The 115,047-nt window shown below is 37.1% G+C and overlaps 5 protein-coding genes across 11 annotated transcripts; 2 read left to right on the top strand and 3 right to left on the bottom strand.

Moving 5' to 3' along the window:
- The first annotated feature begins 21,148 nt into the window (after positions 1-21,148).
- On the top strand, positions 21,149-27,140 carry LOC105048058 (transcription factor MYBS3). The gene is made up of 3 exons (XM_010927246.4): positions 21,149-21,584; positions 26,107-26,315; positions 26,420-27,140. The coding sequence occupies exons 1-3, from the start codon at positions 21,272-21,274 to the stop codon at positions 26,945-26,947; spliced, it is 1,050 nt and encodes a 349-aa protein (XP_010925548.1). The 5' UTR covers positions 21,149-21,271; the 3' UTR covers positions 26,948-27,140.
- Positions 27,141-46,841: 19,701 nt separating this feature from the next.
- Positions 46,842-50,047, top strand: LOC105048059 (pseudo histidine-containing phosphotransfer protein 2). The gene is made up of 6 exons (XM_010927247.3): positions 46,842-46,987; positions 48,204-48,334; positions 48,423-48,491; positions 49,470-49,541; positions 49,628-49,700; positions 49,847-50,047. Exons 1-6 carry the CDS (start codon positions 46,928-46,930, stop codon positions 49,895-49,897), a joined length of 456 nt encoding a protein of 151 aa, XP_010925549.1. The 5' UTR covers positions 46,842-46,927; the 3' UTR covers positions 49,898-50,047.
- Positions 50,048-63,490: 13,443 nt separating this feature from the next.
- LOC105048061 (kinesin-like protein KIN-14M) lies at positions 63,491-78,334 on the bottom strand. 7 transcript variants are annotated; one of them, XM_073260477.1, is made up of 20 exons: positions 77,988-78,062; positions 77,692-77,870; positions 74,142-74,269; positions 73,958-74,041; positions 73,652-73,729; positions 73,492-73,584; positions 73,347-73,400; positions 70,524-70,865; positions 70,197-70,278; positions 70,010-70,105; positions 69,730-69,909; positions 69,435-69,541; positions 69,087-69,262; positions 68,263-68,427; positions 67,924-68,177; positions 67,654-67,817; positions 66,540-66,894; positions 66,359-66,440; positions 65,191-65,300; positions 64,378-64,660 (listed from the first exon to the last, which is right to left on the bottom strand). In XM_073260477.1, the coding sequence occupies exons 1-20, from the start codon at positions 78,059-78,061 to the stop codon at positions 64,593-64,595; spliced, it is 2,871 nt and encodes a 956-aa protein (XP_073116578.1). In that variant the 5' UTR covers position 78,062; the 3' UTR covers positions 64,378-64,592. The 7 variants fall into 7 exon arrangements, with proteins under 7 accessions (XP_073116576.1, XP_073116578.1, XP_073116579.1 ...); XM_073260475.1 differs by lacking the exon at positions 64,378-64,660 and adding an exon at positions 63,491-63,755 and having other exon boundaries at positions 66,359-66,894; XM_073260478.1 differs by lacking the exon at positions 77,988-78,062 and adding an exon at positions 78,200-78,334 and having other exon boundaries at positions 66,359-66,894; positions 77,692-77,920.
- Positions 78,335-81,371: 3,037 nt separating this feature from the next.
- On the bottom strand, positions 81,372-91,442 carry LOC105048062 (casein kinase 1-like protein HD16). Its single transcript, XM_010927249.3, has 16 exons — positions 90,872-91,442; positions 84,793-84,927; positions 84,642-84,715; positions 84,463-84,532; positions 84,293-84,348; positions 84,128-84,199; positions 83,904-83,998; positions 83,718-83,784; positions 83,448-83,577; positions 83,145-83,363; positions 82,902-83,044; positions 82,649-82,823; positions 82,399-82,489; positions 82,152-82,309; positions 81,860-82,048; positions 81,372-81,776 (listed from the first exon to the last, which is right to left on the bottom strand). Exons 1-16 carry the CDS (start codon positions 91,166-91,168, stop codon positions 81,717-81,719), a joined length of 2,031 nt encoding a protein of 676 aa, XP_010925551.1. The 5' UTR covers positions 91,169-91,442; the 3' UTR covers positions 81,372-81,716.
- A 9,980-nt stretch (positions 91,443-101,422) lies between these two features.
- LOC105048063 (uncharacterized) lies at positions 101,423-102,483 on the bottom strand. The gene has a single exon (XM_010927250.4). The coding sequence runs from the start codon at positions 102,330-102,332 to the stop codon at positions 101,682-101,684; it is 651 nt and encodes a 216-aa protein (XP_010925552.2). The 5' UTR covers positions 102,333-102,483; the 3' UTR covers positions 101,423-101,681.
- Between the last annotated feature and the right edge of the window lie 12,564 nt (positions 102,484-115,047).

Below are 115,047 nucleotides of genomic sequence, written 5' to 3'. Positions count from 1 at the left end.
TTCGATTTGATGGGGTTCTCGCTGGCTATTTGTAGTTTGATTTAATCTTTGATTGTTGTAATTGATAGACTGTGCTCTGTCATCATCTAATATACGTGGCCCAGACATCAATCAGCACAATCTTGATTCATCAAAGTGATGTTTCTCTTGGACCAATGTATGGCGAGCTAATCAAATTGAAATTACGTTACTTCCACTCTTGGTTCTTTCATATGAAAGTTCCCATTTCAATCACTGTGAAGTTCCAGACTTGACAGTATTTGTGCCTACCTCTCCACACTTCATGGTGAAGCTTCGGAAGAACTAGATGGCCATAGTGCCTTGCCTGTAGTTTTCTGAAATCTGATTGGAAAAATGCTTTGGATTAGAGAAATGTTACAGTGTGACAAGGCAGAACGTCAAATATGTTGTGTTTTGTAGACTTTTGTACTCTAACCAGTCCGCTTGATTTTGAGCAAGCTAATTTCCTGGCCATTGGCATCTTACCTTGGAGACTGGCTCCCCAGCTGCTCATGCTTGCATCTGTGGGTAAGTGATGGATCCATCAGTGGAGAAACTAATATTTTGAGACTACCTATTATTATCTAAACGCAGGTTATATTTCCTTATATAATGGCTTTATTAGTGGAACAGCTGTTGGAAGGAAGGGCGCGTTGGTCCGGTTGCAGATTATGTCCTGTGTTTCTGGAGGTTCTCTTCTTCATGATAACTGTCTTACATAGGTCTGCAAGGCTCTGCAAGTGGTTCATATGGATGACTTAAAATTTATATACATGTAACGTTACTGAGTGTTTCGAAAGAATTTAGCAACCAAGTTTTCTCCAAAATTTATCTGGTGTCTTTTTCTGCAAAGATGCAATCCCTTTATGAAACATGTGCTTGTTTGTCCAATGTAAAGGCCCTATCCATCACTTCCTGAAGGTCCAGGTCCAGCAGCTTGTATGGGCGAGTTATATATGTAACACCCCGGCCCAAAAAGCCCAAAGCCTTAAAAAAAAAAAAAAAAAAAAAAAAAAAAAAAAAAAAAAAAAAAAAAGAATGAAGAAGACTCCCGCTGGGAGTCTTCTTCCACCCAAATCATCGGTGGAGAGGTTGAATCCGAGGTGGATTCGACCTCCCCTACATCCTATAAAACCCCCTCTCCTTCCCTCTAAGGTTGGTCACGACGAGCACCGGATTTTTCTTTTATTTTTCTCAAATTTTTCCGTTGAAGCCGCGGATGTCATCATCGTGTTCATCTCAAATACTCGCCGGAGACCTCACCGGAGTCGGAGGTAAGCCCTTCTCCTCTTTTCTCTCTTCCTTCCCATCCTTTCCATGGCTTCGTGCACTCCCGCCGGCCTTCGGGATCACCGAAAAATTCATGAATAAAATGACCCCTATTTTTGCTCTGTTTCGGCCGAACTCTTCCCTCTCTTTTCCGGCCACCGGCGCCGCCGGTTGCGGCATCCCATTCCCGAGACCGAACCCCCATCTCCCTCTCTTCCTTTCTTGAAAATCTTGACTGCCGGCGATCGGCCAATGACCGGAAATCATGAAGAAAGGGGACGGATCCTCTGTTTTTCGAAAAAAAAAAAAAAAAAAAGGAGAAAGCTCGCCGGCCAAACCTAGTCGCCGGCCAGCTTGCATGGTCGGCCGCCATTGTCGGATCTCCGGCCAAGCCGCCGGAGCCCGAGCCACCGGGGGGGGACCTCACGGTCCTCCCCTGTTTCAGCCAAGGGAGGCCGCGGGAAGAAAAGAAGAAGGAAGAAAGAAGAAGAAGAAGAAAAGAAAAGAAAAAGGAAAAAGAAAAAGGAAAAAGAAAAAGAAAAAGGAAAAAAAAAAGAAAAAAAAAGAAAAAAGAGAAAAATAAAAATAAAAATAAAATAAAATAAAATAAAAAGAAGAAGAAGGAGAGAATTTTTCCATGGCTTCGTGCACTCCCGCCGGCCTTCGGGATCACCGAAAAATTCATGAATAAAATGACCCCTATTTTTGCTCTGTTTCGGCCGAACTCTTTCCTCTTTTTTCCGGCCACCGGCGCCGCCGGTTGCGGCATTCCATTCCCGAGACCGAACCTCCATCTCCCTCTCTTCCTTCTCTGAAAATCTTGACCGCCGGCGATCAGCCAATGGCCGGAAATCATGAAGAAAGGGGACGGATCTCCTGTTTTTCGAAAAAAAAAAAAAAAGGGAGAAAGCTCGCCGGCCAGCTTGCATGGTCGGTCGCCATTGTCGGATCTCCGGCCAAGCCGTCGGAGCCCGAGCCACCGGGGGGGGACCTCACAGTCCTCCCCTGTTTCAGCCAAGGGAGGCCGCGGGAAGAAAAGAAGAAGGAAGAAAGAAGAAGAAGAAGAAAAGAAAAGAAAAAGGAAAAAGAAAAAGGAAAAAGAAAAAGAAAAAGAAAAAGAAAAAAGAAAAGAAAAAAAAAGGAAAAAGAGAAAGAGAAAAATAAAAATAAAAATAAAATAAAATAAAATAAGAAGAAGAAGAATGAGAGAATTTTTCTCTCTCTCCTTTTTCTCTTCTTTCTCTCTCTTTTCTCTCTCTACCTTCTCTCTCCAATTTCTCTCTCTAGATTCTCTCTCTATTTTCTCTCTCTAGATCTTTCTCTCTTTTTGTGAATTTTATCTCTCTAGAATCTTTCTATTCTCTCTCTGATTACATCACAAATCCTAGGATAAATTTGAAATAAAAATAAGATGATCTGAGGTTGCTCCGAAATTTGTACAGTAGTCTGATCCCAGTCCGATTCTATTCGAAATTTGTAACACTTGATTCATATTGAGTTACCCTGATAGGACCTCTGATGATCGCGATCATGAGTGCCTCATCGAAAGGATACGAAGATTTCTCTCTCCACTTTCTCTCTCTACTTTCTCTCTCTAGAATTTTCTCTCTCTTCAAGAATTTTCTCTCTCTAGAAGTCTTATGGATCAATGGAGGATCCTGATACATAGACAAGTCCTAATTTTTATTAATCCTAAGAGAGATCCTCGATCTGTATTATTAGGATCGATTATCGGTAATTTTCTCCATATATGATTTTTATATTGATCAGGATTACGAAAAGATGATCATCTGCAAATGATATCGAGTGGAATATTTTATTAAAGAAATTCATAAATCAAAGAAGAACATCGATTTCTGTGTTTGGATCAGTCACCGATAAAGGTAAGAATCCCTGTACATGATCACTATTATATATATGCTATTTTACTGTTGGTCTTGCATCGTTGGTTTTGTATCATCAGATTGGAGATCGATGAATTTATTATACCTGAGATACTGTTATTTGATTTTGAGCATGAGTATGTTATGTCAATATATATGTATCAGAGATTGATGGCATGATTATATGGATATGACATATCTGAATTGATCATAATGCAAGACAGAATTGATTTGATGAAATCAACACATAATGATTATGAAAAGAAAGAGATATATGGTATGGACTAGCCTTGTCATGTGGAACAGCCCGCCAGGAGCTTATGCCTGGGACAGCCCGCCAGGAGCTTATGCCTGGGACAGCCCCCACTGGCTTACAGGTGGATCAGCCGGCCAGGAGCTCATACCTGGGACAGCCCACCAGGAGCTTATGCCTGGGACAGCCTCTCACGGGCTTTGGTACGTGGGACAGCCGGCCAGGAGCTCATCCTGGGATAGTCTTGAAAGACTTTTTAAAGTGGATTCGATCCGGATGATAACTGAGGTATAGACTTGGATAGTCCAGAGCCAGAAAGAAAATGTTAAAAATCATGTGATTATGAAAAGAGAAATGAAAGATAAGGCATGAAACAATTGTTGAACAAAAGTGTTTCACCTGTTAACATATGATGATGCATCTATTTTGACAAGACAGCAAATTTATGAATGTTTGCATTATTCTGGACATTGAACATGAGATTTTATATTTTATTACTATTCTTTATTTTCAGACTATATTACTATATCAGTGTGATATGGAAATTCTTACTGGGCTGTAAAGCTCACACCCCTTCATCTTTCTTTTCTTTTCAGAGATACAGGATGTTCATGATTGGCTATGGCTTAGATTTATGGGTGAGCAGATGGATAGATAGAGTGTTATAGTACCTGATCAGAGAATTATAGAAATTTAAATTGTAATTATGCAAGATTTTATGAATTATATTTGAAATTAATTATTATAGATGTTAATATTGTAATATTTATTTTGGCCTTGCATATTCTTTAGGGCTTGCTCTAAGGAGTGTGCGGCCATCACGTATCCGACCCGGGTGTTGGGTTCGGGGCGTGACAGAATGGTATCAGAGCATAGGTTATGATCATTAGGGATTATGATATAAGTGATTAGAATATTATAGAGTGATATTAGAGCTTAGGTTATGATCATTGGAGATTACGATATAAATGATTAGGATGAGATAGAATAATATCAGAGCTTAGGTTTAAGATCACTAGAGATTATGAAGAGATATTAAAACTTTATGTAAGATCAGTAAGATGTGACAGAGTGGCATTTGAGCTTAGAGCTTAGGTTACGTTTATTCGGAGACAATGATACAAGTGATTAGGATATGACAGAACAGTACTAAAACCCAAGTTTAAGGTCACTAGGGATTGTCATATAAGTGATATCAAACTTTGGGATTATAATCACTAGAGTATGATTGATAATATCAGAGTTTGAGATTTTGATCATTAAAGGTATGATAGAATGATATTAGAGTTTAGGTTATGATCACTAGAAAATATGATTTAAGTGGTATTTGAGTTTAAAGTTATAATTATTCAGAATTATAATTTTAGTAATATCTGAACTTAGGTTATGATCATGAGGAACATGATAGATATAAAAGAGAAGATTCAATATTTAGAATTCAAATCAATAGATATTAAGATGAAATTTATGCATAAGTGGCATATGATATTTATAATAGAATTGACGAGTTATATCTTAGATTTCAATTAGTAAGGTTGACCTAAGTATGAAAAGAGTTGACTTTGGAATGAAGTGGGAGGTATTGATAAGTTATGTTGAGTATACTAGATAATTTTATGATTGAAGATCATGATACTTTTCTAATTTCGATGATAATTGTCTGATGCATTATGAATTTTGGATTTATCAAAAGAAAGTTAATTAGGGTATGGTCTAAGAAGAAATTTCATCATATGAGAGAGAAATATTTTTGAACATTGAATCTATAAGAGGTCATATATGAAACTCAATTTTAAATGAAAAATATACTTGAATTTTATTATGAGAATATGAGATATACATCTTGGTGAAATCTTTGGTTACTCAAAATATCATATTCTGAATATGATTCTTTGATCTTTCAAGTTGCATTGAATTTCAAGTCAAAAGCTTACCTTTCTAAGTGGTTCACAAGTATTTTGATATTATTGTTAAATTAAAGAAGAAAAAAAAATTATTTTATCAGAGAATGATATACAGGTTATGATAAAATTTATGCAATAATTTCAGACATAGAAAGTGGATCAAGATTTAATTTTTATATGCTATACCCGAAGGTAGTAAAGATAAAGAAACTTAAAATTTTGCCGTAAGTTTTATATGAAATTTGAAGGTTGGATCTATCCTGGATTGATCTAACATATAAGAATATTTTTATCTTTGATATAATTATATAATTTGATAAATTAAGATCAGAGTGCGTAGCAAAAGCATGGTGGGTTAAATTGATTAGAAATATTAATTCTTTGATTCTGAAGATATTATGGAATACATTAGTTGTAAATAAAGAATGATTTTTAATCTGATCATAGTCGGATAATTTTTGTTAGTAGGTTGCTTCATTATAGATAATGCCAAGAAATTCTAGATATCTCAAGTTTATTAACAGCTTGATAGTTCTGATATTAGCTCAAACTTAGAATGTCCTGACATAGATCTCATATTTTTTTTTTAAAATTTAATATTGTTACTCGAACTGATATAGAAGATTGAGATTTTTTTTAAGATGGGAGTCTACATATAAAATTTATTGGAAGGTCAAGAGAAGAAAGAAATCGATGATTGTGAAGAGCGCCCGATGTTTGACCTTTATTTATTTTTCTATCAAGGGTAGTCTGAGATAATTATGAATTTCGAGTGAAATGTATTAGACAAATAACGGTGGTATATTAATACAAGTCCAAAATATTACAGTTCTTCAAAAAGTTGAGAAATCAATAAGAAGGGATGAGTTTGAAATTTCAAATAATTTTTGTTATAACAAGATCATGAGAAATAAATAATATATAAGATATTATTGTAAACTTGAGAATGACATGAAGAATGTATACTTTGGAATATATCTCAAATAACATAACTTAATTTCGAGGACGAAATTATTTGAAGGGGGGAGAATGTAACACCCCAGCCCAAAAAGCCCAAAGCCTTAAAAAAAAAAAAAAAAAAAAAAAGAATGAAGAAGACTCCCGCTGGGAGTCTTCTTCCACCCAAATCATCGGTGGAGAGGTTGAATCCGAGGTGGATTCGACCTCCCCTACATCCTATAAAACCCCCTCTCCTTCCCTCTAAGGTTGGTCACGACGAGCACCGGATTTTTCTTTTATTTTTCTCGAATTTTTTCGTTGAAGCCGCGAATGTCATCATCGTGTTCATCTCAAATACTCGTCGGAGACCTCATCGGAGTCGGAGGTAAGCCCTTCTCCTCTTTTCTCTCTTCCTTCCCATCCTTTCCATGGCTTCGTGCACTCCCGCCGGCCTTCGGGATCACCGAAAAATTCATGAATAAAATGACCCCTATTTTTGCTCTGTTTCGGCCGAACTCTTCCCTCTCTTTTCCGGCCACCGGCGCCGCCGGTTGCGGCATCCCATTCCCGAGACCGAACCCCCATCTCCCTCTCTTCCTTCCCTGAAAATCTTGACCGCCGGCGATCGGCCAATGGCCGAAAATCATGAAGAAAGGGGACGGATCCCCTGTTTTTCGAAAAAAAAAAAAGGGAGAAAGCTCGCCGGCCAAACCTAGTCGCCGGCCAGCTTGCATGGTCGGCCGCCGTTGTCGGATCTCCGGCCAAGCCGTCGGAGCCCGAGCCACCGGGGGGGGACCTCACGGTCCTCCCCTGTTTCAGCTAAGGGAGGCCGCGGGAAGAAAAGAAGAAGGAAGAAAGAAGAAGAAGAAGAAAAGAAAAAGGAAAAAGAAAAGGGAAAAAGAAAAAGAAAAAGAAAAAAGAAAAAGAAAAGAAAAAAAAAGGAAAAAGAGAAAGAGAAAAATAAAAATAAAAATAAAATAAAATAAAATAAAAAGAAGAAGAAGGAGAGAATTTTTCTCTCTCTCCTTTCTCTCTTCTTTCTCTCTCTTTTCTCTCTCTCTACCTTCTCTCTCCAGTTTCTCTCTAGATTCTCTCTCTATTTTCTCTCTCTAGATCTTTCTCTCTTTTTGTGAATTTTATCTCTCTAGAATCTTTCTACTCTCTCTCTGATTACATCACAAACCCTAGGATAAATTTGAAATAAAAATAAGATGATCTGAGGTTGCTCCGAAATTCGTGCAGTAGTCTGATCCCAGTCCGATTCTATTCGAAATTTGTAACACTTGATTCATATTGAGTTACCCTGATAGGACCTCTGATGATCTCGATCATGAGTGCCTCATCGGAAGGATACGAAGATTTCTCTCTCCACTTTCTCTCTCTACTTTCTCTCTCTAGAATTTTCTCTCTCTTCAAGAATTTTCTCTCTCTAGAAGTCTTATGGATCAATGGAGGATCCTGATACATAGACAAGTCCTAATTTTGATTAATCCTAAGAGAGATCCTCGATCTGTATTATTAGGATCGATTATCGGTAATTTTTTCCATATATGATTTTTATATTGATCAGGATTACGAAAAGATGATCATCTGCAAATGATATCGAGTGGAATATTTTGTTAAAGAAATTCATAAATCAAAGAAGAACATCGATTTCTGTGTTTGGATCAGTCACCGGTAAAGGTAAGAATCCCTGTACATGATCACTATTATATATATGCTATTTTACTGTTGGTCTTGCATCGTTGGTTTTGTATCGTCAGATTGGAGATCGATGAATTTATTATACCTGAGATACTGTTATTTGATTTTGAGCATGAGTATGTTATGTCAATATATATGTATCAGAGATTGATGGCATGATTATATGGATATGACATATCTGAATTGATCATAATGCAAGACAGAATTGATTTGATGAAATCAACACATAATGATTAAATGAAAAGAAAAAGATATATGGTATGGACTAGCCTTGTCATGTGGAACAGCCCGCCAGGAGCTTATGCCTGGGACAGCCCCCACTGGCTTACAGGTGGATCAGCCGGCCAGGAGCTCATGCCTGGGACAGCCCGCCAGGAGCTTATGCTTGGGACAGCCTCTCACGGGCTTTGGTACGTGGGACAGCCGGTCAGGAGCTCATCCTGGGACAGTCTTGAAAGACTTTTTAAAGTGGATTCGATCCGGATGATAACTGAGGTATAGACTTGGATAGTCCAGAGCCAGAAAGAAAATGTTAAAAATCATGTGATTATGAAAAGAGAAATGAAAGATAAGGCATGAAACAATTGTTGAACAAAAGTGTTTCACTTGTTAACATATGATGATGCATCTATTTTGACAAGACAGCAAATTTATGAATGTTTGCATTATTCTGGACATTGAACATGAGATTTTATATTTTATTGCTATTCTTTATTTTCAGACTATATTACTATATCAGTGTGATATGGGAATTTTTACTGGGCTGTAAAGCTCACACCCCTTCATCTTTCTTTTCTTTTCAGAGATACAGGATGTTCATGATTGGCTATGGCTTAGATTTATGGGTGAGCAGATGGATAGATAGAGTGTTATAGTACCTGATCAGAGAATTGTAGAAATTTAAATTGTAATTATGCAAGATTTTATGAATTATATTTGAAATTAATTGTTATAGATGTTAATATTGTAATATTTATTTTGGCCTTGCATATTCTTTAGGGCTTGCTCTAAGGAGTGTGCGGCCATCACGTATCCGACCCGAGTGTTGGGTTCGGGGCGTGACAATATATGTATATATATTCGTCCTACTACAAATTTAGACACGGGAGGACATTGGAGAATTGTGTCCTTAACATCCCTCTGATTCCTTCAAATTCTCATTTTATTTACGTATACTAGCTGCTCATGAACTTCCTTGTTTGTGGGAATAAATCCGCGAGTCCAAACAGGCGTAGCCTGATGGACCTGTGACGAATCTATTGGTCAAGTACATAGACATAAATAGATTTTATTGTCATCATAGCTCATATGCCTATACTTTTCATCGATACAAAATTAGCTACATCGCATAAAAATATTTAAAAGATATATCTTACGGTTATTTGATATTATATTAACAAAAAAGATATGGCATATCAACTATATTTTATGGGAGTTGGGATTCCTCGTGGTGCATATTTTACACTGTAAAGAGCCTTTTACAATGCAGAACCTGCATCACACAGCATCCGAACTTATAATTTGGTTCATTTTCATATGCCGAGGATTTAGCATTATTATCAATCGATAACTGACCTCATAAGCAAATAACGGGCGCATCATCTAAAAAATTTGCATCCTCTGGTGTTGAGATAGCTAGACTTACGTAGGCTGCCAAATACTTGGCGTCAAATGCCAACAGCAATTTAAAGGTAAAAAGTTAACAATCCCATGGTGCGAAACATCGAGGACGGCATAACTTGGTTATTATTATTCATTTGAGCCATTCGACTTTGATGGCAGGTAATGTCATCGGCCAGCATTGAGGTTCCACACCCTTTACACGCAAGTTGCAGGGAATTTTGTTCTTTATCCAGAAAATAGGCAGAAAACAAGTGGCGAAAATTGCAGTCCAAATCGTAGGGAGTTTGCTCATAATCTCGTTAACCATAATTTATCTCCTAACAAAAAGAATGGCCATCCCCCATCCGGAGAAGCCGAGAAGGCATGGAAGTTCTGATATGAGTATGATTTCTCCATAGATTCCGTTGGCCAGGATATGTCAGAGCCTTTGTAGAACAGAGACAAAGTACCCTGTTTACGGTGCAGATGATAGGGTAATTGAAGTAAAGAAAGCCAACCAAAGTGTAAACAATGTTATAAAATGGGCATTTTGAATGGACGGTGGAGGGGCGGCTTATAAAGGAGCTGCACTCATGTTGCCAGTACTGGATAAGATAATAAAGTGGTAAAAAAGGGAGATTCCCTTCATACTTCCACCGAAGATAAAAAGAGACGTCGACCTCAAGCGTGGATGACTGTCGCTTTCCATCGAAAACCTTAGCCTCTGTTACTTGGAAGCAACTCCCGATGGATGCTAGTCATCGTTTTTCAGAAAAGTATCTTAGCAATCGAATTAATACTGGTCTATTTCTAACCTTGTTTTCAAAATGTCAAGGCTTTCTCCTCTCTCAATTGAGTTTGGATTGATTTAGTATACCGAGGGGTAGGAGTGAACATGGTCCGATTTGGACTGATTTTATGTTCAAATCAAAGCCGAATCAATTCTAAATGGTTCGACATTTTCAAAAATTAAATCAGATCAATAGAAGATTGAAACCAAACCAAACCAACATGATTTAAACGATCTGATTTAATTTGATTTACTGATTTATATTATTATTATTATTATTATTTTGATTTATGAAGTCTCTTTTTTTTTCACATAAGAATACCATCAAAAGAATTTATCAAGTAAAATGATTTAAATTGACATAAGATATTATCACTTAACAAAAATAAAATTCTTAAATAAGCACCATCATTAAGGATTAAGGTAAAGATCTCTAACACATTACAAAAAAAAAATTCAGTAAGTAAGTCACTTAGGATTTAAGGCTAATCAATACAAAATCAAATTAATAAATAATACTATAAATTCAGAATTATTTTCTAATATATTAATACTCCAATAGAAACGGCATCCTAATCAAAATGATGTTTTATTAAAGTCGGTCCGGTTCGATTTGAGAAGTATTTTATTTACTGACAAATCTAAATCAATTCAAATCTATTTTTTATATATCAAAAAATCAATCAAATCAAATCAAATAAAATTTTAAATCAAACCAAATCTGCGGTTTAGTTCGATTTTATCGATTTGATTGGTCCATGTTTGATTTTTGCTCACCCCTACTGAGAGTTTAGAACGGTGCACTCAAATAGATCTAGGTGTGAATTAGGGTGGAGTCAAAGATGGAATAGTCCTCCGGAAGATTTTATACATATGTGCCAATGGAATACTCAGATTCTAAAATAATTGAACATAATCAAACCATATGGCTCTTTATAGCATCTTGTTTTGACCATTGGAGAAAAGATAGTCCATGGAACTTTTGTTTGCTTTTGAACTTTCTTTATGGTTTCTTAGGACCTAAGGATTACCACGGCATGCATTACACGGCTGTGCTCATAAACTATTTATTTAAAACTCACCTCACAATGAATATGATCACGCATAAAGCGATGAAGCTACATGATGGAACCACATGTACGGACTAACAGGGAAATAGTGGGCAAGAATGAAGATTGTAACTTTTAATAGATGGTGGGGACTTGAATAGCCGTAGAAGGGCTTGATAAAAATCCTTCGTGGCAGCATAAAAGATATTGGTTTGTGCCGCTTGAGACCATGAAGGATGTTGGGGCTGGGGGGTGGGTTTGGTTCTAATTCAACTTGTTAAGATCCTTCCTGCCCCAAATGTATCATCACATAGAGTTGGCTTGCAGTTCATGATTATTTAAAGTATAGAAGTGGAACCAATGAGGGAGATGGCTCTAGACTACATCACGAGTTAAATAAATTAACAGAAATATGGTTTAGAAAAAAATAACGGAAGCATGAATCCGGGCCTGCCGGGCATCCCTTTCATATTTTTAATTTTAAAAATAAAATTATAAAAAATAAGATAAAAATATGTCTGGTATTATCATAGAAGTTATTTTTATAATTCTTAAAAAATAAAAATAAAAAATTATTATTTCTATACTTTCAAAAGAAGAAAAATGTATCTTTAAGCATCATCTTACCACTATTTTTACTATGCTATTGTCTTGACCCTGTCATTGCTGCCTCACTATTATCATTGTTATCTCTATCATCACTAATATCATTACTATCATCACGATCACCACAATCATCGTTGTCATTATCCTAACAGCTCAGTTGTCATAGCCTTTGCCAAATCGTTACCATCACGAACACTACTATAATATCATCGATGCCCTCCATCATTATTTTTGCAACCGTCATTAATATTGTGGTTTCTATTGTGTTAGCCACCACTATTATCAGTTTATTTATCATTATTATATATATTTTAAAAAATAATAAACTATAGAGCATAACTCACAGGATGCATGAAGCGTGGTTTTTTTTATTTTTTTTAATTTTTATTTAAATATATGTTGGGTGTAGAAGGGTTGAGGGTGAGGTCTCCTCTTGTAAAATTTTCTTTTTCATAGTGAAGTTTGCATACCCCGTGGAGGCGAGCCCTTTTGTGGCTGATCCATATATTTTAATTATTTTTTTTTTATTTTGTTTCTTCTTTCTTCCTGCTGCATCGCGTGGTACTGAAAAGATCTTGGGAGGTGGTGTTCTGGTCAGATATCCACCCAATAAGTGGTATCAGAACAAGACGGTACAAGGACACAGATTGCAGCGGTGGTGAGCAAGACTGAAGATGGAGAAGACAGAAACAATCAAGATGGAGATCAACAAGTTCGATGGTAAGAGCAATTTCTCCTTGTGGCAGGCAAGGATGAAGGACGTGCTCATCCAACAGGGGTTGATCGATGCTCTCTTATGCGATGAGAAGCCGACCACCATGGAGGTGCGGGATTGAAAACGGCTACAGATGTAGGCGGTGAGTACCATCTGCATGTACCTGGTGGATGAGGTGGTGATCCATGTGCTGAGCGAAACTTCTCCGACAGTGCTGTGGTCGAAGCTCGAGGAGTTGTACATGGCGAAGTCTCTCATCAACACACTTTTTCTCTGGAGGCAGTTTTACCAACTGCGGATGACTGAGAGACAGAGCGTGCAGGAGCATCTGAGCCACTTTCAGAAAATCCTCACCGACCTTCTCAGCATTGGCGAGAATGTTGAGGAGAAGACCAGGGCGCTGGTTTTGCTGGCGTCGCTTCCTCCTTCGTACGAGTTCTTGGTGACTGCTCTTCTAGTGGGAAAGAGCACTATCAAGATGGACGAGGTCACCGCGGCGATACTTCAGAACGAGGTTCTCAGGAGGGAGAACCCAGCTTCGAGCTCAGGTGGCGGTAGCTCAGCTTTGGTGGCTTCTGGAAGAGCAAGAGACGGTAGACGGAGCGACAGGAGATCGCAACGAGGGCGGTCTAAGTCCTGGAGGGACTTGAGCAAAATCAGGTGTTACCAGTGTGAGGAATTGGGGCATCTAGCCAGAGATTGTCCTCAACTTAAAAATCGGACGGTGGCTGCTGTAGCGACGGCCGGCAGTGATTTAGATGGAGATGTCCTGGAGATATCTGACGAGGTATCTACTTCTTTCCAGCAGTGGATATTAGATTCTGCATGCCCCTATCATGTATGTTACAGAGAGGAGCAGTTTGACTCCCTGGAGAACAGTGAGGGCACTGTATATCTGCCGGATGGATCGAGCTGTGCGATCAGAGGCATTCGGATGGTCAGCTGGAGGACACATGACGGTGCAGTGAGGAGATTGGGGGAGATCCGATACATACCCGATTTCAGACAGAATCTTATCTCACTTAGCAGACTGAATTCGAGAGGCTACAGGACGGTAGCTGGTGGAGGAATCCTGAGGGTGTTACGCGGTGATAGGATTATGCTGAAGAAGAAGAAAGGGAGTAGAGGATATTATTATCTGGCAGGGAGCCCAGTGCGAGGTGGAGCTTCGAGAGCCAGGTGGAGCCCAGAGCGAGGTGGAGCTCCAGGAGGCGGATCGGGCACGAGACAGGAGACTCGGGAGGACGAGAGGCGACGTCGCAAGGTGAGATTCCTATTGCCGCAGGACGATGCCCCGAGCATGTCTCAGGTCAGGAGGAGCACAGCATACGATGGAGATGGGATCGAGCAGTCTGGCTCGACTCCCATGTTTGCCCATCCATGATCAGCAGGCGATTGCCCCAGGGCATGGGGGCGAGGAGATCCAGAAGCTCTCGGAGTTTGGAGGAGGCCGAATATCGAGTCGAGGTAGAGATTGTTAGGATTTGACACCTCGAGATTGAGCCCACAGCGAGGTTCGCGATGAAAAATGGAGTCCAACGAGATCAAGATCACCTAAAACGGAGCTCAGATGGAGGAGATACGAGCTTTTGAATTCGGCACGAGATTCGAGGCGGTGGAGGACCACCGGCAATGGGTGGCAGCGGCCGCAGGCGGCGGTGCGCGGGATGCACGACCCAGGCCCGCGCGGGATGCACGACCCACGCGGGCGCGCGGCCCAGCCGGACACGTGGCCCAGTCGGGCGCGCGGCCCAGTCGGGCGCGCGGCCCAGTCGGGCGCGCGGCCCAGTCGGGCGCGCAGCCCAGCCGGGCTCGCGGCCTAGCCGGGCGCACGGCCCAGCCAGGCACGCGGCCCAGGCGCACGCAGGCCCGCGCGCGGGAGCGGGCCGGCCCTGTTGGCCCTTTGCACCGGTCCACCGTGGACCGTGCGGTCCACGGCTGGGCCTGTGGACCGCATGGGCGTTTCCTACACATCCACGGTACTATTCCATGGACCGGAGCGTGATCTGAGAGCGTGGGTGGCTCCCGATCTTGATCCGACGGTTCAGGGATTATCTGACTTTGTTTAGGACTCCTAATCCTTCTCTAATCAAGTTTTTAACCCTTTAAAAGGGCCTGATCGGTAACAGAGAGAAGTGGTGGTTCGGATTTGCGCCGTACGAACCCGATTGAAGAGAGAGAGACGGAAGCGCTTAGAGAGAAGGAGCAGGAGGCTCCTGGACAGCAGTCGTCAGGCACTTCAAGGGTTCAGGGGGTCTTCCAAGAGAGAGAGAGCTTTTGTGAGGGGAACTTCTAGTGAGAGAGAATTGGGTGTACAAGGGTTGAGGGTGAGGTCTCCTCTTATAAAATTTTCTTTTTCATAGTGAAGTTTGCATGCCCCGTGGAGGCGAGCCCTTTTGTGGCTGATCCACGTATTTTGATTGTTTTTCTTTTATTTTATTTCTTCTTTCTTCCTTCTACATCGCGTGGTACTGAAAAGATCTTGGGAGGTGGTGTCATGACCAGACATCCATCCAATAATATAATATAGTAATAAATAAAAGATAACTCCTCAAATTTCAAGCCAATTAATTAGAATGACCTATAATTTTCTCACCACTGTAATTGAAATTCCACCAGACATGGCAACAAATTTTAACAATGATCGAGTAGAAGCTTCCATCACTGATACCAATGTCCATATGATGAATAGAAAATTTTGCATTGAATTTCTATTTTAGATATATATAATATAAACAATGCTAGATATATGTATGTTTTAAATTTAAAAATAAAATATATTAAATTCGATTTTTATTTTTAAAATAAAAAAATAAAATTGATGGCGCACAACATAGAAATTTATGTACTCTTAAAATTTTATCCAACTGATTATCAATCCACTTGGGATCACAATTGAGCTTTTTGCGCAAAATTAATGTCTTAATGGCTGATGGATGGATATTTAAATAAAAGTTTTTTCCTTCATCTGGGAGGATCACTAGATTTAGACAAAATGCTTGGAGCACCTTATCAATAATGTAACTAGTAATGAATTAGCACTTATTGTAGCCCAAGAAATGAGTTCCAAGCAAACAAAACACTGGAATTGTCCAACACAAAGCTCAAGCTTGTTCAATCTCTATTTAGTAGATGAATCATGAACAAAACTCAAGCTCGCCTCTACCTTTCTCTCTCTCATGGAACTCAAGCTAATTTTAAACTCAGCTCATAAGTGAGCCAAGGTCGAACATGGATTCTCAGACTCAACTTGACATTTGGTTTGCATGTCTACCTGGCGCTGATTTCATTCTAAACGAAAAGTCAAGCTCGAACTTTCCACACACTTAGGATTGAGCCAAATCTACACACCCTAAGCTTGACTTGACTCGGTATTTATGCATGTCCAAATTTTAAATTATTTATACATCTACTACCTTGCACGTCCCTTTCTCTTGGACCACATTCTATCGGACTATTTTTTCCCATGCAACGAACCAAACTAAGACCTTGCTGCAGTAAACGTGATTGCCACCCATCCGTGGCTACCAAAAAAAAAAAAAAAAGGTCCTTTTCAGCCACGGACCATTTCATCCATATATTCTTCATAGTTTCCGTCGTCGACTTGGATTCTGAGGTCCCAATGGCAGGTAATTAGCCAATATTGGTCCAAGTTCCAGAGAACCTGATCGCAACCGGAGCGGTCGGTTTCAGAACTAAGGACACCGTGCGCGTGATTAGCGGCAAAACTGTACGTTCCTTGGTTTCAGGAATAATGAGGTTGGCTTCCTCTATAGATCACGGAAGGATAAGATGTCCACATCGCTAAGAAACGCTCTCCTCCCCTCCAAAGACTTAGCTTTTGAAAGACCAGTACTCGATCAAACCCAAATGCCCATCCCTGCGAGGATAAAGTTCCATCATGTCTCCCACTCACAGATAATGTAATTTTCCCCCTCCACAAGAGTTTAATGGTGTCCCTTGAGGGGCCTGCATGAAAAGAAGAAAAAGAAAATAAGCCATAAGCTGATTAAAGTCTTTCTTTTTCTTTTTCTTTTTCTTTTCTTTTTTTAAAAATGAAAAGGGAGGTAAATTAATACCACCTGGTAAAGATTATTAAAGTCTTTAGACATTACCAACTTCTATCCACTACTTTTGTTAGATAAAATCGGCTTTTTGGACAATCTAACCAAGCGAAGGTGTGCGCATAGAAAAAGTGCCGATTGAATGCCTTACAATATTGAATTGCACATGCTCCGAGTATCCTAACAATGTGATCCAGCCCCATCATCAAAGCCGCTTTCGATAAAGTAAAGATAATATTTGATAAGAGCTGAGTGTTTTTTGTATCAATATATATCTTCTTTCTTCAAAGGATTCAACAAACAATTTAATATCAACCTACAATATGTTTTTTTACCTAAGCATGCTTGTTTAATAGTTATAATTGCTTTCGCAAGGAGAAATTACTAATTTCACATGATAACTCTTACAATTTTATTATTGCCATTGATTTCTAGTTCATGCCGCGAAAGGATTGTTATTTTATTTTTTCTTGCTTTCATACACTCACAAATGAGCAAAGTTTGGAAACCCATTTGTAGATTGTAAGGGAATCCAATCAAACTGTAATGCCGTATTGCAAAACATATCAATTTTACTAGTTATCACTCAAAAATGTATATCAAATTATTCTTAGACATGAAACTACAGTAGATGGATAAAGATTATTTATGATCTCATCCCGACAAGTTCTTTAGATGAGGTCATTTATTTTTTTCTCCAAGAAAAAATTTGAAAATGCACCATGTATTTTTTGGTTGCTGACCACTGATATTATTCTGCTGTATATCCGTGGGCATACACATGCAAATGATTTTTGTGGTAATGCTTTAAAAATATTCACCATTAAATCATGCAATCATATGAGAATTTATGATCCTATGCTTGTCCCCTATATGTCATTTACATTTTAGTATTGCCTAAGATAAATGTCCACAAACCAATAGCTTGTACATGCAACTACCACATAACCTATACGGTTATATGTTTTTTATCTTTTCATTTGCAAATAATTTTGATCTTAGAGTGCAAATCATTAATTGATGCAAGTTTGGATAGAAGCTCTCTTGTACATCTAATTTTTTCTGACTTGACTCAGTTTAAATTTTGGAGATACGAGAACAAGTCAATAGTAACATTCTTCTCCTTATTATAGGTTCAAATTGTATCTTCTATACAAAAGAATTATTGATGTTCTTTTACAACATCGACCATTGAATTACATGTTTTGCATGCATCCAAAAGCATCCTAATTTTTTTATCATTCACTTGCATTGGCTTTTGAAGTCATCATTATATGATTCAATGTAGATTCTCATGAAGAAAAGTGAACTCTTCTTTCAAGCGAAAAATACAACTCCTGCCCCCGAATATATCTCATCTTATCTTCCATTAGGGGGCATTTGGCGACCCAACTTAGATCATGACAGTAATCTAAGATCATTGATGATCCAAGATCATCGGTGATCCAAATCCTAGGATAATCTAATCTCTAATGACCTAAGATCACTATGTTTGTTTTGTCATAATGCAGTGATTAAAAATCTCTGGGTATGTACAAACAACTTATTTGGTATGCTACGAAAATTCATGATCATCGACTATATAATACCAAAAATATCTTTGATAATTTGTTTGGGAGTTTGGATTGAGGATTGAGGTTGAAAAAATTTTAGAACAAAATCAAATAGATTTTTTCTCTTTCTAATCTATACGACGAGAGAAAAAAGTCCTTCTCTTTCGTGAAGATGACGCCCCAAGTATCCGCAGATATTCCTTCTCTTCTGTGGAGAAGACGCCTCAATTACCCACCCCACACATGTAAAAAAAATATCATGATAAAAAATAAATAATTTTTTCTTTCCGAATGTCTCTCGATCGTCAGGATATTTTGATTAACATATAAAATATAAGATCACTGTGATGGAGTGATGTTGGATACCTATCCTCAAGAGCGGATTTTCAATCACCACGTTAGACGGTGATTTGAAGAGTGGAGATACTTTAAAATCACCGCTATATAGGATCATCATGGTGCAACCAAATACGGTGATCTCATCACTTTCACTCATATCATTCTTGATTCTAAGTGGATCACGCCATACCCAACGCCCTCTTAAGAAATAAAACCTTCCAATTAGGGCTAAAACCGATTCAGATACGGATCGAATACTAGCATATCCATATTTATATTTATTTTATCGAATATAAATACAAATATAGATATTATTCGGATGAAAAAATTCATATCCATATTTGTTTTAAACGGATAAAGATATAATTCGGATACTGAAAGTATGGATATAATTATGAATATAATTTAGATAATTAAATTTTATAACTATAAAATCAAATATATTACTAAATATATAATAAATTAAGTTAATAATATATTTATATATTGTATATTTTTTAAAAAAATTAATAAGTAATATATAAAATTATATAAGATTATGTGTAGATTCGGATATTCGAATATGGATCGGATAGTTATTTATCTATATTTATATTTATTTTTTAATAAATATAAATATAAATATTTATTAATTTAAATATTTATATTCAAATTGATTGGATATGAAAATAGATTCAGACACATAATATCTATATCATTTTCATCTTAATTCTTTATTATTCTTCGGGGCAGCAAGTGCACCGATCATCGAACTGCTTTTTCGTAATTCCTTGGCATTGGAGGGGTATTGTTCCCCACCCAGGTCGCCGTCGTTGTCAGGAGGCTAGAGACGTACACGAGGTTCCGCTTGACGCGTACCGCTTCGTTACCGCTCCAAACCAATCACGTGGTGGAAGCCTGCTCTTACACGTGTATTTTATGGGTGTTCGGGGGCAGCCCGCGGGGGTTGGGTGGCGGGGTGGGGGCGGTGGTGCGGGGAGTGGTGTGTGGGATTCATCATTTACTTGGGTTGTGAAGAACGTACATGAGCGACCCAACGGCTACAACTCGTGAACCTATCTCTTTACCAGCTGTCAAAACTCCAACCACCATAAAACAACCACCGTTACTCTTACTCGGCCCTGCGCGACTTCAACAGCCTTTAATAAAGAACACGCATGCTCCGGATATATATGAGATTAAACTAATTCCCACACTAATATCTCCGTAAATATGCAAATGGATCAATTTAAAATGATGACTTTATAATTACCATTAAAAAAAATGATGACTTTATAATAATCAGTGAGTAATACTTCATTAAGCGATATAGCTAATTTGCAATTATTTATTATCTATTTCAAAACTTAAAAAATGGAGAAAAGTGCTCAGCCTAGAGGCAATTTATCTAAATAATTGTATAAAATAAGAATAGTATTTAAATAATTATATTTTAGTTGAAGAGCTATACACGCGTAGGTTGCAAGATGAGTTTTTATGCGAATAGCAAATTAAAAGAATAAAATTCAGCTTCATCTCTATTGTATATGGTGGAAAAATCTTGAAGATTGCTTCTATATGGTCATCAAAATCTGAAGCTTTTCACAGCCCCAATGTTTCTTTCTTTTTATCAAAACATGTTTATGTATGCTGAATTTTAATTATTCACGTCATAAACAAAACTTGACACGCTTTAGCGGACACATGAGAAGTTCTCTAATGAGGATGTTCTGTTTATTTAGGATTATTTTCCAGCTAATTTGAAACTGGACAAGCAGCGGCGGGCGTTTTGACTTCAGCAACTCCCAGCTGCAATTCTAAATCTGTCGCATTTAAAGCACTCACGTCTTTCAACAGAGCGTGGCGGATAAAACAATAAATGCGGCCTTCCATTGCATGGAAAAATAAAAAGCATGTGGGGGTGCCTTTCCACGTGGACTACCTTCCTTCCGTGGACCCACCCCGTGCCTCACACGCCTCGTGGCATTGCAGTAATATTCTTGAGATCGAAGCCTCGATCCATTCTTTTCCATCCCAACTCAACCATACGTTTACACTCGGACACGAGAACGTAAGAAATTACCAGGCATGCCACCTATCTTATTTTAGCATCGTAGCAACTCCCGACAACCCAAGGGCATTATCGTAATCCAACCATCCCGTTCCTCTCTATTTCCGGTGTATGTGGGCAAGACATGATCATCGCCCCAGATTTGATCAGATCACGGAGCTAAAAAGAGCAAAAGCTATGGTCAGACCGTAAATAACTTGAAATTCAAACCCAGTTCGGGAGCGCGGGAGACGATTTGTTGATCGTGTTTGGACGGTGCTGATGCGTCTCAAAACCGACGGTCCTCCTTCGCTCTAGCGTCAGACGAGTAAGCAATCGGAATTTTTCTTTCCGCCCCACGCGGTTTTCTCGTGAATATTCTCAAAGGCATGCCCGTTTCCAAAACCGCTTCCTTCATAGGACTTCGAAAACCGCAATACACTTCCGTCCATCGCTAGCCTGGGTCTCTCTCTCTCTCTCTCTCTCTGTGGATTTGGGAGGGCGAGACGCACGTGAGGAGGGCGTGACTGGGATCGGGTGGTGGCCGCTGGGGAAGGGCGCTGGCGGCGGCGATGACGAGGCGGTGCTCGCACTGCAGCAACAACGGGCACAACTCGCGCACATGCCCGACGCGTGCGGGGGGAGTGAGGCTGTTCGGAGTGCGGCTCACCGAGGGGGCGGGGTCCATGAAGAAGAGCGCCAGCATGAGCAGCCTCTACTCCGCCAGCTCCTCCGCCACCGGCGGTGGAGCCGGTGGCGGAGGCTCCACCAACCCGGGATCTCCGTCCAGCGATCCGCTCCGCGATAACCCTGCCGCGGCCGGCTACGCCTCCGACAACGCCGCCCAGGCCTCCTGCTCCAATTGCCGCAACGAGCGCAAGAAAGGTGTCTCTTTTTTCCCCTGTTTCTTTTCTTTTTTCGCAGCTTTTCTTCCGCTGATTTTCTCGGAATCTTTCGATTTTTTTTTTTCCCTTACTCATGTGTTCTTGGTCTTCTTTGCATTTCCTCTGTTCCTGTTGCAGATCAACTATATTCAGATTTTCCTTCAAAGGCAGCGACTTTTTCTTTTCCCCTTTATTTGATCAAATTTTTGTGAATCCTTTTTTCCCTGAACCACATAAAAATCACATCTTTTATCATCGGCGCAGTAGTTTGGAGCGTCGTAATGTCGTCTTTGATAAAGCTGCCTTTTTTTTTAGGATAAGTTATAATTTTTAGAAGGTTATTGTTTCCTAATTTCGAATGATGTATATTATTCTTATTAATTTCCTTTTTTTTTTCTCTTTTTGTTTGCTTATTAAGTGCATGTTTTGATAAATTAGGACATGAGTCTTGAACGCATGTGCCGATTAATTTGTTGAATTCTGCATCTAGTCTCCGTGGTCCTCTTTGCCCTGTTTGTCTGGTTGGAGTTGAACCGTCCAATATGGCCGACACCTTCTTCAGGATGGCCCATATGATACTATCCACTGGGTTTACCACCAAATTTTTTCAAGCAACATTAGAAAGTGATGGCTGATGGTCCACACAATATAGTCGCATTGATTTGTTGATTGTGATCTTATTGGTTTTTGTTTATGGAATTTGGCCCATCTATTTGAGAATCTTAAATAATGGGCCAGCAGCCTTACATGTGATGGCATGGGTTAATTTTATATACCCATGGCTTGCTTTTTTAAATAAATTTGATTATGTTCTTTATGTCCGTCTTATTTTCCTGCATAGCTCGTTGTTTCACTTCACTTTCTTGTTTCGTGTTTATTATATCCTATTCCTTTTGTCTCATGGTTTTTCTCTGAAGAATTGTTACTTATTCTCATGCTGTCGTTTAATATCTTTTGCACTGTGCTCTTGAAATCTGCATGTGTGCTGCTTGTATCATATCTTCTTGTCGTGGCATGACAGAGGAGGAAAAATGGATGTTTTGTTGTAACATGCAGATTTCTTTAGTTTTCCACTTTGCTATAGTTCAAGTCCTATATAAATGTTTTTTGCTGGTCAAAAAGGTATATCTTCTGATTATTAAAAAAAAGAAAGAGAGAAGAATTCTCTGCTTTTGGAAAAGAAAAAAAAAACTTCAGTTTAGACTATGTTGAAGAAAAAAAATTCACTTTATTCGTCTAGCGAGCGCTTTATTGTTTTACAGATTAGTTTTAGAGTTCTACGTGTTTGTATCCAAAGTAAGTTAATTGACTGGCTCTCATGAATGCTTGTACTTTGTAAACGTATATTGCAGCCATTTACTTTCATAACGTCTCCATTACCTAACTGGATATGCTAGCTGTGTAATTGCTTCATTATCTCATTTAACAATTTCTTGCAGTGGTATTGAGACTCCATGTTCGGCCAATGAACACCGTAGATTGCATCTCATGAATTTCTACTTATTTAAAGCAAAGATTAATATTTTGAGAGTTCCAATGGAACTAGATCAATTGTGAATACATTCGAGTCAGGCGATTTGAGTTTTTAGATATTCTTGAATTCATCCGTGATTTAGCTAATTCCTCATCTAGCTTTGGGGCTTAAAGGAACAACTCTTACAAGATTTGGATGGTTTGCTTAAATGTTGCATCATTTTCATCCTCATGCCTGTAGTACATTTACTCGTTTTATTGTTATTGAGCCCCATGAAAGGTTTCACTACCTAGAATCTAGTTATTTTTTGTTAATTAGCTGGATTCATTCTTCCATGTCTGCATGTCAAATTGATATTAGATGGTGGAAAGTGCATGATTCGATTGTTGTATTTTATAAGAAATCTTATAACTTTGTCATTATTGAGAATTCAGAATCTTGCAAAAAGGTGAGCAGAAGATACCTGGAGGAATTATAGCATATGCCTTCATGTAACTTAATGATCTTGCATGTGTTTTAGGTCAGGGATGAAAACTTCTGTAGTTTTGTGGTATAGATGGTATTCTTCCTGTAATAATCAACCATTACAAAATTGGAAAGTCTTTCCAATTAGACTACTTTATTATCTTTCATTAAACAAAATGTGTTAAGATTGCCTTATTATGTCTTCCCTTGTTGACACTGTTTTTCTGTATACTTGCAGAAGATATGCCTTTTTGAATATTATATGTCCATTCAGGATATGATAAAAGTTTGAAGCAGAGTGATAAGGACAAATCACAACTTGAAAATTCTGAAGCTAGATTTTCCCCTATCCACATTAGGGATGGATGCCCCCATGCCTGTGTGGCAGCTCACCCATGCATAGAATTCTCTGAGTGAAGATTAGCAATGAGGAGTTTTCAAATTTCAAATTATGCACTGTTTTAGCCTTGTCTAAGTTAAAATATGAAGGTTTGTTCTTCTATTCTCCTTTTAAGCTTGCATAGATATTTCTTTGTGTTCTGGTGATCGGTAGATCACCAGTTTACTAAGAGATCGCTCGCCGTGCAGTTTTACTGCCACTTAAATTTCACTTACTGTCTTTGCAAAGAAAGCTTATGTCATATTCCCATATTCTTCTTGAATTTGACTTGTTCATTATGCTCTGTATGTTCTAAAGTGTAACTTGACTTATTATAATATAATTCTTGAGCTTCTTACATACTTTTACGTTTGTCCCTTAGATGTGACTACTTTTGCATTTGTCCCTTAGATGTGACCATAGTTGAAGACTGGGTATTAGTTGTATGCTGTTGATTGTCATTTTCATGGTTCAGAAAAGGGATAGGGGTGCCCATGACATTTTGTGCACTGCAGGCATCATGGTGCCTGATATTGAAGCAGTGGAATGGGGAATGGAGATAGAATTTGGAAGTATCTTATTGAGGTCAACCATTGTGTGCCAAGTGGGTGGGATAACTTGTGGCTTGAATTCTTTGACATGTTGGTTGTTGGCCCATGCTTTGGTAATTGCTTGTTATGTTGTTTATTTCTTCTTGTTTGTCATTTGGAGATCATTTCCCGTATGATCTGCAGAATTATTGCTTTTGTAATCAGCATCTTCAGTATGTTGTTCTTTTCTTTTTTCCATTTTTTAAAGTTTTTTTCTGTGCTTCTCTCAGATTTTAACTTTCTGCAGTACAAATTACCGATTAGAATAAGGAAGGCAGTATTGGTTCAGATTCAAGAGTTCAACCAAACTGTTTCAGCTAATTGTTCTATGAGGGCTTTGTCAGTTTATGTTTTTTATTACTTTCTGTAAATGGCTTTATTTAACTAAGGGTACAGGTTTTGGGTGTCAATTTATCTATCTCCTTTAAAAGAATCATTCTTTTTATATACAAACTAATGGTATAGAGTTGCAGAACACATTGCATACCCTTATATTGATTGTTTATATGAATGTCATCCCTGTCAAATATACATTCATAATCAATTGCAGTGGCAGAATATTTCCAATGAGCGTGCAGGATGCCTCTTTAAAATATAGTGAAGAAGAGTTCTTGCATGCATATCATGCATGGTATTTCGTTAATTATTGCACTGATAAGTGGTAAATCCTTTTCAGATTAATATAAACCTGGGTTTATCATGTTCTGGTAGGCTTCTGTAATTCCTGCTTTGTTAATGGATTTTAATATGTTTTAATTTGTAATTAAAATTATAATCCTGTAATAAGAGGAGAACCTTTTAGGTGTGTATGCTTGCAGGATTTCAAATGAACTTATATGGTGGTTGTATGTTGACAGATTTTGATTATGAATTGATGTCATGTTGATTTCATCTTTATTTACCCTTAGGTTCCTTATATTATTGTTATGCAAGTTATTGATTTGATCTATGTGTGTGTCTTTTGGATATATTATTCTATTTCTACATCATGTACAGGGATAGTTTTTGGAAATGTTAAATGCATTCTTTAGCTGTTCACCTATTAGTTTTGTTAGTTTAGTACTGCTATCGAGTGGATAAAAAGTACTGGGTCAAGCTCGGAAAGGCTGTTTAACTTCACGACATGGAAAACTTCTAGTGGTTGTTAGAGAACCTAGAGATTCTTATGATGGATGGATGTTATATTATAACTTTTACTTTCAGCATATAAATGTTGTTGTGATATGATCCAAACGGTACTAATCACTCTATTTCTTCTTAATAAATGTATAGTTTTCATTTCTATCTTTACATTTCTACACATTCTTTGCTAATATGAATGCATTCTTCAGCTGCTTAATGTATCATGTTACGTTACTTTGTCTCGCGGCTTTTTTATTAAGTTTTGCAATTATTGAACTAATGTGGTTTCTCATCCATTTAAATACTTAAAATAGAGGTACAATCTTCTGTGACAGAATTACTATAGGGAAGTCTTATTTTCCTTCATTCATTAGGAATATGGAGGCTGCATAAGTATGTCACAACAGCCTGTTACACTCTAATCTTTAAGTTGCATGATATCAAACTTGGTAGGCAGTTACTAGACATGTCTTCCTTTTTTACTGGATTTCAGGTGTCCCATGGACTGAAGAAGAGCATCGGATGTTCTTACTGGGTTTGCAGAAGCTGGGTAAAGGTGACTGGCGTGGAATAGCTCGAAATTTTGTTGTGTCTCGAACTCCAACACAGGTGGCCAGTCATGCCCAAAAATACTTCATACGTCAGACAAATGCATCTAGAAGGAAGAGACGCTCAAGCTTGTTTGACATGGTCCCTGATATGGTACATCTTCTCTCCATGACAGCCCGATTCAAATGGCCTTCCTTGGTTTCTATTTGTTAATTGTGTAATGATGGCTTTATTGCTCTTGTTTTCTGTCCTCGCAGCCAACAGACCAGATCCCAGTTCTCGAAGAACACTTAATGCACGGGTCTCCTCCTAATGAACCCGAGAATACAAACCAGCTGCCAGCTTTAAATCACGGTCCAGATCAAGGATCTGAGCTTGCTGAACCCTTACTAAACAACCCTCCTGAGGAGCTCAATGAAAGCATACCATACAACAATACACCAATGCCAGCGGTCCCAGCATTCTACCCGGCATTCATTCATCTTCCATATGCATTCTGGCCACCAAATCTGGCTGCGCCTGCAACAGAAGAAGAGATGGGTGAGACCCATGAGATCGTAAAGCCTAGGCCAGTCATTCCTAAGGAGCCGGTCAACATGGATGAGATCACTGGCATGTCAAAGCTCAGCATCGGCGAGCATGGTGCCGGCCGCATGGAACCATCTGCTCTCTCTCTCAAACTGCTAGAAGCCTCCACTTCAAGGCAGTCAGCCTTTCACCTGAATCCATCAAGCACTCGGCCTGATCTTAGCCAGGGTAGCAGCAATGCAATTCATGCGGTTTAGGAAGAATTTGATGAGGAATGGGATCTATTTGCGTTATATATATTCTTTCTCTTATGTTACTGTTAATTTAATCTTCTCATACATTCAGGATCATCTCATTCGTGTAACAAGCGTCAGTCATATCTGTACTCTTATGTTTTTGCTTATAGCTGGGTAGAAATTCGCATCAAATAAGTGACATCCTTTACTGTTATTAGCACGGCGCCAAATGTTGTGATGTAAATTGCCGTTCTTTTCGGGGTTTTTTTTCCATTATTTCATTTATTCGTACTGATCGAACCATTTGATGATCATTCTCTGCCTTGCTCTGGTCTCCAATGCAGCATCTAAAAGATCCCAGCGGCTAGCTGGCACTTCAGGCAAATGTGGGAGTGAATAGAATAAAAGAGTCGGGAGAAAGTTGATTGATTATATTTGATGCTACAGAAAGAAGAGAACATTGTTGATCATGCTACTTGCCTGAATAAACTCCTGTTCTCACGGGCCAAGTTCATCAATAATGTTCTGTAGATGTTTGGTGCAAGCCATATCGGTCATCTCAAAACCGAAGTTTGGATGATGTTTTGAACTTCCAATGGAGTTCCAAGTGAGGGGCGAGGAATGAGTTGCAGCAAAATCTGAATATGCTGAAATGGTTTGCACTGGTAATTGTTATCAAATATGTCAGCATCCAATGGCGTGAGTTCAACAAGTGTTGGTATCATCATAGGAACCAATATCATGTTTGCCAGACATTAAACTCACACTCACGACCTGAACAACTAATCAGTTGAAGTAAGGTCGACTGCCAAGTAGCTATCGCAAACTTCAAGATTCAAGCAACCAGAGAAGAGCACTTCCTCTAGTATATGGAAGAGTTAGTCCAGAGGCAAGTAGGTGGGGTTTCATCCGTAAAACCTGCTCATCTCCAAGGTACAAATTGAATTCAAGCCAAACAACAACACAATCTCCATGGCTAGAAGCATCCTTTTCATCATCATGCCCTTTTTCTTTGTTTGGGGAGATGAATCATGGTTTTTTTTTTTGATCGCCATCAGCATTATACAGTTCAAACATGATGTATTAAACTATGAGAATTTGGAATGATGTGACAATGTTGCATGAGGTGGATATATTCGTATATTCTTTTTTTTTTTTTTTTCCTTCAAAAATGCTACCAAATATGTGCCGCTTTCTTGGGCAGACTTCCCCAGGAGGATGTATGAGAGCTGTCACCAGATTCTGTTTCCAATAATGATCTAGAAATTACATGGCGACGAGCATAATCTATGTCCTGCATAGACTCCTTCAAAAGCAGTGAGATGGCAACCCTAAAGTTGACTTTTGGATGATCCCAATGTCTTTTGGTTTGCCATGTCATGAAGCAAGAATTATCATGAGGATGTCATGGGAAGTGATTGACTGATATATTGGGATGTTTGCAAACGCAACAGATTGAACATCACCAGATCCAGGACTTCAATCTTAGCATGTTACTAAAATGGGTCTAGAGATTGGACCTTGACCTGATCCAGAAGGTATAAATTTCGTTCCTGATAAGATACATCCTAGTCAGATCTATGTCTATATCATCCATTGGTCACCCATCTCAGCCTTGTATGTTCTATGTGAAGAATTTACTTGGTATGTTCTATTTAAGTCTTTTCTTTGAAAAAATGTAAATAAATAAGTACAGAAAATCAGAAATTAGTCCACAACAAAGAGGAACTATGTCCTTTCCATCTTTGGTCAACAATAAGCAATAAGGAGCAAAAATGAGAGAAGATTGAAGCAACCACAAAATTAATATATCGCTGTTATATCATACGCTCATGATTGTACTAACACAATGTAGCGGCCCAAGTTCTTGGGCCTGTAAACCCTTGATGGCCCAATGAGGAAAAAAAAAGAATAAAAAATTAACGAAAGGAGGAAGACTCATAATCGGAGTCTTCTTCCTCTCCGTTTCCGATAAAATCAGACTCGAAGAGTCCGACTAGGATAGAAGATCTTCTCTATAAAGACCCTCCTTTCCCTCCCTTAGGATCTTATAACAAAAATTTTGAAGAAATTAAAGGGATTTGAAGGATATTTTCAAAAGAGAGAGCCGTGAGCGATTGATCGGAAGAGAGGGGCCGCCGGAGCTATTTTTTTGGCTGTCGGAACAAGGTATGTCTCTTCTTCCTTCTTTTCGAATTGATCTTTCCGGCCATCGGCGTGCTTGAAAGCCGGCAAGATGCCGGTTCGGGCTCAAATAGGGCATCCTTGTTTGTGTTGTTTCTCTCCTTCCATCGTCGGCAGCCGGGATGGGTGGGGCTGCCACTGAGATGGTAGCCTCGCCGCCACCGGGGTTGCCGAGGAGGGTGGCTGGAGATGGCCTACCCTGGCCATGGAAAGGGGAGGCATTCGGGATGGGGGTCGGGTCCCCTACTTTGATCGTTGGGAAAAGGAGAAGAAATCTCTTCTCTCTTCTCAAAATAAAAAAAAAATGGGACACAGGTAAAGGTTCCGATAAACCTCAATATACGATTTTTTTTTAAATTAATTTGATTAAATTAATTTATTTGATAGGAGAACAGTCCAACGAACAGGAGGACAACGAATGAAATTTTGATATTCAGACTGTAAGGCTGTGAGTTTGATTTCTCATTGGTCAAGGTAAGAATCCTGTACATAATCATCACCATATATGTTATTTGTTTGTTAATTTTATAATGTTGATTTTGCATTACTGGAGTTATGATTGATGAGTTTTCTATGCTTGAGACACCGATATATGGCTTATATGATTCTTTTTAAACATGAGCATGTCATGAAAAGATTTCTATAATTGATGGTATGAGTCTTATGGATATGACTTATCAATTTGATCACCCTGTAATTCAAAATTAATTCGATAAAATTAATAATTAAATGAAAAAGATATGGTTTGGACTAGTCTTGATATATGGATCAACCGGTCAGGAGCTCATATCTGAGACAGCCCGCCAGGAGCTTATGTCTGGGACAGCCCCCACTGGCTTATAGGTGGATCAACCGGTCAGGAGCTCATGCCTGAGACAGTCCGTCAGGAGCTTATGCCTGGGACAGCCTCTCACGGACTTTCGTACATAGGACAGCTAGCCAAGAGCTCATCCTGGGACAGCCTTAAAAGACTTATATGAAAAGAAAGAAAAAATAAAAATTGAATTGGAAAGAGATTGAGGTATGGTCTGGGTTAATTCAAAGCCAAAAAGGGATAAAAGATTGTCAAACTGAAGATGTGAAAAGATGAAACATGTAACATGCAATTCAATAATGAATGAAGACTTCACTTGATGATATGTGATGATCCATATTTATTAAATACATATTTATATCAATATTCGAGTTATTATATACATATGAGTCTTCACAAAATTGTATTGGTTTTAAAAATATTAATTTTATCTATTGGCTTGATGTACATATGCAGTGATTCTTACTGAGCTAGAGAAGCTCATATTTCCTTCTTATGTTTTTTTTTCAGACTCACAGGATGCTTAGTTTGGATGATTTAGACGAGAGTAAATAAAAATTGAAACCTTTAGTAGTTTAGTTAGTTTAAATTCTCTGATACCAATGAATATTTGAATAATTGTATTGAATAAAGTTTACTTTTGATTTGAAGTTGTGACTCGGTTGATTTATTTGGTATTTACTTGGTTATTTAAAATTTTGAAGTATTAATTATTTAGGCCTTACATGATCCTTAGGGCTTTGCTCTAGGGTTTGTATGGCCGTGTCACGTGGCCAACTCAGGTGCTGGGTTCGAGATGTGACAGAATGGTATCAGAGCCTAGATTTAGGAATCTTAGGATTTATTTCAGAGAGAGAGTATATGGGTAGACCTTTAGATGGAAATTAACTAATATGAGATATTTTTTTAATTTTTTCTAACTAAAGTGAAACTGTGTAGGTTGACATGGCACGAGGGACTGAGCGTGGGCGTAATCGAAGACCTACTCGATTTGTGGATGGCTCTAATGCTTGAGAGCCAGCTATGCAACAAGAAAATGCTCCACCATCACCAGTTGATGATGCACCACAACAAGAATATCCTACTGAGCCTGCAGAGATCACTCCTGGAGAAGAAACTCTAGGAGAACCTGAAATTCAATCTGGGGAACAAGTTACTGCAGCTCAATTAATGCAAGTACTGGTTCAACAAAAAGTTGCTGTGAGGGAAGATATGAGGAGGATATTGGAGGTGCAGCAGGGACAACAACAGCAGATCATACAACAAATATTTCAAGAGCGACAGTCCCAGCAGCAACAAGGAGCTGAAAATCAGTATGAACATCAAATCAATTTATTAGATTTCAAAAAGTATGCACCATCGGCATTCTCAGGGACCTCAGATCCTATGGAAGCTGAAAGCTGGCTGAAAGCAATAGAGAAAGTTTTCCATGCTTTGAGATGTCCTACTGAGGATAAGGTCACTTTTGCCACTTTTATGTTATATGGTGAGGCAGCCGATTGGTGGGAGATGAAAATTAAAAAGATATGGCCAAATGATGTACCTTTTACATGGGAAGAATTTATAAAAGTCTTCTATGAGAAGTATTTTCTTCAGAGTGTCCAACTCCAGAAGTTTCGAGAGTTCGATCGACCGATACAGGGCCACATGATAATTGCTCAATATGTGGCTAAATTTGAAGAATTATCGAGATATGCCCCTGCATTGATAGCTAAGGAAAATATTCGAACCAAAAAATTTGAGAATAGACTAAGAGATAGAATCTAACAATTAGTGATTGTATTTGAGCTGCCCACTTATAAAGAAGTTGTTAACAAATGCTTAATAATAGAAAAAGGACTTAATGATGCTTAAGCAGCAAGAGAGAAAAGTATGAAGAAAAGGGGTCAAGCAATTGATTCTCAAGGTCAAAGTATCAGAGCCTTCAAATCAAAGACCCCAAAACTAAGTCAGACTGCCACTGAAAGTAAAGTATAACCTCAAGGGAGCATTATATGTTACAGATGTGGAGGATTCCATCTTAAACGAGATTGCACATGGCCTGGAGGATAATGTTACAAATGTGGATGAGATGGCCATAAAGCAATTGTATGCCGCAGTAGAGGAGAATCACAGAGACAGTAGATGCCTCAAAATTTTCAGAATACCCTCGCAAATCGAGCACCCCAAGATGTACAAAGACAAGATGGGGGACAACAAAATTCAAGGATCCAAGGATGAGTCTATGCACTTACACAACAGGATGCTAATGCTTCTAACTCAGTGGTGACAGGTACTGAATCGATCTCCTAAATTCTTTTATATATATGTTATGAAATATTATATGCTTAGATATATATGGACATATAGCCTTAGATGATAAATGAATATTATTTAAATATTTGACAGGTATGATTAAAATAGCATCCAACGATGTCTATGCTCTATTTGACCCTGGAGCTACCCACTCTTTTATAGCAACTAGTTTTATTAAGAGGACCAATAAGATGTCTCCTGCACCTTTAGAAAATGATCTTTGTGTCTGCACGCCAAGTGGAGAGATGATCTTGGTTAATTCAATTTGCAAAGATTGTATACTGAGTATTGAAGATAGGGAGATGAAAGCAGATTTATTAGTCATAGAGATCAAGGACTTTGATCCAATCCTGGGGATGGATTGGTTAGCAGCATATCATGCTACAGTTGATTGCTTCAAAAAGATAATAAGGTTTCAAATTTTGGATTAGTCAGAGTTTAGTTTTATGAGTAATAAATCCTTCTTTATCTCAGCTATTCGTGCTAAGAGGCTCCTTGTGAAAGGATGTGAAGGATTTCTTGCCACTATATTAGATACTCAGGATAAGAAACTCAAGTTAGAAGATATCTCTATTGTGAAAGAATTTTTTGATATTTTTTCAGATGACCTGCTTGGATTACCTCCTGATCGAGAGATTGAGTTTTTTATTGACTTGATCTCTGGTACGAGTCCAATTTCTAAAGCCCCTTATCGAATGGCTCCAGCAAAATTGAAGGAGTTACAAAAGCAATTACAAGAGTTGTTGGACAAAAGATTCATTAGACCTAGTGTATTACCTTGGAGAGCTCCAGTACTTTTTGTGAAGAAGAAAGATGGTAGCCTTCAGCTTTGCATAGACTATTGAGAATTAAATAAGATAACAGTGCGAAATAAATATTTTTTATCACGAATCAATGATTTGTTTGATCAGTGCAAGGGGCATAGATCTTCTCAAAAATTGATCTTCGTTCTGGCTACCATCAATTAAAGATACAGTCTGGAGATATATCAAAAATAACCTTTCGGACTAGATATGGGCATTATGAGTTTTTAGTCATGCCCTTTGGTTTGACCAATACACCAACAACCTTCATGGATCTTATGAATCGAGTGTTTGCATTATACTTAGATCGATTTGTAGTTATATTTATTGATGATATTTTGATTTACTCAAAAAGCTCACTCGAGCATGAAGAGCATCTGAGGATTGTATTATAAACTCTGAGGAGAAAGAAGCTGTATACAAAGCTACAAAAATATGAATTTTGGCTGAACAGTGTTACTTTCCTCGGGCATGTCATCTCCAAGGATGGTGTTTTAGTTGACCCAAAGAAAGTAGAGATAGTAGTCGACTGGAGCCGACCTACTAATGTATCGGAGGTGCGTAGCTTTTTGGGGTTGGCTGGCTACTATCAAAGGTTTGTGAAAGGTTTCTCTTGTATTGCCATGCCTCTATCTCATCTAACACAGAAATAAGTAAAGTTTGAATAGACAGATGAATGCGAGCAAAGCTTTCAAGAGTTAAAAAGATGATTAGTGATTGCTCCGATTTTAACTATTCCATCCGGAATAGAAGGTTTCACTATCTATAGTGATGCTTCTTATAAGGGTCTTGGTTGTATTCTGATGCAAAAGGAAAAGGTGATAGCTTATGTCTCTCGACAGTTGAAGTCATATAAGCAGAATTATCCTACTCATAACTTAAAATTAGCAGCTGTAGTTTTTGCTTTAAAAATATGGAGGCATTATTTATATGGAGAGCATTATAAGATTTTCACGGATCATAAAAGTTTAAAATACATCTTTACTCAGAAGGAGTTAAATTTGAGACAAAGAAGGTGGTTGGAGCTATTGAAGGACTATGACTTGATAATAAATTATCATCCTGGGAAAGCGAATGTTGTAGTCGATGCTCTAAGTAGAAAATCCTCTGGTGAATTGGCTGCTCTAATTACCTCACAAAAGCCTATATTGCTAGATTTGAAGAAATCAGGAATTGAAATACGACTACATGATCCTCAAGTTCAACTTGCAAATCTTGTACTACAGTCTACTTTGATTGAAAGGATTAAGGCAGTTCAAAAGGAGGATTCGAAGTTACAAAAGATCATAGAAGCAGTGAAATCTGGTATACAGACAGAATTTTGGACACATGAGAATGAGTCATTGAGGTTTGATAACAGACTATGTGTTCCCAAGATTCCAGAATTAAGGGATGAGATCCTGGAGGAGGCTTACTGTTCGGCTTACACCATGAATCCTGGAAGCACAAAAATGTATCAAGATTTGAAAAGAAACTTTTGGTGGTCTCGTATGAAAAGGAATATTGCACAATTTGTAGCCTAATATTTGGTATGTCAATAAGTAAAAGTCGAACATCAAAGACCAACAGGATCATTGCAGTCTCTTTTTATTTCTCAGTGGAAATGAGAGCATATTACTATAGATTTTGTGACTGGATTACCTAAAACACTTCGGAATAATAATGCTGTATGAGTAATTGTTGACCGATTGATGAAATCAACGCATTTCTTACTCTTTCGAATTGGTCTTCCTTAGAAAGATTGGCAAGCTTGTATATAGAGCAGATAGTACGACTGCATAGGGTATCAGTTACTATTGTGTCAGATCGAGATAGTAGATTTATTTTTCAATTTTGAAAGAGCCTTCATAAAGCCCTTGGTACCAAGTTAAATTTCAGTACAGCTTTTCATTCTCAAACTAGCGTACAATCAGAACGAACCATACATATCCTAAAGGATATGTTAAGGGCTTGTGTCATGGACTTGGACGGTGCATGGGATAATCACTTATCATTGGTTGAGTTCGCTTATAATAATAGTTACCAAGCAAGCATTCAGATGGCTTCTTTCGAGGCATTATATGGAAGGAAGTGTAGATCGTCCATTTGTTGGGATGAGGTGGGAGAAAGAAAACTGTTGGGACCAAAAATAGTACAACAGATGGTAAAAAAAGTACACATGATCCAGGAACGGCTTCGTACAGCTCAGAGCAGGCAAAAGAGTTATGCTGATAATAGAAGAAGGGAGCTGGAATGTCAAGTAGGCGATCATGTTTTTCTGAGAGTTTCTCCGACTAAAGGTATCATGAGATTTGGAGTTCGTGGTAAGTTGAGTCCAAAGTATATTGGCCCTTTTGAAATTTTAGACAGGATTGGAGAGATTGCATATCGGTTAGCGCTACCGCCGGCTTTATCTGGTGTACATAATGTGTTTCATGTATCAATGTTGAGAAAGTATATTCCAGATCTAAGTCATGTAGTGAGTTATGAACCTTTGCATCTTCAGAAGGATTTGACTTATGAAGAATATCCAGTACGGATTATTGACAAGAAGGATCAGGTGTTACGACATCGAAATATTCCTTATGTGAAGATCCAATGGAGTAATCATAGTGAGAGAGAGGCTACATGGAAACTCGAGACATAAATGAAGGTCAAGTATCCACAACTCTTCGAAAATTCAGGTATGCAAATTTTGAGAACGAAATTATTTTAAGAGGGAGAGATTGTAACGGCCCAGGTTCTTGGGCCTGTAAACCCTTGACGGCCCAATGAGAAAAAAAAAAGAATGAAAAATTAACAGAAGGAGGAAGACTCCTAATCGGAGTCTTCTTCCTCTCCATTTTCGATGAAATCAGACTCGAAGAGTCCGATTAGGGTAGAAGATCTTCCCTATAAAGACCCCCATTTCCCTCCCTTAGGACCTTACAACAAAAATTTCAAAGAAATTAAAGGGATTTGAGGGATATTTTCAAAAGAGAGAGCCGTGAGCGGTTGATTGGAAGAGAGGGACCGTCGGAGCTATTTTTTTGACCATCGGAACAAGGTATATTTCTTCTCCCTTCTTTTCGAATTGATCTTTTTGGCCATCAGCGTGCTTGAAAGCCGGTAAGATGCCAGTTCGGTCTCAAACAGGGCACCCTTGTTTGTGTTGTTTCTCTCCTTCCATCGTCGGTAGCAGGGACAGGTGGGGCTGCCACCGGGATGGTAGCCTCACCGCCGTCGGGGTTGCCGAGGAGGGTGGCCGGAGATGGCCTACCCTAGCTGTGGGAAGGGGAGGCATTCAGGATGGGGGTCGGGTCCCCTGCTTTGATTGTTGGAAAGAGGAGAAGAAATCTCTTCTCTCTTCTCAAAATTTTAAAAAAAAGTTGGGACACAGGTAAGGGTTCTGATAAACCTCAATATATAATTTTTTTTAAAAAAATTAATTTGGTTAAATTGATTTGTTTGATAGGAGAACAATCCAACGAATAGGAGGACAACGAATAAGGTTTTGATATTCAGACTGTAAGGCTGTGAGTTTGATTTCTCATTGATCGAGGTAAGAATCCTGTACATAATTATCACCATATATGTTATTTGTTCGTTAGTTTTATAATGTTGATTTTGCATTACTGAATTTATGATCAATGAGTTTTCTATGCTTGAGACACTGATATATGGTTTATATGATTCTTTTTAAACATGAGCATATTATGAAAAGATTTCTATGATTGATGATATGAGTCTTATGGATATGACTTATCAATTTGATCACCCTGTAATTCAAAATTAATTTGATGAAATTAATAATTAAATGAAAAGGATATGGTTTGGACTAGCCTCGATATATGGATCAGCCGGCCAGGAGCTCATGCCTGGGACAGTCCGTCAGGAGCGCATGTCTGGGACAGTCCGCTAGGAGCTTATGCCTGGGAAGCTCTCACTGGCTTATAGGTGGATCAGCCGGCCAGGAGCTCATGCCTAGGACAGCCCGTTAGGAGCTTATGTCTGGGACAGCCTCTTACGGACTTTTGTACGAGGGACAGCCGGTCAGGAGCTCATCCTGGGACAGCCTTAAAAGGCTTATATGAAAAGAAAGAAAAAAAATAAGATTGGAAAGAGATTGAGGTATGGTCTGGGTTAGCCCAAAGCCAAAAAGGGATAAAAGATTGTCAAACTAAAGATGTGAAAAGATGAAACATATAACATGTAATTCAACAATAAATGAAGACTTTACTTGATGATATGTGATGATCCATATTTATTAAATGCATGTTTATGTCACTATTCGAGTTATTATATACATATGAGTCTTTACAAAATTGTGTTGGTTTTAAAAATATTAATTTTATCTATTGGCTTGATATACATGTGCAGTGATTCTTACTGAGCTGGAGAAGCTCATATTTCCTTCTTATTTTTTTTTTTAGACTCACAGGATGCTTAGTTTGAATGGTTTGGATGAGAGCAAATAAGAACTGAAGCCTTTAGTAGTTCAGTTAGTTTAAATTCTCTGATACCAATAAATATTTGAATAATTGTATTGAACAAAGTTTACTTTTGATTTGAAATTGTGACTCGGTTGATTTATTTGGTATTTACTTGGTTATTTAAAATTTTGAAGTGTTAATTATTTAGGCCTTACATGATGCTTAGGGTGCTGCTCTAGGATTTGTGTGGCCATGTCATGTGGCCAACTCAGATGCTGGATTCAGGGCATGACACACAAAATTATATCATTTGTACTATATGGTAGTATGTCAAGCAGTTTGATATTCTAAACCTTGTTTAGTATATACTTGTGGGTCATTTATGTTAGAGCTTGTCAACCGTCGGTTTTGTGAGGATATTCCTAAAAGTCCAGATTAAATAGTTTGTGAAGCTCACATTAAGGTGTTTATTGTGTCTTAAGAAGCAAAAGTGACCCATAATATCTCCTAAGTTGGCCAGGCTCTTCCACCTATTTATTGATGTATGCAAAATTTAATGTTTAAAGTTAATGGTTTGATTCTAACTTTCACTTTCGAGGTCCTACATGTCGGTTTATTACATTTGGATCCTCTAGTTTCTGAATGATTACAAGTTTAGAACTTACTATCTTCCCTTTAGGTGGTCGACCAAATTAATTGTAGTATCTGTTACTGCTTAGTTGTTGTTCTCATGATCAATCATTCTCCAACAAATATATCCAAGCCGTGTTACGCCTTTTGCATTGATGAAATGATCTTGCCGAACATAATGAATTCAAAGTGAGTGCGTACCCTAACTTCTTGCAGAATCAACATGAAATTCTCATTAATGTCATGTGTCCTGACTCTGTTGGCTTTTCTTTTAATAGTTACACCGGAAAAACGAGCTTGGTGATATTGTATCAGTTAATTAAATAAAATAAAAAAAATCTACGCCTGGCTCCTGGATTCACTAGAACTGTACATTGTGCGCACCGGAGCTGCAATTTCCTAAACAGCATCATCTACCAGGGGAATGTATTCTTCCAACATATCACGTCCCGAACCCAACATCCGGATCGGATACGTGATGGCCGCACACTCCTTAGAGCAAGCCCTAAAGAATATGCAAGGCCAAATTAAATCATTACAACCTTATCATCCATAATAATTTATTTCAACAATAATTTATAAAATCTTGCATAATTACAAATTAAATTTCTTCAATTCTCTGATCAGATACTATGACACTCTATTTATCCATCTGTTCATCCGTAAATCCAAGCCATAGTCAATCATAAACATCCTGTATCTCTGAAAAGAAAAGAAAGATGAAGAGGTGTGAGCTTTACAGTCCAGTAAGAATTCCTATATCACACTGATATAGTAATATAGTCTGAAAATAAAGATAAGCAATAAAATATAAAATCTCATGTTCAATGTCCAGAATAATGCAAACATTCATAAATTTTCTGTCTTGTCAAAATAGATGCATCATCATATGTTAACAGGTGAACCACTTGTTCAACAATTGTTTCATGTCTTATCTTTCATTTCTCTTTTCATAATCACATGATTTTTAACATTTTCTTTCTGACTCTGGACTATCCAAATCTATACCTCAATCATCATCCGGATCGAATCCACTTAAAAAGTCTTTCAAGACTGTCCCAGGATGAGCTCCTGGCCGGCTGTCCCACGTACGAAAGCCCGTAAGAGGCTGTCCCAGGCATAAGCTCCTGGCGGACTGTCCCAGGCATGAGCTCCTGGCCGGCTGATTCACCTGTAAGCCAGTGGGGGCTGTCCCAGGCATAAGCTCCTGGCGTGCTGTTCTATATGACAAGGCTAGTCCATACCATATATCTCTTTCTTTTCATTTAATCATTATGTATTGATTTCATCAAATCAATTCTGTCTTGCATTATGATCAATTCAGATATGTCATATCCATATAATCATGCCATCAATCTCTGATACATATATATTGACATAACATACTAATGCTCAAAATCAAATAACAGTATCTCAGGTATAATAATTTCTTCGATCTCAAATCGGACGATGCAGAACCAACGATGCAAGACCAACAGTAAAATAGCATATATATAATAGTGATCATGTACAGGGATTCTTACCTTTATCGGTGACTAATCCAAGCACAGAAATTAATGTTCTTCTTTAATTTATGAATTTCTTTAACAAAATATTCCACTTGATATCATATGCAGACAATCATCTCTTCATAATCCTGATCAATATAAAAATCACATATAGAGAAATTACCGATAATTGATCCTAATACACAAATCGAGGATCTCTCTTAGCATTAATCAAAATTAAGATTTATCTAAGTATCTAGATCCTCCATTGATCCATAAGACTTCTAGAGAGAGAAAATTCATGGAGAGAGAGAAAATTCTAGAGAGAGAAAGTGGAGAGAGAATCTTCGTATCCTTCAGATGAGGCAACCATGGTCAAAATCATCAGAGGTCCTATCAGGGTGACTTAATATGAATCAAGTGTTACAATTTCGAATAGAATCAGACTGGGATCAGATCTACCGTATGAATTTCGGAGCAATCTCAAATCATCATATTTTATTTCAAATTTATCCTAGGGTCTGTGATGCAATCAGAGAGAGAGTAGAAAGATTCTAGAGAGATAAAATCCACAAAAAGAGAGAAAGATCTAGAGAGAGAATCTAGAGAGAGAAATTGGAGAGAGAAGGTAGAGAGAGGAGAGAGAGAGAGAAAAATTTTTTTTTCTTCTTCTTCTTTTTATTTTATTTTATTTTATTTCTATTTTATTTCTCTCTTTTTTTTTTCTTTTTCCTTTTTTTTTCTTTTTCTTTTTCCTTTTTCTTCTTCTTCTTCCTTCTTCTTTTCTTTTCTTCCCGCGGCCTCCCTTGGGCCGAAACGGGGGAAGACCGTGAGGTCCCCCTCGATGGCACGAGCTCCGATGAGGTGGGCGACATCCACTCGACGGCGACAGAGCAAGGTCGGCCGGCGGCGAGGTTCGGCCAGCGAGCTTTCTCCCTTCTTTTTTTTTTATTTTTCAAAAAACAGGGACCCGCCCCTTTCTTCATGATTTTTGGCTATTGGTCGGTCGCCGGCGGCCAAAGCTTACCGAGGACGACAGGTAGAGAGGTGAGGGTCCGGTCTCGGGGATGGGACGCCGCAACTGGTGGCGCCGGTGGCCGGAAAAGGGAGAAAAAGGTTCCGGCCGAACAGGGGTTTTCACGTTTCATGAAATTTTCGACGATCCTGACGGCCGGTGAGGAGTCTAAAATCATGGGAAGAAAGAGAAGAGGGAGAGGAAGAAAGATTGAACCCTTACCTGAACTCCGGTGGCCTCTTCGACCTTTGATTTCCGACGAACACAAGAAAAGACTGCCACGACTTCCATGGAGAAAAGGGGAAGAATCGGGCTTAACGGTCGTCGGTGGAGGCTCGTGAGGGAGAGGAGAGTCTTATTTATAGAGGATTCTAGAGTTTTAAGAGTCCTAGAACTCTTCTCCAATTGAGATTCATCGGAGAAGAAGACTCCCTTTGAGAGTCCTTTTTCCGTTCTATTTTTTTTTTTTTATATATATAGCTTTGGGCTTTTGGGCTTGATCCTGGGTTAAAAGTGGGCCGGGGCAGTACACAACATTCATAACATCAAGTCGAATTCACTTATTCTTGGAAATATCCCTTTTGATGTACTTGTGGAAGAAGAGTTACATTCATGTTTCACATCGTATGTAGTGATGTTTCGACCAATCTTTTTTTGTTATTCTTATCACTTAGCATTCTAATCAGTTTATATTTATTAGCGTTCTATGTCATATATACTCTGCGCATGTTAGGAATGTATTCCATGATAGCTGTTCTTGGTGGTAGGAGCAGGAGAATGTTTCAGAACCTATGCTTGCTGCTTATGTTGTCCGGTGAGGGAACCAATCTGGAAACTACTACCATGTAACAGGGGAATATTATGAGGTACCACCAATTTGGCAACTACCACCACGTACTTTACATCCAAAAAAGAAAAAGAAAAAAGAAAAGAAAAGAAAGAAGCTACTACCATGTACCACCAACCGAGTTGATCATGTGGTGGCAGTTAAGAATCCACCCTCACGGTCATGAATAACCAGTCTGAGAATTTAACCTTTTTCCATCATTTTCCAACTCAAGATATTTGGCATTCGGGTATATCATGCCGCAATTATCATGTAGGAAGGTGCTTGTCCTGCCACGTTGCACCGTGTTGATGGTGTGGTTGCAACTCAGAATCCACACTCGCTATCATGAAAGCCAACCCAAGAATTTCACTTTTTCCATCATTTTCCAACTCAAAAATTTTCCATTCGGGTTTATCATCCATGTCGAGATTCTCTTATCGACATCGGAGCAATGATGGACGATAACCAATTATGCATTGCATTCCACAGCTTTTGTCCCTTTCGACAAAGGAAGGGATGGGACCAAATGCTAGAAGGAAACCGAAACTGAAAACCATGGCCAAGAAAGCTCTAGAAATATTTCTCCATTCTCCTTGTATATGGACAGAGAATAAAGGGAGCATCTCCTATGTCTGTTCTTATTCTCCTTTTTTTTTAAAAAAAAATTTCCTTTATTGTGCTTCAGAGTTGATAGAAAGGCACGACAAGGGCCGGTTTTTGATTGCAGATATTTTTCTTTTTGCTGCATGTCTTCTATTGGCTTGGGGTTTTCTCATGATTCAGTGTGGCATTTATTCTGTCTCCAAGGTTGTGAAGCCAAGGATGGCCAATAGAATGCAGGTTATGTGCACGTGGAGAGAAGAAGCTTTCACTGGAAAATGTTAGTCGCTTTGCAAAATAATTAGCTTGACTTGGAGGTAAAATAAGAAGATTTACGTAAAGGATAGAAGGAAAGGAAAAGAAAGAGGATGGGAGGTGGAGGGAAGCTAACAACTGAAATAAAAGAGCAGTCAAATGTAGGAGGCTCCTGCCACTATTATAAGGTCTGGGAAGGATCAGATGTATGCAACTTTACACCTGCGTGTGGAAAGATTGTAATCCGTGACAATAGAGCAACCTTACTATTGTGCTAAGCCACACCCTCAAGACAAATGCTGAGATACAAGAAGAAAAACAAGCTTTCTTTGACCAAATCTCACCACTTTTTCTCATGGAATCTTCAGGCTAATGCTGATTGGGTGTTGGAATAATGTAGCAATTAAACCTGCCTTTAAACAAGATCAAAAGCTTTGAAACATTTAGAATGAGACTCAAACCTCTGAGAAGAAATAATGTGTTACAAAGCAGCGATCCATTGTCGTTTGCTGTTCCAGGAAGTATCCTTCTTTGACAAGACCATTTTGTAATGGACGCTTTATGGGGTATGAGGGTGGTTCTCAGCAGTCATTTCCTTAATGTCGCATGGTGTATATGTTTGCAAAGTATCTAAGATACTAAATGCATGGCTATTTATAAATTGGTCAGCCTTTTTGACTTATCTTTGTTATCAGAACATCCTATGGTATAACAAGGGCCGTAACTATGATATGGATGGTCCTTGCTATTATTTCCACTTTCTGTATCACCAAAGATTTAGAAGCATGGAATGATTGTGGATATGGATATGGGAATCGAGCCAAGGAATTAAAAAGGATTAGTCCTCTACCAATGTCTCCATCCGGACTTGGATTCATTTTATGTAATCTGATACTTTTTCTGTTCAACATTTATGCACCTGTCTCCCAATTGCTTGCTGGGAGGTGGTACAATAACTTGGCTTGAATAACGTGTGTCAATTGTAACACCCCGGCCCAAAATCAGCCACAGCTCAAATCAAAAAAAAAAAAAAACAGGGGAGAAGACTCCCTTCGGGAGTCTTCTTCCTCCGTTCACCGGCTCCCAATCGGAGTCGGAGACAAGCTCCCTCCGGCCCTATTTAAGGAGGAGATCTCTCCTCTCTCCTTTCCATCAAAAATCTCGGGGCAAAACGGCGGCAATCGTCGGAAATTTCTCACGGAGATCCATCACTGTGACGTCCAATTTCTCGTCGGAAAAACTTCGCCGGCGACGGAGGTAAGCCTCCTCCCCTTCCTTCCCGTGCCGATGTGCACGCTTGGCGGCGACCGAAGTCGCCGGATTTTATTGCAAAAAAAATCTTTATTTTTGCCGTTTTCCGTCGCCGGTGGTCACCGCCGACCACCGGTTTGGCCGCCTCTTGCCGCCGGATCATCTCTCCTTTGGCCGCCGACCATCCCCGCACCGACTGCGCCGTCGGCCGGCCAACCAAGGAGGGGATCAAAGATCTCCTGTTTCGGTCAAAAACAAGCCTGCGGGAAGAAAAGAAAAGAAGAAGGAAGAAGAAGAAGGAAAAGAAAAAAAAAAGAAAAAAAGGAAAAAATAAAAGAAAAGAAAAAGAAAAAAGAAAAAGAAAAAAAAAGAAGAAAAAGAGAAAGAAAAAAATAAAAATAAAATAAAATAAAAAGAAGAAGAAGAGAGAAAATTTTTTTCTCTCTCTTCTCTCTACTTTCTCTCTACATTTTCTCTCTCTATTTTCTCTCTCTAGATCTTTCTCTCTTTTTGTGGATTTTATCTCTCTAGAATCTTTCTTATCTCTCTCTGATTACATCACAGACCCTAGGATAAATTTGAAATAAAAATATGATGATTTGAGATTGCTCCGAAATTCGTGCGGTAGATCTGATCCCAGTCCGATTCTATTTGAAATTTGTAACACTTGATTCATATTGAGTCACCCTGATAGGACCTTTGATGATCTCGATCATGATTGCCTCATCGAAAGAATACGAAGATTCTCTCTCCACTTTCTCTCTCTACTTTCTCTCTCTAAAATTTTCTCTCTCTTCATGGATTTTCTCTCTCTAGAAGTCTTATGGATCAGTGGAGGATCTAGATACTTAGATAAATCCTAATTTTGATTAATCCTAAGAGAGGTCCTCGATCTGTGTTATTAGGATCGATTATCGGTAATTTTCTCTATATATGATTTTTATATTTGATCAAGGTCATGAAGAGATACGATTGTCTGCATAAAATATCGAGTGAAATATTTTGTTAAAGAAATTCATAAATCAAAGAAGAACATTGATTTCTGTGCTTGGATCTGTCACCGGTAAAGGTAAGAATCTCTGTACATGATCATCATTATATATGTTATTTTACCGTTGGTTTTATCTCCTTGATTTTGCATCGTTGGATTTGAGATCGATGAATTTGTTATATCTGAGACACTGTTATTTATTTTCAGCATGAGTATGTTATACCAATACATATGTATCAGTGATTGATGGCATGATTATATGGGTATGATATATTTATTACACTGCAAAATTTGAATTGATTAATGAAGTTAAATATCATAATTTCATGAAAATGAAAAGAAAGAGAATTATGGTTTGGACTGGTCTTGTCATGTGAAATAGCCTGCCAGGAGCTTATGCCTGGGACAGCCCCCACAGGCTTATGTGTGGAAGAATATGATCCAAGAAAGATCATGAAGAATCTGATCCGAGAAAGATCATGAATGATTTGATCCGAGAAAGATCATGGCCACTTTGATCCGAGAAAGATCATGAATATTTCGATCCGAGGAAGATCACAGAAATCGATCCGAATAAAAGATCGTCGCATGATCCTGGTAGTCCAAAGCCAAAGCTAAAGCTAAAGCCAAAAGGAAAGGATTAAAGATGATGTGATAATAGAAGAAAATAGAAAGATAAGACATGAAACAATCGTTGATTAAAATTGTTTCACTTATTTAACATATGATGATGCATCTCTTTTGATAAAACAGATAATCTATAAATATTTGCAGTATTCTGGACAGTGAACATCGACTTTTACGTGTTATTGTCTATCATTATTTTCAGATTATATTATTATATTGGTGTGATATGGGAATTCTTACTGGGCTGTAAAGCTCACACCCTTTCATTTTCTTTTTTTCTCAGAGTTACAAGATGTTCATGGTTGGCTATGGTATGGATTTGTGAGTGAGCAGATGCATAGATAGAGTACCGTTGATACCTGATCAGAGGATTGAAGGAATGTTATTGTAATTATGCAAGTTTTATGAATTATTGTTGAAATAAATTATTATGGTTGATAAGGTTGTAATGATTTAAGTTGGCCTTGCATATTATTTAGGGCTTGCTCTAAGGAGTGTGCGGCCATTACGTATCCGACCCGAGTGTTGGGTTTGGGGTGTGACATCAATAGATGGTCTACTCTTTTACCTGAAGCTGTTTTCTGGCTTTGCAGGAATATAGGTTTCCATTACCTTTTTATCCGGATGCTGAAAGAAATGGAAGGATGGGGTTTATTTCAAAAAGGTGGGATAGACATGAGAGAGAATTTCTGACCTGTGGATGGAGATATCAATATAAAGCAGGGTACATAGCCAAGATAATTTTGGGTATGTTAATTACTTATGGATTTATTTATGTTTTTTTTTTCTTGCAGAGTGTCATGTCATCGTTTCTTGGCTGGACGCAATTAATAAACTTTTATATATATCTAATAGATTTATTTGCCATCCTCTTCGAATAAATAAGTGAACGAATGAACAAACCTTATCCACCACCATAACACATTTAAAATGCTTATTAAAGAAGCCATAGATCTTCAGGTAATCTTTCTGTTGACATCAATATCATCCCAAGCATATTTGGTGCCGTGTGTCTATTGGCGTTTATATCTTGCATGAAATCATTTATTCGCGTAACTTGATGCCAAAGTTAATATAGTGTATTATCAAGCACAAAGGTGTCAAACTAGAATTTACTTTGTAGCTGATGAAGAATGTCAATGGTAGATGTCATGGGGATCGAAGAACCCTTACAAACTCCTAAACAAACATTTTGCTTGCGTGAGCATCATCAGCACTTACAAATCAACTTAATACTCTTATACCGCAAATTCTGAGTACGGAAAATGGTTGTTTGGCTAGATTTGTTTCTAATGCATATTTTGTACATTTCCTTATGTTCAACCTTTGAGTGGAACCTACTTTTGATGATGGTGTTCTCTCGAGTTGGATTGCAACTCTATCAAAAAGGCTCTCTTCCCCCCATTCTATGAATTGTGCACCGTCAATGAGGCCTGGATTGCTCCCAATGAGAAAGCACCTAGCCTCTTTTGTCATCAATAATTTACTAGAGAACAATAGTTGGCTTGAAGTCAGTGGCTGTGGACCCCTTATGGTTTTGGCTCTGAAATGGAACTGGATGTGCCAATACTGACACAGACAACTTGAAGGTGGCCCAATGATTGGTGAACCCCAAACCGGTTTGTCTTGGCTTTGGTTTTTTGTGTCCATGTTTGGACAGGAAGAAACCCATCCGGATGGGTGCTCAACCTGACCCACTTGCAGGATGTGCCCACAAATACCAGCTTCCTTGCAAGATTTCTTCAGTACTTCTCCTCCTCTATATAAGAACCTCATGGGCTCTCATAACTCATCAAACTCTCATTTTGTTGATAGTACTCAAGCCAAAGATGGAGTACTCTAGCTTGCAGCGCCAAGTTGCCTACATGAAGAAGGGCCTCTTTGATCAGGTTTGTGGTCTTCTCCTTCCTTCCAGCAATCGAGCATACCATGCTTAGAGTGGTTTCAACTGAGGAACCTATGATTTGTTTATTTGTTACGGTGCAGTTTATTAGAAAGTGGCTTTTCAAGAAAGGAGATGAGCGTTCCCATCTTTTTATGCTTGTTTTACACTAGTTTCTTTAAGAACCACCATGGTGGCCATTTATATTATTACCAATCTATATAGGCCATCTCATGAAGAACAGATGATTGGCAACTTAGAACTTAGAAAGCTGACTCATAGTTCTATTTAACAATTGTTAACAATTTTATTTTGGTTTGTCACCTAAAACAGGTTTTATCACAATATTTAGTTAATATAAAGCACTCTTTCAATTCTTGTCATATATTCAAGCCATTTCATTGTTGGTTAATGCTAACTGGACTTCAAGGTCTGTGACTCCAAATATCACTCTGTTTGGCTCTTGTCCATTTGAAGGGCTTGATAAGTGTAGCATGGTCAAGACTTGTAAAGTACTGAGCGACATACCGGCTGAGTTGCATTCGGAGTCATCATTTTTGGGGGGACCAGCAAGCGTATTCTTTCTTTTTCAGCAATCCTCTCAATTTTGATAACGATGGGTAAATACAAATTTGATCATTACGAGAAACACACAAGGATTTCCACTATATTTAGTGTTTGATTCTTTGTTTCTCTCTTATCATTATCACTATTACATTGTGGAAACAACTTTTGCATTCTCCACAAAGTACCTGATAAAATAACTCAAAAAATTCGGATATCAGAATGCATGCAGTTGTGCATTTAGAGATTGAATGCATGCAAGTTGTGTAAATATATTAATCCGTGAAAGTTCACATAATAAAATTAATATATATAGTGGCTGTATTCAAAGTAAATATAGTTTAGAAGTCAGAAGATTTTCCTTCTTGTTTTGGCTCTTTTTTAGTTTTTTCTTTCTACAGAAAGTGGAGGTGAGTAAACTAAAAATTGATACATAAGGTCAACGATTTAGAGTCATCATTGACATACAATATTGATCCAGCATAGCAACTCACAATTAACTTAGCATACTAAAATAATTTTTATCCACATCGGCATGCACCGAGCGACATGTAAGTGCATATATTTATATTCATGAGTATATGCATCTAGGTATACATGGAGGTATGTACATTAAATAAATGGTTGGATGGAAATATTGATTTGAGGGTGTGTTGCAGGGATACCTAGATGAACAATTTGATGAACTAGAAGAGCTGCAAGATGAAGCAAGCCCAAATTTCGTGGAAGAAGTTGTGACTTTGTTCTTTAGGGACTCCTCCAGATTGATGGCCAACATCGAGCAGGCTCTGTGGGTATTATTTTGTTTAAGACTATTAATTAAGAGCTCGCTATGAAAAATACTATGATGTGACATGTATTATATGGTCTCCATGCAGCGAGAGGTGCCCCCAAGATTTCCGCAGGCTGGATTCATACATGCACCAGTTAAAGGGCAGTACTTCCAGGTAGTAACTGATACAATAGTTGAAAACCACTATACACCTCCCGAGTGTTCCTTCAAAAAAAAAAAAAAAAAAGGGAATAAACCTTGTCAGTGAAAGTTTAAGGCCATATGGTTAGTCCCAAATAATTGAATCTAAGGAGGCCCAAGCTTAAGAAGACACCTAGCAGATATAAAAGGCTTCAATAATCAAGAGAACCGAAGAATATTGAAAGGAGATCAAAGGATATTGAAAGAACATCCAAGAGATATTAAAAAGAGAATCTACGCTAGGAACAAATTCTTTTAGTATTAGAAACTAGTCAAACTTTTAAAAAGAGAAAAAAAAAAATCTAAAAATGGGCCATTGCCCACGTAAGCTCGTTAGGCCTGTAAACATCGGTCTATTAGGAGGACGAAAATTTGAGGCAGTTTTTTAATTTCATGCCTCCTGTATTTGTCTAACAAGACCAAAGTTGAAATGGGCTCAGGTTTTTCTGGACCAGTGCAGTCCATAAATGCCCTCACCAAGTATCAGGGGAAAGAAAAATTCTTTGTGCACCATGTGGTGAAAGAAATCTGATGTCATTTGAAATTTTGAATGATGAAAATATTTTTTTTAAAAAAAATTATGACATCCTGTACTGATATTATAGCATCTTGCGTTGAAATTATAATTTTTTACGTAGAATGTCATAATTTTTTTTCAAAAAAAAAAAATTTTCGTCGTTCAAAATTTCAAATAAAAAAAATAAAATTGTGGATATTAAATGGATATTAAATATGTGTTAAAAAATGATGATCACGTAGTCCAATAGATCGAAGGGGTGCGGTGCATAAAAAATTTTGCTTAGAAGAAAAGCACGATAGGCCAACGTTTTATGTAGAGGAGTAGGTCTCCAACACTACGGCAGGCCAATTCGCCCAACCAGCTTAGCTGTAATTTATTTTGTTATACACTGCTTATTAGTGTTCATCAATATAATGGATGGATTTGGTGCAGCATTGGTGCCTTGCGGGTAAAGAACGAATGCACAAAATTCAGGGAATACTGTGATCAAGAACATCTTGACGGGTGCACAACCCTCCCTCTCTCTCTCTGCCCACATAGGTCTGAATCCACCAAGCTAATTGTGTGTTTATATTCCTATATGCTTTCAGATGCCAAAGATCATTCCAAAAGGTGAAGAGAGAGCATGCCGTACTAAAACAGAAGCTAGAGTCTTATTTCCAGGTACTCTCCTCCCTTAAGCCCAATCTTAACACTTTCAGTTACGTTTTACCCCTTTTTTTTGTCCCCCCGTCCGATCCTGCTCTCTTTTAGCTTTACAAAGCAGTGACATTTTCTCTTATTTGATGCATTCTTGATTGGTGTTTCAGTTGCTCAGGCAAATTGGCCCCACCGAACGAGCAACTCGCTCTGGCAGCTGAGATGACCGACCATGGTGACGTACGTGCGGCTGTTGTAGCTTTAATGAGGGTTGCGGGGGAAACAGAAGTCTAAAAAATCTATTAGAGAATAAGCCATGTGTTGTAAGATATGTTTAAAGTGGAATTTAAATGCTAAAACTGTTGACAGTACGTGGAATTGTTCCTCGTTGAGCTTTACTAGTGTTTCTTTTGCGTGACCTGAACAATACCATTTGAAGGTGTGGTAGGGTCTTAGTGAATTCTATGACTTCACCAAGAATCTTTAGTTGAGCACAAGAAATTTTGTTTGCGACTTGATGATTCCCCATCTCATTTTTCTGAGGTTTTTTAGCAGCTTCACCCGGTCAGTTTCCATCAGGTGAAGATACTTCATGAGCACCATAGCAACCCATGTAGCCTTCCAAAGCAGGGCAATTTTCCAACAGTACAGAATCTCCACGAGACAATGCATGCTTTGCTTATACTCCCATTCGATCTCGCAACTCACAAAGTGGATAAAAGAAGCATCATCTTCTAGCGTAATCTCTTGCTATAAAATGACTTGACACGAGGAAGTACAAGTACTCCCTGTTGCTCCTCTACCGTTGAGATTGGTCCAATGCAATGGCTTCAACCTAGCCGTCCCATTGACGGGACTTCTGATCCCTGCACCGTCGGATTTCCCTTGGCACCTGATGCACCAAATGATTTGAAATCAACATAAACAGCTTAGTCGGCTGGAAGAGGACTGTTTATTTGGGATTATGAGGAGAATTTGGTGCCGAGCGTGCATTTTCACTGACATTGAACAGATCTGATGATGCGGTGCTCGAATTTGACTTGGATTGACCGTTCGCTTCGGTGAGTTTGTTTTTATGCGGACATAGCACGCATGTGTAGGTGCGGGGGGAGCAGTAGGAGTCCTTTTCTTAATTAATATAAAAAAAATATTTATCTAAATAATTTAATTTTTAACTTATTTATCAGATTGATTTAAAATCGATAAAACGTCATTTTAAATGGTGTTTTATCATCGCCACATCACCCCCTATTTTCCACGTAGATCATGCCAAAAAATAAAAATAAAAATAAAAATAAAAATAAAAAATACTAAATAATATGACGTTTTTAAAAACATCATATTATTTGGTATTTTTTATTTTTTCTCCCAAAAAATAGAAAAAATGATAAAAAATAGAAAAAATAAAAAAATTAAATTTCTAAAAAAATAAAAATTTTAATTTTGATAAAAATAAAAATTATCATTTAAAATTAGTATCTCCATTTCAAATTATCTTTTTAAAAAATATCTAAAAAAATTGACGTAAAAAAAATTAAAAATACCATAAAAAAGAATTAAAAAGAAATAAAAATTATAATTTTAAAATTAATTTAAAATTAATTTAAAAAAAATCTCAAAAAAGATCTTAAAAAATATCATAAAATAAAAAATACCATAAAATTAATTTTTTAAAAAAATATCATAAAAGAAGAAAAAATTGAGAAAAAAATAAAAATTATAATTTTAAATAAATTTTAAAAAATAAAAATTCAAATTCAAATTCAAATAAAAAAGATAATTTTAAAATATTTTGTCCATTTAAAATTAATTGTTTTAAAAAAATATCTAAAAAAATCTTCAAAATTTTAAAAAATAAAGAATACCATAAAAAAATGAGAAAAAAATAAAAATTATAATTTTAAATTTTAAAAAATTAAAATTTTAATTTTAATTTAAATAAAAACTATCATTTCAAATTAGTTTCCCCATTTTAAATTAATTTTTTTAAAAAAAGATGTTCAAAAAAATAAAAAATTAAAAAAAAGTGTCATAAAAAAGTCAAAATTTTAAAAAAATAGAAAAAAAATAAAAATTATAATTTTAAATTTAAAAAAAATAAAATTTTTAATTTTAATTAAAATAAAAGACATCATTTCAAATTACTTTCCTCATTTCAAACTAATTTATTTAAAAAATATTTCAAATAAATAAAAAAATACCTCAAAAAAATTTCATAAAAATAGAAAAAATGGTAAAAATAAGAAAAAAATAAAAATTATAATTTTAAATTATAAAAAAAATTAAAATTTTAATTTGAATTCAAGAGAAATAAAAGAAAAAAAATGCCATAAGAAAAGTGAGAAAAATGTGAAAAAAATAAAAATTGTAAATTAAAATTTTTAAAAAAGTAAAAATTTTAACTTTAATGAAAATAAAAAATATCATTTCAAATTACTTTTTCCATTTCAAATTATTTTTTAAAAAATATTTGAAAAAAATTGGTATAAAAAAATAAAAAATATCATAAAAAAGAAAAAAGGAAAAAGAATTGAATTAAAAAAAATAAAAATTTTAATTCTAATTTAAAAATAAAAATTATAATTTTAAATTTAAAAAATTAAAAATTATAATTATAATTCAAATAAAGAATGGTAAAAAAAAATTGTAACTATTAATTTAAAAAAATTAACTTTAATTTAAATAAAAAATTATCATTTCAAATTACTATATCCATTTTAAATTAATTTTATTTATTAAAAAATCACATAAAAATAAGTAAAGAAAATTAAAAAAAATAAAAAACCATAAAAAATGGAAAAAAAGAAAAAAAATGAAGGAAAACACCAAAGGGAATGGCGTTTTTGAAAACGCCATTTCCTTTGGTGTTTTTGAAACTTAAAATCCAAAAAAAAAAACCTCCTCTCTCCCTCTTCTCCGGCATTTCTCCGGTGTTTTCTCCTCTCCGACGGCACGACGGCGAGCTCTCGACGGCGGTGAGCTCCCTCCTCTCTCTTTCCTCTTCCTCTCTCTCTCCCTCTTCTCTCCCTCTTCCTCTCTCTCTCTCCCTCTTTTTTCTTGGCCGCCGACGACAGAGGGCCGGCGGCGGCCCCCCGCGGTGGGCCCCGGCCTCTGTCGTCGGCGGCCCTTCCCTTGGCCGGCCCCCTCCTCTCCCTCTTCCTCTCTCTCTCTCCCTCTTTTTCCTTGGCCGCCGGCGACAGAGGGCCGACAGTGGGCCAACGCGCCCCGACGGCGGCCCCCCACGGTGGGCCCCGGCCCTCCCCTTCCCTTGGCCGGCCCCCTCCTCTCCCTCTTCCTCTTTCTCTCTTCCTCTTCCTCTCTCTCTCTCCCTCTTTTTCCTTGGCCACCGGCGACAGAGGGCCGGCAGCGGGCCAGCGCACCCCGATGGTGGCCCCCCGCGGCGGGCCCCAGCCCTCCCCTTCCCTTGGCCAGCCCCCTCCTCTCCCTCTTCCTCTCTCTCTCTCCCTTTTCCTCTCTCTCTCCCACTTTTTCCTTGGCTGCCGGCGATAGATGGCCGACGGCGGGCCCGCGCGCCCCGACGGTGGGCCCTGGCCCTCCCCTTCCCTTGGCCGGCCCCCTCTTCTCTCCCTCTTCCTCTCTCTCTCTCTCCCCCTCTTTTTCCTTGGCCGTCGATGACAGAGGGCCGGCGGCGGGCCCGCGCACCCCGACGGCCGCCCTGGCGGTGGCTCCCCACGGCGGGCCCAAGCGGCGGCCCCCCCAGCGACGGGCCGCGGCGGGCCCTGACGGCGGGCCGCGTTGGCGGGCCCCGATGGCGGGCCTTGTGCGGCCCTGCGGCACCCTTCTATTTCAGTCTTTTTAATTTTTATTTTTATCTCATTATTTTTTATTTTTTATTTTTATCTCATTAGATTCAGATTTATTTTAAAATTTGATTCAATCATAATTTAAAAATTTTAAAATATATTGCATTTCATGAAAATGTAGACCTGTTAGTTGACCAATGTAGGATATTCTACGATATCCATATAAAATATATATTTGATTATATATTTTTGTACGGATACCGTAAAATATATATATTGGTCAATTGATTGTCCAGTTTGGACAGTTTGGAAATTGCATTTAATTCTATAGGTAATTACATTATTCGAATGATATGCGGAGGGTTCGAGAGAAATTTTGGACAGTATTTTTCTTTAGTTCTCCTCACATATTTTCTGTCGTGTAGGGAGAATTAAAAGAAAATACTGTCAAAATTTTTTTCGGTCCCTTTTGCGTATCATTTGATTAATGTAATTAACCTATAGAATTAATACAATTTCTAAATGGGATAGGATCTATCTGTACCTATTTATTGATGATATGATGCATTTATCATGTAAATCTTTTGAAATGATAAAATAATTAGTAATACTAAATATTTTGATTTTGATTTTGTCATAGGTTTCTCCGAGAAAATGGCCAGTACTCGAGTTCGTGTACTATTGTATTATGATGGCATGATACAGAATGATGAAACTGGTGTGCAGAACAGTCACTCTGCAAATCAGATGATTAGAGTATCTTCATCATTATCACATCAAGAATTATTGGACCATTATACAGCAGTATTCCTGTAGACAAAAAAAATATGAAATAAAATTGAAATAGAAATCTCTAAATCTGTCGGGACAGTTAATGCAGAGCAATTATATCTTAGTTCCAATTGATGACGATGAAAATATCGAAGAAATGCTGACCTTTCCTTTGAAATATTCAGAATGTCAATTTTTAGAATTATATATTGAAAAGGAAGATGTACCAAGCTTTGGATACTATAGTCGGCTTTTAACTCAAGCGGACAATAATATTGGGCCTTCCTCACCTTTCGTAAGTCCTATGATGCAAACCGATAGTGTTGAGGCCGTATTTGCAGAACAACATTTCACTACTGTCGGCCCTAGTTGTCCAATTGTTCAGAGTCCTATGGTGACTTCTCCTGTGTCTTCTGCTATGGTGACTTCTCCTTTGCTAGAAATAGTGGTAAGTGTGGGAGACGATACTCATATAGGGAACGATGATTGGATAGTCGGTGGAATAAATTCTGATAATCTAGGCTTTGAGTCAGATAAAAGCGAAGATGAAGACTATTGGATGGATGAGGATAGTAGCAGTAATGATGATGATGGTGAAGATGAGAATGATGATGAAGATGTTCAGGCTAATATTAATGTGGGAGAACCTCAATCTCATTTGCACAAACCTCCATAATTTTTTAACAATATAAATTTAGATGATGGTAGTTGTGTTAGTGCTGGTCGAAGATTGAAGTCTGACTATCAGTTTTGGGACTCCTCGATGACTGAATTTTTTAAAGGTCTAATGTTTGAGAGTAAGGATTGTGTAAGAAGAGCTGTTAATTTTTATCACATTATGAAGCATCGGACATACAATGTAGTTCAGTCGCATTCGAAATTATGGTCCGTACGATGCGCATCATCAGATAATGTTCAAAATTGTAAATGGAGGCTTCGAACTGCATTGTTGAAAAAATATGGATATTTTCAAATCACAAAATATGAGGGTCTTCACACTTGTTTGTTTACGGGGTTGAGTCGAGACCACAAATATATCAGTGGAAGGATGATTGGTACACTAGTCTGACATATTGTTGAGAAAGATCCCGATGTCAAAGTTGAAGCTATTGTGGCAGCCGTTAATAATCAATTTCAATATACAGTGTCATACAGGAAAGCATGGTATGGAAAGCAGAAGGTATTGGTTGTTATTTATGGAGAATGAGAACCGTCTTATGCTAAATTACCCTATTATATGGCTGCACTTCAACATGCAAATTCCGGTACAGTTATTTCATGGAATTTTTTTCAAACTGTGAATTCCAATGTCTGAGTTTTAAATTATATTTTTTTGGCTTTCAAACCATCAATCCAGGGTTTTATGCACTGTCGTCCTGTAATCAGTATTGATGGTACTTACTTGTATGAAAAGTTTAAAGGTAAGATGTTAATTGCAACAGAAATTGATGCAGAAAATGGGATATTTTCATTAGCATATGCAATTGTGGATGAGGAGACGACTGCAAGTTGGAGTTGGTTTTTTTTCTAGCTCAGAACACATATCATCAAAGATAGAAATGGAATATGCTTAATTTCTGACAGGCATCCAGGTATATTAAATGTCATCGCAGATGAGTCTATTGGATGGAGTCCACCACGTGCCTATCACCGATACTGCTTAAGACATATCTGCAGTAATTTCAATACTCATTTTAAAAATGTGCAGCTGAAAAGAGCAGTATGGCAAGCAAGAAGCACTCATCAAGTTCGCAAGTTCAACTTTATCATGAGTAGGATCAGAACAGTGAATGAAGAGGCTTGGAGCTGGTTGTCCGAGATAGAAAAGAAGAAGTGAACGTTGGCACATGATGATGGCCTGCGCTATGGTGTCTTAACTACAAATTTGTCAGAGATTTTTAACAGTGTTTTACGAGGAGCTAGAAATGTGCCAATTACAGCTTGTGTTCAAATGACATTTTATCGTCTTGTGAAATACTTCAATACGAGACATGTTCAAGTCTTGAGATATGTAGAGGAGAATTCAAATAATCTTTTTACTCCTCATGTTGCAATTAAGATTGCTGAAGATCAAGTTAAAGCTAACCAGCACCGAGTAACAGCATTCAACCTTCAAAGAAGTATATATGAAGTGCTTACGAGGAGAGCAAGCGCAGGGTTACGAGGTGAAAAAAATTTTCATACTGTTACTTTAGCTGAAAAAAAATATTCTTGTAGAAAGTGGAGCATATACAAATATCCATGTTCACACATTTTAGCTGTGTGTCAAAAAATTACGGTACATTTTAGTGGTTTTGTGGATGATGCATATACAATTACAGCATATATGAATGCTTGGAGCGATGACTTTAATCCATTACCACATGAAGATTATTGGATGCATACACGTATATTCAAATATATTTCTGATCATCATCGTTTGAGACCCAAGCAGAAAGGTAGACCAAAGTCAACAAGACTACGAAATGAGATGGATGATAGGCAAATAAGAAGTAAGAACCACTGTGACATTTGTAAGGAATAGGGTCATGACCGCCGTCGCTGTCCTAGGATACTTCAACATACTTCAACTTCTAGCAGTGGAAGAAATTAAAGGCTCCGAAGATGTATTTTCATCATTATTTTATGTATTTCTGTGAGATTGTATTTGAATATCGTATTTAATATCCTGAGATGAACTGAATTTTGTGTTTAAGTTGTATTGTGTGACAATATTGTGTTTAAAATATATTTCTCATAAAATGAATGACAATATCATATTTTTTATTTTTTAATATACTTGTGATAATATCATTATTTTAGATTCATTAGCGTATTATAGTTTACGATCTGCGGTATCTCGATCCTCGAGACAGCAGTATTCTTACATTGCAGGAGCACCATCGATCACAGACTATTTTAGATGGCGGCGTAAGCATTCCAATCCTATTTACTATTTAATTTTTTTTTGAAAAGTCATATACATTATCTAATTATTATATTTTATTGTAGGAGCCCAGACACCTTCGTCTACGACGATCTGATGCTGACTTCTGGAGGACAGAGGACATCCCACATAGAGTGCTGGATTATTTATGATATCTTAGATTCTATGGAGTATATCGGATCGGTCGTATATAAATGGACATTGGTCTTATTACTGCTTTGCTTGAGAGATAGTGTCCAGAGACACACACATTTTATCTTCCATTTGGTGAGGCGACCATCACTTTACAGGATGTCAGCATCCTTACTAGACTACCAGTTGATGGCGATCCAGTTACCGGAGTTGATCCCACGCTTACCATTCCGGAGTGGCAGGCTTTGTGCTTGCGATTGCTAGGATTTGAGCCCGATGCATACTTTTTCGATCATTCACGACTCAGGATTTAGTATTTGGATGATCGTTATCGACATTTTCATATTGCGGATGATGCACCAGAGGAGATGGTACAGCAGTATGTTAGGGGTCAGGTGCTGCGATTGTTAGGTGATATCCTGTTATCTGATACTTCATCAAATAAGATGAAGTTGATGTTTTTGCCATTATTAGAGGATTTAGACTTTGCTCGTAGACTCAATTAGGGCAGTGCAGTACTAGCTTGCCTGTACAGAGCTATGTGTCGGGGTTCTTATACTGATTAGAGCGAGATTGGTGGTTATCTTGTATTATTACAGATATATGAATTAAAAATTTTTATTTTTAATATTCAATTATATTTCAAACATTGGATATATCATGTATGATTTTTTTGAAATTTACACATTTGGGTATGGGAGCGTATGCCGACTATCAGTCCATTACGACGACAGTTGCTCGAGATGCCATCAAAGCAGCATGATCTTGATGTTCCATTCAGACTGGAGGATCATTGGGATATAGATATAAGAATATTACTTTTTTTATTTGAAATTTATTATTTTAAATTTGATAAAATTTATTTAATATGAGTAGATTGTGAAACAGATGGAACGTTGCATTCAATGTTCATCACGTATCGACGAGAGTGGCACAGGTTTATAGGTGCCAGTTGGATACATTAGTTGATACATATAGATGGATAAATTCCGAATTTTTTACAAATATCATTTTACAATATTCATAATCTATTAAACTTTTAGCTTACTAATTTTTTTTATTTTAACTTTATCAGTTTTTGTGGGAGCTATATACAGATGAGATATTGGCTATATTGCAGCAGATGTGTACAGTTGGACATGACATATGGACTGCTAGGGTGCCACTTATTTGTTTTGATGTGGTAGAGTGGCATCTTTTCGATCGTATCCTGTGGCAGTTTGGTCAGATTCAGGATATCCCAGAGTAGTTTGATACCAGCCAGAGACTTCATCGTATTGATCGATAAGGGAGAGCTCGTATTGACTGGTGTATCAGACATGCAAAGTACATTGATATTTGAGATGCACATCGAGATCACATTGTTCATGGTGATCCTATTTTGAGAGGTCATTCATATATCGATGACTACATGACTTGGTTTTTTAGCATTACAGTGCGAGTCATTGGACAGCCTCGGTATGCAGTTTTCAGATACGAGGGTGAGAGTTCTGTTGTGCATCTTTTGGTAAGACTACGAAAATTAGTTTATGTTGTTTGTGTTATATTTTTATTTTATATTTTACAGTATATTGACTGTTTTATTTTTATTTTGTAGACTGATTCTATATCGGATCTTGTGTTGGACGCTCGCCATGCTTTATCTACGACTGATGAGAACGAATGGATTCGGATACTGCGTGAGATAGAGAGAACAAGTTCCAAAACATTGGTGGCGATTGATGTTGATCCATATAGCTGTGCATCTTGGTATGGAGCAGCCGATATGCCAGATATGAGATATACGCCATCACCATATGTTCCACATATGCCATCACCGCATATTCCGCAGATATCATCACTAGATGCTGCACAGATGCCACCGCCTTTTGATCCACAAATGGCAGCGCCTTCTTCTTCCTACATCTCCCAGATGACATCATCGGATACCAGTTGGTTACATGAGTATGATACTTTCTTTTCAGGCCCATCCATATATCCAGATGAGAGGGTTGAGTGGGTCGCTCAGTCCGTAGATGATCCGACAGCATCCGTTATTCCTGAGCAGTATGACCAGCAGATCTCCTCCACTGATATAGGGGAGGAGCCATCACAGCAGAAGCAGGAGCAGCCGTTGAGGACCTTCCTGAGAAGGTCTAAGCGACCATGGACACCACGACGTCCTTGTGGGACTTAGTCTTTTTTAAATTTGTACTTAGTATTTTTGAAACCTTTATTGTACTATTTTTTGTACGCTTGATATTTTTATTCTATTTAATATTATTAATTATTGATTTTATTTTATATTATTTAATTTTAAGTTATCAAATTTTATGCTTTATGGATATGGTTATGCATATTCTAATATGTCTCAGAACATTAGGAGAGAAAAAATTATGCTAAAAGAACTATAAAAATTATAATATAAATAATAATAATATATCAGATAATTTAATTATGAGATGAATCGGACCGCACTAGTACATCTCGATCTGGTACAGGCACAAACAGCTATGTACGGTGCAGTATGGAAAAAAATTTTGAATTAAAATTTTTATTTTTTTAAATTCAAAATTATAATTTTTATTTTTTTCTCATTTTTTGATATTTTTCTTTTTTTATGATATTTTTTATTTTTTTAACCCCCATAATTTTTTTTGGGATATTTTTTTTAAAAAAATTAATTTTAAATAAAAAATAATTTGAATTTATGTTTTTTATTTGAGTTAACATTTGAATTTTTATTTTTTTCATTTTTTTCTTATTTTTTACTTCTTTGTTTGGAATATTTTTTAAAAAAATAATTTGAAATGAAAAAAGTAATTTGAAATGATATTTTTTATTTTAAATAAAATTAAAAATTTTATTTTTTAAATTAAAAATTATAATTATAATTTTTTATTTTTTAAATATTTTTTCTTTTATAATTTTTTTTTATTTTTTATTTTTTTTGACATATTTTTTTTTAAAAAATTAATTTGAAATGAAGAAAGTAATTTGAAATGATGATTTTTATTTGAATTAAAATTAAAATTTTTATTTTTTTAAATTTAAAATTATAATTTTTATTTGGCTCTCTTTTTTTATGATATTTTTTATTTTTTTATTTTTTAAAGATTTTTTTAAAATATTTTTTTAAAAAAATTAATTTTAAATGGATAAAATAATTTAAAATTATCATTTTTATTTGAATTAAAATTAAAATTTTTATTCTTTAAAATTTATTTAAAATTATAATTATAATTTTTTCTATTTTTTTCTTCTTTTATAATATTTTTTAAAAAAATTAATTTGAAAAGGAGATTGTAATTTGAAATAATAATTTTTATTTGAATTAAAATTAAAATTTTTATTTTCTTAAATTTTAGAATTATAATTTTTATTTTTTTGATTTTTTTATGGTATTTTTAATTTTTTTTATACTAATTTTTTTCAGATATTTTTTTAAAAAGATAATTTGAAATGGAGATACTAATTTTAAATGATAATTTTTATTTTTATCAAAATTAAAATTTTTATTTTTTATAAATTTAAATTTTTTTATTTTTTACCATTTTTTTTGAGAAAAAAAATAAAAAATACCAAATAATATAGTATTTTTAAAAATGCTATATTATTTGGTGTTTTTTATTTTTAATTTTTTTTTAGTGTGGCCTACGTGGAAAATAAGGGATGACGTGGCGATGATAAAATGTCATTCAAAATAGTATTTTATCAGTTTTGCATCAATTTGATAAATAAATTAAAAATTAAATTATTTAAATAAATAATTTTTTTTTTATATTAATTAAGAAAAGGACTCAAAGCAGTAGGGCATTTGATTATTTTGTCCCGGTACCGGAGACCCCGCCCGTCGCTAACGTAAGTAGAGTGGGTGGCACCTGGCAGCACCAGACGGTCCAAGGATTTCTTATCATTGGAGGATAAAGATGAACGGAACGCACAGAAGGCAGACGAAAAATGAAAATTTGCTTGCATGTATGTTTCTAAATCCATCTTACGGAAAAATGTTAGGTTAAACAAAACATGGAGAAGGCAACCGACGCATTGCACATTAGAGGCATTGTATGTTAAATAGAGGTGGCAATTTTACATAATCCATTAGGCATCTAATCCAAATGGAGCAAATTTTATCCAACCCATTTAAACTTGAAGATGGGATTTTAGATATAATACCTGAGGTGGGTTTAGATCGAATATAAATAATGATATGTCTGCCTCCTTTCCCTGCCATAATTAGCTCGATAGATGATAACCATCACAACTCCGTTGGCCTTGGTCATCCCCTCCCCACAACCCCACTTTTTTTATTTAAAAATTTATTATTATTGAAACTAATTTTTATGTGTGTACTGAAAATCACAACAGTCGGTTGTTTTTGTTTTTTTTTATAATCTCTTAATTAATTTAACTTATGCATGAATTATTTCTTATTCAAATATATTGTATTTATTAATGTATGCTAGGATTCTCTATTTGAATCGAAAAAATTAGATTATTATTGACAAAAAAAATAAGTTATAAGCTCCTCTTGTTCATATAGCAGCCATAATCTTATTAATTACGAATATAAGTTACTATTATTCAATCCGACACGATATGATACAATCCGGCCCAATGTAACTTATTTGTTTTATCCAACCCAACCAAATCCATACCCATATGGGTCGGATACAGGTGTCGGCCATCCTCAATATTAAAGCTTTTAGTTTGATATATCCCATGGCTCTAACTAACAGGTGTCGGACCAAACCCAGCATGTAGAACTTTGAAAGGGACAGCCCGATTGAGATCGAGGGATGAGACAAACTATGTTGAATGTCTTGGGCCACGCGGAGCACAGAGGCAGTCCAGGAGCCGATGGATCTACCGAACAGCCTTTGGCTGGTAAACCGTGGCCGTACACCTTCCGTTTCAGGTGCGAGGAACGGCAGCTCCCACCCGCCAGTCAGCACTCAGCAAAGCATAACCAACACACAACACTCATCCCCGGAACCCGGTCATTGCCGGGAGCTAATTCCACCCTTCACTGGAGGAGACACTAGCAGGCCAGAGGAGAACGACGGAGGCAGTGGGGCAAACCGTGGGAAGGGCAGTCTACAATGATTCCAGTGTTGTTTGCCATGGGATTCCTGCTCTGCCCCTTCACTCTCTGCGTCCCTCCAACCAGGAATCTCCCTCAATTCCTCCTTGAGCTTCGGGCCGTGCTGCGCACCACCTTCCACCACTTCCAGCTAGAGTTCGCTCACCTTTTAAACTCCATAGGAAGGCATGCTTGAAGATTTCCGCAAGGGCTTCCCCTAGCGTGAGATGCTCTGTGCAACACTCTGAGAGATTCCCTGACGGCATATTGCATTAGTATGCTACCTTTTTTTTTCTGATACAGATTGCTATTTGCTAGTGAGTGTCTGGGTCCTAAGTCGTCAATGTTTACATACCGTAATATGCAACTCCGCAAGCCATAATCGGAAAAGGCTTTCTACGTGTTTGTAATGGGTGGATCCGTGATCCACAGGAGTCGTTCCTACTGAATTTGTAGACTCTTTTATTCCACTTCCTAATCTTATCCAGGCATAAGCTTCATTTTCCATGAGCTCAGAGAACTTTTGGGAATGCCTTGAGGTGGTAAGGCAGTAGAACTGCAGTGCTTTGAGTGAGCAACAACAATCTCACAGTAACTTCTTCCCCTGCGATGCAGCTAGTCATTGTATGCAGCCATATTTAAGCTGCTTCCATCGAGCAATTTAGATACAGTGAGAAAGTGCAAATATATATATAGTCAAGCGATATTTTTCTGAACTCCAACTAGGAGTTCTTTGAGAGTCGATATTAATTTCCAATTAGGAGCAGAGTTTTCTTGATGGCCTAATCAACCCCAGCCCTTCGCTGAAAATAACCATTGCTTTCTCCATGGTTATTTTCAGAAATCAACAAATAAATAAAAATAATCAACTCTGTTTCGTTTAGAAATTTAAATGACAGCCAGAGAAGTTCAAAACATCAAGAGAACTGCAGCATACAGTTGCAATCCCGAACCCAAATAAATAATAACATCAAAGAAAGACCCAGCTATGCAAGCTCATTGAAACAACACTCCGAAAACAATTTTCATCGATGTAAAACAGAGCATCATCGAACCAGGATGGCAAGCATCCAGCTGAAATCAGCCTTGGAATTGACCTGGAGTTTTCAGTTGATTCAAGAACCAAAACCTCTTGAAAACACAAGTTTTGAACCAGTGCTTAGACAAGGCCCAAATATTTGGGTCTCTATGTTTTATAAAATGCTGGTAGAAAACCAAGATGTTTTTGAACGATGCAGCAAAAGTGTTTTCTTTGAGTAAAGAACAATACAGGGGAAGTAGCGGCACTTTGCAACCCACTTCTATCGGATTCTTTCTGAAAGAACCATCCTTTCATTCTACAATTCCTTCCATAAACTACCATGATAAGAGCAGTTATATATTTTCTCCATACAGCCTAGATGATGCATAGGATGAATTATCTCCTGCAAGATGGAGAGTAAAATCTTTAGAAAGATGTTAAATTGACCGGGTTTTAAAATGAATCATAACCATAAGCATTTCTCAAAAAGAAGCAGCCAATGTCTTTTGTCAAACTTCTATCATGGAATGTGGGTTGAACTAATCAAACATGACAACTCCCTCTTGATCCTTTGGTGGAAGACTCATCTTGATCAATTCAGTGCTTACCTCTATTCCACTGTCACTCTTCAAGTTGCCAACTTGAGTGCATAAAGGAATCGATAGATACAGAAGATCGTTCTTGTGGTCTGCTTCTTCAAGTTCTCTGGGGATCTCATGCAAGGTGAATTGGCAAACAGTTTGCAAGAGGGATTGTGTCTTGCCATAGGCCACCAGGGTCAATTTTGTTGGTTTTTATCAAATTTCTTTTAGCAGTATCCATGTCCTGATCGTCAATAATCATCTCACAAACACATCCCTGACCAAAATAATTTTCTAAGACAACTTACAACATTTCATCTGGTTTGCATGAACTGATGATCTACTGGAGCTATAAACTCTGAGCCAGAAGAATAATTGGGTTGCCCTTGAATCAGCAAGATCACAATGGAACTTTTTTCAGGCTAACATCGACAAGCCCGTATCTTGATATGAAAAAAATGAAAAGATATTGATTGATGATGAATTATGAATTATATAAACTACAAACTTCCAATAATACAGGACATTACTTGGCACTGTGGAATCAGAGAGCAATCTACAAAACATCATGGCTGTTAGAGAAACATGCTTTAAAGCTGTGGAAATCACTTAAAAAGTTATATCACTATAGAAAAAAGGCAATTGCAGAAAAACTTGCTCTACTGCCAACGTTTTGCAGGCTTGGCTAAGGATGCTGTCACTTGGCTGGCTATGCTTCTTCTTAAACCTGGTATTGCAAGGCAAGTTGCATGAAGAGATATGTAGGGAAAAACATAAAGATAGATGCTAACAAGATATAAAGAGAATTTTCGGACTGATAAGGACAACAAAATGGATTAGGTCATTCTTCAGTTCAGCATAACAGCCTTTGGGATCATCGCAGACAAGTTGAAGACCTTTTAATAGTCTTTTCTTGTCACATGTGTTTTTTTCAAGAAAAAACAAGCTCAAAGGAATTATAGTAGCACTTGTTATAACAATGATACTATGAAGTGTTACAGAAACTAGTGTAAAGGTACTTGAATTCTGGTTGACCGAGTTACAAATTAATCTCAACATTTAGCTGTGTCTATATGCTGGAAACTTTAATTCAACCCCACCCAATGATTCCAATGGCTTAAAGAATCTTGTTTTGTAAATATAGAGGGGTCCACTTTGGTGTGGGTAGAGTTGAAATTGAAGAGTCAGAGCTTAATCAAACACCTGAGAAAGTTCAACTTCACAATCAAATATTTCAATAACTGTCATTGTACTTACTTGCTGACTTCAAAGTCTCCTTTAGTTTTAGCTGTGTTGATGTTGTTTGCCCAATCTTTTGCGGAGGTGGAGGTGGAGGTGGTTTTGGTATTCGAGTTGAAACTTTTGGCCTGCATTTATAAAGAAGGAACAAAACTGACCATTTAGAAATATCTCTAAGGAATGGTTGTATAATAATAGGAAAAACTACTGGCAGTGGCAGCAATTGTTCAGAGCTTCACTGTAAGTGTCATGGAAGATAGTCTGTGTATGAATATTTTTTTTCATACATCTGATCAAGGTTTGCCATCTCAATAGCTAACACAATATCGGTATAGGCATGGTCAGTTTGGTGCACCAAGGCTTGGTATGCCCTCTGCACCAAGTCTCAGTTCAGTGTCAAAATGGTATGATATGCTTGGAACAGGGCGGTACAGAGAATCATAAGAGTTCTATAGGAGAAAACTAGTGTCTCTTGCATTTTTTTTAGTTATCTGCTGAAGTCATAGAAACCAAAGTATCAGAAAATCAACAAGTCTGCAATTTTACTTGAAAATTCTCCTCCAAGTTCCCAAGCTTGCTCTCATTCCCATGCACCCACTTTCTTATGCACTCGCTATAGCTTATCCCACTACCATGCAAGCCCTCCTTAAAGTTGCACGCAAATGCTCGCCACCACTTCCCTGCCTCTGCTCAACTTTACCTCCACTATTATTTTCTTCCTCCTCCCAATAAGCCTGCCTATCGTCTTCCCCTTCCATTCTAACCAAGAGCACTCCCTCTTTATAAATAGAAGATTCTTATGGGCCATTTTCCACAAAGCTAAACCATGTAAGATATCTTATCGATATAAAAGATAGATAACTCAATTACTTGTGGTTACACTAATATTTCTTCAGGTCATTATACATGAGGAAAAAATAAATAAATAATTCATGCAATGTGGAGCTTGACAGAAAGCATAAAATAAAGATAATGGTTCTCAGTTTTCCAGATTCGAAAATTATGAAATTATATTTAGAAACTTCACAAACTGGCCCATCTGAAAAGGAAATGAAAAGATTAAACATTAATTATTGTGAATATCAGCAAATTCTATTGCAAGAAACCCTTGCTCCATTACAATTTAACAGACTATATCCATATGAGGAAATGCATTCACCCATCCTGAGGATATGGAGATACTCACATTTTCTTTTTTGTGACCTCTGCTGGTTTGCCCTGCTCAGGGAAGAGGGCGAGCTCAACGACACTGCTTGAACCATCAGTTTCTGTTCCCATGGAAAGACCACCATCAGATATGTCACTTAATCGTTCCTCTGAATCAGCATCACCAAAACCCAAAAGCTTAAAATCTGCAGAACTCTGACCTATGCCACCTTCAGCAACCTTTCGTTGGCCTGAAATCTCCTTTTGGTGCTTCAAATCATCTGCGGACTGATGTGAACCAGATTCAGACTGCTTATCACTGGGGTCTAAGTAATTTTCAGGATCTGAGACCGCCTTATTATTAGAAATCACTGCTTTCCCATCTGATAATCTCCAGCCCTGTTGCACAGTCCTACTTCGTGATGAAATGCTAGGAGCAGAGGATGACTGCTTTAATGTGATGCCACCTCGTCTCTCACTATTTGTGCTAGGAGACTGATTCTTAATATCTTTAAGCAATTGCAACTGTTCAATTTCTTCATCTTTCCTTGCTATTGCATCTTTAAGAGATGCCACCTGCAATAGCAAACATATTTGTGTATGTCGATTAGGAATGTAGCTCACGCAAAGGTCAGTACACACAGAACATATAACCATAACCATAACCATCTAGCCTTTTCCTGGCTATGTGGGATTGGCTAGATAGAGCATACAAATAAGGATATTCTGAACTCCTAAATGTTAACTATGTTCTCTTCCCGTTGGAACAGCTTTCAATCCAATAGACTGCCAGTCCTTCTATTGCTGGTCAACCATGAAAGAGGAGATCGATCGACTCACAATATACACACATGCATGCATGCATATGTAAATTCTAAAGATCACCTGTAAAAGGATATTCATTTAGTATCAATTAAATCTTCCCTGAGAAAACCATCAAATTCAACATTCCCCATTGGCAGAGGTTTAAGTAATTTCAATTGGGCATATGTAGACTTAAAGCTCATGCTTAATACATCTATGTCATTACACCAATCTGGAAAGACAAAACTAGCTGTAGAATATCTTCTGACAATGCAAAAGAAATCGCCACATATTCTATTCAAGGTTAAGAAACCTCCTCTTGGGAAGAGGCTATTCTGCTTACATAAGGAATCGCCACATATTCTATTCAAGTTTAAGAAATCTCCTCTTGGGAAGAGGCTATTCTGCTTATTTAACATACATTTCTGCTCCTAGTATCCAGTGCATTTGGTAACTATTTTACTTCATCAAAATTGAGTGAACTATGAAATAGGAAAGATGATCATAATTGTCATTTAGATAACCAAAAACCTGTTCCATCAAATCTCGGACATCCTTGCCATCTTTCTGGCTCCTTGCAGCTCCTAGCTCCACTCCTGATACTCTTTCAGCAAACTTCAAGGTGCTTAAAGTCTCTGAATAAGAACCCGCATCAGGATTTATCTGTACAAACATTAGTGTCTTTGCATGTCCACCTACATAGTAAAGAAAGAATCCAGTTCAAAGTAACTCCAAAGGTGAACCAGCGAAAACAATGTAAACCCATTCATGAGAAAAGGGAAAAAGAAGTAGATGATATACCTAAAGAGCTTTGCAAGACTTGAGTAAGCTTGCTGTTTCTATATGGTACATGACCACTTTTCTGTGATAGAGCGAATATGACATCCCCAAGAGCAGATAAAGATTTGTTGATATGCTGTGCTTCCTTGAGCCTGTCTCCAGTAACTTGAGAATGATCAACTCTCTCACTTCCAGCAAGATCTACCAGATGAAGGGAACCATGCAAAGTAGCTCCAGTCTTTAAATCTACTCCTTGAACATGAATGGTCACAATACTGTAACACAAGATTAGAAACATATAAGCAGCAGGGAGAAATCATCTGAAAATTCATATTCATTTAAATGATCAGAAAGGAAAACCTGTGTGACCGACTGCTTCTTTCATTGAGAGCAGTGGCACTCATAGCCCTGTTTGTTAATCCTGTCTGCATTAAGTCCATCACATCAGAGGTTGATTGAACGGGATACATACTTGCCTCGGGGACTGCAAGACCATTGGGCTGGGAAGTATTTACAATCCCAAGCGTATGCACGTCAAAGCAAGGACAATTCTGTCAAGAAAACTCATATTTTTGGTGTTAACCAATGCAAGATTCAAGAGCAGGCCACAAAATACCTAGTTAGACAAAATGAAAGGAATGAAACAAGTTTTGCCATCTCAGTATTAGTACCATCCCATCACAGTTTTGGTCCGCGATATGATACAAGAGATATACTGAGTGTTGGTGAGGTACAAAACTGTGTATCAGTTCGGTACATCTAATACAGTACCGATCAGTACAGCAAACCTTCAATGAAGAGAAGCAATGATCTAATACCACCACTTAGGTATGGTATCAGTTCCGACAAAAAGGATAGCATTATGGATGAAGGACGCATGTTCTCTCTTGGACCGGTCCATACCACTTACTGGTTGCATACTGTCTGCACTCAGTTGCTTTTTATTATTGTTGATATTGACTGTTTTGGTATCTTGACTGTACTGGGACCGTACCATTCCCAGACAAAACTAATATAGGGCTTGGTATAGGTATTTTTAAATGCTTGAAAGTGTAAGCATCATCAGTAGCATGGAAAAGTGCAGCAAGTTTAGACACATCACTTGACAAACCCATGATCTTTCACAATTTAACATGAGGTTCTTAGAGAGGAAGTCATAGAAATATGTAGGCATGAAAGGATATCTCTTTTGGGAACCATCACTGCTTAGGAGATCACGCACTTGCTCATTATATATTTCAACCATCTGAACACCAACTTCATACATAAAAGTGTCTCTCCTAGACCGAGAAATGTAAAAAAGATCGTTCAGAGCTTGATAATCTACACCCCGTTCCTTCTCAGGTGAGTTAGGACCAGTCTGAAATAACATTTCCATTATTTTAACAAAATTGGCATATTGCACCACAAACAACAGAAGAGAAAGCCAGATGACATTAACTACTTATGGGAAAATATCCAATTATTGATCTGATCAGGCTTGTTAACTAAGGCCACAGGTTAGGGAAAAATTAGAAAATAAAATGGCATACCATTGTGTAGGTTTTTCCGGATCCAGTTTGACCATATGCAAAGATGCATACATTGTAGCCATCAAGAACTGACCGTATTAGAGGCTGGGTATCCAAGAAGACTTCCTCTATCAATATAATAACAATAATAAGTTAGGTACGGATCATCAGTAATAAATCAAGCCTCAAACTGTTAATCATATCCTGCTGTCCTAGTGAAGCTACGAATTTCGTGGAAAATAGATAGAAAAGTCGATGGACAAAACAAAATGAAAATAAGGACACAGTGCAAAATTCACAGCTTCATAAATAGAACCTTGAGTAGCAGCTGGACCATAAACCTTATTAAATTTGAACATCTTTCGTCCATCTTTTCCCTGTTTGGAGGGGTTTACAAGAACAAGCTCACCATTCTCACCAATATAATCTATGGTTGTCAACTTTTGGTTTTCTCCAGTAAGAAATGGCCTTATTCGACAATAAACTCTGATGTTGCCTAACCAAGGAGCATGATCAAACTGAGTCAAAAAAGAATTTACAATAATAATGAGACTAGAACTTTACATGATAACCTGAAATTTTTCTGCTTGATTTACCTTTCAATTCCTGAACCTCGTTGTACAATCTCTTGTTTTCTGCAAGAAGTGTATGATAATTTTTGATAGCATCTGTTATTACTTTAAGCTTTTGAGCTGCAAAAAACATGAGTGTTAGATGTATGTATCACAAGAGTCACCAAGTATCTGAACATGGCAATGAATTAATCAGCAACATATCCCCTACCAAAAGTAGTAAATTCTTCAGACCATCTCTTTTGGGTATTTATGACTGCATTCTTAATGGAATCAGAAGATGTCCTCAAGTCCTGTGACAAGTATGGATGTTCGGTCTTTTTAGCATTATACCAAGAAAACTGCTGAGGGCAGGCCTTGGCACAATGGTAAGGCTGCTCCACTGTAACCTGGGTGTTACATGTTCAGAACATGGAAACAGCCTCCCGCACGTGATGTAAGAGTGTGTACATCTGACCTTTCCCAGACCCCATAGTGGCAGGGCACTAGGATGCCCTTTTACCAAGAAAAACTACTAAAATGATTCTGCTTGTCATACCTGCACTGACTGCAGCTGTAAATCTATGAGATTGTGGACGACATGAGCCTTTTGCTTCCAGTTTTGAGATTTTGATTCTGAGAATGTCTCTAGTTCTTTTGTCTTCTTTCTTGACTCTGCTAAAAGGAATTCAACTGCCTTTATTCTCTGCTCTAATTCCTCTTTAGTTTCCTTAGCCTTAGTTTCCAATTGCAGACATTGTTGTTCATATGACTTTTTTGTTGTTTCCAAGTCCTCCTTGAGTTTTGAAACTATATTATCACTATTCTCCTTCTCCTTCATCAAACTAACAACATTGTCATCCCAAACTTTGTTTCTTTCTTCAAGTTTGTTCTTCTCCATCTGCAATGGGTGGTTCACCATAATTTTTAAAAAAATGATGGAGATAAGAGATTATGTGAATCAAAATATGAAAATATATTATAGAGCTAAAGGTCAAATAGCAACTTAACACGTGAAGTGAACTGGGCCCCATTGGGCCTGTTAACACCCTTCAACCTCAATTTGGAGCCCCCTCATAACTAGAGCGACTCGACTTATGTCAGCCCACCTAAACCATATCAAGTTATCAACCAAGTTCCATTTATCCTCTATCAGAGCTACTTCTTGATTTCTTGTAGTGTATGCGCTTTCTTGCAACAATAATCTTAAGCTCATACATATGCTTTGTCCCACCAGAAATCCAATATGTACAATAGATGATATTCAGCAATTTATCAACTAATTTTTGTGCTTACTGTAGGAGCTAAAAGACTACAAAGTAACAAAAAGAAACCAACGAGTTTCAATTGTTAATATAACGTAATCAAATAAGAGGATTAAGTAAATGTGAACAAATCAAAATTCACAGCAAAAATCAAGCTGAGAAAACTTATATGGATCTCTAGCATGAATGCTGACTGTTCATGTACCAATAGACAGGATATTTGGACATGGATTTCCCCGATATAGTTCGACAGAGATATTGTTCAGTCTGCTTTCAATATGAACCTATTAGCAATAGCTCCTTTTCCAAGAAACAACACTGCATAAAAGAAAACATTGTGGCAACATGAAAATCTTTTGATTGGAAGGTTAGGGATTGTAGTAAGGGATACTGAACAAAAGACATAATATCATTAGCTATATAAACTATAGCTTTTGATTTGATCCTTAGCATTTAGACTTGTGTGAGGTATGAGAGCTCAGTCTAAATCCATTCCATGTCAAACCACTATTTAGTTTAAGTACACAACTGATACATGAATCCAACTTTACAAGGGCTATGATATTATACTGGTAAAACATCTAAACCTCCAGATGATGGAGATGATGGACCATAGAAATATCAATCTGCCTTTTCAAATATATTAGTAACACTGACAGCTCACTTGGTGTCCCTAGCACATCATACTATGAGTTTACTTGAAATCCAGCATTAATGATAAAACTGATGGAACCCATGCTAGACTAACATCTAAAGATGCAAAATGATCAATAACTGGAACTTACTCTACCTTTTACATAAATTAGCACTACCCAGCTAATCCGGAACAAGTTTACTGGTTGCTCATGAAACCTTGAAATTTTTTATATCATTCTCCAAAGTCCCAATTAGAAAAAGAATCTAACAGTTCTGAACTTCTGATGTTTAAGCCTTTTGATCTGCGTAGGAGAAAAAGTAATGGTCCAGACTCCAGACAGTGGAAAGGAACAATTTTATTAGAACCTGACATACCAGAAACATGTATTACATATCAATGACTATAATATAATTGGAAAGAGCAGTCCTTGCAGGTCATAGGAATAACAGCAGTAAGTGAGCATAAAAAAATTCTTCTTCCATTGGACATCAATTACTCAAATTCTTGGATAGCATTGCATGATCCAATGATTTTAACCTATAACAAAACCATTTTTTGCTGATGTACTGCCTATGGAAGTCATTTCATGATGCCTAATTCAAGCCTTTGAGAGTAGTTTTAATCCTTTTATTCCAAAATTGCTGCAGCATGCAGCAAGTCATTTGAAAGCATGGTCAAATTGTAAACAGCCTGAGACTGTTTATTGACCTTTTATTCTTTTTATGCATATCCTTCGGTTTTTGGGTGACATTGGGGTCAAGCACAACTTTACAAGTCCACTAGAAATTCCTGCATCTTCCAAGATGGGACTGAAGTTAAAAATGCCTGTGGTTTGACTAAGATATCAACAGGAGTGGTGATATCTATTTTGAAGCAACAACTTTGCTAACTCTGAAGACACATATACTAACTCAAAATCAACGTAGAAAGATATTCCACTAATGACATCAATTTAGTTCAAGGACAGGAACCTAGGAGGTCGTTAGCTTTGATCAAAAAAAAAAAAAAGAAAGAAAATGAATGTATTGTGGCATTCATTAAAGAATTAAACCTGTAGATGTCCAATGACTATGTCTGAGAAGTGGTTGTCCAAGATTAAGATCAGACACACATAATATACAAGTGTACAATTGCATGCATGTATCACATTCAAGAATATATAGAGAATGTTTGTTACCACCTTGTCGAGAAATGTTCTGATGTAGCCAATTTTTCATAAAGATATTTAGGTATAGGCAAACAATCTGAGTGGGACAAGGTAGTTATGAAACTTTGACTATTACAACTTGCAGATCGAATTCTTTGTTTACCATGATTCATGTCGTGCATCTGAAAGGGCAAAGATAAAAGTAGATGACAAAAGGAAGATGACATCAAAAATTATACGTGGCTTTACCTCCTTGGGAAAAGCACGAAAGAGAAAGATACTAAAAATAAAGAAAAGAGAGGAATTGTAAAAAAGTCTCATAAAATAGAACACCAGGCTCATAGAAAAGAAACAGACCTTTGTCTGCTGGAGCTGGTTCATCACTGCCTGAAACAAAGAGCACCAAGTCAATTTATGTCACATCAGCCAAAACTCCTTTTCTCTTGTAAAATATGATCGCTGCCCATTCAACAAATACCTGGGTTCCTTCACTTGTCCCATTTGCTAGTGCCTCGAGCACTTTGATTCTCAATTGATACTTCTGTTCACGTGCTTTGACAAGATTATTTTGCTGTAAACAGGTAAAAAATCAAAATAAGAATGTCTTCAAGTAAGAAAATATGCAAAAATATTCTTACATTTCGAATATGCTCTGCCTGAGTTGAAATACGCCGTTCAATCTCTTGCACCACTTTTCTCAACAAGCATGCTACACACTGGGGGAAACAATCATAAAATAAAACATTAAGGGGAGAAAAAAGGATTCTGTCTCACCTTTCTCTACAGCTTATCAAAAGCTTAAACAGATAAAGGAAAACAAATATTAGATACATAGTGCTATATATGTATGTGTATAAGTAAGGGAAAGAGAGAGAGAGAGTGTGTGTGTGTGTGTGTGTATGTATGTATCTTAGCATAAACCAACTATGTTCAAAGGAGCATACATAAGGTATTTCCCCATTCTTTCTCTCAATGCTTTCATCAAGAATCCCGTTCACAACACTTAAAAGTGACTGGGTGGGGGCATTCTGCAGGCAAAAGATATTGCGATGTAAGAAATATATCCACAAGTGCTGAAAAACAAAAAGTAAAAAGTAAATTTCAAGTTTAATTTATTAAAGAACTCACATCTAAACTGTTTGATTTGATCATTTCTGAAATCTTAGCTGAAGGAAGATCAGAATAGAGCCCCTGTTTTAACTGGAAGACTTCATGAAACTTGTGTCCAGCATGATGAGAGAGACCAGATATTGGCTCTACGATTAAAAAGATGGTTTAGCTACACAGGATAACTGCTAATGATAACTCAATGAATATGAAAGCAGCATGAAACTTTATTCTAAACCATTATTTTACCACTGAAATATGTGCACAAACATGTGTAGGAGTGTTGCACAGCTATAATATTTTTTAGAAATAACTAATGAGTGGTGCCAAAATATAAGATATGCTTCTTAGGAATAGATAACTTTCATGTCATTCAACAAATTGCCTGTGCTGCATCCAGACCTTTATGGCATCAATAACCAGAAATTTGCTGTAGAGCATGATAAGGTGAACACTGTTATATGAAAGATTTAATGCCATAGAAGAGAGAACAAGGAGAAAAAACATAGAATAACAAGACATGAACATAATGCAAAAATTTTCATAGCTTTTTTGTGAAACCAACTATCCTAAGTCAAATAACATGATAAGCCTATATCATTTGTGTTGTCGGACAAGCTAGCAGATGCAGAGAGCATGAGCCATTATCCTTTTTTGTGATCTTTTTTTTTTTGGGTGGTGGTGGGGGGGTGCTAGAAAAGTTATCAAAGAAAGAACTGCTGTCATAAGGTTGTCTTAATAAAATCCTATTAGGTTGAATGTCTATCTAGTGTCTGCAACTTCTTCCATCCATGTCACGTGGACAGATGTTTCAAAGCACCGTAAAAGAAGCATAAAAATTATACCTAACAATTACTCTTTTAGTGGTAGATGCCTCTCTATGTTTAGCTGCTTCAAAGCAAGTATTCCAGTTGACAGGCAGTTTCAGCAAAACAATGAATAAAATCTAGTTGCTTGCAGAGGGCTAATCTATAAGGCCATATTTCTGTGCTTCATGCACAGATGTGAGAATCTTTCTTGGGATTTGGAAAATATGTCAAGAAGAAGGTGAAGATGGGAAGAGGGAAGATGTCTTTCAAGCCAATGTCAGATAACTGGTTCATTCCATTTGGTCCTGTGCAGCAATAGAATCTTAAGTTGCGAGAACGAGGTGAATAGTGGTGTAAATTTTTGAAAATTCCTCCTAGTAAATCCCCAACACCATCCGACCTTTAACATTGTCACCACTTTAAAAATCATGTCACTAACGTATAGACACCATTGTAATCTTCCCCTTGTTACGTCAGAGTGTTGTGCAAGATTTCGGCGCGCATTCGATGAGATCCAGGGAGAGGTTGGTAGCCGAAGGAGATTCGATGAGACTCTAAGAGAGGATGGTAGCCGAAGGAATTTGATGAGACTCAGATTGGGATTGATAGCTGAAGGGAGGCTGATGTATTGACAATAATTATAGGAGTCGACAGAGAGGATCGATTGATGTCTGGTTGGTAAGATTAAATAGGTCTAACCATCCAGTCTGCTGGTTGAGGATGAGCTAGTTTGATGCGGATCAACTCAGGTGTGAAGCCCCTGTGTCTAGTGGATAAAGGCTAATAAACCCCACCTCCTAAAGGGTATTTGCCTTTTGGAAAGTTGGTTAGGAGCTACAGTCCTAACAATTGGTATCAGAGTGAGGTTGCAGGTTCAAAACCTTGCAGCATTATGATGTTAATAGGCAAAGTATGCATTGAGCATATCCAAGTCATTTTGAATGGCTTGACCAGACAATCCAAGTCTTTTTGAACGGCTTGACCAAACAACTTGATCAAAATGATATAAATCAAGCTTAGGTAGCTTTTGACGCAGTGCTTTCACATTCGTAGCCACTATAACATCCTATCATCAATATCAAACACCACTCTTATGTCATCTGAACAGCACCCAACCAACGCAGCTCGCTCTTGCCTTCATATATATCTCTCTCTCTCTGCAATGTTTCATTTTGCAACGTTTTATTTTGTCATCCTTTTCCTTCTTCTTTTTCATTCTATTTTCCACAAAAAAGCACAGTCATTGCCACTCATCTGGTCTTTCTCATGCTTAGAAAACAAATTATGCATTTGACTTGTTACCTACTTTTGCTTCTGTTCTTGAAGTTACGGAGCATCTTATGAGGTCATGTCCCTTCCTTTTTCTTGAGTGTGGATCCTAAACATCATCCTGGTCTTTACCAACAATATCTTCAAGTATAATTCCAATCATTGTACATAATGATTATTTATTTGTTCTAGCCATGTTGTTGGACAGGTCTAATAATCTCATAGCACATCATCTCATTTCTTAAGATTCTTCATTAATTAACTAAATGCTAGCAACTGGTATAGGCCCTTAACATTGCAGTCAGCATTGACTAATAAAGGAAGAAGGGAAGTATATTCCAAATTGAAATTGTTGAGGCAGCTGGCACCCTCATCCTTTAGCCTATCAGCACATTAGTCGGCCTGATGAAAAATTTGATGGGCTTGGAAGGAAAGCAGATGAGCAGCTCACCTTCGAATATCCAGCAAACAGGGGCATTGGTGAAAAACTTTTATAATTGCCAATACCATAGTACAACAACAAGACACAGTATGAGAAAGCATATATTTGTAGTGCATCACCGATCAATATGTTCAATGATGTAGAGTGAATGAAAAACATTGATGATTATGGTGAGGACAAATAATGCCGCATGGGCTTGTGGTGAAAGTACAAAGGATAACATTTAAAGATGTATACTATCAGAAGCATAGGAGCCATAGGACAATGGAGATGAAGCAAACAAAACTCATTTGAGATTTTATGGGTAGGCATGGTAAAGATCAACAACTAAAGGATGAACCAATAATGTATGGCCCTTGAATATGTGAGGCAAGTTGGAAAAGAGGAACAGCTCAACAACAATATGAACAGAAAGTCAGAAACTATAAAAGATCAATAAAATCTCAATAGTGAAAGATCTAATCCTTTAAGAAATGGTATGGTGAAGATATATTCACAAAGATACACTGATCTGAAGGACACAATTTTATGGTCATGGTTATAGCTTTGATGTGCATGGTAGGGTTTTGGAAGACACAATGTTGTAATTTTAATTGTGATTTTGTACAGAATCTATCAGGTTGTTTGTTTTGGCATTTTGTCTGAAAATTATGTAGGATCGGTAGATTGCTTGCCAGACCCCTTTCTCAGCAAGGCAAGAAGCTTTGAGGTCTTTAGTCGCAGCACTACACTGCGAAGTTCAGAAAAGGTAAGGAAACATAAAATGAAGAAAATCGATTTAGTGAGAACATGGCTATTTATTGTTGCTAGCATGATAGCATCTCATTTGGTATGATTATCGTCTTGGTCCTTTCAAGTTATCCTAACTTGACCGGTCAATCTACCATTCGCCGAGCATGTTCTCTTTCTGTTCTTTATTTGTATATCATTTTAAGTCATGCATTTAAAGGAAAAAAATCACAAGCCACTTCATGCTGTGTAATCTTTATCAAGAAAGTGTCCACAACCTTAGGTTTCAATTGCTCAAGTGCTCCAAAAGAGATGATCGTACCTGACATAACAGGACTTCTTAGAACATGCTGAAGTTTGGCTTCTGTTAGGCTCAGTCTCCTTTCGTCTCCTAGAACTGGGGACTGTTGTCCACTTTGAGTGTTCTCTCCTCGTAAAAGATCCATGGCCTCCAACGTCTTCCTTGCTTCAATTACCCACTTAGGTGGTAAATTTGTTCCCCTATCTTAACCAGGATCAGAGTTAAAGACTAGTACTGCAGAGATGGGTCCCTGAATCCACAATAAGAACACGAACACCTAAAATGTTACTTTAAAAGATCAAGATACTGTTTCTAACCGTTCAGTTTCAACAGTAGTGAGAACAAAGACGAGCCCACAACATGGATTTTTTTCCTTACAACTCGTGGACATATTTGTGGGTACAAAAAATCCATATTTATCCATAAAGCTGAGGCTATTATATATCCATGCGTGTCATTTCAAATTAAAATTAAAATAAAAATAAAAACTTTCGTTTGACTTTTCTGATGTGATTGAGTGTAAGAATACCTGTTCTAGGTCTGACACTTTGAAACTGGACAAACCCACACTTTCGACAACTGATATAACTTCTTTAAATTTTCCAAGCGTGTCCCTGAACCTGAGGGAGGACAACCACCGCTCTTAATCTGCGGCACAAAACCACATAAGAATTAGATTGGAAACCTCTATCTTATTCAGATATCAGAAGGGCTTCAAGTCGCTAATGATTCAGCCTCCCCCTTGTGACCGGGACCCAGTCTCCTTAAAATAACACAAAACACAGCACCATCAAACAGCATTGCTCTCAATTCCTCCTCCGATGCATCTGGAGCCATGCGGAAGTCTGGGAACAGACCGTTGAGCCACCCCATTACTTCTGATCGCTTTTTAGCTGAGTAACCCAAAAGAAAGAAGATGTTCCGTATAATTTTCCAAAGAAGAGAAAGAAAGGAAGGAAAGAAGTCAGGATTTTCACCCCGTGTCGAAGTCAAGGTCTGCAATATCCTCGCCGGGAGGCATTTTGATTCAGACCACCAATTTCACCACGGAGCCGACCTACGGATAATGGTGTTCAAGAAGATGAGCGATCTTTCTAAAGAGTCAAGAAATATCAAAGTAGTGCCAGGTGCAATCATTCTTGCACCAACGCTTGCAATCTGATTACTTTTGAGTTGAACAGGTGCGGATCATCATACTGCAAAGAGAAGGGCCTCCGGAATCTAATTAGGGCATGGAGCAGATAGGATCTTTGATCACTCAAAGTTCCAAAGAAGGATCAAAAATTATCCGGGTGATATAAAAACAAGAAGAAAAAAAAAAAAGAAAAAGAAAACGATCTTCCTCTTTAACTGCAAAGATTGGAGACGGATAAGAGGAGATTTAGAGGGAGAGAGGCAAGAGAGGATAATGGAATGCGGAGAGCCCGAGATGGGTGGAGAACGCCGAGCCTTCTTGGAACCTCGGAACCTCCGAGCTTTATATTTTTTTGGTTCGTTCGCTCTTTTCTTTCCTTTTAATTTTGCTTCGGGCGCTTTCTCGTTTCCTCTTCTAGAGAACGAACGACTCGGTGCAATTTATAGTCTGTGGGGAGCTTCGTCCCAGGGGACCAGAGGGAGGTTGATGGGGGAGCCAAGGCGGTAATTCGATCTCCTAGTCCTGCGGAACAGGAAACCGGAGCCGGATCCCAACTGACGCCGTTAACTCCACAACGGTCGAATCATGCCTGTAGGAAAACGCGACTTCTATCATGGGAATAGACGCTTGGGATTGAGCCTCTTGCAGATGTCAAAGCATTTCAAGCTCTCTTTCCTCTGTCTGTACAGATCTTATAGCAGCTATTATGCGGTCTAACGGTACATATCGTAAAAAAAAAAAAAAAAAAAAAAAAAAAAAAAAAAAAAAAAAAAAAAAAAAAAAAAAAAAAATCATTCTACTCCGAAAAATATATAATCTGAATTTAGGATAGCTAATGTATCGAGCTGTGACGTGCTATGTGCCAATTGCTTTGTGGAACAAAATTACAGATATTATTCTATTTTTTTAAAGAGAAAATTCAGTCTCTTTCCTGCTTTCTTCCTTTCTTTTGCACTCTTGAAGGAATGAGTTCCATGCTACTTCAAGCTTGGCATCAGCATTGAGGTAACCATTCATAGACCCACAAAATTGACTAGAGAAATTTGTCATCCACATCGAAATGTTTTCTACGTGTTATTGAAAGAGAAGTTCACAAAGCTTTATAAAATGAACAATTTGAATTCCTTCTCTGTGATCACTTCTCGGCAACTAAGGTGTTCCAATTGATGGTCTGTTTCTTCAAAATAAAAACACTAAACCACGTGATGAGGAGACATGACTTTAAATCAGGAATTAGGTAAATAAGGTGCCTTCTCTTCTTCTTTTTTTTTTTTTTTTTTTCATGGTTTTCTCTAATTTGGAACAAGATGCATAACTACACGTTACACCATTTTAATTGAAGCTATGTCGCATGGCCTTGTCTGACTCTTTCGTGTAAATTAATTATTAAAAAAAAAAGGGTATAGGTCTCCGTTCTTTCTACTCTTTAAACGATGGGTTTGGAATTTAAGGGGATCAAGGTAAAACAAGCTATCGGATTTTAGAAGAAACACAAGCTATTGGATTAGGGAGTATTTGGAAAGAGAAGGGAACTTTTCTTCCATGAACAAACATAGAATTTACGGGGTCGTTAGCCTGGAATCAGAGTAGATTTTATAGTTGTCAATATCTCAGAGACACTTTTTCACCATGAAAATGGAGACCGGAAGAAGACGAGATGGATAATTTTGAGAGAGAGATGTTCCGCGCTAAAATAGAGTGGAAGAAGACAAGTCTGAAATGACTTTGAAGAAAGTCTGAAATGTCTTTCCACTCCCTTTTTTTTTTTTTCCAGTTTTCTTTCTTTGAGCGAGACATTTAAGTTTATGATGCCTTGGCTTTGCCACAACAGCCGTCTCGTATTTCTGTCCCCGAATTGGGTCAGGCTAGCAGCATTCCTTAATGCATCTTGATTGATTTGTGGACTTGTACTTGAATAACAAAATGTCCATAATAAGCCTGGTATTTGATCTCGAAGTAACCGAGCATTTCATGTGCCAATCATATAGCATCAACTCCACCAATGGATCATCCTCCTTAAGAAAGACCAAAAATACTGAAAACTTTGTTTATTTGAAAATTTATTAACAATACTAGCAATTTTGTCTAATTAAAGATTTATTAACAAGAAACGCAGAATGTAACAACCTCCCAGACTCTGCAAGCACATTGCAAGCTCTAAATTTCCAAACAACATAATGCAATCCTAACCAACGAAGCCAGTTGATTTCCAAACGGCAATATACATGTACATTACAAACCTGCTGTCTAGAACTTAAACCAAGTGGAAGGCCGCAGACTTCAAGTAAAATCTCACATGCATGACTGAGAAGCATGAAGATTGCACCCATGCATTTAGATTAGCAACAACCTTAATTGCAATCAAATTTACATATAACTATTTAATGAAGCAACAAGATAACAATGAAACAACGCTAATCAACGGTGACTTAATACGAGACCAGTAACATTCCTCTAGAATTGCCAAGACTTGCCTCAAATCAGTCAATAATCTAATGGATAGACGAAATAAACCTTGAGAAGCACCTATAAATGCAATAGGAAAAAAGGGTACCTGTCCCACTGATGAAATGAATGTCATATCAAATTGGCAGTGACTTCCTAAATCATCAACTTTTAGATCCATACATTTGCCACCAAAGTTTATTCACTATACAAACATTACATTAAATAAAGATGCCTGTGATGCATTTTTTTAATAGGTCATACAAGGGCATCCCCAGAATTCAAAAGTTATACTGCACCACTTGTTAGTTGTAGCTGACATGTGCGATGGGCTATGATAAAGGAAAGTTTGCAAAACAAAATTTCTATTAGCCCAAAGGCAGTCATCTCCCAGACAAGAAAATGTATGCGATTGCTGTTGCATAAGCAAGCAAATTCTCCATCACCAGGATCAGGAAATGGATCTTCATGATACTGTTCTGCCATAGCATACAGATGCAATATAGAGATTTTTTGCCCATTTTTCCTGCAAGAAAATAGATTTATCAATAACAAAGTCAACAGATTTAATTGTTAGACACCAAACAAACAGGATTAAAATGAACCTACCTTCACATGTTGACTTGGAAATGCAGAGGTTCTAAGCGTCTCTTGTGTTTCATCTGCAGGCTTCCGTCTGGGTACACTCAGAACAAGAGCCACCTGGTCCCATGTTGCAGCAGCTGAAGTTATACGGTAACCGCTATCCCACCTCCGATGAATACCTTCACTGGGGTACAAGAAATCAAGCTCAACGACCTGTTGAACAAGGATAAGAAATCCAAAAGCTCACATCAAAATACAGCTAGATGCAGTAACCACCATTCCCAATACAAATACACAGAAGGAAAAAAAAAATGACCTGATCTGAAAATCCAGCATTTCGAGACATGACAACCGCCCACCTGCTACCTGCAGTGGCCATGGCAGTGACATAGAACCCCTCCTTCCATTTTTTGTTTATCCACTTAAATGGAAATGAATCGCTAACTTTGTAGGACTGTTGCGCATATTGTGTGCCTGGATAAGAAACCATCAGAACATGAGGTATGAGCCCAATTGCTTAACATTGCCTAACTTCAAAATAATAAGACTTTTAAGGAAAATACCTTTAGACATCACAACCAAAGAACTTCCATTATTTGCTCCTGCCAGTGCACTAATATAATAATTTTTCTCCCATTGTTCCATTATCCATTCCTTTACACAACCACCATGCATATCAGTACTATTAATTTCAATAATACATGCTAGTGTGTTCATGATGTGAATATCATCATCTCAGACTTGAATAAGATGTAGCATGAAATGCTAATAAACAAAGAAATATCACACCAGGAAGAATGCCCAGGCACTTACTTTGTGCAGAAAACATGGTGAGAGTTCATAAACTTGAGCATTATAGCCAGTGCCAGCATCCATAATTAGGGCCCACAGATTTGTGGAAGAAGCAACTGAGCTGATGAATAATCCATCTTCATTTCCTTTCTCAATATGTTGTCCAAGCCTTGCATCTGCAACATTGTAGTGATACCTGCAACAATAAAGAGAATTGAGCTATTCGTCATTTGTTCAATCTTTACAAAATATAATGCATCGTTGAGGCATCAACCTTTGCTTCATAGGACGCCTGGCATTGTAGACACTAATCCATTGTGTTGCAGGCATCCCCATTCGGACCTTCTTCTTCGGTTGCTCTTCATCCTCATCTTCCATCATCAGCCTGCCTCTTTTTTGACCAACCTGGTATATAAGCTTCATAACATACAACTAAAGTTTAGATGGGCAATGGAATGAGTTAGAAGTAGAAAGTTGCTCTTGATGGAAAAAAAAGTAGGGAAGAACAACAATGTACCTTCTGAGCACCATCGGTGTTGATTGGCCTAATATCTGGATTTGGACCCACTACGCCATCAAAAAAGGAGATGCACTTTGCATAATTAGGTTCTTCATCAAATTTTAAGTTGACAACATAGTCAACGAATTGTCTAAATGGTTGTGGGCAAAAACAACACAGAGACTCTGGAGAGGTAGCCATCTTTTTCTTGCAAACAAGGAAGCCCTTGTTCTCACCCTACAAAAAGTGGGAAAAGAAAACACCTAAGATGACAAATGGGAAAGCATCACGGCATTTCAATATTATTTCAAGCAGCTAAACCTGGTATCCCTGCCAAGGTAGACGGCCACGAAGGAGAAAAATGAGAGTGTAAGCAAGGGATTCTAAATCATCTCTCCTGCTTCCAGTTCTTCCCAGGTGAGCATGCACACTAGCATAGCGCACCGTTCCCCTGCAATATCAACATAAAGAATTAAGAGATAAGGACATGTTAAGCAGGCTAAAAAAACAAATGGCACTACAAAATGTGATTCTTCATCCTATTACAGATCACCCCTATACAAACTTCAACAAGTAATCCCATTATATTACCTGAAAACATCTGGTCTTTGGTCATACTCAACATGCTGACCTGTAGCAGTGTCCTTCCATCTAGTGGCTGAAATTGATTTACAGTTGAAAACAAGACATTAGGTAATATTTAATCCCCCATATACAAAATCTCCATATCTAAAATAATCGGACAGATGACAATGTTATATAATGCCAACAAGTTACCTAATCCAAGATCAACAAGAAAAAGTTTCTTCTCTTCAGGAGTTCCAGGAGGGCCAAGTAAAAAATTCTCAGGCTTCACATCTCCATGCACAAAACTGGAAAAAAAAAATAGTGAATCATAATTACCTATCAATACCATAAAGAAAAAGATGAAGAAGACAACAAAATTCCAAGAAAATATAGAAATAATTAGAACTCATAGCCCAAAGGTTAAAAAGACCCACCCTCTGGAGTGCATCTTCTCCAGTATGGAGATTGCTTCAATAGCAATACATGCAACCATTTCAATGGACATTCTGCAGGACTCAGAAACGAAGGACAGACCAGTCAACTTGTATGGGAAGATGAAAAAGTTAAGTGCAATCACCAATACGAGTCTTAATACTCACGTGTGAGAATTATTATTCCAAACATCCCATAAACTTGGACCCAGCATATCCATAACCTGTATAAATTAGTATCATATTATTTAAGCACATCAAAACCAGTGTTTAAAAAATAATCAAGTTCAAGCATATAACTGAATATGGCTAATATTACTGAAAAGATTCTCCATTACCATGACATAATAGTCACCTTGGCGACCTTTGTAATGGACTCGTGGCACACCATGAATGCCACCCAGAGTGCTGCACAGATGCAAGCCCACGAGAGTAATGAAGGAGAATATATTGAAAAAACACAAAATAGTAATAAATAATAAAATATATTTTTTGAAAGAAAAAAAAGGTCACTTACTCGTAGACCTTCCACTCATAAGGGGGACCATAATTACATCCTTTGCTGCTCCGATGCTCAAATTTCAATGCCACCTAATACATGTACACATAGTGAACTATAAGCAATTAGGTTCCAAATACAAAATAACCACAAAAAAAAATAAACATACCTCTACAGCATGAGGACCAGTAGTCAGATCATTTGCATTGGTAGCAGAAATACGGCGACCAACATATACTTGTCCAAAGCCTCCTTTTCCGAGCTTCCTTTCAATTTTATAGACTGGTGAATTGCCAATCTGAACCTGTGGAGAGAGGGAAAAAAGAGGTGAATAAGCAAAGCTAATGTTTCAGAAAGCAAAAGACAATGCAAGCTTCGAAAACAATTATGATGTCCACAACTGAATGCTCTTAAAGTTTTTACGTACCATTCAAGTGATATTGCTTCATTTATGTGTACCAACATAATATAGTTAATGGATGAAAGGGACACAAGCAGAACCAAAGCAGAAACAACTAGAACAGAAGTACAGCTTAAGTAATCATAAAAGGCTAATCCAAGTCCTTAGCTCCTTGCAACTTTGTACCATACATCAGATTCAGATGCTATCCTTTTAAATCCATGCATTATATGCATGCTTGACACCATGGAAATCCACCACTACCGTACAGAAATGCCTTGGGTGATTAGCCTCTTTAATGAGTTGAGACAGCTCTTGCTACTTCTCAAATATGTTGTATTCTTATATGGTGCCAAATTTCTCCTTGGGCCATCTAGTAGAGGTCCAAATAACAATAATCCAAGGTCAGCAGAACCAATACTGTAATCCATACCAGCTGGCCGGCCATACAGTATAGTATGGTACCGTGCTGTGCTGACTTGCAACATATTGACAAAGGAAAGCCCGAGAGGAAAAGGGAGAGGGAGAAAGAGAGAGGATGACAGAGAGAGAGGAGGGGAGAAGGGAGGGAGGGAGAGAGAGATAAGCAAAGAAAATAAGAGAGTGGAAGAGGGAGGAAGGGGGGAGATACAGCTTGGTCAGTATGGTACTGTGCCGTGCCATGCCAACTCGCAGCCTATCGATAAAGGAGAGCTGGAGAGGAAAAGGGAGAGGAAGAAGGAAAGAGGGGCGGGGCCGAGAGAGAGAGAGAGAAGCAAAGATAGGGAAAGGGAGGAAGGGAGAGAGATACAGCTCGATTAGTATGGTACCGTGCCATGCCAACTTGCAGCGTATCAACAAAGGGAAGCCGGAGAGGAAAAGGGAGAGGGAGAAGGAAAGAGGGGGGGGCGAGAGAGAGAGAGAGAGAAGGAGGGAGAGTGGGGGAGAGAGGGAGAAGACAAGAGAGGGAGAGGGAAGAAGGGAGGGAGATACCGCTCGGTATGCAAAGTCCATTCCTGATGCCTCAAACATACAGCGAACCATGCAATAATCCATATGAAGTCCATTCCGTCAATAAATATGAAGCGTATATCTTCTCTCTCATGTCCATGTCATTGCAAAACAAGAACATACCACCAAACCAGCAACCTAATGAGTCAACCACAGACAGCCACTTGCAAGTCAACAAATTTTCAACAAAACCTGAAGGGCCTCAAAGCACTCACTGGAATCAAACTCCATGGCTGAACTGCGAAATCAAGATCTTCCTCCTTTATTATTCCCTTTCAAATGGTGATTATGATTTGCATGTAATTTTGATCCACTAGCCACCTTCCACTACCCAATCCATAAACCCATAGGTTTGTTTAAACTCTGCCTCTTTTTTCCTCAAAGTAAATATGTCCCTTTTTGGTTTGAATTCAATGTGCAAGAACCATACCTTTGCTCTAATGCATAACTTGTGCACTTCTATTGATTTATATTTGCGTTCGCCCTCCCCCTCTCCTGATTGATTCTGGATGGGCATTTCTTTGCTTTTTTTCTTTTTATTTTCCTTTTTCTTTTTATTTGGGGGTGGGGTGGTTGGTTAGGATTCATGGACCCTTTTGCTCATTTGTCAAATCCAAAAAGGCAACTTTCGAGGTATTTAATACTTTGCTTCCCTGTGCTGTGCTCATTATTACTCAAAATGTTCCTTTTGTGAAGAGATCGAACATGCACATATACTTGTTGATTTTTTTTCTTTCAGATCTGCTATTATTAGTTTCTTATTAACCAAATTTTATAAAAATGACTTTACTAAAATAGCAGGTTTGTAGTAATTATCATAAACCAATTACGCCAACATTTCAGATACGCATCTTTTTCATCTGCAGATGCTTGGAAGCCACGGGCCTGCATACCCGCATGAGAACTGACACACTTTTCTGCTCTCTCTCTCTCTCTCTCTCTCTCTCTCTCTCACACACACACACACACACACATGTTGGTCCTAATTAATCAACACTAATCTTAGCCCTCTTGCTTAATATAACTGAACTCTAGAAAAGATTCCATACTTGTCAGCCTCTCTCTCTATCATATAACCTAATTAATCAGGATAGGTCTTAATTCTCTTAATTGAAAATTTTGGAGTGTAAAAATACTTTTAGGCACTTCATTACAACACAGTACGGCAATCCATTATACTACAAATTTGGAGTTTCTCACATCAGCCAGAAAATGTAGGTGCTTGGCACTTGTTTGAGTGTCTTAACAAAGAACACCTTATTGCATTTGATGACATGAGTTTGCAACCATTTTACTACTAACCATACTAGTCTAAAGTGTAGAATTTTCTAAGGAGATGTACCACCCATTTTTCTTTAAGTTAATATGGCATAAATGTAAGGTTTTTTGAAAAAAGTGCTCTTAACTAGTCATCAGCATATATTAAGATACTTTTTTTTTTATCAATTGAATTTGATTGAGGACCATTTAAGGGTGGCCTGCGAAGACAATAGGTGCACCTCCAGAAGGGACTAGACAAGGATTTAAGTGAAGAAATCACCTTATTGTCAAACTACAGAAAACAGGGCAGAAGGGGTGATTTAGCTAATCTTAAAAACCATAAAGGTCAAGAAAATTAAGTTTTGGGCTTTCAAAGGAGAGATGGATCCCAAGAGTAAGTTTCTAAATGCAATATGTTAATTAGTGATGGTCTGCAACTAGATCATAACAGAAATTTAGCTGGCAGAAGTCAATTTATGCAGAAAATAAGAGGGAAACTGAGGTTTAGAAGAGTGGAAGGATGGATAATATTAGTAAAGATCAGAAAAATATAAAGATAGATATGACTGATCGAGGGAAAGAGAAGGAGAATGGAAAGGGCTGAACATTGCCAACTGAAACCTTTCATTCACTGAAACAGTTCACATAGAATACTTCTAATGACCAGCTATTGGGCCCTTTGATAGCTCTTACATAACTAGATTTACAAGTAAACTGGAACTTTTGAAAAGCAATTATCCAGTCTCTAGTCAAAATCTTTCCTAAAATGCACAGTTCAGAATCCCACATAACCTATGATATTAAAATCATAAAGGCCAAGAACATTATGTTTTAGGATTTGAGAGGATATATGGATCCTAAGTATCAGTTTGTAAATGTAATATCTCCATTAGTGATCATCCATAATAATCATACAATGGAAAATTTTGCTAGCACAAATTAACTTATGCAGAAAATGGGAGGAAAAGTGAGGTTTAGAAGAATGGAAGGATAGATTATATTAGTAAAAACTAGAAAAAAAATAGAAGTAGATGAGGGTAAGAGGAGGGGAAGAGAGAGAGTATATAAGGGTAAGAGGAGGGGAAGAGAGAGAGTATATAAAGTGCTAAACATGGGCAACAGACACCATTCATTCATTCAAATAGTTAACATACATACTTGTAATGACCAGCTATAGGGCCTACCTAGCTATTACACAACTTGATTTACAAGTAAACTAGAACTCTTGAAAAACAATATCCAATCTTTATATGGATAGCCAAGATCTTCCCTGGAATGCAGAGTGCAGAATGCAGAGTTGCACATCATCCTATATAGAGGTTGACAACATAAAATCCAACCCAATATGTACCAAAAGTAGAACTGTTGCACAAACAAGACCCTAAAACCTACTTTAGAATTACCCAAATAAAAGCTTTAAAATAAAATTCAGTGTTTCAAAATGCAGTGCACGTGATTGCCTAAGTGGATGCAATTTAGCCACATATGCAGATGCAATTACTTGACTTGCCACATTTCCTATATGAACCAAAAATGCAATCCACATAGAATTGTGCAGCCACATATCAGCCTACTCTGATGTGGGCTTTTATAGATGAAGCAGGTTCAAGCTAATGGTTAGGCTGAATGTTGATTTCTTAAAAGCCACATATAGCTATTAATAAAAAGAACATCTCAGCACAAGAAGCTCTCGCCATTTTAAGGTTTGGAGGAGGTCAAATGCATGCTACCTTACCGCAACATATGGAGAGGTTGTTTCGATGTTTTGAACTTATGACTCATAGGTCATAATAGAGCAACCTTACCAATGCACCAAGACCTGCCCTCTCAAGATATAGCTGTTAATAACACTAACATGTTAGTTGTGTTGTAACTATTACTATTAGGTCATAAGTATAAGGTAATCAGCACTAATTATTGGTTGTTATTACTAATATTGCTATTGTTTATCCAAAAAATGTTTGTCGTTCCTCTTACCGTGTTTAATAATTAAACCTAAAACCTTTGGTTGCTAAGCAAACAGGCATGGCCACCAGGACAAGCCCCAATTTACACATGCAACCTGATACCTACATACACAGTATGGTCCTTTGATCGCCATATATCATAACCACCTTTTAAAATACCAATAAAGTTTAAATTGTTCTTTTCTGCCATCATTATTGTATGCAGCTGAACCCGTGTCAGGATTTTCGGAGGTTAAATTACCAAGAATTCCATGGCACCTAAACACTTGGAACACATGCCAAGCGTCTAGGTAGTATTGCTGCAGATCCACTTGCTGCCTTTCTCACTTATCTGATCCCTCTTTATGTTCACCTTAAAAGCCTCACCTCCATTTAATGATGACCTTATTTGCATTAATCTGGTTAATCTCTTTTAATAAGCCGCACCACTATTAAATGCTCACCTTGTCTATGTTCTTATAATAAATCCAACTAGACATTGTATCAATAATATATTATGGCTTCACTTTGTTAAAAATAATCTTCATTATGTAGAATAACTTATCAATAATCCAAAAAAGTTTTGATAAGAGTATTCCACAAAAAAATTATCTTATCCATAATTCAATAAAATTTTGATAAAAATATTATATTAATGACTATTTGATAAAAATATTATATTAATGACTGCTTATATTTTGTTTTTTTGGTGAAGGATTACTTATATTTTGTTTGACTGCATTTCAATTTCTCCACTTCTTTGGAAAAATTACAAGAATTGGTGATTAGAAAAAGAGGAAAAAAATAGAAAAGAGTGACACATGAAAAGAAAATATATCAAGCGATATATAGAATACTGCACATAAAATGAGCAATTCAAAGATAGAACATGAATTGGCATTGAAGAATCAAGTGTCCTGAAAAGGTAATATCATCTTTGTGGAATTAGCAGATTCTAGGACATAACCAGTTAGAATTTCTTGTCAAATTCAACAAAAGTAAATATTCTAAGAAACTTATTCTAGACATGATTCTTACAATCAAATGTTCTTCAGCAAAAAGGAACATGCATGGGCAGAAAATTAGCTGAATTTGTGAAAGAAGGAAACCCTAAATGGGACATTAAGCAGAGCATAAAATAGCAATAATAGAAGATTATAAGGCAAGTAGGTTGAATAATTTTGGAAGCTCACCATGACAGAATATATGGTTATCGATGGACCTAAAACTCATGAATAGAAAATGTTAAATAAGGTGTTGTCATCATGTTAACAGTATTCGTTCGGTTAACAGTAGTTTGGTGTCTGCTGGTTGTTTCATTTTCAGACAAAAAGTTAGAAGAACAAATTTTGTTGATCTCAAGAATCCGAAGTCAAACAAGGCAAAGCCAGATTGAAGGGTAAAACTCCCTGCAAAAGAGAAAATCTCTGAAAAGAATGGCTGGGGGTGCCTATCTACCAGTCATTCAGTCCCTGAAAAATGAACCACCGTATGAAACAGGATACAATTCTTTTTTTCTGAAAAGGAAAGGTTAGCAATCTTTTTCCATGAGAACCAAACTTTCGAGATCCCCGCTGCAACATTTTTTTTTACGTCGATGAAAACTTTGCTAAAAATCAAAAAGAATTCTTGTTCAAAGAATAAATAGTTACCTTTTCTGGGACCGGCGCGGTGCTCCCCTCATCCTCCCCGCCTGGAAGCTTATCAGCGCTCCTCCCGCCACTGTCAAACTCATCCATCCTCCTCTCCCCGATCTCCCCTCCGCCCTCAAGAAACCTGATCTCCTCCTTCCGCTCGGCCGACCTCGTCACCACGTTCTCATCGCCACCCACCGCCTGCTGCTTGTTCCTAGCCGCCCTCCTCCTCCTGCCGGCGACCGGCTTCTCGGCCTGGACTATCGGATTCGGCTGTGCGCGGCCCCTGCGCACTCCGCTGCGGAGCTCCGGCATCCTTCACCCATCCAATCCCATCCCCTCAAAACCCTAAACTCCCCTCCGGTTCCTCAAAAACCTAGCTCGATCGCCGCAAAGAGAGAACCCCAACGAGAGAGGAATCACGGGATGACGCGGCGGCGGAGATCGGAGATCGAAGGCCGGAGATCGGCGAAAATGGGGAGGATTCCGGCTTCGATCGCGATGGTTACTTGATGGAGGAGAGATCGCGACCTAGGGTTTAGGAGGAAGGAGGGGAGATTTTTCGGGGAAGCGGGGAGGGAGAGGGCGTTGGGTTGGGGTCGAGAGCGCTCAGTCCATCGATATGGGAAGGCGAAGAAGACGACGCGGATGATGAGTGGGGGGATGCGGTATTCTTGGTCTGATCGCATAGGATCATACGCGTGGCAGCCATCTGGAATAATACGACCGTACTGGTTTCCATGGAGGACACACGACCGCCGTTGATGATCGCGGTGGAGTTGGACGGAACACTGTGTGGCGGCTATTGCCTGCTTTCTAAAATAATAAGGCTGAGCATAAGTGGGATTCTATAGGATTGGGAAAAAAAAAAACAAATTTAATTAAATTAAAAAATTATTTATTATCAACCATTTATCATGAATCATTTGGTATCGAAGTGAACGGTTTGTAACGTATTTAAATAAATTATAAGATTTAAATTTCAATATTAATATAATATTAATTTTAAATTTAATATTAATTTATTTAAATTATTTTTTATTAATTTAATATAAAAAATATTTAAATCTGTAAATTATAAAATTTAAATTTATTTTTAAAACTATACAAAACAAAACAAGAAAATAAAAAATTTATTTATCTTTGAGCAATTATACCTGAAAGCTTTTATTTTAAAATTATCTCAAATTAATATATTTTTATCAATAATTTAATATTAATATTTTTATGAATCTACACGGATGACGCGGTATGTTTTAGAATAAAATATTGAAATCTAAATAACGCCATCCCAAAATAAAAATAAATTTGTAAAATACTACATCGGTTGGATTTGATTTCATATAGTTTAAAAATATAAAAATCGAATCCGATCGTAAATAATTAATTTTTTATAAATTTCAATTTGATTTCATTTAATTTATGTCTTTCAACTGACTGAAACCGACATTTATTGGGTTAGATTGGATGGATTTCTTTGGGTTTTGATTATTTGCTTAGCCCTACAAAATAGTGTGATATAATGACCATTCCATTTGAGCAGGATCACTACGATAGGAAACCACGGTCGCTTTTTTTATTTTTTTTATTTTTATTATAATTTATGATATTTATTATTTTCACCTATTCTTGTTGCTATGACAATATTACAACAACCATTATTTTATATTAAAAATTATAAAAAAAATATGTTTTAGATAAATAATGGTTACATGATCATTAAATAATGATGTTGATTAAGAAACAGGATAATAAATTATTTTAAACATTGATCTCTACACCAAAGCATGTTTGAATGGATTGGATTAGATTGAAACATAATTTTAAAGATGATATTGTAATCCTTACAGAAATTTTGGCCATACCTCACCCCTCATTATATGATTGAGATAGATAAGATCGAAAGTTCATTATTTTTCAACATCTCCTATCAAAAAGACTATTGTAACATAAATAAATCATTATCTTCACTTGTATCTTCTTTTGGACAAAATAATATTTTTAAATTTAAATTTTTATCTTATCGATTTATCACTCCAAAAAAAATTGTACATATCTCAAATAATATTATTTTATCTAATAAAAAAATAAAGAAAAGATATCAACATCATTTTTTTTCATTATTAACTATTATTTTTAATTATAACAACCATAAATATGATTTTTTTAATATTAATTTTAAAATTATTATTGAGAAAATAGCAGTTGTTATAATCATTATAATGCTTAATTAGGTTTTGGAGGTGGTTTGTTATAATGGGATAATGCCTTATTCAAATTAATCAATGTACCTCTTTGAAAATCAATGATGAACAATCCAAAATTAAGATTCAAAAACTTGAAAATCCAACTCATTAAACATTAGAATCAAATGCAATCCTTTGAGGATCGGTTTTATATTTAAGGGACTAACTGGAAACTTTAAAATATATGTTCGAAATCTAATAGGGTCCAAACGAATGGACATGCAAGCTTGATTGTTGAAGCAATTAAAAGAGGGGAGCATGCTAGAGGATGAGAGAGAGGAATAAAGAATCTACAGCTAAGGCTATCATGAATTGGTAGGGAAGGACTATTCTTCTTGAAAGGAAGGTTTTAAATAGATATTAAAATGGCTTATGTCTAATAGATAAGCGATGATTACTTGCAAGGGAGAGGATAAAAAAATTAATAAAAGATATGGCTAAGATTGAATTTTTTGTGGGGATAGAATATCACTATAAAATGTCAAAGGTTATCAATAATAGGCTTATCTAGAGATAAGAGTAGTAGCTTGTAGAATAATTCAATATCCTTATAGGATGGAAAGAAAAGATAATGATGCTTACATGGCATAAAGCTGGAGGTTATGTACTGGGTGAGGTGGTAGATGTTAGCTAGGATGTGGATATGGGTGTCGGTAAGAGCGTAAAGTTAGCATATCCAAGTTTTCCAAACATAACTTCAATATCTTAACATGTATAAACTTTTAATGAATACAAAATGGCTGTCATGTTAATTTATTATCAATTATTCAATAATTTATCAGCTTAAAATGAGCCATATTTGAGACTAACCCGATAAACTTCTCTCATCGAAAAAAGGATATCCAATAACGCTCAAATTGAAAGCTTCTCATGTATGATGATTAACAAGGGCATGGTTTATATCCATAACCCTCCATGCATTGCAAGTTATTGCTTTTGCAAATTTATGCTCTCACATTAACACCAAACACATTCAAAGATGTCGATGGGTTATGTGGGCCTAATGGCCGGATGGCCCGATCTGTAAATATTTTGCCATGGGCTAAGAATACAGACCGACCCATGACCCGTGCCCAGAGCCTAGATTCTGAACCGAGGCATTTTGGGCCGGGCTCAGCTTGGATTGCAACGGAATGAAGGCCCGTATAATCTGGCTGGTGGCCCACCCAGATCTAATGCTTTCGTTGGCAGGTTACTAAATCTTCCTGCATCGATAACTCCAGCTAAAATTATAGCTTAAAGCAGGAGACACAGGGTGGTTGGACCAAGTCCGAGCCCTCGCTAGTTGGCTAGCAAAGAAAGTTGTATGGTTAAGTGGGTGGCAATGAGCCTTTTTGGCTCTTCAATTGAAATGACCAGTGGTGGTGGAGTCTAGTGTATTATATTAACCGCACTGTGGTTAACGCAAGGAAAAGTTGGGCCATGGCTGCAAAAGTTTCCGGCATTGGGCCCCAGAGTCTGCAAGCATGCGTTGTCAAGTTGAAGCAAAAGAAAAGCAGGGATCCAGGATTCGAAAGGCTCTTATACTTTTCTTCTTGAAGAGGCTTTTCCTGGCTAGTTTAATATTGCTGGTGTCTAAAGCAGAGTAGCACAAGAAAAAGAGAGAAGAAAGCTCCGGGAAGCAGCCAAGTTTGACATCATTTGTCTCTTCTTCACAGCTACCAAATTTAAAAATGGATTTACAGGTAGAAATAAAGAGAGATTTCCAAATTGGAGCTGGTTTAGAGCAAAATTAGCTCTAACTAGTTGCAAATGGGTGCCGTGAGGGCGTGGGCTGTGATCCAATGTGCTCCACAGATTGCACCATTTGTCATGCAACGCATACAATAATGACCATCTGTGCACAATTACTTGTGCTCGCTATTAGCTGTGATGTGAAACAATGCCTACCAAATAGTTATGCATATCTGAGATAGATCTAGATTAGCAATAACCGAAAAAATGTCCATATGAAGTAATGGATAAAAGATCTCAGCATGGTCGAAGTTGGATTGGATGGGCCGAACTAAGCTAAGATTGGTGTAGCTGCAGGGGCTCCGAAGTTGAAAGTTGGACATGTAAAAAAAGTTCTCTCGCCAGAGTTTTTTCTGTGCAGATCCTCTAATACTTAAGTCAGATAAAAATAGAATAGTGAAAAAGAAAAGAATGAAAAAATAAGAACACTCAAAAAGTTTAAAAGATTTATCTGAGAATCTCCTACCTCCTTTTATACATAGAAGAGGATCGATGGCTATTTTTATGATGAATAAGGACCATTTCCATACCAATTGCATGTGCAGTGATCACTTCTTTGATTAATACATGGTTTGAATGAATTATAACTGCTAAGACGTCATGTGATGGTTTCAAACATCTTATCCATACGGTAATAGTTGGATGATGATCCTAGATGTAGCTGCTGTCAGGTATCATGGACTAGCATGATCGTTATTTTAATTTATCTATTTCTAAGATGGGAGGATCGATCGTGCCGATCTGGCCCTTCATCGATAAAAATCGAGGTCAAACAAAATATTCTCCATATCAAGACCCAAAGACAATCATATCAAATCAAGTAGATGCCAGTACTCTGGGTTTGCGGCAGATCCAAGTTTTCTAAATCTGATGAGGTCATATCCGGTGCCACGGAACCCCTCGATGTTACATAATCCAAGCACTGGAAGTTTGCTGATTTGGCAACAGATGGCGTTAAGCATTACTGTTAATCCACATGACTTGCATCCTTCTACTGTTTATAATTGGCGCATTTCGCCCAACAAATGGCATGAAGAGGTACCGTTGATAACTTGTGACGTGCTAGATGGAACCAGGTGCATCAGAAATAAAGTCAAGCCAGATATAGATTAGAAAACCAAAGCTTGATTAGTGTTCTTAATCATGTAGTTAGTCAAGGATGTGTTGAAGCCTCTTCCCTTCTAGAGTTGGATTAAGAATTAAAGAGTTTTTGATTGTTGTTTAAATCAAGTGGGTTGGAATAAATATGAGGTAGTGCAAGAGAGACCTTTCAATAACAATACGATGCCCCACGTTCTCGCAGTGCCCTTTAATAAGGTCGCTGTCTGCTTTCCCAGTGGTATCCGCCGGCCAACGCTAGGCTTTCAGTTCAGGCCAATGAAACCATGCAACCACCTGACACCATTTAAAGCTTAGAGTGTATGTGTGTATTTTTTCCTTTTTTTATATTTTTTTTATTTTTTTATACAAAGTATTAAAGTTAAATTATACAAAAATCATGGATCCGCAAGGCAGTTGCATGGGATCGCATGATGAATTTTATAAGAACATGTTATAAAAAAGAGGTCTTCGTAATCGGTTATAGTTGACTCGGTCGTGGCATGTACAATGCTCATGAGATGAAGAATGGGCTGCTATGATCCCCCCATTCATGTGCCCAACTTTAACAAAAAGACAAGGGGGAAAGAACCAGTAGAGATGCCGTTGTCCTGGTGCTAATTCTCCAAATTGCACATGAGATAGAGTTATATGATGAATAAAAATTTATGATGTTTCCTAATTGTTAAGTGTTATGTCTTGAATTTACAAGTCTTAGACATCAAGTTCAAATTGATTTAGGACACCATTCCAAGTCTAAATCGATTTATTCTATTTTATATATTGACTTAATATTATTATTATAGAAATATCAGTTCGAGTTTAAATCGATTTATATATTGACTTAATCTTATTATGTATATCTTGTGTAATCTTAAAAGAAGAAAGCAATTGAGTGCCCTAAAAATCAAGTCAAGATTTGTGAGGAAATCTTATATTGTATAATCCTTAGTTTTTTTTTTTCTTATATTTTTAAGTGAAACTTTTACACCAGCTCTATCAGTAAACGTTGGTTAATAATGTAGCGAACCATATAAATACCATTACTCTATCCATTGTTGCAACACTAATTACAGGAGTTTACTACAACTAAGATCATACAGATTTTCACTATAGAGTTTTAATTAGCCTCATTGTTGAAACCAGCCATCCTAGCAGGATTCGTTGCATGTCCAACGGATCCAAGAATGCACATGATGGACACGCAATTTCTTGTGGTTCGCTTCACAACATCTTTGATCACTATGATCAAATGATGAACGTCTTTCTACGAATCTTTTTTTCCGAGCGATGGAGGAAGCATTAATGGAATTCTTAAGACCTATTCCATCTTTCTCTTGCTGAGTCCTGCCACTTGTCATTCTTTTTTAATGAGCAAAAACTGATCGCTCTCTAATCATCGATACTTCTTTTAACATCAAAAAGGTTTAGGATACAGGAAGAATGCCACCATTCACTTTGAATCTAGGAAATCCCTCCAGCAACAGAGAGAGGTAGCAACCAGCTACACCCAGTTCTTGTTGGCCGTCCTTTGTTTCGATTAGCTTTCCATTTTATATTAGCAATTAATCATCCTAAGTTTGAGGAAATTATGAGCCCATAACCCCATCTCAACTAGCTAGACAACTACACGGGGCTTGCGAAGGGCATCTCAATATACTAGATTTTCATCACTATAGAATCTAGGAAGAGTCGGATGTGTATAATTGTAACTTTCATGTGAAAAGATTATTTTCATGTTTCGAATCCATAACACTTAGTTCACAATGAATCGGCCTTAGGCTTATCCTTTATCGGAAGCTTATATGGCCCACCAAATGTGGCATATGTCACTATATGTAGCTCCAAATTACCGGCATTAGAATGATTGGTGTGTAGGACCACTTGGCCTTTGGTATGCTACTAGGTGGCCAGTCTGGACGTGGTCCTCTTGTTAACGCGGTCTAGAGTATGCCTACGTTTAAATCAAATAAGCAACTTCTTTTCATAAAGGGCTCCCATCAAATTTGGAAGGCTAATTAGCCACAAATCTTTGTGAGATATGCGACTTTACTAGAGCTGAGGTCCCGATCCAAAAGATTAAAGATCCAACCAACTTGCCGAAATTATTCATATAATGGTATGTTTGAAATCCTAGTTACAGCATGAACATAAAATATGTTCAAATTTTCATGAATATTCTGATGTGCAAATGATTTCAAATTTCATTTCTAAAATGTTAACTTTTTTTTTCATTTAATTTTGCTTTTCTGAACTCCTTATTTTCCATCTTCAAACATTTGAGTAGGACGACTATATGTCAAGAAGAGGAACCATGGGTGCTTACTTAGGTTATTTGATTATAGAGGAGTAATTGGATGCATGATTGTTTTGGTAATGTAGTCATTGAATTATGGTTGTGAGTTGTTTGATGCCTGACATGATCTTATTTGCTACGGTAGTTTCGGCTATTCATAATCATGCAATTTCTCTTAAACGATAAAGCTATCATAATCCTTTAGAATTCATTTGATTCACGAAAAAAAATTTTTTTTCTGAAATGTTATATCTCAAAAATTAATTCTTAAAAATATGATGTCTGAAAAAATAGTTTAAACATATTTGATAGATCATTGAAAAGTGGCTTATTTCAAAATAATTTATATTTGATTGAGCATCTATTTTTTTTGACAAATTATGTCAAATATATCATTTTTTAATATAAAAAAAATTTTTGTCATATTTTATATATTACTATTGTTTGTAAAAAAAAAAGATGGTTAAAAGTATTTTGGTTGTAGATCATAGTGGAAGAGAGTTTGAGATAGTGAATAGACAAATGCTTATTTTAGCTGTAGCCTTTGATGACTTAAAATGAATTTTTTTGAAAAAAAAAATTTATTATCATCCTATAAGAAAGTCAAAAACTCATATCTTGCATAGATTTTTTTTCTATAAATATAAAAATTATGTTTCTATGAAAACATATCTTTCTAATCTGTCTCTTTTAAAAACTTCAATTAAATAAGGGAAATTTTTTTCACACTCTTCTATTATATTTTTTCTCCTCTACCTTCTACAAACCAAACGTGTCATCAATCAATGAAATGATGCGGCGACGATGGCTTTGCCCGAGGACGGTGAGCCCTTTGAGTGAGGAGGTGAACCACACGAGGAAAGCGACCTCGATCAACTTTACCTAATAAAAGTTCAGTCCATAGAAACAAAAATATCACTCAACAATGGCCCTCAACCAAGCCATCAAACTGTTGGCCACTGAAAGCAGATTGAAGGGAGAAGAGCTCTGCTTCCACCCAATGAAAAGGCAACGAAAAGGAGATGGCCTTCAGTTGGGCTTGGATGAATTGTATTGCAAGTTTTTTTTTTTGTTAACACCTGTAGAAGAAGCAGATCTGGTATTGCGTGTTTGCTACTTTGTTGGTTTAAGAGAGATACCTTGGCCAACTCATGCATCGACATGTGGCTATATCCGGGAAAACGTTTGAGTCAATTTTGAGCTGACTTTAATTGGCCGCATCATTTTATACGTCCAGACAGGCCATTGAACAATGATTGATTGCATGATCGGGCCATATAAAAATTATGTCCTCGTGGAAGATATTTTCTTTGACAGCGGCCAATATTATACATGCACAGAACAAGATGCACATTGCATGCAAATTTTTTTTTGAAAAAGTGTTTCAAGTTGGTTTATGTATGACTTAGAAACATAGAAAGATGAAACTTTTGGAGGTGTTTTGCTTCAACTTGAAAGATTTGTGACTAGAGGCGTATCTGATGGAAGAGTTCGAACGGCAAAGCCAGAACCACAATCCATTGATGTTTTAGCTTTTCATTTGCTACTTATTTTTCAGCAACCTTGTTAGTGCTGAACTCCAAGGTTAGATTAAGGTCGGTCTTCTTCTAATGTGTGGCGAGAAATCGATTTTGTGGTTGTTGCATCTCTTCGAGTGAAGATGGACCTGAAAGAAAGTCCTTTTGTTTGAGATTTTCTAGTCGAAATTTTCGGACGTTTAAGTTAGTCGGAATTCAAAGAACATTAGAAAAGAAAAGTGAGAGATCTATTAAATAATTTATCTGAGAATCTCTTACTCACTCAATTTATAGAGGATGTTCAGTAGTCATCATCAAGATGGACGAAACTTGTATTAACTATATGCAACGGCTGTAATTATGCTTAACTGCATGGTAATGTTTTTCTACGTTATCTCCCAATTATAGCCGTTTTAAACGTATGATAATAGTTGAGTGAATGTAACTGCCATCGCTATTCTTGGGGTGATATAATCATCCTTTACGTTCATCTATATATGAGATGAATTAGTTCAGAATCATCAGATATTATCAAAATGGTTCCACTTCAATTTTTACTGAGGCCAATCAAAATATCCACCACAAACCAAAGATTTTAATCTAAAACAGTATACTTTTAGCCCACTTCCTCTCCCGTGAGCAACAGCTGTACCCAGCTTTCTTTTGCTCCAGTCCGCGCCGATATCTTTACCTCCACTCGTCTCTTTGCTTAAGACGGAGGCTTCCTTCCAATCGATTGGAAGTTAACCGTCCTCTTCCGACAGCCTACCAACAAACACAGCATGGCATTCCGAATTATTGCAAAAAGACCTTCTATGAGATGCCACAAACAACAAAACATCAGGAGATCCTTCTAGTCCAAGAGACCCCCGTTCCTAGTTTTTACTCGGATCAAAACAAAAATAAAGAACAAAATAAAATTACACATCAGAACATGACAACTCCAATATTCTCGGCCGACAGTATCCACTAGAATATGTCCTATACGCCATCCTCTGCCAATGTGGTCGATCTATTGTTATTTTTCCTCTTGTTACATTTGTTACAAAAGCCTGATTAGGTGAAACCTTCTTAATCTATCTTAGTTATAAGGTCTATAAGCTTTGCATTTAGCCCAATGCATGAAGTTTAATAATTGTTTTACTTAATCCCTTTTGTCCAATTATGTAAATAAATAATTAGCATAGAATGAGAGGAGATAGTAATAGATTAATTAAATAAATAATGAGGATGGAGGGCGTCAACAAGGACCATGTTATGTAAAGACTTGCTCATAAAAAATTAACAAATAAATAACTAGTAAGGAATTTCAACTTGCATTCTTTAGCAAATATAAGCTGTATATCCAAATCAACTAATGAATTGATCCCAAAAACTTAAAATAATGGTGGGAATGGATTTAATCCAACTTATAACACTAACATATCTCCCTAAGATTCCGACTCATTATTTTTTTAGATAACTATTCTGTAAAAAATGTTGAAAGTAGTTGGTGAAATACCTGCAGATCCAAACATGAAAACAACGGACTTAATTTTTTTTAAGAAATTCATGAGGTGTCTTAGATTATATCCTTACAGATTATATCGAATATGGTGGAATCTAAAAAATAGGAAACATAAGACCAGCACGGAATACATTCACTCCCGAGAAAAAAAAAGAAAAGAGCAGCACAAAATAACTCGTAAAATAAGCATTTAAATAGGGGTTCATGATATAAAGTCTCTAAAGAAAACAAAGCGCAAGTGATATAAAATGCTCTACCCCCCGGCCCAACACTCCAAGACTCATCGCCAACTCCACCTCCCACCCTCTACCAACGACCCAAGCTACCAGCTAGAAAGCGGAGCCGAGTAAATAACGTAGATTTAACACCGCACCCTTGATACATTTATTGACACATCTAGAAAAGCTCAACTAACCACCAATGGGCCATGTCAAGCCCGGCCAACCAGTGGGTCGCGGCGGTACGTATACTCCGGTGTAGCCCCCACACTTTGCTGGAGGCGGAGCTGCTCGTAAAACCTTTTGATGAACTCGTCGGCCGCCCGGTCGACGTGGCCGTCGGCATCACCGTCGTCGTCCCTTATGGGGAAGGGCGAGTCGGTTATCCTCAGCTGCCGCACCAGTGCGGGGCTCCTCCCGAAGCTGCTCCAGATGAGGGCAGGTGATGGCGATGCCACCACCGACTCGATATCCGAAACCTCGGAGTTGAGGATCTCGAAGGCCTTGGCGATGGCGGCCACGTCGTAGTTAGAGTAGTCGTGGCGGTGGCGGTCCTTCCGGAAAAGCTTGGTGGGGTAGGCGGGGGTGTTGCTGCAGCTGAACTCCACCTCCCGGGGGTGGTAGAAGGAGAGGTTGGGATCCATGGAACGGCAAGAGAACACCGGGGAGGAAGGAGAGGCCCCGTGGTGGTGGTGGTGGTAGAAGTTCAAGAGGTTGCCGAGGGCTTTTCCGGCGATCTTGCCGCGGTGGAGGAGGAGGTGGAGGTCGAGCATGAGCTTGCGCTTGGAGATGCCCTTGCGGAGCATGTAGTAAACCAACCGTAGGATGTGCCACAGCCGCTTGGGTACGCTATTCGATTCCATTTTGGGCGTGTCGGCCTCCGTCCTTTCTCCTATTTCCGTTTTTCCGAGAGGGGGTTTCTTGAAAATTTTTGAGAGATTTTGGACAGCGAGAGAGAGGGGGAGGAGGAGAATCTTGAGGAGGATTTAATGCGTTAGTTGGGTGCGAGCGAGAGTGGGGGAAGTGGGGCGGGTATTTAAAGAGGGGGAAAGGGAGAGGAGGCCAGAAAAATGGACTGGGTCATTTTAATGGCAAAATTGATGAAAAAAAGGGTGGTGTTGATCATTTGATCTGGAAATTACTAGAAAGTCCTCCATCAAGAGGAGATCGGAGATTGGAGGGGATTCGAAATGGCGGCTAGATGGAAACGTGGCGGGTAAACACGAAATACTAAGCTCAGTTAGCGCCTCCTTTTGGTTAAATCTCAAACAGGGTTTTGATGGGGATTTGCGGATGTTTAGAGCGGAAGTAAAGGGCTTTTGTGGTAATTAAGCTTGGTTGTATTGAATGTGGGTCCCTGGGGTGTGTTGGCGGTTGCAACAAGTGAAGTTGCATGGAAATGTGCCAAAAGAGAGTGTATCCGAGCATGACATGTAATAATCTCCCTCTATTTGATAATAGTTGGCCTATAACAGTAAAATAGCCTCTTTAATCATGAGACCTATATTTTATCGTACAGTCTAAATGTGTAAATAGGTATCCTCAATAAACTCCTTTATACATCCCAAAATCAGAATTATGATGGGCTCCGACCCTAGTTTATATATATAAACTACTCACCGAAGGCTTTCTAGATAAGTCTAAGAAAGGAAATAAAATTTTTTGAGACCAAATTGAGTCTAAGTCTCCATTGAGTGTAGAGCAAAATAAAGGCTCTCTCTTTTCATTACAGACTTTCTGATATATCAACTCAAGATCTCTTTCACTCTATCTCTTTCTTTGCCTTCTTCTACTTAGAGCCTCTTCTATTACTCTGAGGTAATCTGACTTAGGCATCGAAGAATCTCTTATAGAAAAATCTTTGACAATTGAACTTTCTTTGCTTGTAGTGTTTTCAGCTAATTTGGAAGTTAGAGCGAATATCTAATCATTTTTAATCACATCGAGATCTCCGACCAACTATTCAAATCCTTTAATTATCTCCTTCCAAGTTTCTAACTTGTTAGCCCGAGTCAAGTCAATCATCAGCGAACATGATGTACACATAATTCACTAATTGTGATGTATACAATATCACTCAAAATGATGGATATGGCGTACGCCTCACCTGTTGGAAAGAAAATCCAAGCCACTGATTTAGTTTATCTCTTTATTTGCTTTTAATGGGCTGATTAGCTAGCACAGCCTTTTCTTTGTTAAAGCAGATGGTTTAAATCCATCTAATCTGAGTACAGCTAGGTGTATCAGCAAAAAGAACTTAACAAAATTGATCGAGAGTAAAAAAATAATTTTTTTAAAAAATATTGATAGAATACTCTGCCACATAAGTTGCCATCCAATCTGTAGCTCGAGCTATCTCATGATATATATGAGTCATGCTAAAAGAGATACATGTCACCTTTAAAGTCCAAATATCCATAAGCAAGAGATGACACTCTTCTCGATGAAATTGTTTAAACATCCAACCAGTAATAATGGGCCATGTCCAATAGTCACTTGCCACATTATTCTATTTATATTTAAATTATTCAAGATCAAAATTGGAGCGGGGATTCATCCTGTTATCCACCATACATATATCCCGAAATTTGGACTAGTCAACTGGATCTGATTTATTTAATAATTTCTACATGCCTAAATGCTAATGCGAGAACCAAATAGCACAGGCTGGGCACGGGCTGAGGACTAAACTGCATTGCTTCCCTTTAAAAATTAAAAGAACTATCCTGACTCCTCTGAACTTTGAGTATATACGAGTTGCTGAGGAGGATCTTAAGATTAGCAAGCAACCAATAATAGGCATTTATATAAAATATATAGTACAAAATTAATGTTAGCATTCCTTCTAAGCAAATTAATAACATTTAGCTTTAAATGGAGTGTAACGAAAGAGGAGCATCTGCACCAAAAAAGTTATATCTATGGATGGTATTATTCACTTGCCGTACATGTAAACCTATGTGAGAGTGCTTAGTTCTTTCAATTCTTATATATTGGTACACATATGTAGCGTTTCCATGACACTTCTTTTTTGTTTTGCAAGACAACATGTCGAGCCTCCTCGCAAAATTGAATGGAAGATTAAATTCTGTCTATGAAACATAATTTCATTATTCAAATTAACCACAATAATCTTAAACCAACAGACCATTTTCATTTGTGATGAACATATTCTTTTTGCGTCATAACCTATAATCACAGCCTTCCGAACAAAGGTCCTCCCGAAATAAAACTTAAAAGCTTTTAAGGGAATTAAACTATTCTATGAAGACATAATTACCTTGTTGCCTTAAAAACAAGAACAAACCAACCTTTTACTTTCTCTCAAACATCATAATTGCCCCGAACTAAGTACTAATTATAAAGACATATAAAAATCTAGTTTCTATTTCACATGTGAATAAAGCTCCTTGCTTAATGCCCAAGTGAATAGCTTTATTCATTTCCTCTCTTTTTTTTGTCTTCTCTCCTCCATCCTTTACAAAAGTATGCGAGCCCGGAGCTCAAGGAGACTTTTGAATGCTTTTCCAGTATCAGGGGCTTGATTTGGACTTTCCACAACCAGTCGAAATTGGAATGACAACTACGGCACTCTCCATGGTTTTCTCGGATTGATTAGAATGCCATTATTCATGTAGGGGACCTCCCCAATGAAATCTAATTTCCATGAGCTACCCCCGGCTCCTATTCAAATTCCACAACCATTCCTCCAAAGTCCACACATGCTCCTCGAGTTTTCAAACATTAGTTAACGCTTTTCTAGAAGAGCCATGGTGGAAGGTTAAATGGCTCCATCAGGTCCTAAAGGCAAATAGCATCCACAACCAATAGACTTTGTTCCAACTAAATGTTTTCACATAATTCTTCACCACATAGATTTAACAAAACTCATCTTTTTTCATACTTGTGTGAGTACTTTATAATGAGGGGATGAATGTTAGAGGGTTGGGGCATTGGACTTTATAATGAGGGGATGAATGTTAGATGGTTGGGGCATTGGGCAAAGCTGTAGACAAGTGGGTTGGCTGGTGCTCCCCACCCACGCCCCAGTGGCTGTAGACAGGAGTCCTGCTTTGGGATCCAAAAAGCAACCTATGGGACAGAGGTTCTATTCTTTTATATATATATATTGGATATCTGCCGTCGTTCCGATCCTGTGGGTTGTACCGGTTAGTACGCAGATTCTCGCAGGACCGTACGTGAACTTTAACAATCTTTAGATGCAAGCGATCAAGGGTGGTGAATGGTGGATTTTGGATGGATTACAGCCCATCACCACTTTCAACATACGGTGGACCGCACAGCCTTACCTGCATCTTGAGGCAAACACAGCTTTTATTAAAGTTTAGTATGTACTATCGAAATAAAGTTCATGCTGAACAGCGAGGCAAAGTAAATCAAGATGTCGCCATGCTGGAAATTAACTCTATAAATCTACTTCCACCAACCTCCCATGTCATGGATTTGGATATTTTACCGTATATATTTTGTCATTTATTTTGAAGACAGATGATTGTTGTTCATCTTAAAAATAAAAAAAAATTATATTAAAAATTATTGGAGGGGGTAACAGCTCAGTCGCCGCAGAAGATCGAAGGAAGTTTTGATGTATTTAATACTGTTTGAATTTTATGATTGACTTAGAATCACCAGCTGGACATTCCAAAGAGCATTTATAAGAAGAAGGAATTGAGATAATATTAATTATTGGAGAGAAGAATCTTCTTTAATACTGAAACCCATCTTTGCTAATCGTTGAGCGGAGCCGATGTCTAAGACGTTCGGTTGCACTATGCCGGTTCGATCCCTGCCTGAGGGTCAAGCTAAGGATGTCGGTGATTCCCCTTGTAGGCTTGATAGGCCTCACCATCCAGTTGTGTCACTCCACTTATCGGTCATTCGCTACATCGTCTCACTGTCTCTTTCACGGCCCACTGCATGCTCAGTGAGTTTATGATCAGTGTCAGAAGCATTTAAGTACATCCTCTGCCGTCCGACATGATGGGACACTGAGGAAGCGCCCCCTTGTCCTTTCAACCTTGACTCTAGTCTCTTCCTTTTTTGGAGGAGCATTAATAAAGTTGCAACACCAATCTCTATCTTAGTGACCGATTTAGGTACCCTATCGATCCATGTGCCAGTCATCCACTCTAAAGTAACCATTGGACATCAGGTTTAAGGCTAAGGGAAGTCTGATGGCGGCATTATTCCCAGAAATTCTTGATGATCCTTACTCATAATCGGACCAAGAATCTTTTACTATTCCAACTTACTTTTCCAAAAAGACTAGTCTCTATTATGCTGACCTTCGAATAAAACTCCACAGTGAACCCTTCGATGCTTGCGCCCCTACCACTAAATCTGATCTTCATCAGCCTATGGGTTGGCGAACTCGGACGAAGTAGCCGGTTCCCCTCCAATCGATTCCTTTAAATAATGGATCTCTGATAGTCCTCAACTTCGGTATCAGAGGAAGGATCAACACCGAACATCAGCCAATTCTCTTGAAGGCAAATTGAAGGATCACTTGTAACTTTTGATTAAAGCACATCAAGTCAGGATACATCACCACTATCTCACTCGCTGCCCACATATCTATTCAATCCAAGTCGCATCTCTTTTCCTGCTGGCGATATGTCAGGTCAAAAATCCACCTATTAATGATATACGTGATGAAATCTGTACAGCTATTCATTATTAATCTCTCCATACATGGGATAAAAAAAGAAGACTCGGAGATATGTCTCGTGTGTGTGCTCAATACATTCTGTGCTCTCTCGCAACTTTCTTTTCTTCTTTTTTATTGTGCCAGTTTTCTTATTTGAACATCGAAAAATTTCCATCAAAATCAACTTCGATCGAAATTTATTTTATAGAAATACTATTACGATGGTTCTTGATTTACTCCTACCATATTTGTATGTGGTCGAAAATCTGTCGAAATAAAATACGATGCATCACGAGAATGAGCAATTACTGTACATCTCTGAGATAGCTGACATGGCAGCTATTTATGATTGTATGGTTTCCTATGGTACAAAACAAGCTATTTTGTTCGTACTTTTATGTATTTCACTGCATAATTATATCTGTTTTAAGACAATTACATATAGATGTATATAAGACTAAAAACAAAGCATAAAATGACCAACAAACTTAGGTTTAATGTTGGCTATTAATCACATGTCAAGATGCATAAAAAAGTAAGGCCATATGTGCTGCACAAGCAGATCTATTAAAATCTCCTTCTCGCAATCTTAATCTTTGGTTAATGGTTGGCGCTGCATCAGTACACCAAAAGATCCAATGAATATATCATCTGATTTGCTTCTATCATGCTCAATGAGACATTGGTATTTGCTTGAAGTATAGTCCTCTTTTTCTCCCCCCATCATACTGCTCATGGTTTCTCCATTTGTTGCCCAAAGTCCCACTAAGAACTTGTTCAGTTTGCAAGAAGAGGGGGAGGAAAAGTATGGTTAATGAGAAAATAGAGAAACATTTTATGTTTGGTTGGAATTTTCAAATAAAAGAGATAAGAAATAATTTTTTTATAAAAATAAGATTTTATATTTTATGGAAAAAAAATCCATGTCGGATATGAGAATTAGTCACTTTTTCATGCCAAAAATTGAGGTAATTTTTCCTCAAAAGTGCTCTTAAACTTTTAGATAGAATGGAATATATTTTTCCTTTTATTAGAAGTAGAACAAGTATTTTATATAATTTTTTTTAAAAAAATAATGCTTAATCAAATACAAATCATTGTTACATGAGCCACTTTTTATGGCCAATCAAACATGTAAATTTTGTTAGACATCAGATATGGTATATTCAGACATTAGTTTTCTAGAAAAATATTTCAGTGGCAGAAAATTTTTTTCGTAAACCAAATAAATCTTTGTAACACCTGGCCATTTGGGTCTTGGAGTAGCCCAAAATCTAGAAGCCAAAACCCATACAAAAAAAAAAAAAACACAGAACGGGAAGAAGACTGTCGATGGAGTCTTCTTCTCCAATGAATTTCGATCGGAGAAGAGTTTTAGGATCCTTAAAACTTAGGATCCTCTATAAATAAGACTCCCTCTTCCTCACGAGCCTCCACCGCGATGTTGAGCTCAATTTCTCCCTTTTTCTTTGGAAGCCGCAACACCCTCTTCTTGTGTTCATTAAAAATTGGAGATCGAAGAGGCCATCGAGTTCAAGTAAGGGCTTAATCTTTCTTCCTCTCCCTCTTTTCTTTCTTCTCATAGTTTTAGACTCCTCGCCGGCCGTCGAGATCATTGAAAATTCTATGAATCATGAAACCTCTGTTCGACCGAAACTTTTTCTCTCTTTTCGACCACCAACGCCGTCGATTGCGGCATCTCATCCCCGAGATTGGACCCCCATCTCTCTCTCTCTTCCTTGAGTGCTTGACTGCCGGCGACCGATCAATGGTCGAAAATCATGAAGAAAGGGACGAATCTCCTATTTTTTGAGAAATTAAAAAAAAAAAAAGCTTGCCGGTCGAATCTCGTCGTCGGCCAGCTTATATGGTCGACCGTCGCAGCCGAACCTCTGACTGAGCCACTATCCTCGCGGAGCCAAGTCGAAACCCCTCAGCCATCCCCTGTTTTAGCCCAAGGGAGGTCGCAGAAAGAAGAAAAAAAAAGGAGAAGAAAGAAGAAGAGGAAAAGAAAAAGCAAAAGAAAAAAAAGAGAAAAATAAAAAAATAAGGAGAAAAAATAAGAGAGATTTCTCTATCTCTTTCTCTTCTCTCTATTTTTTTTCTCAAATAATTAATAAATTAAATAATTAATAAATTATATAATTAATAAATTAAATAATAATAAATTATATAATTAATAAATTAGATAATTAATTTATTTTTAGATGGTTATGAAAATTTTAGAAGAAAGATTTTGAGATCAGGCACGGATTCTGATGAATCCAAATAGAGAATTTTAGATAATTTATTTGATTAATTTGATTTAATTCAAATTATTAATTCAAGTAATATAGTAAAATAATTTTGGACACAAAAAGATATCGATAAAGATTCGATCCAGGTCATAAACTTAGTAAGTTTCTCTCTCAATTTTCTTCCTCTATCAGCTTCTCATTATTTTCTCTCTCTAAAATTTTTCTCTCTAGATTCTCTCTCTATTTTTTCTTTCTAGATCTTTTCTTTCTCTTTATGGATTTTGTCTCTCTAGAGTCATATTCTCTCTTTGATTGCATCACAGATCCTAGGATAATTTGAAATAAAAATATGATGATCTGAGATTGCTTCAAAATTCATACAGTAGATTAGATTCTGATCCGATCCTTATTCGAAATTTATAACATCGATCATGATTGCCTCATTTGAAGGGTACGAAGATTCTCTCTTCACTTTCTCTCTCTAAATTTTTCTCTCTCTTCATAGATTTTCTTTCTCTAGAAGTCGTGTAGACCAATGGAGGGTTCAGATATGTAAATAAATTTCGATTTTGAATAATCCTAGGAGAAGTCCTGAATTTGTGTTATTAGGATCGATTATCGATAATTTCTTCATATATAATTTTTATTTTTGATCAGGATCATGAAGAGATACGATTATTTGCATAAGATGTTGAGTGGAATATCTTGTTTTCAAAAATTCATAAATCAAAACTTAGGTTATGAAGAGATACGATTGTTTGAAGTGATATCAAAACTTTATGTAAGGTTAATAGGACGTGACAAAATGGTATCAGAGCTTAGGTTATGATTATTGGAGATTATGATATAAATGATTAGGATGTGATAGAATAATATCAGAGCTTAGGTTTAAGATCACTAGAGATTATGAAGTGATATCAAAACTTTATGTAAGATCAATAGGATGTGACAGAGTGGTATCTGAGCTTAGAGCTTAGGTTACGTTCATTTGAAAACTATGATACAAGTGATTAAGATATGACAGAATGATACCAGAACTCAAGTTTAAGGTCACTAGGAATTGTGACATAAGTGATATCAAAACTCTAGAATTATAATTAATAGAGTATGATAGATAATAACAGAGTTTAAGATTATGATTATTAAGGATATGATAGAATGATATTAGAGTTTAGGTTATGATCACTAGAGAATATGATTTAAGTGATATTTGAGCTTAAGATTATAATTATTGGATTATGACTTTAGTAATATTTGAATTTGAGGCTATGATCATGAGGAACATGATAGACATAAAAGAAAGAATTTAATATTTGATTTCGAATCAATAGATACTATAATAAAATTTATGCATAAGTGGCATATGATGTCTATAATAAAATTGACAAGTTATATCTTAATTTCAAGTAGTAAGGTTGACCTAAGTATGAGAAGAGTTAACCCTGGAATGAATGCAAGGTATTGATAAGTTATGTTAAGTATACTAGATGATTTTAGAATATTAAATTATATGATTGAAAATTATGATATTTTTTCTAATTTCGATATAATTGTCTGAGCATTATAAATTTTAACTTATCTAAAGAAAGTTAATTAGGATATGGTCTAAGAAAAAAATTATATCTATGAGAAAGAAATATTTTTGAACATTGAACCTATAAAAGTCATATATGAAATACAATCTTAGATGAAAAATATATTTGGATTTATTATGAGAATATGAGATACATGTCTTGGTAAAATTTTTGGTTATTCAAAATATCATATTTGGATATGATTTCTTGATCTTTCAAGTTGCATTGAATTTCAAATCCAAAAAAAAATTATTTTTTTAAGTAGATCTAAGGTATTTTGATATTGTTGTTAAATTGAATAAGAAATTTAGTTTTTTATAGCATGATATATATGTTATGATAAAATTTTAATAATTTGTATTGCCATCTTTGGATTAGATTCTTTAATTTTTTTTATATAATTATTGAAGATAGTGGAGTATATTAATTATTCAAGTCAAAGTTGGATTTCTGAGCTGGTCTAAGGTATCTTGTTATTGTTAAATTTTGAATGACTTATATAAGTGACAATATTTTGCATGAATTTATCTATTAATACGAAAGGTTGTGATGAAGAGAGTTCTACAAAAATAACTAAGTTGATTATACTTACAAGGATGTTGGTTTGAGTTCTCTAGTTTGTTCGAGTTGGAGTTAATTCTTTTAAAAAGAAAGATTAATTTAAAATTATCCAAATGATGGTAAGATAAATCTAAGGTTAACTCCGATTAATTTTTGACATGTTGATTCTTGAGAAGTGATCAAGCTTATGCAATGATTTAAACATAGAAAGTAGATTAATATTTAATTTTGATGTGCTATGCCCAAGGAGCAATAAAGACAAAAAAACTTAAAATTTTGCCCTAAGTTTTATATGAAATTTAAAGTTGGACTTATCTTTGATCGATTTAACATACAAGGATATTCTTATCTTTTATAAACCTATATAATTTGATAAATTAAGATCAAAGTGCGCAGCAAAAGCATGGTGGGTTAAATTGATTAGAAATATTAATCCTTTAAATCAAAAGAAGAAAAAATTGATGATTGTAAAGAGTGCCGATATTCGATCTTTCCTTATTTTTCTATTATAGTAGTTGAGATAATTATGAATTTTGAGTGAATATATTGACAAATAATTGTGGTATATTAATACAAACCCAAAATGTTATGGTTCTTCGAAAAAGTTGAGAAATCAATAAGAAGGATAAGTTTAAGATTTCAAATAATTTTTATTATAACAAGATCATAAGAAATAAATAATATGTAAGACATTATTGGAAGCATGAGAGTGACATGATGCATGTATATATATATTTTTAGAATATATCTCAAACAACATAACTTAATTTGAGGAAGAAATTATTTAAAGGGGGAGAATGTAACACCCGACCATTTGGGCCTTGGACCAGGCCCAAAATCTAGAAGTCCGAAGCCCAAAGCCCATACAAAAAAAAACACAGAATGGAAGAAGTTCCCGATAGGAGTCCTCTTCTTCGATGAATCCCGATCGGAGAAGGGTTCTAGGATCTTTAAAACTCTAGGGCTCTCTATAAATAAGACTCCTCTTTCCTCATGAGCCTCCACCGACGATCGTTGAGCTCAATTCCTCTCCTTTTTTCTTGAAAGCCGCGGCACCCTCTTCTTGTGTTCATCAAAATTAGAGATCGAAGAGGCCATGGAGTTCAGGTAATGGTTCAATCTTTCTTCCTCTCCTTTTTTCTTTCTTCCCATGATTTTAGACTCCTTACCGCCATCAAGATCATAAAAATTTCATGAATCATGAAATCTCTGTTGACGAAAATTTTTTTCTCTTTTTCCGCCACCGATGCCGTCGGTTGCGGCATCTCATCTCCAGATCGGACCCCCATCTCTCTCTCTCTTTCTTGAGTGTTTGGCTACCGGTGATCGGTCCAATGGCCGAAATCATGAAGAAAAGGGACGGATCCCCTGTTTTTCGAAAAATTTTTAAAAAAAGAAGAAAGCTTGTCAGTCGAACTCATCGTCGGCCACTTATGTGGTCGACTGTCACAGCCGAACCTTTGGTTGAGCCACTACCTTCGTCGGAGCCAAGTCGAACCCCTTAGCCCGTCCCCTATTTTGGCCCAAGGGAGGTCACATAAAGAAGGAAAAGAAAAGAAGAAGAAAGAAGAAAAAGAAAAGGAAAAGAAAAAAAAAGAAAAAAAAGAAAAAAATAAAAGAAAAAAATAGAAAAAAAAGGGAGAAAAATAAGGAAAAAAAATAAGAGAGAGTTTCTCTCTCTCTTTTCTCTTCTCTCTCTATTTTTTCTTTTTCAAATAATTAATGAATTAAATAATTAATAAATTAGATAATTAATTTATTTTTAATGGTTATGAAAATTTTAGAAGAAAGATTTTGAGATAGGCATGGATTCTGATGAATCCAAATAAAGAATTTTAGATAATTTATTTGATTAATTTGATTTAATTCAAATTATTAATTCAAGTATATATAGTAAAATAATTTTGGACACAAAAAGATATCGATAAAGATTCGATCCAGATCATAAATTAGTAAGTTTCTCTCTCAATTTTCTTCCTCTACTAGCTTCTCATTATTTTCTCTCTCTAAAATTTTTTCTCTCTAGATTCTCTCTCTCTAGATCTTTTCTCTCTCTTTTGGATTTTGTCTCTCTAGGATCATATTCTCTCTTTGATTGCATCACGAACCCTAGGATAAATTTGAAATAAAAATATGATGATGAGATTGCTTCGAAATTTATAGTAGATTGATTCCGATCCGTCCTTATTCAAATTTATAATATGATCATGATTGCCTCATTTGGAGGGTATGAAGATTTTTTTTTACTTTTTCTCTCTCAATTTTTCTCTCTCTTCATGGATTTTTCTCTCTAAAATCTTGTGGACCAATGAGGGTCCAGATACGTAGATAAATCCTGATTTTGGATAATCCTAGAAGAATTCTGGATTTGTATTATTAGGATCGATTATCGATAATTTTTTATATATGATTTTTATTTTTGATCAGGATCGTGAAAGATAGATGTTTGCATAAGATGTTGAGTGGAATATCTTTTTTCAAAAATTCATAAATCAAAAAAAATATTGATTTCTATGCTTGGATCAGTCACCGATAAAGGTAAGAATCCCTGTACATGATCACCATTATATATTTATTTTATAATTGATCTTGCATTATTGATTTTGTATCGTTGGATTTGAGATCGATGAATTTGTTATATCTGAGACACTGTTATTTGCTTATATGATTTTTGAGCATGAGTATGTTATGTCAATATATATGTATTCATAATTGATGACATGATTATATGGATATGACATATCTGAATTGATCACAGTGTAAGTCGGAATTGATTTGATAAAATCAACACATAATGATTAAATGAAAAAGAGAGATATGGTTTGGACTAGTCTTGTCATATGAAATAGCTCACCAGGAGCTTATGCCTGGGACAGCTCGCCAGGAGCTTATGCCTGAGACAGCCCACTAGCTTATAGGTGGATCAACCGGTCAGGAGCTCATGCCTGGACAGTCCGTCAGAGCTTATGCCTGGGACAGCCTCTCACGGACTTTCGTACGTGGGACAGCCGGCCAGAAGCTCATACTGGGACAACCTTGAAAGGCTTTTAAGTGAAAATTGATTCGGATGATAACTGCGGTATAGACTTGGTTAGTCCAGAGATAGAAAGAAAATGTTAAAAATTATGTGATTATGAAAAGAGAAATGAAAGATAAGACATGAAACAATTGTTGAACAAAAGTGTTTCACCTGTTAACATATGAGATGCATTTCTTTTAACAAGACAGATAATTTATAGATGTTTGTATTATTCGGATATTGAACATGAGATTTTATATTTTATTGCTTATTCTTATTTTAAATTATATATTATATCAGTGTGATATGAAATTCTTACTGGATTGTAAAGCTCACACCCCTTCATCTTTTTTTTTCTTCTCAGAGATACAGGACGCTCATAACTGGCTATGATATGGATTTGCAGGTGAGCAGATGTATAGATAAAGTGTCATTATATCTGATCAGAGGATTGAAAGAATTTAATTTTAATTATGTAAATTTTACTATTATTATTGAAATTAGATATTATGGATGTTG

Source organism: Elaeis guineensis, chromosome 7 (genome assembly GCF_000442705.2).
Source record: "Elaeis guineensis isolate ETL-2024a chromosome 7, EG11, whole genome shotgun sequence".
In the NCBI taxonomy this organism is placed as follows: Eukaryota; Viridiplantae; Streptophyta; class Magnoliopsida; order Arecales; family Arecaceae; genus Elaeis; species Elaeis guineensis.
Note: the sequence above shows the minus strand (reverse complement) of the source record. Positions and strands in the feature narration are given on the sequence as shown.

Excerpts from the sequence above, each read along its gene's own strand:
- LOC105048058 (XM_010927246.4), top strand. The coding sequence starts at position 21,272 with ATGACGAGGCGGTGCTCGCACTGCAGCAACAACGGGCACAACTCGCGC. Across the intron at positions 21,585-26,106 it reads CCGCAACGAGCGCAAGAAAG|GTGTCCCATGGACTGAAGAA; the intron begins GTGTCTCTTTTT and ends ACTGGATTTCAG. Across the intron at positions 26,316-26,419 it reads TTGACATGGTCCCTGATATG|CCAACAGACCAGATCCCAGT; the intron begins GTACATCTTCTC and ends CTGTCCTCGCAG.
- LOC105048059 (XM_010927247.3), top strand. The coding sequence starts at position 46,928 with ATGGAGTACTCTAGCTTGCAGCGCCAAGTTGCCTACATGAAGAAGGGC. Across the intron at positions 48,335-48,422 it reads GCCAACATCGAGCAGGCTCT|CGAGAGGTGCCCCCAAGATT; the intron begins GTGGGTATTATT and ends GTCTCCATGCAG. Across the intron at positions 49,701-49,846 it reads AGCTAGAGTCTTATTTCCAG|TTGCTCAGGCAAATTGGCCC; the intron begins GTACTCTCCTCC and ends TTGGTGTTTCAG.
- LOC105048061 (XM_073260474.1), bottom strand. The coding sequence starts at position 78,061 with ATGTCCACGAGTTGTAAGGAAAAAAATCCATGTTGTGGGCTCGTCTTT. Across the intron at positions 70,866-73,346 it reads GTTTCTTTTCTATGAGCCTG|ATGGAGAAGAACAAACTTGA; the intron begins GTGTTCTATTTT and ends CACCCATTGCAG. Across the intron at positions 70,106-70,196 it reads TGAAGAATTTACTACTTTTG|CTCAAAAGCTTAAAGTAATA; the intron begins GTAGGGGATATG and ends TGTTTTTTGCAG.
- LOC105048062 (XM_010927249.3), bottom strand. The coding sequence starts at position 91,168 with ATGCCGGAGCTCCGCAGCGGAGTGCGCAGGGGCCGCGCACAGCCGAAT. Across the intron at positions 83,785-83,903 it reads TCTTGTTGATCTTGGATTAG|CCACTAGATGGAAGGACACT; the intron begins GTAACTTGTTGG and ends AATCAATTTCAG. Across the intron at positions 81,777-81,859 it reads TTCCAAGTCAACATGTGAAG|GAAAAATGGGCAAAAAATCT; the intron begins GTAGGTTCATTT and ends ATTTTCTTGCAG.
- LOC105048063 (XM_010927250.4), bottom strand. The coding sequence starts at position 102,332 with ATGGAATCGAATAGCGTACCCAAGCGGCTGTGGCACATCCTACGGTTG.